The sequence below is a fragment of the Pristiophorus japonicus genome, chromosome 2 (assembly GCF_044704955.1).
Source record: "Pristiophorus japonicus isolate sPriJap1 chromosome 2, sPriJap1.hap1, whole genome shotgun sequence".
NCBI lineage: Eukaryota > Metazoa > Chordata > Chondrichthyes > Pristiophoridae > Pristiophorus > Pristiophorus japonicus.
Window position 1 is genome coordinate 7512723 of NC_091978.1, and position 144179 is coordinate 7656901.

Below are 144179 nucleotides of genomic sequence, written 5' to 3' on the forward strand. Positions count from 1 at the left end.
AGAAACACATAAAATTCTGATAGGACTGGACAGGTTAGATGCAGGAAGAATGTTCCCGATGTTGGGGAAGTCCAGAACCAGGGGACATAGTCTAAGGATGAGGGGTAAGCCATTTAGGACTGAAATGAGGAGAAACTTCTTCACTCAGTTGTTAACCAGGAAAGGGGTACTGAGGGAATGATCAGCCATGATCTTATTGAATGGTGGTGCAGGCTCAAAGGGCTGAATGGCCTACTCCTGCACCTATTTTCTATGTTTCTATGGTTCTATGTCCGACAACACTCTAAGATCTCTGCACTCCTCCAACTCTGGCCTCTTGAGCATTCTCGATTTTAATCACTCTACCATTGGCAGCCGTGCCTTCAGCTGCCAAAACCCTAAACTCTGGAATTCCCTCCCTAAATCTCTTGTTTTTATTCATTCATGGGATGAGGGCGTCATTGGCAAGGCCAGCATTTAATGCCCATCCCTAATTGCCCTTGAGAAGATGGTGGTGAGCCGCCTTCTTGAACCGCTGCAGTCCGTGTGGTGAACGTGCTCCCACAGTGCTGTTAGGGAGGGAGTTCCAGGATTTTGACCCAGCGATGATGAAGGAACGGCGATATATTTCCAAGTCAGGTTGGTGTGTGATTTGGAGGGGAACCTGCAGGTTATGGTGTGCCTGCTGCCCTTGTCCTTATAGGTGGTAGAGGTCGGGTTTGGGAGGTGCTGCCAAAGAAGCCTTGGTGAGTTGCTGCAGTGCATCTTGTAGATGGTGCAGCCACGGTGTGCCGGTGGTGGAGGGAGTGAATGTTGAAGGTGGTGGATGGGGTGTCAATCAAGCGGGCTGCTTTGTCCTGGATGTTGTCGAGCTTCTTGAGTGTTGTTGGAGCTGCACTCATCCAGGCAAGTGGAGAGTATTCGATCACACTCCTGACTTGTGCCTTGTAGATGGTGGAAAGGCTTTGAGGAGTCAGGAGGTGAGACACTTGCCGCAGAATACCCAGCCTCTGACCTGCTCTTGTAGCCACAGTATTTATGTGGCTGGTCCAGTTAAGTTTCTGATCAATGGTGACCCCCAGGATATTGATGATGGGAGATTCGGCAATGGTAATGCCGTTGAATGTCAAGGGGCGGTGGTTAGACTCTCGCTTGTTGGAGATAGTCATTGCCTGGCACTTGTGTGACACAAATATTACTTGCCACTTATCAGCCCAAGCCTGAATGTTGTCCAGGTCTTGCTGCATGCGGACATGGATTGATCCATTATCTGAGGAGTTGCGAATGGAGCTGAACACTGTACAGTCATCAGTGAACATCCCCACTTCTGACCTTATGATGGAGGGAAGGTCATTGATGAAGCAGCTGAAGATGGCTGGGCCTAGGACACTGCCCTGAGGAACTCCTGCAGCGATGTCCTGGGGCTGTGATGATTGACCTCCAACCAGCACAACTATCTTCCTTTGTGTTAGGTATAACTCCAGCCACTGGAGAGTTTTCCCCCTGATTCCCATTGATTTCAGTTTTACTCGGGCTCCTTGATGCCACATTCGGTCAAATGCTGCCTTGATGTCGAGGGCAGTCACTCTCACACCTCTGGAATTCAGCTCTTTTGTCAATGTTTGGACCAAGGCTGTAATGAGGTCTGGAGCCGAGTGGTCCTGGTGGAACCCAAACTGAGCATCGGTGATCAGGTTATTGGTGAGTAAATATCGCTTGATAGCTCTGTCGACGACACCTTCCATCACTTTGCTGATGATTGAGAATAGACTGATGGAGCCGTAATTGGCCGGATTGGATTTGTCCTGCTTTTATCTAGACAGCCTTTGTGTCTGTCATCCCTCATTTAGTTGACCAAGCTTTTGGTCACCTGTCCTAATATGGCTCAGGTGGCTCGGTGTCAAATTTAGTCTACTAACTCTCCTGTGAAGCGCCTTGAAACTTTTTATTACGTAAAAGGTTCTAGATAAATACAATTTGTCATAGTTGTTGTTGTTCTACAAATCCTCATGGCTCATCCAACCAATCAGAAGCACCCTTTCTTAACATCTGCCCTTGACAGTGGCCCGTTTCCATGGAAACTCCCTGATTCCCAGACCAGGCCATGTACCAAGTCAAGGTTCCGACTGAGAGTGTTTGGTCTTTCCAATGGTGGAGTAGGTTTCTCAATGGGATTGGGAGGACATTACTTTTGGGACTTGTTGGACTCCCGTTGCGATAGGCAGGTATTCCCACTGATGGGATTGGATTGGCACTGAGATAATAATAATGAGGTAACATTGTTATCTTAGCCGCAGTATAACTAAGACCGCCTATTTCCACCTCCGTCTTTGCCTCAGCTAATCCGCTGCTGAAGTCCTCATCCGTGCCTTTGTTATCTCTGGACTTGACTATTCCAACGCACTCCTGGCTGGCCTCCCACATTCTATCCAATGTAAACTAGAGGTGATCCAAAACTCGGCTGCCCCATGTCCTAACTCGCACCAAATCCCGCTCACCCATCACCCCCTGTACTCACTGACCTACATTGGCTCCCGGTTAAGCAATGCCCTCAATTTCAAAATTCTCATCCTTGTTTACAAATCCCTCCCTGGCCTCACTCCTCCCTATCTCTGTAATCTCCTCCAGCCCCCCAACCCCCCGAGATGTCTGCACTCCTCTAATTCTGCCCTCTTGAACATCCCTGATTATAATCCACCAGCGGTGGCCGTGCCTTCTGTTGCCTGGGCCCCAAGCTCTGGAACTCCCTCCCTAAACCTCTTTGCCTCCCTTTCCTCCTTCAAGACACTCCTTAAAACATACCTCTTTGATCAAGCTTTTGGTCACCTGCGCTAAAGTCTACTTATGCGGCTCGGTGTCAAATTTTAAAATGTCATAATACTCCTGTGAAGCGACTTGGGACAAAGGTGCTATATAAATGCAAGTTGTTGTTGTTTTTGAGTGGGCCTGTCATGTCTTGACATTGAGAAGGACTAAATTTGTTTTTCAGGAGTAGAACTGAATTGCCACAGAGAAGGACGCTTTGATCGAAACTGCCAGTTTAGAAAAGGAATTTGCATTTATATAGCACCTTTCACAACCAGCGGACGTCCCAAAGCGCTTTAGAGCCAATGAGATGCTTTTTGGAGTGTAATCACTGTTGTAATGTGGGAAACGCAGCAGAAATTTGCGCACAGCAAGCTCCCACAAACAGCAATGTGATAATGACCAGATAGTCTGTTTTAGTGATGTTGATTGAGGGATAAGCGTTTTCCAGGACACCGGGGTTAACTCCCCTGATCTTCTTCAAAATAACTCTGTGGAACTTTTTACATCTACCTGAGAAGGCAGATCTGCAGACTCACCTGATCATCATTCCCTTAGTTCTGCACTAAAGTGTCAGCCTAGATTTTGTGCTCAAGTCTCTGGAATGTGATTTGAGTCCATGGCCTTCTAACTCGGAGGGGAGAGTGCGATCCACTGAGCCACGGGTAAGATCGAGTGCCAGACTGAGAAGCAGTTTAATGCCAGAGCCCCACACATACTGTGCACTGGATGGACCCATGCAGATGGGACACCCACAGAATGATATTGCTCTGGCTCAGTGAGCTGCACACTCACTTCTGAGTCAGAAGGTTGTGGGTTCAAATCCCACCCCAGGAACTTGAACACAACAATCAAGCCTAACACTCCCAATGCAGTGCTGAGGGAGTGCCACACTGTCGGAGGTCTGTGTTTTGGCATGAGAAGTCTGCTCTTTCGGGTGGATGTAAAAGATCCCATGGCACTATTTCAAAGAAAAGTAGGGGAAGTTATCACCGGTGTCTGGGACCAATATTTCATCAAATCATCATAGGCAGTCCCTTGAAATCGAGGAAGACTTGCTTCCATTCAAAGTGAGTTCCCAGGTGACTGAACAGTCCAATACGGGAATTGCAGTCTCTGTCACAGGTGGGACAGATAGTCATTGAGGGAAAGGGTGGGTGGGACTGGTTTGCCGCACGCTCCTTCCGCTGCCTGCGCTTGGTTTCTGCATGTTCTCGGCGATGAGACGCGAGGTGCTCAGCGCCCTCCCGGATGCTCTTCCTCTACTTAGGGCAGTCTTTGGCCAGGGACTCCCAGGTGTCGGTGGGGATGTTGCCTTTTATCAAGGAGGCTTTGAGGGTGTCCTTGAAATGTTTCCTCTGCCCACCTGGGGCTTGCTTGCCATGTAGGAGTTCCGAGTAGAGCGCTTGCTTTAGGAGTCCTGTGTCAGGCATGCAGACAATGTGGCCCGCCCAGCGGAACTGGTCGAGCATTGTCAGTGCTTCCCTGGGCTCCCCCTCCCTCAACCAACATCACTAAAAGATAAATGATCCGGTCAGTATCACATTGCTGTTTGTGGGAGCTTGCCTGTTCCTGCGCATAGCCAAAGTGGCCATCAACCGGTCCAGGCAGCGGGCAGTCGAGAGGGTCATTCAACCCGACTGGCTGCCTCTCTTCCGCGGTTACATCCGAGCCAGGGTGTCCCTGGAGATGGAGCACGCGGTGTCCACTGGTACGCCCACGGCCTTCAGTGAGACGTGGATGCCAGAGGGACTGGAGTGCATCATCACCCCTGGCAACCAAATTTTAATTTGACCGTTTAAAGTTTAATTTGTTTAAATTGTCGATTTTAGTGCCCCTTTAATAAGGGGGCACTTGATTTACATTTGTTTTACAGATACAACCAAAATGGTTGTGGGAGCTTGCTGTGCGCAAGTTGGCTGCCACATTTCCCACATTACACAACAGTGACTACACTTCAGAAAATACTTGAATGGCTGTAAAGCGCTTTGAGGTTGCGAAAGGCACTATGTAAATATATTGTGTGCAGTTTTGGTCTCCTAATCTGAGGAAGGACATTCTTGCTATTGAGGGAGTGCAGCGAAGGTACACCAGACTGATTCCCGGAATGGCAGGACTGACATATGAGGAGAGACTGGATCGACTGTGCTTATACTCACTGGAATTTAGAAGACTGAGACGGGATCTCATAGAAACATATAAAATTCTGACGGGACTGGACAGGTTAGATGCAGGAAAAATGTTCCTAATGTTGGGGAAGTCCAGAACCAGGGGTCACAGTCTAAGGATAAGGGGTAAGCCATTTAGGACCGAGATAAGGAGAAACTTCTTCACTCAGAGAATTGTGAACCTGTGGAATTCTCTACCACAGAAAGTTGTTGAGTCCAGTTCAGTTCGTTGGATATATTCAAGAGGGAGTTAGATGTGGCCCTTACGGCTAAAGGGATCAAGGGGTATGGAGAGAAAGCAGGAAAGGGGTACTGAGGTGAATGATCAGCAATGATCATATTGAATGGTGGTGCAGGCTCGAAGGGCCGAATGGCCTACTCCTGCAACTATTTTGTATGTTTCTATTTTTTAGTTCTTGCAGAGAGCCAGCACAGACAGGGTGGGCCGAATGGGCTGCTTGTGTGCTGTAAGATTGTTGTGTCTGGGCAACAATCCCGCCCTGATCACAGTGTTTGCTCAGAAAGTTGGCTGAGCCGGTGAGAGGGAGGGACTGGACCAGCCCACTCAACACTTCACTTGCTTGTCGCTTGCCTCTCCCGCTGTGTGCTGGAAGGTTAACCCTGGAGTTTGGGCAATGCAGTTCCACAGCCCCCTCTATGTCCCGACGCCCGTTCACCCCACGCCCTTTTACATCGAGGACATTCTGCGGCCGGACCTCCCTGCCCACGCTGCCCTGTGCCCGGCCGCCCACCCGCTGCCGCCTGCTTACCGGGGCGGGCTGTACCCGGACTGCGGCAACCCCGGGCTCCCCGCTCCCTCTCCGCACCTGTACAGCAACCCGTTCCTCCCGCACCACCCGGCTCTCTACAGCACCGCAGCACCCCACCGGCACCATCCCGTCTACAGACCGCTGCCCCTCGGTAAGGAGACTGCGGGGGGCGGGGGGCACCGAGGGGAAATCATGGGGGTGGGGGGGGGGGGCGCGGCGGAGGGAGAGAGAGAGGGGAAATCATGGGGGGGGATAGAGAGGGAGAGAGAGGGGGAGAGTGAGAGGGGAGAGAGAGGGGAGAGAGAGAGGGGAAATCATGGGGGGGATAGAGGGGGAGAGAGAGGGGGAGAGTGAGAGGGGAGAGAGAGAGGGGGAAATCATGGGGGGGATAGAGGGGGAGAGAGAGGGGGAGAGTGAGAGGGGAGAGAGAGAGGGGGAAATCATGGGGGGGATAGAGAGGGAGAGAGAGGGGGAGAGTGAGAGGGGAGAGAGAGGGGAGAGAGAGAGGGGAAATCATGGGGGGAGAGAGAGGGGGAGAGAGAGAGGGGGGAAATCATGGGGAGGATAGAGGGGGAGAGAGAGGGGGAGAGTGAGAGGGGAGAGAGAGGGGGGAAATCATGGGGGGAGAGAGAGGGGGAGAGAAAGAGGGGGGAAATCATGGGGGGGGTAGAGAGAGGGGAGAGAGAGAGGGGAGAGAGAGGGGGGAAATCATGGGGGGGATAGAGAGGGGGAGAGTGAGAGGGGAGAAAGAGGGGAGAAATCATGGGGGGATAGAGAGGGGAGAGAGAGAGGGGAGAGGGGGAGAGTGAGAGGGGAGAGAGAAGGGGAAATCATGGGGGGGATAGAGAGAGGAGGAGAGAGGGGAGAGAGAGGGGGAGAGAGAGGGAGAGGGAGAGGGAGAGAGAGGGGGGGCAGAGAGGGGAGGAAGTAGGGAGAAAGGGAACAGGGGGAGGGAGAGGAGGGAGAGAGAGAGGGGAGAGGGAGGTAGAGAGAGAGGAGGGGAGAGAGAGGGAGAGCGAGAGAGGGGGGGCTAGAGAAAGGGAGGGGGAGAGGAGAGAGAAAGAGTGGGGGAAGGAGAGAGAGGGAGAGCGGGAAGGAGGGAGAGTGAGAGGAAAGGAGGGGAAAGGGGGATAGAGGGAGAAGGCGAGAGAGAGAGGAAAAGAGATAATGGAGGGAGAAAGAGATTAAGGGGGAGAGGGAGGGGGAGATAAGGCGAGAGAGAGAAAGGGAGAGGAGGAGGAGGGAGAAGGAGGGAGAGAAATAAGGAGAGAAACAAGAGAAAAATAAAGAGATGCAGCCAAGGAGAGAGATAGGAGAGAAAGAATGAGCTGTAAATAAGGCGATAGAGATAAGGAGACAGAAATAATGAGATAAGAGAAAATGATGAGACAGACAGATATAAATAAAAATAAGGGCAGGAATGAGATAGTGAGGGAGAGAAGTATGGAGATAGAGAGTACTAAGATGAGCAAAAATGTTACAGAGAAAGGAAGAGAGAGCGGGACCGCGACAACATTCAGGCCAGAAATCAGAAAGGAGTGTGTTTCGGTGTGAACGCGATTGCTCTGCGGGCACTCGATTTGCTGAAGACTTATTGCTGAAAGTGTCGCGACTTTCGGAAAGGGAGGCTTGTAAACCCCAATCGGTGCGGGAATGTGCGGGTGTAAAAGGATCAGATACACTAGTACTGACAAGAAACCCATTCAACCCGAAAAAAACAGTCAGTGAGAAACATATCAGTGTGCGGATTTCACAAACTCTTGTTCCGCTTTTAGCAAGGGCAGCCTTAACACTTCTGAACTTTTAGCGTTTCATTTCAATCTCCTGCTCTGCCCTTTATTGAAGTGATATTGAGCATTCAGGAAGCGATGTAGAGCTGATTTAGGCGAGAGACTGCACACGAATACTGTACAGACTCTCCCTGCTTCTCGCCTGTCGACAATCGAAATTCCGAACTTTACAATACGCAACATATTGAACATTTAAACAAGTTTCGGTTTCTCCTCCCCAGTGCGTGGTTCTCGCTTTCCAGCCAGGCTCACTGGTTGGGGCTGAATATTGAAACTCCAGTCGGCTGTGGAAAAGCTTGCAAAGTTCTGGGATCACCTCTCCCTCTCCCAGCCAGTCTGTGTGACCCTTTGGAATTAGAATCACAGAATGATCAGAGCGCAGGAGGCCACTCAGCCCATCGTGTCTGTGCCAGCTCTGTCCAAGGGCTATCCAATCGTCCCACCCCTCTGCCTTTCCCCATAGCCCTACAGCTCCCCCCCTTTCAGGTATTTATCCAATTCCATTTTGAAAGTTACTACTGAATCTGCTCCCACCGCCCTTTCAGGCAGCCCCAGACCATAACCACTGTTTATGTAAAAAAGATTTCACTGGTGAAGTTTATCTATTATTTTTCAATGCATAGAAACATAGAAAGATAGAAAATAGGTGTAGGAGCAGGGCATTCGGCCCTTCGAGCCTGCACCACCGTTCAATATGATCATGGCTGATCATGTAACTTCAGTACCCCATTCCCGCTTTCTCTCCATACCCCTTGATCCCTTTAGCCGTAAGAGTCACATCTAACTCCTTTTTCAATATATTTAACGAACTGGCCTCAACAACTTTCTGCGGTAGAGAATTCCACAGGTTCACAATTCTCTGAGTGAAGAAGTTTCTCCTCATCTCGGTCCTAAATGGCTTACGCCTTATCCTTAGACTGTGACCCCTGGTTCCGGACTTCCTCAATATTGGGAACATTCTTCTTGCATCTAACATGTCCAATTCCGTCAGAATTTTATATGTTTCTAAAAGATCCCCTCTCATTCTTCTAAATTACAGTGACTATAAGCCTAGTCGATCCAGTCTTCCTTCATATGTCAGTACTGCCATCCCGGAAATCAGTCTGGTGAACCTTCGCTGCACTCCCTCAATAGCAAGAATGTCCTTGCTCAGATTAGGAGACCAAAACTGTACACAATATTCAAGATGTGGCCTCACCAAGGCCCTGTACAACTGCAGTAAGACCTCACTGCTCCTATACTCAAATCCTCTCGCTATGAAGGCCAACATGTCATTTGCCTTCTTCACCGCCTGCTGTACCTGCATGACAACTTTCAATGACTAATGTACCATGACACCCAGGTCTCATTGCACATCCCCTTTTACTAATCTGTCACCATTCAGATAATATTCTGCCTTCCTGTTTTTGCCACCAAAGTGGATAACCTCACATTTATCCACATTATACTGCATCTGCCATGCATTTGCCCACTCACTTAACCTGTTAAAGTCAACCTGCAGCCTCTTAGCATCCTCCTCACAGCTCACACTGCCATCCAGCTTAGTGTCATCTGCAAACTTGGAGATATTACATTCAATTCCTTTGTCTAAATCATTAGTGAATATTGTAAATAGCTGGGGTCCCAGCACTGAACCTTGCGGTACCCCACTAGTCACTGCTTGCCATTCTGTAAAGGATCCGTTTAGAAACATAGAAACATAGAAAATAGGTGCAGGAGTAGGCCATTTGGCCCTTTGAGCCTGCACCATCATTCATTATGATCATGGCTGATCATTCACCTCAGTACCCCTTTCGCGCTTTCTCTCCATACCCCTTGATCCCTTTAGCCGTAAGGGCCACATCTAACTCCGTCTTCAATATATCCAATGAACTGGCATCAACGACTCTTTGCGGCAGGGAATTCCACAGGTTAACAACTCTATGAGTGAAGAAGTTTCTCCTCATCTCAGTCCTAAATGGCGTACCCCTTATCCTAAGACTGTGTCCCCTGGTTCTGGACTTCCCCAACATCGGGAACATTCTTCCCGCATCTAACCTGTCCCGTCCTGTCAGAATCTTATACGTTTCTATGAGATCCCCTCTCATCCTTCTAAACTCTAGTGTATACAGGCCCAGTTGACCCAGTCTCTCCTCATATGTCAGTCCAGCCATCCCTGGAATCATTCTGGTGAACCTTCGTTGCACTCCCTCAATAGCAAGAATGTCCTTCCTCCGATTAGGAGACCAAAAACTGAACAGAATATTCCAGGTGAGGTCTCACCAAGGTCCTGTACAACTGCAGTAAGACCTCCCTGCTCCTATACTCAAATCCCCTAACTACGAAGGCCAACATGCCATTTGCCTTCTTCACTGCCTGCTGTACCTGCATGCCAACTTTGAATGACTGATGAACCATAGGTCTCGTTGCACCTCCCCTTTTCCTAATCTGTCACCATTCAGATAATATACTGCCTTTGTGTTTTTGCCACTAAAATGGCTAACCTCACATTTATCCACATTATACTGCATCTGCCATACATTTGCCCACTCTCTTAACCTGTCCAAATCACCCTGCAGCCTCTTAGCATCCTCCTCGCAGCTCACACCGCCACCCAGTTTAGTGTTAGCTGCAAACTTAGAGATATTGCCCTCAATTCCTTCATCCAAATCATTAATGTATATTGCGTTATTCCCACTCTTTGCTTCCTGACTGCCAACCAGTTCTCTATCCATGTCAGTACATTACCCCCAATACCACGTGCTTTAATTTTGCACACCAATCTCTTGTGTGGAACCTTGTCTACATAGATAATGTTTATCTATTAGTTTTCAATACAGTAGCACAGTGGTAATGTTACTAGTAATCTGGAGACTTGAGTTCAAATCCCACCATGGCAGCAGTGGGGAACTTAAATTCAATTAAATAAACCTGGAATGAAAAGCTAGTGTCAGTAATGGTGACCATGAAACTACCGGATTGTCGTAAAAAACCCATCTGGTTCACTGATGTCCTTTCGGGAAGGAAATCTGCTGTCCTTACCCTGTCTGGGCCTATATGTGTCTCCAGACCCACAGCAATGTGGTTGACCCTTAACTGCCCTGAGAAATGGCCCAGCGAGACAGTTAGGGACGGGCAATAAATTCTGGCCTTGCCAGCGATGCCCACATCCTGTAAACAAATAAAAAAATGCCAATATAGGGGAGGGGTAAAGGATTAGTTGAATATTTTTAACTAAACAAATAGTTTATTATTGTTATTCAAATCCATCACCAAAAATATTTCCACCGGTTGTTTTTATAAATATACCAGACTTTTTTTTTTTTGTTGTGATCTGGAATGCGCTGCTTGAAAGGACGGTGGGAGCAGAATTGGATAAAAACTTGAAGGGAAAAATTTGCAGGACTGTGGACGATGTTCAGCCATGAACTCATTGAATGGCGGTGCAGGCTAGAAGGGCCGAATGGCCTACTCCTGCACCTATTTTCTATGTTTCTATGTTTCTATGTTCCCTGTAAGCAACGCTCCATTCTGCATGGCCTGATTCTTTTAGCCTGTGGTCCCTTTAAATCTCCACGCACGGGCTGTATTTACAGTGTATAGTATAGTATTAGGCGGTCCCTCGTATCAAGGATGACTTGCTTCTACACCAAAAAGGGATGAGTTCACAGGTGTTTCAATGAGGGACCTGACATTCTAGGTCCCGAACTACATGTTGAAGGGTGGAAGACGCCTGTGCCTGGATTTTTTTATCGTGTGTTGGCCGTTGCACACCAGCCACCACACGGGCTTGGATCAGTGGCAAGGATTGACCAAGACGACTGGAGACCAAGCTCTGCTGCACGGACCTAGTGCACACGCATGCTTCTGTTATCCATAGATCGCAGTGTGGGCTGGCCCGTGCTGCCCCTGGGCCCTTGTCTCTCCTGGGCCTCGAACCCTCGCATCTCCTGGGCCCTGATCATGCCGCTCCTGGGCCCCGATCTCTCACTGCTCCTCTGCCCCAATCAAAAATGGAGCAGTCAGAAACAGGACATCAATTAGTCTCCTCTTATCTTGGAGACATCAGATATCGACACACTGTCATCTGAAATATTACCAGGGGTCACAGTCTAAGGATAAGGGGTAAGCCATTTAGGACCGAAATGAGGAGAAACTTCTTTACTTGGAGAATTGTGAACCTGTGGAATTCTCCACCACAAAAAGTTGTTGAGGCCAGTTCGTTAGATGTATTCAAAAGAGAGTTAGATGTGGCCCTTACGGCTAAAGGGATCAAGGGGTATGGAGAGAAAGCAGGAATGGGGTACTGAAGTTGCATGGTCTGCCATGATAATATTGAATGGTGGTGCAGGCTTGAAGGGCCGAATGGCCTACTCCTGCACCAATTTGTAGGTTTCTATGTTTCTATATCAAAATATTAAACTCAAGTCTAGTTGAAGGGTTATTAACATCAGCAGAGACTTCACACTGTGGAGAGACCATTCACCTGCTCCATGAGTTGGAAGGTATTTACACTGGAGAAGCTGGTGAGAGGCCTGTGTGGGACCTTTCCCATTACGGCCCCGCAGCTTAGCGGTAACATTGGCGGTGGGAGTGGGACTGATTGGATTGCTCTACCAAAGATTTGGCGCATGCATGATGGGCCGAATGGCTTCCTTCTGAGTCTTGTGAACATCACGTGACTGGCTAAGCCACTCGCAATGCAACAGCTCTACAACTATTTTAAATGAACTATAAATCAAGTGCCCCTAGAACCGACAAATTAACAAATTTAACTTTAGACATTTTTATAACTCAAATTATAATTTGTTTGCCGGGGTCGATGATGCACTCCAGTCCCAAAGGCCTGCTTCTGTGCTGTACCATTCTATGACTCTACAGGGCTGGTGCAATGATACAAATACATTCTAAGTTCATTACTGGAAAGTTTTAACAGCACTAATAGTTGTGAGACCAATAGTTTATGTTTGCTTTATTCAAAATGTTGAATTTTCGCTCAACTTATCTGATCGGTTTCTTTTCCGCACTAAATATTGCATTTCCTGTGTTATGTACGTTGCTTGGTTGAAATTATTGGATTTGTTTTTGTGCTGTAAGTGATTTTGCGATATCGGAGATAGGCTGTGCTCAGGGGCTGTTCCAGCAATAGGTTCTGACCCAGTTGTTGCATTCTTTCAAAACTCGGGTTCCTGTAGTCTAACACGCACCAAGTCCCATTCACCCATTCCCCCCGTGCTTGCTGACTGACATTGGCACCATGGTCTGGTAATGTCTCGATTTTAAAATTCACATCCTTGTTTTCAAATCCCTCCATGTCCTCGCCCCTCCCTATCTCTGTAATCTCCTCCAGCCCCACAACCCCCCCCCCCGCCCGCACCGAGATCTCTGCGCTCCTCCAATTCTGGTCTCCAATTTCCTTCCTTCGCCATTGGCGGCTGTGCCTTCAGCTGCCTTGGCTCTGAACTCTGGAATTCCCTCCCTAAACCTGTTACTGGTTTAATAATCCCCATGAACGTGCGTTCAAATCCCACAATTTGAATTAAAAAAAAATGGAAATAAAAAGCTGGTCTCAGTAAAAGTGACCATGAAGCTGTCGGAATGTCGTAAAAACCCAACTGATTCAGGAATGTTCTTTTAGGGAAGGAAACCTGCTGTCCTTACCCAGTCTAGGCCTATATGTGACTCCAGTCCCACATGTAAGCGTTACGCTCATAATAAGGTGATACAACTGAGTAGTGTATGCAATGAGTAAGTGTAACCTTAGCTCCTTTAATTAAACTCCAGAGTGCTGGTACAGCATGGGTGGCCTGCTTATATACAGTGCTCCCAAGGGATGCTGGGATTCCTTGGGAGTCCAACAGGTAGGCCCTCTGGTGGTGGTATGATATAGGTTGCCAAGGGTTACATACATAACAATAAGAGCATAAGAAATAGGAGCAGAAGTAGGCCATTCGGCCCCTCGAGCCTGTTCTGCCATTCAATGAGATTATGGCTGATTTTCTACCCCAGTTCCACTTTCCTGCACTGTCCCCATATTCCTTGATTTCTTTAATATACACGCATAAGAACATAAGATTTAGGAATAGGAGCAGACCATGCGACCCCTCGAGCCTACTCCGCTAATCAATAAGATCACGGCTGATTTTCAACCTCAACTCCACTTTCCTGCACTATCCCCATATCCCTTGATTCTCCTCGAGTCCAAAAATTTAGCGATCTCAGCCTTGAATATATTCATAGCCCTCTGTGGTAGAGAATTCCAAAGATTCACAACCCACTGAGTGAAAAAATTTCTAATCTCAGTACTAAATGGCTGACCCCTTAACCTGAAACTCTGACCCCTGGTTCTAGACTCTCCACCCAGGGGGAAACCTCCTCTCAGCATCTACCCTGTCAATCCCCCTCAGAATCTTACATATTTCAATGAGATTACCTCTCAGTCTTCTAAACTCCAGAGAGTATAGGCCCAGTCTGCTCAATCGCTCCTCATAGGACAACCCTCTCATCCCACACCAACGTAGTTGGCTCTGAACTGCCCTAGCAAGCCACATGGTTGTGTCAAATTGCTCTCGGGGCAACTGGTGCTGCGCAATAAATGCCTGCGATGCCCACAACCCAGGCACGGAAAGAGAGAATTCCCTTCTCGGCAGGTATGGATCAAGCTAAAGGAAAAGAGTGGCTAAAGTAAATGTTGGTCCCCTAGAGAATGAGACTGTGAAATTAATAATGGGGAACAGGGAAATAGCAGAGACATACAACAAATATTTTGTATCGGTCCTCACAGTTGAAGACGCTAAAAACATCCTGATAGTGGATAATCAAGGGACTATAGGGAGGGAGGAACTTAATACAATCACTACCACTAAAGAAGAAGTACTCGGTAAACTAATGGGACTAAAGGCGGACAAGTCCCCTGGACCTGATGGCCTGCATCCTAGGGTCCGAAAAGAAGTGGCTGCAGAGTTAGTGAATGCATTGGTTGTAATCTACCAAAATTCCCTGGGGAGGTCCCAGCGGATTGGAAAACCGCTATTGTAACACCCCTATTTAAAAAAGGAGGCAGACAGAAAGCAGGAAACTATAGACCAGTTAGCCTAACATCTGTCGTTGGGAAAATGCTGGAGTCCATTTTTAAGGAAGCAGTAGCGGGACATTTGGAAAAGTATAATTCAATCAAGCTGAATCAGCATGGTTTGATGAAAGGGAAATCGTGTTTGACAAATTTACTGGAGTTCTTTGAGGATGTAACGAGCAGGGTGGATAAGGGAGAACCAGTGGATGTGGTATATTTGGATTTCCAGAAGGCATTTGATAAGGTGTCACATAAAAGGTTACTGCACAAGATAAAAGTTCACGGGGTTGGGGATAATATATTAGCATGGATAGAGGATTGGCTAACTAACAGAAAACAGAGAGTCAGGATAAATGGGTCATTTTCCGGTTGGTAAACAGTAACTAGTGGGGTGCCGCAGGGATCGGTGCTGGGTCCTCAACTATTTACAACCTATATTAATGACTTGGATGAAGGGACCGAGTGTAATGCAGCCAAGTTTGCTGGTGATACAAAGATGGGTGGGAAAGCAAATTGTGAGGAGGACACAAATAATCTGAAAAGGGATATAGACAGGCTAAGTGAGTGGGCAAAAATTTGGCAGATGGAGTGTAATGTGGGAAAATGTGAGGTTATCCATTTTGGAAGAAAAATTAGAAAAGCAGATTATAATTTAAATGGAGATAAATTACAAAGTGCTTCGGTAAAGAGGGACCTTGGGGTCCTTGTGCATGAAACACAAAAAGTTAGTATGCAGGTACAGCAAGTAATCAGGAAGCCAAATGGAATGTTGGCCTTTATTGCAAGGGGGATGGAGTATAAAAGCAGAGAAGTCCTGCTACAACTGTACAGGGTATTGGTGAGGCCACACCTGGAGTACTGTGTACAGTTTTGGTCTCCGTATTTACGAAAGGATATACTTGCATTGGAGGCTGTTCAGAGAAGGTTCACTAGGTTGATGCCAGAGATGAGCAGGTTGACTTATGAAGATAGGTTGAGTAGGTTAGGCCTATACTTATTGGAGTTCAGAAGAATGAGAGGTGATCTGATTGAAACATATAAGATAATGAGAGGGCTGGACAAGGTGGATACAGAGAGGATATTTCCACTCATAGGGGAAACTAAAATTAGGGGACATAGTCTCAGAATAAGGGCCGCCCATTTAAAACAGAGATGAGGAGGAATTTCTTCTCTCAGAGGGTTGTAAATCTGTGGAATTCTCTGCCCCAGAGAGCTGTGGAGGTTGGTTCATTGAATATATTTAAGGCAGAGATAGACAGATTTTTGAGCGATAAGGGAATAAAAGGTTATGGGAAGCGGGCAGGGAAGTGGAGCTGAGTCCATGATCTTACTGAATGGCGGAGCAGGCTCAAGGGACCAAATGGCCGACTCCTGCTCCTATTTCTTGTGTCCTTGTGTTCTACCTCCTCGCGTGAGCCTAAGTCAAGTATGGTGTATAAAATTGTGAAGGGCCTAGATGGCGTGGATAGGAGGGACCGATTTCCCTTAGCAGCGGGATCAACAAGCAGGGGTAACAGATTTAAAGTAATTGGGGGGAGGTTTAGAGGGGATTTGAGGGGAAAATTCTTCACCCAGAGGGTGGTGGGGGTCTGGAACTCACGGCCTGAAAGGGTGGTAGAGGCAGAAACCCTCACCACATTTAAACAGTACTTGGATGTGCACTTGAAGTGCCATAACCTACAGGGCTACAGACCAAGAGCTGGAAAGTGGGATTAGGCTGGATAGCTCTTGGTCGGCCGGCACAGACACGATGGGCCGAAATGGCCTCCTTCTGTGCCGTAAATCTCTATGGTTGCTGTCTGCCTTCTGACGCGTTGCTTAAATTTATTAGCCTGGAGAATTGCCTGATACTCTGATTTTGGCGTTCTTTTTGCGGTTTCAACATCAAATTCTTTTGTCTTGTAACGCTCCCGTGAAGCGCTTCACTAGGTTACAGGCGCGATAGAAATTCAAGTTGCCGTTGTTCGAAAAAAGAAAATACCACCAGATTTCATCAGTCGCTGTTTGTCCGGTCTCTGCACTCGAAACCCACAGAATCCACCTATTTCCAGTCAAGGGGGGCCTCGAGTGACTGCCTGGTTCCTCTTTTATGCTGAGCCGGGTGTGATCCGATGGTACATGTGTCCCAACGCTAACTGCCGAGGTCACACATGTATCGCCCACCTCCTCCTCCCTCCCCAGCCTCGCTGAGCAAAAACACTTCATTGTCTCCAATCCCGATCATTGAGACCTCGCAGGAGGAAGGGAAATAAAGCTGAGCTTTTTTTTTGCGAAAATTGATTTATTCATTTGGACTATTTTAAAAGTGCAGCTTTGAATGTTCTTCCGGTTGGTAATGTTTTTTTAAATAATGATATATATACATGTGTGTGTGTGTATATATATATATATATATACACAATCAGCAGTTGTCAGTGCACAGCATACAGGAAGTGTTTGAAAGTAGGTAACGGGCTGCCGAGGGTTGATAGGGGGACATTTCCTCCTTGCTGGCTCCAATATGAGCAATTATAGCAATACTGAGTCGTTTGAGGGTACTGTGGTAAAGTACGAAAAGAGGAACCAAGTGCTGCAGTGGAAGAGAGAAGACGCACACCCAGCCACTCTGAGGTGGCAGGGTGTTAGGTAATCGTTGAGTTCAAGTGGACCTGGAGGACAAAATTACACGATTGCACTGGAGAGGGTGCAGAGGAGATTTACGAGGCTGTTGCCAGGACTGGAGAATTTTAGCTATGACGAAAGCTTGCATAGGCTGGGGTTTGTTTTCGTTGGAACAGAGGAGGCTGAGGGGAGACTTGATTGAGGTGTATAAAATTATGAGGGTCCGAGATAGAGTGGATAGGAAGGCCCTATTTCCCCTTAAAGATCCTGAGGGGGCTCGACAAGATAGGTGCAGAGAGGATGTTTCCCCTCGTGGGGGAATCTAGAACTAGGGGACATAGTTTCAGAATAAGGGGTCGCCCGTTTAGAACTGAGATGAGGAGGAATTTCTTCTCTAAAGGGTCGTGAATCTGTGGAATTCTCTGCCCCAGAGAGCTGTGGAGGCTGGGTCATTGAATATATTTAAGGTGGAGATAGACAGATTTTTGAACGATAAGGGAGCCAAGGGTTATGGGGAGCGGGCAGGGAAGTGGAGCTGAACCCAAGATCGGATCAGCCATGATCTCATTAAATGGCGGAGCAGGCTCGAAGGGCCAAATGGCCCACTCCTGCTCCTATTTCTTATGTTCTTAACAGAGGGGTTCAATAACCAATGGGCACAGAATTAAAGTAATTAGGAGAAGGTTTAGAGGGGAGTTGGGAAGATTTTTTCACCCAGAGGGTGGTGGGGGTCTGGAACTCACTGCCTGAAAGGGTGGTAGAGGCACAAACTCTCATTGCATTTAAAAAGTACTTGGATGTGCACTTGAAGTGCCGTAACCTGCAGGGCTACGGACCGAGAGCTGGAAAGTGGGATTAGGCTTGTTCGCTCTTTGTTGGGCCAGCACAGACACGATGGGCTGAATGGCCTCCTTCTGTGCCATATATTTCAATGATTCTGTGAACAACAACAAGAAAAAGCGAATTATAAATGCTGTGAGGGGGTAATATAAACGAAAAGTGCTGCAGATACACACAATGGGTCTTGCTAGTGTCCGAAGCAGGAACAACAGCTTAATATTATTGGGTGTGGGACAGGGTGACATGAGGAAGCCATTCAGCCCCTCGAGCCTGGTACACAGGAACAGGAGGAGGCCATTCAGCCCCTCGAGCCTGTTACACAGGAACAGGAGGAGGCCATTCAGCCCCTCGAGCCTGTTGCACAGGAACAGGAGGAGGCCATTCAGCCCCTCGAGCCTGTTACACAGGAACAGGAGGAGACCATTCAGCCCCTCGAGCCTGTTACACAGGAACAGGAGGAGGCCATTCAGCCCCCCGAGCCTGTTGCACAGGAACAGGAGGAGGCCATTCAGCCCCTCGAGCCTGTTGCACAGGAACAGGAGGAGGCCATTCAGCCCCTCGAGCCTGTTACACAGGAACAGGAGGAGGCCATTCAGCCCCTCGAGCCTGTTACACAGGAACAGGAGGAGGCCATTCAGCCCATCGAGCCTGTTACACAGGAACAGGAGGGGGCCATTCAGCCCCTCAAGCCTGCTTGGTCATTCAATTAGGTCATCTCTGATCTGCATCTCAACTCCATTTAACCATTGATACCCTCACCGAACAAAAATGACACAGCAATTACAGCACAGAAATGGTCCATTCGGTCCAAATAGTTTATGCTCCACACGAGCCTCCTCCCATCCCTCTTCATCCCACCCTATCAGCATATCAGAAATGTGCCAATGCTCTTCATGTACAGCAAATCTGATTTTGCTGATGTTGTTTGAGGGAGGACTGTTATCGCAGGACACTGAGAGGGCAGACGGGGCCTTGGCTTAACTTTTCATTCGAAGAAAAAAAGAGGTCTTGAAACTTCCAATTGATCCAAATCTCCTTGCAGCCTCTCTGAGTCCTCTACACAACCCGCTTTCCCACTAATCTTAGTGTCATCTGCAAATTTTATTGCACTACACTCTGTCCCCTCTTCTAGGTCATCTATGTATATTGTAAACAGTTGTGATCCCAGCACTGATCCCTGTGGCACACCACTAACCACTGATTTCCAACCAGAAAAGGACCCATTTATTCCGACTCTGCTTTCTGTTCGCCAGCCAATTCTCTATCCATGCTAATACATTTCCTCTGACTCCGCGTACCTCTATCTTCTGCAGTAACCTTTTGTGTGGCACCTTATCGAATGCCTTTTGGAAATCTAAATACACCACATCCATCAGTACACTTCTATCCACCATGCTCGTTATATCCTCAAACAATTCCAGTAAATTAGTTGAACATGATTTCCCTTTCATGAATCCATGTTGTGTCTGCTTGATTGCACTATTCCTATCTAGATGTCCCACTATTTCTTCCTTAATGATAGCTTCAAGCATTTTCCCCACTACAGATGTTAAACTAAACGGCCTATAGTTACCTGCCTTTTGCCTGCATACTCACATTTTGTGTTTCATGCACAAGGACCCCCAGGTCCCTCTGTACTGCAGCCTAATTTGTGCACGGCAAGCTCCCAGAAAAAGCAGTAACCACTAGGTCATTTGTTTTAGTGATGTTGGTTGAGGGATAAACATTGGCCAGGACCCAAGTCGAATTTGGGCCAATTTTCTCCCCCGCTCCTCCCTCGCCCCGGACCACAATTCATGTATTTCCAGATTGGAACCTCAGATAGATAACCCCAGACCTCACTGTGCCTTCAACGCAAGGTAGTCGCTGAATATTCTGAAGCAGAAAGGGGATTGGAAAGTGCGATCATAGAGGGTTAAAGCAACTCACAAAGGAAGGTCACTGTAACCAACTGATTTCCCAATCACCAGGCTGTAGCTTCCTCTTTAAGATCTCGTTCCCATGACACACCAGCCTCCCACCTCTCTCCATTGCAAACCTACTTGCCTTCCTCGCTCTCTGTTTTATAATTGATGGCCGTGTTCCTCTGAACTTTCCTCATTTGCTCCCCCTCATACGACTGATTCCTGGGATGGGGGGGGATTGTCCTATGAGGAGAGATTGAGTCGACTCGGCATATATTCTCTAGAGTTCAGAAGAATGAGGGGCGATCTTATTGAAACATACAACAGTCTTACAGGGTTTGACAGGGTAGATGCAGGGAGGATGTTTCCCCCTGGCTGGGGAGCCGAGAACCAGGAGTCACAGTCTCAGAATAAAGGGGTCGGCCATTTAGAACTGAGCTGAGGAGAAATTTCTTCGCCCAGAGGGTGGTGAATCTTTGGTATTCTCTATCCCAGAGGGTTGTGGAGGCTCAGTCTTTGAGTATATTCAAGACAGAGATCGATAGGTTTTTGGATATTAAGGGAAGCGAGGGATATGGGGACAGTGCAGGAAAGTGGAGTTGAGGTAGAAGGTCAGCCATGATCTTATTGAATGGCGGAGCAGGCTCGAGGGGCCAAATGGCCGACTCCTGCTCCTAATTCTTATGTTCTTCTGCCTGATAGCGTGGTGGTGGCAGATTCAATAGCAGTCTTTAAAAGGGAATTGAATAAGTAGTTGAAGCAGAAAAAATATAGGACTGAGGGAACGAACGGGGGAGTGGGGCTAACTGAATTGCTCTTCGAAAGAGCTGGAAGAAACTCGATGGGCCGAATGGCCTCCTTCTGTACTATTCAATGATTCCATAAAAATGCTGAAACTACACAGAGGGTCATCCAGTAGTTGAAGAGAGAAAGGACAGCATAATGCTTTCTATCCAGACCATGAGACAAGACTGAGGTCTGATCAACATCACTTAAAAAAAACAGATTATCGCGTCATTAGCACATTGTTGTTTGTGAGAGCTTGCTGTGCACAAATTGGCTGCCTCGTTTCCCAGATCACAGCACTGACTACACTCCAAACATACTTCATTGGCTGTAAAGCGCTTTGGGATGTCCGGTGGTCGTGAAAGGCGCTATATAAATGCAAGTCTTCTGGAAATTTTTTGAGGATGTTTCCAGTAGAGTGGACAAGGGAGAACCAGTTGATGTGGTGTATTTGGACTTTCAGAAGGCTTTCGACAAGGTCCCACACAAGAGATTGATGTGCAAAGTTAAAGCACATGGGACTGGGGGTAGTGTGCTGACGTGGATTGAGAACTGGTTGGCAGACAGGAAGCAAAGAGTAGGAGTAAATGGGTACTTTTCAGAATGTCAGTCAGTGACTAGTGGGGTACCGCAAGGCTCTGTGCTGGGGCCCCAGCTGTTTACATTGTACATTAATGATTTAGACGAGGGGATTAAATGTAGTATCTCCAAATTTGAGGATTACACTAAGTTGGGTGGCAGTGTGAGCTGCGAGGAAGATGCTATGAGGCTGCAGAGTGACTTGGATAGGTTAGGTGAGTGGCCAAATGCATGACAGATGAAGTATAATGTGGATAAATGTGTTATCCACTTTGGTGGTAAAAACAGAGAGACAGACTATTATCTGAATGGTGACAGATTAGGAAAAAGGGAGATGCAACGAGACCTGGGTGTCATGGTACATCAGTCATTGAAGGTTGGCATGTAGGTACAGCAGGCGGTTAAGAAAGCAAATGGCATGTTGGCCTTCATAGCGAGGAGATTTGAGTACAGGGGCAGGGATGTTTAACTACAGTTGAACAGGGCATTGGTGAGGCCACATCTGGAGTATTGTGTACAGTTTTGGTCTCCTAACTTGAGGAAGGACATTCTTGCTATTGAGGGAGTGCAGCGAAGGTTCACCAGACTGATTCCCGGGATGGCGGGACTGACATATCAAGAAAGACTGGATCAACTGCGCTTGTATTCACTGGAGTTCAGAAGAATGAGAGGGCATCTCATCGAAACGTTTAAAATTCTGACGGGTTTAGACAGGTTAGATGCAGGAAGAATGTTCCCAATGTTGGGGAAGTCCAGAACCAGCGGTCACAGTCTAAGGATAAGGGGTAAGCCATTTCGGACCAAGATGAGGAGAAACTTCTTCACCCAGAGAGTGGTGAACCTGTGGAATTCTCCAACACAGAAAGTTGTTGAGGTCAATTTGCTAAATATATTCAAAAAGGAGTTAGATGTAGTCCTTACTGCTAGGGGGTCAAAGGGTATGGCGAGAAAGAAGGAATGGGGTACTGAAGTTGCATGTTCAGCCATGAACTCATTGAATGGCGGTGCAGGCTCGAAGGGCCGAATGGCCTACTCCTGCACCTATTTTCTATGTTTCTAGTTAAGTCTTTGTTTCCTCACTCTGGCTTGACTGCTGGAACAACGTTATATAATTGCCGATCTCCTCCAGTCACTCAGTGAACACCAAGAATTTTCAGCCCAGCTCTGCTCTCTCCCCATACGTCACACAATATTCAAGGGCTGATTTTAACTTTCGGTGACAGTATTAGGGGAGATTTTAACCTGCCTTTTCTCTGTTCAGCTACTGATTTACTGACCCGCTGTACATTTTATGAATTCCAAACATACGAACAATGGCGGACAGTTAAGGACCATCTGGTCCATCGGGCCTGTCCCACACAATTACGATACCTTGTGTATCACAACTTATACACTCCACCCCTATCCGAAACCATGTGATCTCCTGGGAGAGACAAAAAAACAGATAAATATCCCAGGCCAATTGGGGGAAAAAAATCTGGAAAATTCCTCTTCGACCCATCGAGGTGATCAAAACCAGTCCAGGAGATCACTCTGGCCGTTAAATTTCCTGCAGTACCTACCTTCTGTGAGAGGTGATCTCCACCATAGCCAGAAACAAATCCAGCTTTTGCTTGAAGGAATTCAGCGAGTCTGCATCCACCACATGAATTGGCAGCTTGTTCCAGAGGTCTACTATTCCCTGGCAAAGAACCACCTCCTGACATCTAACCTAGATCTAGCCTTATAAATAAGAACATAAGAACATAAGAAATAGGCCATATGGCCCCTCGAGCCTGTTCCGCCATTTAATATGATCATGGCTGATCCGATCATGGACTCAGCTCCACTTCCCTGCCTGCTCCCCATAACCCCTTATTCCCTTATTGGTTAAGAAATGTCTATCTCTGTCTTAAATATATTCAATGTCCCAGCTTCCACAGCTCTCTGAGACAACGAATTCCACAGATTTACAACCCTCTGAGAGAAGAAATTTCTCCTCATCTCAGTTTTAAATGGGCGGCCCCTTATTCTAAGATTATGCCCTCTAGTTCTAGTCTCCCCCATCAGTGGAAACATCCTCTCTGCATCCACCTTGTCGAGCCCCCTCATAATCTTATACGTTTCGATAAGATCACCTCTCATTCTTCTGAATTCCAATGAGTAGAGGCCCAACCTATTCAACCTTTCCTCATAAGTCAACCCCCTCATCCCCGGAATCAACCTAGTGAACCTTCTCTGAACTGCCTCCAAAGCAAGTATATCCTTCCTTAAATATGGAAACCAAAACGGTATGCAGTATTCCAGGTGTCTTATGACCCCCTGGTCCTGCCTTACCTATTTAATTGAAATAAACTGTCAGCTGGAAATCCGTCTATTCTCTTCATGATCTCTTCTCAATCAACATCATCAACATAGGCAGTCCCTCGGAATCGAGGAAGACTTGCTTCCACTCTAAACCTGAGTCCTTGGGTGACTGTACAGTCCAATATGGGAATTACAGTCTCTGTCACAGGTGGGACAGACAGTGGTTGGAGGAAAGGGTGGGTGGGACTGGTTTGCCGCACGCTCCTTCCGCTGCATGCGCTTGATTTCTGCATGCTTTTGGCGACGAGACTCGAGGTGCTCAGCACCCTCCGGGATGCTCTTCCTCCACTTAGGGCGGGACCTCAATCATATCCTCCCTAAGTCTAAGCTGCTCTAAGGTGAAGGTTCCCAACTCTTTTAGCCTATCTTGGTGAGGAAGATGTTTTAGACTTGGAATTTGTCGAGTAGCCCTCTTCAACAATTCCATTTTCTTTCATTTCCACAATTTCCACGCTGTGTCTGTTTATCTCCTTTCCATGTACAATACGTTTCTCTTTTCTCCCCCTCAGGTAAGGAGTATTTCTGGAACCCCTTTGCCCAGCGTCCCTGCCACAAGCGGAAAGGAGGTCAGGTCAGATTCTCCAACGACCAGACACTCGAGCTGGAGAAAAAGTTTGAGAATCAGAAATACCTCTCGCCCCCGGAGAGGAAGCGATTGGCCAGAACCCTGCTGCTCAGCGAGAGGCAGGTGAGCGATGGATTGTGTTCAAGAAAAGGAACGGCACATTCCCGAGCCTTCACTGATTTTCAAACTGCATTATCGGCTCTTACCCAGTTTATGTATTTAATGCGAAGGATGTTCCTGCTGGGAGATTGCTCCTGTGCCAGGACATGCACCCAATGTCAGCAATGTGCACTCCCAAATAAGACTAGAAACAGAGCAAAGCTCCCTCTACACTGTCCCATCAAACACTCCCAGGGCAGGTACAGCACGGGTTAGATACAGAGTAAAGCTCCCTCTACACTGTCCCATCAAACACTCCCAGGGCAGGTACAGCACGGGGTTAGAAACAGAGCAAAGCTCCCTCTACACTGTCCCATCAAACACTCCCAGGGCAGCCACAGCACGGGTTAGATACAGAGTAAAGCTCCCTCTACACTGTCCCATGAAACACTCCCAGGGGAGGTACAGCACAGGTTAGTTACAGAGTAAAGCTCCCTCTACACTGTCCCATCAAACACTCCCAGGGCAGGTACAGCACGGGTTAGATACAGAGTAAAGCTCCCTTTACACTGTCCCATCAAACATTCCCAGGGCAGGTACAGCATGGGTTAGATACAGAGTAAAGCTCCCTCTACACTGTCCCATCAAACACTCCCAGGGCAGGTACAGCACGGGGTTAGTTATAGAGTAAAGCTCCCTTTACACTGTCCCATCAAACATTCCCAGGGCAGGTACAGCATGGGTTAGATACAGAGCAAAGCTCCCTCTGCACTGCCCCATCAAATATTCTCAGGACAGGTACAGCACGGGTTAGATACAGACTAAAGCTCCCTCTACACTGTCCCATCAAATACTCCCAGGACGGGTACAGCATGGGTTAGATACAGAGTAAAGCTCCCTCTACACTGTCCCATCTAACAGTCTCAGGACAGGTACAGCACGGGGTTAGATACAGAGTAAAGCTCCCTCTACACTGTCCCATCACACACTCTCAGGACAGGTACAGCACGGGTTAGATACAAAGTAAAGCTCCCTCTACACTGTCCCATCAAACACTCCCAGGGCAGGTACAGCATGGGGTTAGAAACAGAGTAAAGCTCCCTCTACACTGTCCTATCAAACACTCCCAGGGGAGGTACAGCACAGGTTAGTTACAGAGTAAAGCTCCCTCTACACTGTCCCATCAAACACTCCCAAGGCAGGTACAGCACGGGGTTAGATATAGAGTAAAGCTCCCTTTACACTGTCCCATCAAACACTCCCAGGGCAGCCACAGCACGGGTTAGATACAGAGTAAAGCTCCCTCTACACTGTCCCATGAAACACTCCCAGGGGAGGTACAGCACAGGTTAGTTACAGAGTAAAGCTCCCTCTACACTGTCCCATCAAACACTCCCAGGGCAGGTACAGCACGGGTTAGATACAGAGTAAAGCTCCCTCTACACTGTCCCATCAAACACTCCCAGGGCAGGTACAGCACGGGGTTAGTTATAGAGTAAAGCTCCCTTTACACTGTCCCATCAAACATTCCCAGGGCAGGTACAGCATGGGTTAGATACAGAGCAAAGCTCCCTCTACACTGCCCCATCAAATATTCTCAGGACAGGTACAGCACGGGTTAGATACAGACTAAAGCTCCCTCTACACTGTCCCATCAAATACTCCCAGGGCGCGTACAGCATGGGTTAGATACAGAGTAAAGCTCCCTCTACACTGTCCCATCTAACAGTCTCAGGACAGGTACAGCACGGGGTTAGATACAGAGTAAAGCTCCCTCTACACTGTCCCATCACACACTCTCAGGACAGGTACAGCACGGGTTAGATACAAAGTAAAGCTCCCTCTACACTGTCCCATCAAACACTCCCAGGGCAGGTACAGCATGGGGTTAGAAACAGAGTAAAGCTCCCTCTACACTGTCCCATCAAACACTCCCAGGGCAGGTACAGCACGGGGTTAGATATAGAGTAAAGCTCCCTTTACACTGTCTCACCAAACATTCCCAGGGCAGGTACAGCATGGGTTAGATGCAGAGTAAAGCTCCCTCTGCACTGTCCCATCAAATACCCCCAGGGAAGGTACAGCATGGGTTAGATACAGAGTAAAGCTCCCTCTACACTGTCCCATCAAACACTCCCAGGGCAGGTACAGCACGGGGTTAGATATAGAGTAAAGCTCCCTTTACACTGTCCCATCAAACATTCCCAGGGCAGGTACAGCATGGGTTAGATACAGAGCAAAGCTCCCTCTACACTGCCCCATCAAACACTCTCAGGACAGGTACAGCACGGGTTAGATACAGACTAAAGCTCCCTCTACACTGTCCCATCAAATACTCCCAGGGCGGGTACAGCATGGGTTAGATACAGAGTAAAGCTCCCTCTACACTGTCCCATCAAACACTCCCAGGGCAGGTACAGCACAGGTTAGATACAGAGTAAAGCTCCCTCTACACTGTCCCATCAAACACTCCCAGGGCAGGTACAGCATGGGTTAGATACAGCGTAAAGCTCCCTCTACACTGTCCCATCAAACACTCCCAGGGCAGGTACAGCACGGGGTTAGATATAGAGTAAAGCTCCCTCTACACTGTCCCATCAAACACTCCCAGGGCAGATACAGCACGGGGTTAGATACAGAGTAAAGCTCCCTCTACACAGTCCCATCAAACACTCCCAGGGCAGATACAGCATGGGTTAGATACAGAGTAAAGCTCCCTCTACACTGTCCCATCAAACACTCCCAGGGCAGATACAGCATGGGTTAGATACAGAGTAAAGCTCCCTCTACACTGTCCCATCAAACACTCCCAGGGCAGGTACAGCACGGGGTTAGATACAGAGTAAAGCTCCCTCTACACTGTCCCAACAAAAACTCCCAGGGCAGGTACAGCACGGGGTTAGATGCAGAGTAAAGCTCCCTCTACACTGTCCCATCAAACACTCCCAGGGCAGGTACAGCACGATGTTAGATGCAGAGTAAAGCTCCCTCTACACTGTCCCATCAAATACCCCCAGGGCAGGTCGGGCACGTGTTAGATACAGAGTAAAGAATGGTGGGAGTGAGAAATCGGGGAACTGTAGCCCAGTTAGCCTGATCTCAGTCGTCGGGAAATTGTTCGAATCTATTATTAGGGCCATGGTACCAGGGCACTTAGAAAACCATAATATGATTGGACAGAGTCAACACTGATTTAGGAAAGCAAAATCATGTTATTTGAAGTTGTAACTAGTAGGGAAGATAACGAGTAACCAGTGGATGTAATGTATTTGAATGTTGAAAAAAGTATTTGATAAGGTGCCACACAAGAGGTTATTAAACAAAATTAGGGCGCATGGCATTGGGGGTAATATATTAGCATGGATTGAAAATAGAGATTCGGAATAAACCGGTCATTTTTGGGTTTTTATTAGAGGGGTACCGCAAGGAGCAGTGCTTGGGCCTCTGCTATTCACAATCTATGTCAAGGACTTAGATGAGCGGTCCGAGTGTAATATATATACATTTGCCGACGATTTCAAGTCGTTGGGAATGTAAGCTGTGAAGAGGACACAAAGAGCTTGCAAAGGGATATAAACAGGCCAAGTGAGTGGGCAAGAACATGGCAGATGGAATATAATGTGGGGAAGGCAGAATATTTTTTAAATGGTAAGAAATTGGGATGTGTTGTTCTTCAGAGGGACCGGGGTGTCCTTGTACACGAATCACTGAAAGTTAGCACGCAGGTGCAGCAAGCAATTAGGAAAGCAAATGGTATGTTGGCTTTTGTTACAAAGGGATTGGTGTATAAGAGTCTTACTGCAATTATATAGGGCCTTGGTGAGACCACATAAGAACATAGCATAAGAAATAGGAGCAGGAGTCGGCCATTTGGCCCCTCAAGCCTACTCCGCCACTCAATAAGATCATGGCTGATCTGCTCATGGACTCAGCTCCACTTCCCTGCCCGCTCCCCATAACCCTTTACTCCCTTATCACTCAAAAATCTGTCTATCTCCGCCTTAAATATATTCAATGACTCAGCCTCCACAGCTCTCTGGGGCAGAGAATTCCACAGATTTACAACCCTCTGAGAGAAGAAATTTCTCCTCATCACAGTTTTGAATGGGTGGCCCCTTATTCTGAGACAATGGCCCCTAGTTCTAGTTTCCCCTGTGAGTGGAAATATCCTCTCTGCACCCACCTTGTCAAACCCCCTCATTATCTTATAAGTTTCAATAAGATCACCGATCATTCTTCTGAACTCCAATGTGTATCGGCCCAACCTACTCACCCCATTCTCATAAGTCAACCCCCTCATCTCTGGAATCAACCTGGTGAACCTTCTATGAACAGCCTCCAATGCAAGTATATCCCCTTCCTTAAATACGGAGACCAAAACTGTACACAGTACTCCAGGTGTGGCCTCACCAATACCCTGTACAGTTGTAGCAGGACTTCACTGCTTTTATACTCTATCCCCCTTGCAATAAAACTGGAGTATTGTGTACAATTTTGGTCTCCTTATCTAAGGAAGGATATGGTTGCCTTGGAGGGATGTTTCACCAGACTGATTCCTGGGATGGGGGGATTGTGAGGAGAGATTGAGTAGATTAGGCCTATATTCTCTAGAGTTAGAAGAATGAGGTGAAAATTCTTACAGGGCTTGACAGGGTAGATGCAGGGAGGGTGTTTCCCCAGGCTGGAGAGTCTCGAACCAGGGGTCATAGACACAGGATAAGGGGTCAGCCATTTCGGACTGAGATGAGGAGTAATTTCTTCACTCAGAGGGTTGTGAATTTTTGGAATTCTCTGCCCCAGAAGGCTGTGGATGCTGAGTCGTCGAGTATATTCAAGGCAGAGGTCGATAGATATAAAAACATAGAATGCTGGAAATCTGAGCGGGTCAGGCAGCATCTGTGGAGAGAGAAACAGAATTAACGTTTCGGGTCGATGACCCTTCGTCAGAAGTAGGGCCTACTGCTGCTCCGATGTCTTACGTTCTTTTGTAGCTGTTTGTGGTTCCGTCCTCTGTGCAAAGTGACTGCTGGCCTTGCCTTTCTAACACATTGGATCGCAGCGTAATTCTTGGTGTGAAGCGGATTGCAATGCCCCGAAGAGGTGTTGGTGCAAATGTTTCACAGCTGCTCGGAAGTGATGATTGACGATTTGATGAAGTTGCTTCGACCCAGAACGTTAAAACTATTGTCTCGCTCTCGGGCCCTGATGGAGCTGCGATGTGTTTCCAGCATCTTCTCTGCTAAGTTCAGCATCGGTGGTTTCCGCTCTCTGAGTATATGTTTAACAGGAGAGAGTCCCACCTTCCACCCTTTGTAAACTTCGTCTCATCCGATACCCTGCTGCCCCTGTATCCTAACGCAACCAAGTCCCGCTCACCTGTCACCCTCTGTGCTCGCTGACCTACACTGGCTCCCGGTCTGGCAAACATCTCAAATCCCTCCATGGTCCTCACCGCTCCCTATGTCTGTAACCTCCTCCAGCCCCACAGCCCCCCGAGATCTCTTTAACCTCCTCCAGCCCCACTGTCCTATCCCAAGGCAGGTACAGCACGGGTTAGATACAAAGTAAAGCTCCCTCTACACTGTCCCATCAAACACTCCCAGGGCAGGTACAGCACGGTTAGATACAAAGTGAAGCTCCCTCTACACTGTCCCATCAAACACTGCCAGGGCAGGTACAGCACGGGGTTAGATACAGAGTGAAGCTCCCTCTACACTGTCCCATCAAACACTCCCAGGGCAGGTACAGGGGGTTAGATACAGAGTGAAGCTCCCTCTACACTGTCCCATCAAACACTCCCAGGGCAGGTACAGGGGGTTAGATACAGAGTAAAGCTCCCTCTACACTGTCCCATCAAACACTCCCAGGGCAGGTACAGCACGGGTTAGATACAGAGTAAAGCTCCCTCTACACTGTCCCATCAAACACTCCCAGGGCAGGTACAGCACGGGTTAGATACAGAGTAAAGCTCCCTCTACACTGTCCCATCAAACACTCCCAGGGCAGGTACAGCATGGGGTTAGATACAGAGTAAAGCTCCCTCTACAGGGCTAACAAGGCAAGGGAATATACAATTAAAGGTAGGACACTGAAATGTGTTAAGAGGACCAGAGGGACCATGGACTGCATGTTCATAGATCCCTGAATCACAGAATGGTTCCAGCACAGAAGGAGGCCATTCAGCCCGTCGAGCCCATGCCGGCTCTCTGCAAGAGCACTTCAGCTAGTCCCACTCTCCCGCCCTTTCCCCGTAGCCCTCAATTTTTTTTTCCTTCAGGTACTTATCCAACTCCCTTTTGAAAGCCACGATTGAGTCTGCCTCCACCACCCTCTCAGGCCGTGCATTCCAGATCCTAACCACTCGCTGGGTAAAATAGTTTTTCCTCATGTCGCCTTTGCTTCTTCTGCCAATCACCTTAAATCTGTGTCCTCTGGTTCGCGACTCTTCCCGGAATGGGAACAGTTTCTCTCTATCTACTCTGTCCAGACATCTCATGATTTTGAACCCCTCGATCAAATCTCCTCTCAACCTTCTCTGCTCCAAGGAGAACAACCCCAGCTTCTCCAGTCTATCCACGTAACTGAAGTCCCTCATCCCTGGAACCATTCTCGTAAATCTATTCTGCACCCTCTCTAAGGCCTTCACATCCTTCCTAAAGTGCGGGGCCCAGAATTGGACACAATACTCCAGTTGAGGCTAGATCAGTGTTTTATAAAGATGCATCATAACTTCCTTGCTTTTGTAATCTACACCTCGTTTGACTAGACTAGGCCTACATTCCTTAGAGTTTAGAAGAATGAGAGGTGATCTAATTGGAACATATAACATTCTCAAGGTGTTTGACAGGGTGACTGCTGGGAAAATGTTTCCCCTGGCTGGGGATTTTAGAACACGGGGTCACAGTCTCAGAATAAAGGGTCGACCATTTAGGACTGAGATGAGGAGAAACTTCTTCACTCAGAAGATGGTGAATCTTTGGAGTTCTCTACCGCAGAGGGCTGTAGATGCTCAGTCGTTGAGTATATTCAAGACAGAGGTCGATAGATTTTGGGGAACTCAGGGAACTAAGGGATTTGGGGATAGTGCGGGAAGGTGGAGTTGAGTTCGAAGATCAGGAATGCTCTTGATGAAAGACGGAGCAGGCTCGAGGGGCCGAATGGCTGACTCCTGCTCCTAATTCTTATATGACGCTCAGAATCCTGCATGCTTTTTTAAACGCTTTCTCAACCTGCCCTGCCATCTTCAACGATTTGTGCACATGTAACCCCTGGTCTCTCTGTTCATACACCCACTTTAGAATTGTACCCTTTAGTTTCTATTGCATCGCCTCATTTTTCCAACCTAAATGCATCACTTTGCACTTTTCTGAGTTAAATTTCATCTGCCTCGTGTCCGCCCATTCCACCAGCCTGTCGATGTCCTCCTGAAGTCTATCACTATCCTCCTGACTGTTCACTATACTTCCAAGTTTTGTGTCATCTGAAAATGTTGACATGGTGCCCTGTACACCCAAGTCCAAGGACCCGAATTTGGTGGACTTACTGCCGGCCGCCGCCGAGTTTTCATGGCGGTCTCCCTGGTTTCTGGGCGTGCTGCCCTCCGAGCGAGTTTGGTCAGGCCGGCAGGGAGAGAAGACCACTGGGGAGCGTCCGCTGGTGAACGCCAGTGTGCATTGCCCACAAGAGTCCTCCCGCCCGCTCCCTCCCCAGATTGGTTCGGGAAGCCCTCCGCTCCGGCAGCTGAAGAGACCGCCACATGGAGGCAGGTCTTAGCGGAACGGTAAACATAGACATAGAAAATAGGTGCAGGAGTAGGCCATTCGACCCTTTGAGCCGGCACCGCCATGTGTTTATGGCTGAACATGCAACTTCAGTACCCCATTCCTGCTTTCTCGCCATACCCCTTGATCCCCCTAGTAGTAAGGCCTACATCTAACTCCTTTTTGAATATATTTAGTGAATTGGCCTCAACAACTTTCTGTGTTAGAGAATTCCACAGGTTCACCACTCTCTGGGTGAAGAAGTTTCTCCTCATCTCGGTCCTAAATGGCTTCCCCCTTATCCTTAGACTGTGTCCCCTGGTTCCGGACTTCCCCAACATTGGGAACATTCTTCCTGCATCTAGCCTGTCCAAACCCGTCAGAATTTTAAACGTTTCTATGAGATCCCCTCTCATTCTTCTGAACTCCAGTGAATACAAGTCCAGTTGATCCAATCTTTCTTGATATGTCAGTCCCGCCATCCAGGGAATCAGCCTGGTGAACCTTCGCTGCACTCCCTCAATAACAAGAATGTCCTTCCTCAAGTTAGGAGACCAGAACTGTACACAATACTCCAGATGTGGCCTCACCAAGGCCCTGTACAACTATAGTAACACCTCTCCGCCCCTGTACTCAAATCCCCTTGCTATGAAGGCCAATATGCCATTTGCTTTCTTAACCGCATGCTGTACCTACATGCCAACCTTCAATGACTGATGTACCATGACACCCAGATCTCATTGCACCTCCTCTTTTCCTAATCTGTCACCATTCAGATAATAGTCTGTCTCTCTGTTTTTACCACCAAAGTGGATAACCTCACATTTATCCACATTATACTTCATCTGCCATGCATTTGCCCACTCACCTAACCTATCCAAGTCACTCTGCAGCCTCATAGCATCCTCGTCGCAGCTCACACTGCCACCCAACTTAGTGTCATCCACAAATTTGGAGATACTACATTTAATCCCCTCGTCTAAATCATTAATGTACAATGTAAACAGCTGGGGCCCCAGCACAGAACCTTGCGGTACCCCACTAGTCACTGCCTGCCATTCTGAAAAGTACCCATTTACTCCTACTCTTTGCTTCCTGTCTGCCATCAGTTCTCAATCCACGTCAGCACACTACCCCCAATCCCATGTGCTTTAACTTTGCACATTAATCTCTTGTGTGGGACCTTGTCGAAAGCCTTCTGAAAGTCCAAATACACCACATCAACTGGTTCTCCCTTGTCCACTTTACTGGAAACATCCTCAAAAAATTCCAGAAGATTTGTCAAGCATGATTTCCCTTTCACAAATCCATGCTGACTTGGACCTATCATGTCACCTCTTTCCAAATACGCTGCTATGACATCCTTCATAATTGATTCCATCATTTTCCCCACTACTGATGTCAGGCTGACCGGTCTATAATTCCCTGTTTTCTCTCTCACTCCTTTTTTAAAAAGTGGTGTTACATTGGCTACCCTCCACTCCATAGGAACTGATCCAGAATCTATGGAATGTTGGAAAATGACTGTCAATGCATCCTCTATTTCCAAGGCCACCTCCTTAAGTACTCTGGGGTGCAGACCATCAGGCCCTGGGGATTTATTGGCCTTCAATTCCATCAATTTCCCCAACACAATTTCCCAACTAATAAGGATTTCCCTCAGTTCCTCCTCCTTACTAGACCCTCTGACCCCTTTTATATCCGGAAGGTTATTTGTGTCCTCCTTAGTGAATACCGAACCAAAGTATTTATTCAATTAGTCTGCCATTTCTTTGTTCCCCGTTATGACTTCCCCTGATTCTGAGATTCTGACTGCAGGAGACCTACATTTGTCTTTGCTAACCTTTTCTCTTTACATATCTATGCAGTCCGTTTTAATGTTCCCTGCAAGCTTCCTCTTGTACTCTATTTTCCCTGCCCTAATCAAACCCTTTGTCCTCCTCTGCTGAGTTCTAAATTTCTCCCAGTCCCCGGGTTCGCTGCTATTTCTGGCCAATTTGTATGCCACTTCCTTGGCTTTAATACAATCCCTGATTTCCCTTGATAGCCACGGTTGAGCCACCTTCCCTTTTTTATTTTTATGCCAGACAGGGATGTACAATTGTTGTAGTTCATCCATGCGGTCTCTAAATGTCTGCCATTGCCCATCCACTGTCAACCCCTTAAGTATCATTCGCCAATCTATCCTAGCCAATTCACGCCTCATACCTTCAAAGTTACCCTTCTTTAAGTTCTGGACCATGGTCTCTGAATTAATTGTTTCATTCTCCATCCTAATGTAGAATTCCACCACATTATGGTCACTCTTCCCCAAGGGGCCTCGCACAATGAGATTGTTAATTAATCCTCTCTCATTACACAACACCTAGTCTAAGATGGCCTCCCCTCTAGTTGGTTCCTCAACATATTGGTCTAGAAAACCATCCCTTATGCACTCCAGGAAATTCTCCTCCACCGTATTGCTTCCAGTTTGGCTAGCCCAATCTACATGCATATTAAAGTCACCCATGATAACTGCTGCATCTTTATTGCATGCACCCCTAATTTCCTGTTTGATGCCCTCCCCAACATCACTACTACTTTTTGGAGGTCTGTACACAACTCCCACTAACGTTTTTTGCCCTTTGTTGTTCTGCAGCCCTACCTAGATAGATTCCACATCATCCAAGCTAATGTCCTTCCTAACTATTGCATTAATCTCTTCTTTAACCAGCAATGCTACCCCACCTCCTTTTCCTTTTATTCTATCCTTCCTGAATGTTGAATACCCTTGGATGTTGAGTTCCCAGCCCTGATCATCCTGGAGTCACGTCTCTGTAATCCCAATCACATCATATCTGTTAACATCTATTTGCACAGTTAATTCATCCACTTTATTACGGATACTCCTTGCATTAAGACATAAAGCCTTCAGGCTTGTTTTTTTAACACCCTTTGTCCTTTTAGAATTATGATGTAGTGTGGCCTTTTTTGTTTCTTGCCTTTGTTTACTCGGTCTTCCACTATTGCTTTTTACCTTTCTACCATCTGTTTCTGACTCCATATTACTTCGCCCTGTCTCGCTGCATAGGTTCCCATCCCCCTGCCATATTAGTTTAAACACTCCCGAACTGCATTAGCAAATGTTACCCCCAGGCCATCAGTTCCAGTCCTGCCCAAGTGCAGACCATCCCTTTTGTACAGGTCCCACTTCCCCCAGAACTGGTTCCAATGTCCCAGCAATTTGAATCCCTCCCTCTTGCAACCCTGCTCAAGCCACGTATTTATTCTAACTATCCTGCTCCCTCTACTCTGATTAGCACGTGGTACTGGTAGCAATCCAGAGATTACTACCTTTGAGGTCCTACTTTTTAATTTAACTCCTAGTTCCCTAAATTCAGCTTGTAGGACCTCTTCCCGCATCTTACCTATATCGTTGGTACCTACATGTACCACGACAATTGGCTGTTCACCCTCCCTTTCCAGAATGCTCTGCAGCCTCTCCGAGACATCCTTGACCCTTGCACCAGGGAGGCAACATACCATCCTGGAGTCTCGGTTGCGGCCGCAGAAACTCCTATCTATTCCCCTTACAATAGAATCCCCTATCACTATAGCTCTCCCACTCTTTTTCCCGCCCTTCTGTGCAGCAGAGCCACCCACGGTGCCATGAACCTGGCTGCTGGTGCCTTCCCTTTTGTGAGGACCTGCAAGAAATGGTTAGTGCACTTGTTTTCTTCATTTCTTTTGCAACGATTTTGGTGGATAGGGTTCCTCTGAAGGATTTGGAAACGTTTTTTGTCCGTTTGTTGAAATTTTTTATTTTTCCCGTTCCCCACTCCCTGGGCCCAGCTGAATCCTCGCCGTTACGTTGCCGAGGATCGCATTTGCCGCCCGGAATCAGACCTACCGCCCGCTGCCTCCCAGAATCGGTGTGTCAGGCCCATTTTTACTGCTGGGCGTCTTTTCCCACATTTTTCCACCAAACGTCTGTCCAAAGTACCATTAGGATCTTAGTGGCCCCTTCGATGGTACATCGGCCGAACTTAGGTTTGACCAAACTCGGGCCCCTAAGTCATTAATATATATGAAGAAAAGCAGTGGTCCCAGTACCAACCGTTCACCACTAATCTCTGTTTCCTGTCACTGAGCCAATTTGGTATCCATGCTGCCACTGCCCCTTTTATTCCATGGCCTTCAATTTTGCTGACAAGCCTATTCTGTGGCATTTTATCAAACGCCTTTGTGAGGTCCATGTACACCACGTCAACCGCATTGCCCTCATCAACCCTTTTTTATTCCACAGGTGAAAACATGGTTCCAGAACAGAAGAGCAAAGTGGCGGAGACTAAAGCAGGTAGATAACTCACGTTTTTCCCACCTTAATCGTGCAGACCCGCAGGTGGATATTGATTTATGTGCTGTACCAGTGAGGTCTCACCTGGAATATTGTGTTCAATTTTGATCTCCAAATCTGAGGAAGGACATTCCTGCTAGCGAATGAGTGCAGCGAAGGTTCACCAGACTGATTTCCGGGATGGCAGGACTGACATATAGAAACATAGAATCATAGAAAATAGGTGCAGGAGTAAGCCATTCGGCCCTTCGAGCCTGCACCACCATTCAATAAGGTCATGGCTGATCATTCCCTCAGTATCCCTTTCTTGCTTTCTCTCCATACCTCTTGATCCCCTTAGCCGTAAGGGCCATATCTAATTCCCTCTTGAATATATCCAATGAACTGGCATCAACAACTCTCTGCAGCAGGTTAACAACTCTCTGAGTGAAGACGTTTCTCCTCATCTCAGTCTTAAATGGCCTACCCCTTATCCTAAGACTGTGTCTCCTGGTTCTGGACTTTCCCAACATCGGGAACATTCTACGCATCTAACCTGTCCCGTCCCGCCAGAATCTTATATGTTTCTATGAGATCCCCTCTCATCCATCGAAACTCCAATGTATAAAGGCCCGGTTGATCCAGTCTCTCCTCATATGTCAGTCCTGCCATCCCTGGAATCAGTCTGGTGAACCTTCGCTGCACTCCCTCAATAGCAAGAACGTCCTTCCTCAGATTAGGAGACCAAAATGGAACACAATATTCCAGGTGAGGCCTCACCAAGGCCCCGTACAACTGCAGTAAGTCCTCCCTGCTCCAATACTCAAATTTTATCCTTCATGTGCAGGAAGTGCATTCGCCTGCAGCTCCTGACGGACCGCGTTGCGGCACTGGAGCTGCAGGTGGATGAACTCTGGAACATCCACGATGCTGAGAATGACGTGGAACATAGAAACATATAAAATTCTGACGGGACTGGACAGGTTAGATGCAGGAAGAATGTTCCCGATTTTGGGGAAGTCCAGAACCAGGGAACACAGTCTGAGGATAAGTGGTAAGCAAATTAGGGCTGAGATGAGGAGAAACTTCTTCACTCAGAGAGTTGTTAACCTGTGGAATTCCCTAAGCAGAGAGTTGTTGATGCCAGTTCATTGGATATATTCAAGAGGGAGTTAGATATGGCTCTTACAGCTAAAGGGATCAAGGGGTATGGAGAGAAAGCAGGAAAGGGGTACTGAGGTGAATGATCAGCCATGACCTCATTGAATGGTGGTGTAGGCTCGAAGGGCCAAATGGCCTACTCCTGCACCTATTTTCTATGTTTCTATGTTTCTATAATCATCATCATCATCATAGGCAGTCCTCAAAGTCGAGGAAGACTTGCTTCCACTCTAAAAGTATGTTCTCAGGTGACTGAACAGTCCAATACGGGAATTACAGTCTCTGTCACAAGTTGGATAGATAGTCGTTGAGGGTAAGGGAGGGTGGGACTGGTTTGCCGCATGCTCTTTCCACTGTCTGCGCTTGATTTCTGCATGCTCTTGGCGACGAGACTTGAGGTGCTTAGCGCCCTCCCCGAAGGCATTTGACAAGATGCCACATAACAAGATAAAAGTTCACGGGGTTGGGGGTAATATATTAGCATGGACTGAGGATTGGCTAATGAACAGAAAACAGAGAGTCAGGATAAATGGTTCATTCTCAGTTTGGCAATCAGTAACTAGTGGGGTGCTGCAGGGATCAGTGCTGGGACCCCAACTATTTACAATCTATATTAACGACTTGGAGGAAGGGACCGAGTGTAACGTAGCCAAGTTTGCTGACGATACAAAGATGGGAGGAAAAGCAATGTGTGAGGAGGACACAAAAAATCTGCAAAAGGACATAGACAGGCTAAGTGAGTGGGCTAAAATTTAGCAGATGGAGTATAATGTTGGAAAGTGTGTGGTCATGCACTTTGGCAGAAAAAAATCAAAGAGCAAGTTATTATTTAAATGGAGAAAGATTGCAAAGTGCTGCAGTACAGCGGGACCTGGGGGGTACTTGTGCATAAAACACAAAAGGATAGTATGCAGGTACAGCAAGTGATCAGGAAGGCCAATGGTATCTTGGCCTTTATTGCAAAGGGGATGGAGTATAAAAGCAGGGAAGTCTTGCTACAGTTATACAGGGTATAGGTGAGGCCACACCTGGAATACTGCGTGTAGTTTTGGTTTCCATATTTACGCAAGGATACACTTGCTTTGGAGGCAGTTCAGAGAAGGTTCACTCGGTTGATTCCGGAGTTGAGGGGGTTGGCCTATGAGGAAAGGTTGAGGAGGTTGGGCCTCTCCTTATGGGAATTCAGAAGAATGAGAGGTGATCTTATCGAAACGTGTAAGATTATGAGGGGGCTTGACAAGGTGGATGCAAAGAGGATGTTTCCACTGATGGGGGAGACTAGAACTAGGGGGCATAATCTTAGAATAAGGGGCCGCCCATTTAAAACTAAGATGAGGAGAAATTTCTTCTCTCAGAGGGTTGTAAATCTGTGGAATTAGTTGCATCAGAGAGCTGTGGAAGCTGGGGCATTGGATAAATTTAAGCTAGAAATAAACAGTTTCTTAACCGATAAGGGAATAAGGGGTTATGGGGAACAGGCAGGGAAGTGGAGCTGAGTCCATGATCGGATCAGCCATGATCGTATAAAATGACGGAGCAGGCTCGAGGGGCCATATGGCCTACTCCTGCTCCTATTTCTTATGTTCTTATGCTCTTCCTCCACTTAGGGCGGTCTTGTGCCAGGTATTGGTGGGGTTGTTACATATCAGGGAGGCTTTGAGGGTGCCCTTGAAACGTTTCCTCTGCCTCTGTTTCAGTGCAGGCTCGAAGGGCCGAATGGCCTACTCCTGCACCTATTTTCTATGTTTTTTTTCTATGTTTCTACCTGGGGCTTGCTTGCCGCGTAGGAGTTCCGAGTAGAGCGCTTGCTTTGGGAGTCGTGTGACTGGCATAATTCACAGAGGCATTCAGTTTTTTCCTGATTCACCAGTGAAGTAACCTGGTGACATGGCGCAAACTCTCAGTCTGTTGGCCCGCTGAGAAAGAAAGACCTGCATTTATGTTGCGCCTTTCACAACCTGAGGACGTCCCAAAGCACTTCACAGCCAATGAAATACTTTTAAAAATCATCACTGTTATAGTGTGGGAAACGCGGCAGCCAATTTGCGCACAGCAAGCTCCCACAAACAGCAATGTGAGAATAAGCTTGCAGGGAACATAAAAACTGACTGCAAAAGCTTCGATAGATATGTGAAGAGAAAAATATTAGTGAAGACTAATGTAGGTCCCTTGCAGTCAGAATCAGATGAATTTATAATGAGGAACCAAGAAATGGCAGACCAGTTGAACAAATACTTTGGCTCTGTCGTCACTAAGGAAGACACAAATAACCTCCCGAAAATACTCGGGGACCGAGGGTCTAGCGAGAAGGAGGAACTGAGGGAACTGAGGGAAATCCTTATTAGTCAGGAAATGGTGTTAGGGAAATTGATGGGATTAAAGGCCGATAAATCCCCAGGGCCTGATAGTCTGCAACCCAGAGTACTTAAGGAAGTGGCCCTAGAAATAGTAGATGCATTGGTGGTCATTTTCCAACATTCTATGGACTCTGGATCAGTACCTATGGATTGGAGGTTAGCTAATGTAAACCCACTTTTTAAAAATGAAGGGAGAGAGAAAACAGGAAATTATAGACCGGTTAGCCTGACATCGGTGGTGGGGAAAATGCTGGAATCAATTAGTAAAGATGTAACAGCAGCGCATTTGAAAAGCAGTGACAGGATCAGTCCAAGTCAGCATGGATTTATGAAAGGGAAATCATGCTTGACAAATCTAGAATTTTTTGAGGATGTAATTGGTAGAGTGGATAAGGGAGAACCAGTGGATGTGGTGTATTTGGACTTTCAAAAGGCTTTTGACAAGGTCCCACGCAAGAGATTAGTGTGCAAAATTAAGGCACATGGTATTGGGGGTAATGTATTGACGTGGATATAGAACTGGTTGGCAGACAGGAAGCAAAGTGTGGGAATAAACGAGTCTTTTTCAGAATGACAGGCAGTGACTAGTAGGGTACCGCAAGGTTCAGTGCTGGGACCCCAGCTATTTACAATATATATTCATGATTTAGACGAAGGAATTGAGTGTAATATCTCCAAGTTTGCAGATGACACTAAGCTGAGTGGCGGTGTGAGTTGTGAGGAGGATGCTAAGATGCTGCAGGGTGACTTGGACAGGTTCGGTGAGTGGGCAAATGCATGGCAGATGAAGTATAATGTGGATAAATGTGAGGTTATCCACTTTTGTGGCAAAAACAGGAAGGCAGATTATTATCTGAATGGCGGCAGATGAGGAAAAGGGGAGGTGCAACGTGACCTGGGTGTCATGGTTCATCAGTCATTGAAAGTAGGCATGCAGGTACAGCAGGCAGTAAAAAAAGCAAATGGCATGTTGGCCTTCACAGCGAGAGGATTTGAGTATAGGAGCAGGGAGGTCTTACTGCAGTTATACTTGGTGAGACCACACCTTGAGTATTATGTGCAGTTTTGGTCTCCTAATCTGAGGAAGGATATTCTTGCTATTGAGGGAGTGCAGCGAAGGTTCATCAGACTGATTCCTTGGATGGCAGGACTGACATGTGAAGAAAGATTAGATTGACTAGGCTTATATTCAATGGAATTTAAAAGAATGAGAGGGGATCTCATAGAAGCATATAAAATTCTGACAGGATTGGACAGGTTAGATGCAGGAAGAATGTTCCCGATGTTGGGGAAGTCCAGAACCAGGGGTCACAGTCTCAGGATGAGGGGTAAGCCATCTAGGACTGAGATGAGGAGAAACTTTTTCACCCAGAGAGTTGTTAACCTGTGGAATTCTCTACCGCAGAGAGTTGTTGAGGCTAGTTTGTTGGATATATTCAAAAGGGAGTTAGATGTGGCTCTTACAGCTAAAGGGATCAGAGGGTATGGAGAGAAGGCAGGAGTGGGGTACTGAAGTTGCCTGATCAGCCATGATCTTATTGAATGGTGGTGCAGGCTCGAAGGGCTGAATGGCCTACTCCTGAACCTCTTTTCTACTATGACCAGATAATCTGTTTTAGTGATATTGTTTGAGGGATAAATATTGGCCGAGGGACCGGGGATAACTCCCCACTCTTCAACTAGTGGTCGTGGGATCCTTTATATCTACCTGAGAGGGCTGATGATGCCTGAGCTGGTCCCAATTTGTCCGAACCTTCCATAATTTTAAGCACTTCTATCAAATTCCCCTCTCAGGGTCAAGATGCAGGATTGTGAGGTGAGAGTGAGATCTGGAGTTTTTGTTTGTTTTACCTTTGATGTCAGGGATTCACAGAATCTTTTCTCAGGAGGTGAAATTTATTGAGCCCAGTTCATGATTGAGAGAATTATTCATGGTCTGTGCAAGGGGTGGGTTTTATGATATTGGACTCCGTCAACCCCACCCTATCCAGCCAACACTGCATCCTCCTATTCAGTTCTTACATAAAAACATAAGAAATAGGAGCAGGAGTAGGCCCGGAGGTCGGCAAAGAGCGGGAGGATAAACCCTGCCTGATTTGGTAAGTATCGCTCTTTCTCTTTTATAACAGATACGTCGAAGTCATCATCATCATCATCACAGGCAGTCCCTCGGAATCGAGGAAGACTTGCTTCCACTCTAAAAGTGAGTTCCCAGGTGACTGTACCGTCCAATACGGGAATTACAGTCCCTGTCACAGGTGGGACAGACAGTGGTTGAAGGAAAGGGTGGGTGGGGCTGGTTTGCCGCACGCTCCTTCTGCTGCCTGCGCTTGACCTCTTCGCGCTCTTTGCGTTGAGACTCGAAGAGCTCAACGCCCTCCCGGATGCACTTTCTCCACCTCGGGCGGTCTGCGGCCAGGGTCTCCCAGATGTCAGTGGTGATCTCGCACTTTACCAGGGAGGCTTTGAGGGTGTCCTTATAACGTTTCCGCTGACCTCCTTTGGCTCGTTTGCCATGAAGGAGCTCCGCATAAAGCATTTGCTTTGGGAGTCTCGTATCTGGCATGCGAACGATGTGGCCTGCCCAGCGAAGCTGATCGAGTGTGGTCAGTGCTTCAATACTAGGGATGTTGGCCTGGTCGAGGACACTGATGTTGGTGCGCCTGTCCTCCCAGGGGATTTGCAGGATCTTGCGGAGACATCGTTGGTGATATATCTCCAGCGACTTGAGGTGCCTTCAATACGTGTCCATGGCTGAGAGCTATATGGATAGCACGTCTCAGGAGGTGGTCACCCCGCAGCTTAAAAGCATGCAGGCAGAGGGGAAGTGGGTGACCACCAAACAGAGGAAGAATGTTAGGCAGGCATTGCAAGGGTCCTTCCCTGAGTCCATCTCTCTTTTCAACCGATATTCTCTTCTAAGCACCGGTGGGGGCTGTTGTGTATCTATGAAGCATGCACTCCCGTGTTCCGCCACCAGGGAGCGCATCCCCTGAAGTCCCAAGGGATCCCAGCAACCCTTGGGAGCACTATATATAAGCCGGCCCCTTAGGCCTGTTCCTCACTCTGGAGTGTGTTAATAAAGACTGAGGTCAGTTACTTTAACCTCCCTGTGTGCAGTCTCATCTGTGTTAGGAACACAATAACTGGCGATGAGTATACGAATCCAACGCAAAGATGCAGCAAACTGTGGGCATCCTGGAAAAGTTCTCGGAGGGTGAAGAGTGGGAATCCTATGTCGAACGGCTAGACCAGTACTTTGTAGCCAACGAGCTGGACGGAGAAGGAAGCGCTGCAAAAAGGAGAGCGGTCCTCCTCACGGTCTGCGGGGCACCGACCTACAGCCTCATGAAGAATCTTCTGGCTCCGGTGAAACCCACAGATAAGTTGTATGAGGAGCTGTGTACACTGGTTCGGAGCATCTTAACCTGAGGGAGAGTGTGCTGATGGCGAGGTATCGGTTCTACACGTGCCAGCGATCTGAAGGTCAGGAATTGGCGAGCTACGTCGCTGAGCTAAGGCGACTTGCAGGACAATGTGAGTTTGATGGCTACCTGAAGCAAATGCTCAGAGACTTTTTTGTACTGGGCATTGGCCACGAGACCATCCTATGAAAACTTTTGACTGTAGAGACACCGACCCTCAGTAAGGCCATTGCGATAGCACAGGCATTTATGTCCACCTGTGATAACACCAAACAAATCTCTCAGCACACAAGTGCTAGCAATGTCCATAAATTAACTGGAACTGTGTTTGCGAGCAGAAATGTACAGGGCAGAAACCACGAGTCTGCAACTGCCAGCAGGCCTCAGGTGACCCAGATGACACAGAGTCCGTAACAAAGGATGAATACAAAGCAATTCACACCTTGTTGGCTTTGTGGAGGCTTCCATTCAGCCTATTCATGCCGCTTCAAAGGTTATGTTTGCAAGAGCTGTGGAACAATGGGCCACCTCAAACGAGCTTGCAAACGAGCTGCAAGCTCTGCAAAACCTGCTAACCACCACGTGGCAGAGGAAGATCGGTCCATGGTGGATCAAAGCAATTTTGAGCCTCAGAGAGAGGAGGCAGATGCTGAAGTACACGGGGTGCACACATTTTCAATGAAATGTCCACCTATAATGCTAAATGTAAAATTGAATGGCTTACCCGTAGTCATGGAACTGGACACTGGTGCTAGCCAGTCCATCATGAGTAAAATTATGTTTGAGAGACTGTGGTGCAACAAGACCCTCAGACCAGCCCTGAGCCCCATCCATACGAAACTGAGAACGTACACCAAAGAGCTCATCACTCACCTGGGCAGTGCCATGGTCAAGGTCACCTAAGAGGACATGGTGCATGAACTGCCACTCTGGATTGCCCCGGGCGATGGTCCCACACTGCTTGGAAGAAGCTGGCTGGGCAAAATCCGCTGGCACTGGGATGACATCCGAGCACTATCACATGTCAATGAGGCCTCATGTACCCAGGTTCTGAACAAATTTCCTTCCCTTTTTGAGCCAGGCATTGGAAACTTTTCCGGGGTGAAGGTGCGGATCCACAAGTCCCAGAGGCATGACCCATTCATCACAAGGCGCGGGCGCATGATGAGGGAGAGAGTGGAAATCGAGCAGGACAGGCTGCAACGTGAGGGCATCATCTCCCCAGTGGAATTCAGCGAGTGGGCCAGCCCGATTGTTCCAGTACTCAAAAGTGATGGCACGGTCAGGATTTGCGGTGATTGTAAAGTAACTATTAATCGTTTCTCGCTACAGGACCAATACCCGCTACCTAAGGCAGACGACCTATTTGCGACACTGGCAGGAGGCAATTCACCAAGCTCGACCTGACTTCGGCCTATGATGCAGGAGCTGGAGGAGTCTTCAAAGGGCCTCACCTGCATCAACACGCACAAGGGACTGCCCATCTACAACAGATGCCCATTTGGAATTCGGTCAGCTGCAGCGTTCTTCCAGAGAAACATGGAGAACCTACTCAAGTCGGTACCACGCACGGTGGTTTTTCAGGACGACATATTGGTCACGGGTCGGGACACCGCCGAGCACCTACAAAACCTGGAGGAGGCCCTCCAACGACTGGATCGCGTAGGGCTGCGGCTGAAGAGGTCCAAATGCGTCTTCATGGCAACAGAAGTGGAGTTTTTGGGGAGAAAGATGAGGGGCTTGTGATCGGTTTCCAGCTCAAATTTGAGGCCAAACAGGTACTGATGCATTTTCTTTACCCCGAACACTCACGCTAATGCCTCTTTCTCAATCATGCTGTAGGCCCTTTCGGCCTTAGACAAGCTCCTAGAGGCATAAGCGACATGTTGCAATTTCCCCGCAACGTTAGCTTGTTGTAATACACACTCGTCTCCGTACGACGACGCATCACATGCTAGCACAAGTCTTTTACACGGGTTATACAATGTATAACCCATGCGGACGGCATTCGGCCCACAGACGCCAAGACAGAGGCTATCAGGAACACGCTCAGGCCACAGAACGTCATGGAGCTGCGGTCATTCCTGGGACTCCTCAACTATTTTCGTAACTTCCTACCAGGGTTAAGCACCCTCTTAGAGCCCCTACATGTGTTATTGCGTAAAGGTGAGAACTGGGTACGGGGAAAAAAAAACAAGTAATTGCTTTTGAGAAAGCCAGAAACATTTTATGCTTCAACAAGCTGCTTGTATTGTATAACCCGTGTAAAAGACTTGTGCTTGCATGTGATGCGTCGTCGTACGGAGTCGGGTGTGTATTACAACAAGCTAACGTTGCGGGGAAATTGCAACATGTCGCTTATGCCTCTAGGAGCTTGTCTAAGGCCGAAAGGGCCTACAGCATGATTGAGAAAGAGGCATTAGCGTGAGTGTTCGGGGTAAAGAAAATGCATCAGTACCTGTTTGGCCTCAAATTTGAGCTGGAAACCGATCACAAGCCCCTCATATCCCTGTTCACTGAAAACAAGGGGATAAATACCAATGCCTCAGCCCACATACAAAGGTGGGCACTCGTGCTATCAGCGTATAACTATACCATCTGCCACAGGCCAGGCACCGAGAACTGTGCGGATGCTCTCAGTCGGCTACCATTACCCACCACGGGGGTGGAAATGGCGCAGCCTGCAAACTTGTTGATGGTGGCGCAGCCCGCAGGCTTGTTGATGGTCATGGAAAATGATAAATCACCTGTCAGGGACCGCCAGATTAGGACTTGGACCAGCCAAGATCCTCTGCTGTCCCCAGAAAAAAATTGTGTACTGCATGGGAGCTGGGCCAGCATTCCCGTTGAAATGCAAGAGCTAATCAAGCCGTTCCAGCGGCGAAAGGACAAGCTGTCCATTCAGGAAACTGCCTGTTGTGAGGTAACCACGTAGTACGACCAAAAAAGGGCAGGGAGACGTTCATCTCGCATCTCCACAGCACACACCAGTAATGATGAAAGCGATAGCCAGATCCCACGTGTGGTGGCCCGGTATCGACTCTGACTTAGAGTCCTGTGTACGGCAATGCAGCGTGTGTGCTCAGTTGAGCAACGCGCCCAGAGGGGCACCACTAAGTTTGTGGTCCTGGCCCTCCAGACCATGGTCGAGGATCCATGTCGACTATGCGGGCCCGTTTCTCGGTAAAATGTTCCTGGTGGTGGTGGATGCTTTTTCAAAATGGATTGAATGTGAAATAATGTCGGGAAGCACCGCCATCACCACCATTGAAAGCCTGAGGGCCATGTTTGCCACCCGCGGCCTGCCTGACATACTGGTCAGTGACAATGAGCCATGTTTCACCAATGCCGAATTTAAAGAATTCATGACCCGCAATGGGATCAAACATGTCACCTCGGCCCCGTTTAAACCAGCCTCCAATGGGCAGGCAGAGCGGACAGTACAAATAATCAGAGCCTTAAACGAGTCACAGAAGGCTCACTCCAAACCCGCCTGTCCCGAGTACTGCTCAGCTACCGCACGAGACCCCACTCGCTCACAGGGGTGCTCCCGGCTGAGCTACTCATGAAAAGGACACTTAAAACCAGACTCTCGCTGGTTCACTCCAACCTGCATGATCAGATAGAGAGCAGGCGGCAGCAACAAAATGTAAACGATAGTCGCGCCACTGTGTCACGGGAAATTGATCTGAATGACCCTGTGTATGTGCTAAACTATGGACATGGTCCCAAGTGGATCGCGGGCACAGTGATAGCTAAAGAAGGGAGTAGGGTGTTTGTAGTCAAACTAGACAATGGACAAATTTGCAGAAAGCACCTGGACCAAACGAGGCAGTGGTTCACAGACTGCCCTGAACAACCCACAGCAGACACCACCTTTTCCGAGCCCACAACACACACCCAAAGGATCAACGACGCCACGCCGGACCAGGAAATTGAACCCATCACGCCCAACAGCCCAGCAAGGCCAGGCTCACACAGCAGACCTGCAGGGCCAACAACACGCCAGCCCAGCGGGATCACAGCCAACACACCAGAAGAGACATTTGTACCGAGGTGGTCCACCAGGGAAAGAAAGGCTCCCGACCGCCTCATCTTGTAAATAGTTTTCATTTTGACTTTGCGGGGGAGTGATGTTGTGTATCTGTAAAGTATGCGCTCCCATGTTCCGCCACCAGGGAGCGCATCCCCTGAAGTCCCAAGGCATCCCAGCATATAAGCCGGCCCCTAAGGCCTGTTCCTCACTCTGGAGTTTCTTAATAATGACTAAGGCCACTGTTACTTTAATCTCCCTGTGTGCAGTCTCATCTGTGTTCGGAACACAATAGGGGCGATGGTGCCTCTGGGTAGTGCAGACAGAGCCAAGTCCAAGGCACCACGGGTGATTCAGCAGCACAGGGATGAGTGACAAAGAATAAAAGAGCTGTAGTGGTAGGGTATTCAATAATTAGGGGAACAGAAAGGCATTTCTGCGGCCGCAGACGTGATTCTAGGATTATATGGTGTCTCCCTGGTTCCAGGGTCACAGAACGGACATAAGAACATAAGAACATAAGAATTAGGAACAGGAGTAGGCCATCTAGCCCCTCGAGCCTGCTCTGCCATTCAATAAGATCATGGCTGATCTGGCCGTGGACTCAGCTCCACTTACCCGCCCTCTCCCCGTAATCCTTAATTCCCTTATTGGTTAAAAATCTATCTATCTGTAACTTGAATACATTCAATGAGCTTGCCTCAACTGCTTCCTTGGGCAGAGAATTCCACAGATTCACAACCCTCTGGGAGAAGAAATTCCTTCTCAACTCGGTTTTAAATTGGCTCCCCCGTATTTTGAGGCTGTGCCCCCTAGTTCTAGTCTCCCCGACCAGTGGAAACAACCTCTCTGCCTCTATCTTGTCTATCCCTTTCATGATTCTAAATGTTTCTATAAGACCACCCCTCATCCTTCTGAACTCCAACGAGTAAACGCCCAGTCTACTTGATCTATCATCATAAGGTAACCCCCTCATCTCCGGAATCAGCCTAGTGAATCGTCTCTGTACCCCCTCCAAAGCTAGTATATCCTTCCATAAGTAAGGTGACCAAAACTGCACGCAGTACTCCAGGTGCGGCCTCACCAATACCCTATACAGTTGCAGCAGGACCTCCCTGCTTTTGTACTCCATCCCTCTCGCAATGAAGGCCAACATTCCATTCACCTTCCTGATTACCTGCTGCACCTGCAAACTAACTTTTTGGGATTCCTGCACAAGGACCCCCAGGTCCCTCTGCACCTCAGCATGTTGTAATTTCTCCCCATTCAAATTATATTCCCTTTTAATGTTTCTTTTCCCAAGGTTGATGACCTCACACTTTCCGAAATTGTATTCCATCTGCCAAACCTTAGCTTAACCTATCTAAATCTCTTTGCAGCCTCTCTGTGTCCTCTACACAACCCGCTTTCCCACTAATCTTAGTGTCATCTGCAAATTTTGTTGCACTGCACTCTGTCCCCTCTTCCAGGCCATCTATGTATATTGTAAACAGTTGTGGTCCCAGCACCGATCCCTGTGGCACACCACTAACCACCGATTTCCAACCCAAAAAGGACCCATTTATCCAGACTCTCTGCTTTCTGTTTGCCAGCCAATTCTCTGTCCTTGCAAATACATTTCCTCTGACTCCGTGTATCTTTATCTTCTACAGTAACCTTTTGTGTGGCACCTTATCGAATGCCTTATGGAAATCTAAATACACCACATTCATCAGTACACCTCTATCCACCATGCTCGTTATATCCTCAAAGAATTCCAGTAAATTAGTTAAATATGATTTCCCCTTCATGAATCCATGCTGTGTCTGCTTGATTGCGCTATTCCTATCTAGATGTCCCGCTATTTCTTCCTTAATGATAGTTTCAAGCATTTTCCCCACTACAGATGTTAAACTAACCGGCCTATAGTTACCTGCCTTTTGTCTGCCCCCTTTTTTCAACAGAGGCGTTACATTAGCTGCTTTCCAATCCGCTGATACCTCCCCAGAGTCCAGAGAATTTTGGTAGATTATAACGAATGCATCTGCTATAACTTCCGCCATCTCTTTTAATACCCTGGGATGCATTTCATCAGAACCAGGGGACTTGTCTACCTTGAGTCGCATTAGCCTGTCCAGCACTACCCCCTAGTGATAGTGATTGTCTCAAGGTCCCTCCTTCCCACATTCCTGTGACCAGCAATTTCTGGCATGGTTTCTGTGTCTTCCACTGTGAAGACCAAAGCAAAATAATTGTTTAAGGTCTCAGCCATTTCCACATTTCCCATTATTAAATCCCCCTTCTCATCTTCTAAGGGACCAACATTTACTTTAGTCACTCTTCCGTTTTATATATCTGTAAAAGCTTTTACGATCTGTTTTTATGTTTTGCGCAAGTTTACCTTCGTAATCTATCTTTCCTTTCTTTATTGCTTTTTTAGTCATTCTTTGCTGTTGTTTAAAATTTTCCCAATCCTCTAGTTTCCCACTAACCTTGGCCACCTTATACGCATTGGTCTTTAATCAACCTCATCCTTCTGAACTCCAACGAGTTAAGACCCAGTCTACTCAATCTATCAAAATAAGGTAACGCCCTCATCTCCGGAATCAGCCCAGTGAATCGTCTCTGTACCCCTTCCAAAGCTAGTATATCCTTCCTTAAGTAAGGTGACCAAAACTGCATGCAGTACTCCAGGTGCGGCCTCACCAATACCCTATACAGTTGCAGCAGGACCTCCCTGTTTTTGTACTCCATCCCTCTCGCAATGAAGGCCAACATTCCATTCGCCTTCCTGATTACCTGCTGCACCTGCAAACTAACTTTTTGGGATTCATCCACAAGGATCCCCAGTTCCCTCTGCACCGCAGCATGTTGTAATTTCTCCCCATTCAAATAATATTCCCTTTTATTGTTTTTTTTTCCAAGGTGGATGACCTCACATTTTCCGACATTGTATTCCACCTGCCAAACCTTAGCCCATTCGCTTAACCTATCTAAATCTCTTTGCAGCCTCTCTGTGTCCTCTACACAACCCGCTTTCCCACTAATCTTTGTGTCATCTGCAAATTTTGTTACACTACACTCTGTCCCCTCTTCCAGATCATCTATGTATATTGTAAACAGTTGTGGTCCCAGCACCGATCCCTGTGGCACACCACTAACCATCGATTTCCAACCTGAAAAGGACCCATTTATCCCGACTCTCTGCTTTCTGTTAGCCAGCCAATTCTTGATCCATGCTAATACATTTCCTCTGACTCTGCGTACCTTTATCTTCTGCAGTAACCTTTTGTGTGGCACCTTATCGAATGCCTTTTGGAAATCTAAATACACTACATCCATCAGTACACTTCTATCCACCATGCTCGTTATATCCTCAAAGAATTCCAGTAAATTAGTTAAACATGATTTCCCCTTCATGAATCCATGCTGCGTCTGCTTGATTGCACTATTCCTATCTAGATGTCCTGTTATTTCTTCCTTAATGATAGTTTCAAGCATTTTTCCCACTACAGATGTTAAACTAACCGGCCTATAGTTACCTGCCTTTTGTCTGCCCCCTTTTTTAAACAGAGGCGTTACATTAGCAGCTTTCCAATCCGCTGGTACCTCCCCAGAGTCCAGAGAATTTTGGTAGATTATAACGACGCAGGGCATTCTTGTGGGGGGTTGTGGGTGGTGGAGGAGGGGCGGGGTGTGAGCAGCTAGAGATCACGGTCCATATCGGGACTAATGACATAGGTAAAAAGAGGGATGAGTTCCTGCAGGCAGAATTTAGGGAGTTAGGAGAAATATTAAAGGGTAAGACCTCAAAGGTAGTCATCTCCGAGTTACTACTGGTGCCACGTGCGAATGAGTACAAGAACAGAAGGATAAAGAGGATGAACACATGGCTGGAGAATTGGTGTCGGAGGGAGGGCTTTAAGTTCCTGAGGCATTGGGACCGTTTCTGGGGGAGATGGGACCTGTACAAACCGGACGGGTTGCACCTCAACAGCACCGGGACCAATGGTGCACTCGCGGGGAGTTTTGCTCGTGCTGTTGGGGAGAGTTTAAACTAGTTTGGCAGGGGGATGGGAACCTGAGAACAAATTCAATATGGAAGGAAGTAAAGCTGAAATTGGAAAGCAAGAATGTAGAAAGTGAATCTGTAAAACAGAGGAAACAAGGGTTAGTAAGTCGTAATCAAGGAGGTCTTCCTGTGCTAAATGTTATATACTTCAATGCAAGGAGTATAGCGAATAAGGCAGACGAGCTAAGAGCATAGGTAGGCACATAATATAACATAAACATAACAAGTAAAAAATAGGTGCAGGAGTAGGCCATTTGGCCCTTCAAGCCTGCACCACCATTCAATAAAATCATGGCTGATCATGCAACCTCAGTACCCCTTTCCTGCTTTCTCTCCATACCCCTTGATCCCTTTAGCCATAAGGGCCATATCTAACTCCCTCTTGAATATATCCAATGAACTGGCATCAACAACTCTCTGCGGTAGGGAATTCCACAGGTTAACAAGTCTCTGAGTGAAGAAGTTTCTCCTCATCTCAGTCCTAAATGGCCTACCCCTTATCCTAAGACTGTGTCTGCTGGTTCTGGACTTGCCCATCATCAGGAACATTCTTCCCACATCTAACCTGTCCAGTCCCATCTGAATCTTGTAAGTTTCTATGAGATTCCCTCTCATCCTTCTAAACTCCAATGTATAAAGGCCCAGTTGTTCCAGTCTCTCCTCATATGTCAGTCCTGCCATCCGGGGAATCAGTCTGGTGAACCTTCGCTGCACTCCCTCAATAGCAAGAACGTCCATCCTCAGATTAGGAGACCAAAACTGAACACGATATTCCACGTGAGGCCTCACCAAGGCCCTGTACAGCTGCAGTAAGATCTCCCTGCTCCTGTACTCAAATCCCCTGGCTATGAAGGCCAGCATACCATTTGCCTTCTTCACCGCCTGCTGTACCTGCATGCCAACTTTCAATGACTGATGAACCATGACACCCAGGTCTCGTTGCACCTCCCCTTTTCCTAATCTGTCACCATTCAGATAATATTCTGTCTTTGTGTTTTTGCCTCCAAACTGGATAACCTCACATTTATCCACATTATACTGCATCTGCCATGTATTTGCCCACTCACCTAACCTGTCCAAGTCACCCTGCAGCCTTTTAGTGTCCTCCTCACAGCTCACACCGCCACCGAGTTTAGTGTCATCTGCAAACTTGAAGATGTTACACTCAATTCCTTCATCTAAATCATTAATGTATATTGTAAATAGCTGGGGTCCTAGCAGCACTGCGGCACTCCACTAGTCACTGCCTGTCATTCTGAAAATTACCCGTTTATCCCGATTCTCTGCTTCCTGTCTACCAACCGATTCTCTATCCACGTCAGTACATTACCACCAATACCATGTGCTTTGATTTTGCACACCAATCTCTTGTGTGGGACCTTGTCAAATGCCTTTTGAAAGTCCAAATATACCACATCCACTGGTTCTCCCTTGTCCACTTTACTCGTTACATCCTCAAAAAATTCCAGAAGATTTGTCAAGCATGATTTCTGAATTAACTGTTTCACTTTCCATCTTAATAAAGAATTCTACCATATTATGGATCCAAAATTGGCTTCGAGGCAAGAAGCAAAGGGTAATGGTTGATGGATGTTTTTGTGACTGGAAGGATGTTTCCAGTGCGTTTCTGCAGGGCTTAGTGCTGGGTCCCTTGATTTGTGTGGTATATATGAATGATTTAGATTTGAATATAGGGAGGATGATTAAGAAGTTTGCAGCTGACACTAAAATTGGCTGTGTGGTTGATAATGAAGAGGATTGTGATGGACTGCAGGAGGATATCAATCGACAAGTCAGGTGGGCAGAGCAGTGGCAAATGGAATTTAATTCAGAGAAGTGTGAGGTAATGCACTTGGGGAGGGCTAATAAGGAAAGGGTATACACATTCAACGGTGGGCCACTTAGAAGTGTAAATGAAGAAAGGGACCTTGGAGTGCTTGTCCACAGATCCCTGAAAGTAGCAGGCCAGGTGGATAAGGTGGTTAAGAAGGCATACGGAATGCTTGCCTTTATTGGCCGAGGCATAGAATACAAGAGCAGGGAGGTTATGCTTAAATTGTATAATACACTGGTTAGGCCACAGCTGGACTACTGCATGCCGTTCTGGTCGCTGTAGTATAGGGAGGATGTGATTGCACTGTTAAGGTGGTTGGTGGAAGGTTTAGAGGGGATTTGAGGGGGTCTTCTTTACGTAGAGGGTTGTGGGGATCTTGAACTCGCTGCCTGGAAGGGTCGCAGAGGCAGAAACCCTCACCACTTTTAAAAGATGGTTGGATGGGCACTTAAAGTGCCGTAACCTGCAGGGTTCCGGACCTCGAGCTGGTAAGTGGGTTTAGACTGGATAAGCTCTTGTTGCCTGGCACAGATACGATGGTAAGTACTTCACGGAATCGAATGCAGCCAGGGTGATCTCCTGGACTAGTTTCGATCGCCTGGATGGGTCGGAGAAGAATTTTACCAGATTTTTGTTTCTCCACTTGGCCTGGGTTTTTAATCTGGTTTTTGCCTCTCCCAGGAGATCACATGGCTCCGGTTGGGGTGGAGTGTGGAATGTTTCAGTGTAAGGGATGTCACAGTTGTGTGGGGCGGACTGGTTGGGCCGGATGCTCTTTGCCTTTTCGTCATTGTTCATTGTTTATAGGTTTACATGTAACCTTCAGGGCTGCTGACCGAGGGCCGTGTGGCCCTTTGTCGGCCAGCGCGGACACGATGGGCCGAAATAGTCTCCTTCTGTGCTGTAAATTTCTATGTTTCTATGTTTCTATTTTGTCCCTCGAGCATGCTCTGCCATTCAATAAGATCATGGCTGATCTGACCTTGACCAAAATTCCACTTTTCTGTCCGTTCCCCATAACCCTTTACTCCCTTATCACTCAAAAATCTGTCTATCTCCATCTTAAATACATTCAATGACCCAGCCTCCACAGCCCTCTGGGGCAGAGAATTCCACAGATTTACAACCCTCTGAGAGAAGAAATTCCTCCTCATTTCTGTTTTAAATGCATCCAGCTTGTTAAGCCCTCTCGTTATCTTATTTGTTTCGATAAGATCACCTCTCATTCTTCTGAACTCCAATGTGTATAGGCCTAACCGACTTAACCTACCTTCATAAGTCACCGGAATCAACCTTGTGAACCTTCTCTGAACAGCCTCCAATGCAAGTATATCCTTCCTTAAATACGGAGACCAAAACTCCAGGTGTGGCCTCACCAATACCCTGTACATTTGTAGCAGGACTTCTCTGCTTTTATACTCTATCCCACTTGCAATAAAGGCCAACATTCCATTTGCTTTCCTGATTACTTGCTGTACCTGCATACTAACTTTTTGTGTTTCATGCACAAGGACCCCCAGGTCCCTCTGTACTGCAGCACTTTGCAATTTTTCTCCATTTAAATTATAATTTGCTTTTCTATTATTTCTGCCAAAGTGGATAACCTCACATTTTCCCACATTATACTGCATCTGCCAAATTTTTGCCCACTCACTTATCCCTTTACTGATTTTTTGTGTCCGCTTCACAATTTGCTTTCCCATCCATCTTTTATCATCAGTAAACTTGGCTACATTACACTCGGTCCCTTCAACCAAGTCATTAATATAGATTGTAAATAGTTGAGGACCCAGCACCAATCACTGCAGCACTCCACTAGTCACTTTGCCAACCGGAAAATGACCCATTTATCCCGACTCTCTGCTTTCTGTTAGTTAGCCAATCCTCTATCCATGCTAATATATTACCCCCAACCCTGTGAACTTTTATCTTGTGTAGTAACCTTTTATGTGGCACTTTATCGAATGCCTCCTGAAAATATAAATCTACCACATCCACTGGTTCCCCCTTATCCACCCTGCTCGTTATATGCTGAAAGAACTCCAGCAAATTTGTCAAACGTGATTTCCCTTTCAAAAAACCATGCTGACTCTGCTTGATTGAATTATACTTTTCCAAATGTCCTGCTACTGCTTCCTTAATAATGGATTCCAGCATTTTCCCAACGACAGATGTTAGGCTAACTGGTTTATATGTTCCTGCTTTTTGTCTGCCTGTTTTTTTAAATAAGGGCGTTACATTTGCAGTTTTCCAATCTGCTGGGACCTCCCCAGAATCCAGGGAATTTTGGTAGATTACAACCAATGCATCCTCTATCTCTGCAGCCACTTCTTTTAAGACCCTAGGATGTAGGCCATCAGGTTCAGTGGACTTGACTGCCTTTAGTCCCATTATTTTACTGAGTACTACTTCATTAGTGATAGTGATTGTATTAAGTTCCTCCCTCCCTATAGCCCCTTGATTATCCACTGTTCGGATGTTTTTAGTGTCTTCAACCATGAAGACCGATACAAAATATTTGTTCAATGTCTCTGCCATTTCCCTGTTCCCCATTATTAATTCCCCAGCCTCACCCTCTCAGGGACCAACATTTAATTTAGCCACTCTTTTCCTTTTTATATACCACCAATGATGTCTCCGCAAGATCCTCCAAGTCCCCTGGGAGGACAGACGCACCAACATTAGATTCCTCAACCAGGCCAACATCCCCAGCATTGAAGCACTAACCACACTTGATCAGCTCCGCTGGGCAGGCCACATAGTTCGGATGCCAGGCACGAGACTCCCAAAGCAGGCGCTCTACTCGGCACTCCTTCACGGCAAACGAGCCAAAGGTGGGCAGCGGAAACATTACAAGGACACCCTCAAAGCCTCCCTGATAAAGTGCAACATCCCCACCGATACCTGGGAGTCCCTGGCCAAAGGCCGCCCTAAGTGGGGGAAGTGCATCCGGGAGGTCTCATCGCCGAGAGCATGCAGAAATCAAGCGCAGGCAGCGGAAAGAGCTTGCGGCAAACCTGTCCCACCCTCCCCTTCCCTCAACAACTATCTGTCCCACACTGTGACAGGGACTGTGGTTCTCATATTGGACTGTTCAACCACCTAAGGACTCAGTTTAAGAGTGGAAGCAAGTCTTCCTCGATTCCGAGGGACTGCCTATGATGCCTATGACGTATCTGTAGAAACTCTTACTCTCTGTTTTTGTATTTTGTGCTAGTTTACTTTGATAATCTATCTTCCCGCTCTTTATCATTTTGTTAGTCGTTCTTTGCTGGCTTATAAAAGTTTTGCAATCCTCCTTCCTCCCACTCGTCTTGGCCACATTGTATGCCCTCGTTTTCAATTTGATACCCTCCCTTATTTCCTTAGTTAGCCACGGATGGTTATCCCTTCTCTTATAGTCTTTGCTTTTCATTGGGATATAATTTTGTTGCGAGTTATGAAAGCGTAGCAGTCTGTGTGGTGAAGGTACTCCCACAGTGCCGTCAGGGAGGGAGTTCCAGGATTTTGACCCAGCGACGATGAACGGCCGACATATATCGAAATCAGGATGGTGTGCGACTTGGAGGGGAACTTGGGAGGTGGTGGAGTTTGCATGCACCTGCAGCCCTGGTCCTTCTCGGTGATGGAGGTTGTGGGTTTATCAGGGCTGGGCCAGGCTGTGCAGTTAACCATTAAACCACAGACTTGAAGAGAATTCGATGTGCCGAGTATAAATAAGCTTCGGTGTTTAGCGCTCAGTGCCACGTGACCTCTCACATTCGAGGTGAGGCTCACAGGCTGCTGGAGCTTTGCTCTTGCAGATCATGGTATCATCTCAAGGTGTGACATTCTTGTGACACCCACCAAAGGTTTCAGAGTGTCAAAAAAAGAGGTAGGAAGGTGCTACAAAAATAACATGATCTGCTCCTATTCTCCGTATCTGTTTGTCTGTCTCACTCAGGGACCGCGAAGACCACGGGGTGGGTGAGGTGAGTGGGTGATTGTGGGGGAGGGGAACTAGTTCCTCAAGTAGAGCAAGAGATAACCTCTGAGAATGGGGCTCAGGATCATTGTTCGTTGACACTTGACACCGTGTGAGGCACATAAGGTTATATTAGGACAGGTTTTTTAACATTCCTTCAGGATGTGGCAAGGCCGGCATTTATTGCCCATCCCTAATCGCCCTTGAGAAGGTGGTGGTGAGCCGCCTTCTTGAACCGCTGCAGTCCGTGTGGTGAAGGTGCTCCCACAGTGCTGTTAGGGAGGGAGTTCCAGGATTGTGACCCAGCGACGATGAAGGAACGGCCGATATATTTCCAAGTCAGGATGGCGTGTGTGACTTGGAGGGGAACGTGGAGGTGGTGGTGTTCCCATGTACCTGCTGGCCTTGTCTTTCTCGGTTATCTATCGGGTGAGACGTTAAATCGAGGTTCCGTCTGCTCTCTCAGGTGGATGCAAAAGATCCCATGGCACTGTTTCATAGAAACATAGAAACATAGAAATTTACAGGACAGAAGGAGGCCATTTCGGCCCATCGTGTCCACACCGGCCGACAAAGAGCCGCACGGCCCTCGGTCAACAGCCCTGAAGTTTACATATAAACCTATGAACAATGAACAATGACGGAAAGGCAAAGAGCATCCAGCCCAACCAGTCCGCCCCACACAACTGCGACATCCCTTACACCGAAACATTCTACACTCCACCCCAACCGGAGCCATATGATCTCCTGGGAGAGGCAAAAACCAGATAAAAACCCAGGCCAATTTAGGGAGAAAAAATCTGGGAAGATTCCTCCCGACCCATCCAGGCGATCGACACTAGTCCAGGAGATCACCCTGGCCGTATTCTATTCCCTGCAGTACTTACCACTATATCTGTACTGGCCAACAACAGGTTATCCAGTCTAATCCCAATTACTAGCTCAAGGTCTGTAACCCTCTGTGTGACTTGGATGGTGTTCCCATGCGCCTGTTGCCCTTGTCCTTCTAGGTGGTGGAGGTTGCAGATTTGGGAGGTGCTGCTGAAGAAGCCTTGGCAATTTGCAGCAGTGCATCTTGTAGATGATACAGACTGCAGCCACGGTATGTCGATGGTGGAGGGAGTGAATGTTGAAGGTGGTGAATGAGATGCGGATCAAGCGGACTGCTTTATCCAGGATGGTGTTGAACTTCTTGAGTGTTACACACTCCTGACTTGTGCCTTGTAGATGGTGGAAAGGCTTTGGGGAGTCAGGAGGTGAGACACTCGCCGCAGAATACCCAGCCTCTGACCTGCTCTTGTTACCACAGTATTTATGTGGCTGGTCCAGTTAAGTTTCTGGTGAATGGTGACCCCCAGGATGTTGATGGTAGGGGTTTCGGCGATGGTAATGTCAAGGGGCAGTAGTTAGACTCTCACTTGTTGGAGATGGTCATTTCCTGGCACTTGTGCGGCACGAATGTTACTTGCCATTTATCAGCCCAAGCCTGAATGTTGTCCAGGTCTTGCTGCATGTGGGCATGGACTGCTCCATTGTCTGAGGAGTTGCGAATGGAACTGAACACTGTGCAGTCATCAGCGAACATCCCCACTTCTGGCCTTATGATGGAGGGAAGATCATTGATGAAGCAACTGAAGATGGTTGGGCCTAGGACAGTGCCCTGAGGAACTCCTGCAGCGATATCCTGGGGCTGTGATGATGGACCTCCAACAACCATAAACATCCTTCTTTGTGCTAGGTATGACTCCAGCCAGTGGAGAGTTTTCCCCCTGATTCCCATTGACTTCAGTTTTACTCGTGTTCCTTGATGCCACACTCGGTCAAATGCTGCCTTGATGTCAAGGGCAGTCACCCTCACCCTACCTCTGGAATTCAGCTCTTTTGTCCATGTATGGGACAAGGCTCGAGTGATATCTGGAGCCGAGTGGTCCTGGCGGAACCCAAACTGGGGATCCGTGAGCAGGTTATTGGTGAGTAAGTGCTGCTTGATAGCTCTGTTGATGATACCTTCCATCACTTTGCTGATGATTGAGAGTAGACTGATGGGGCGGTAATTGGCCGGATTGGATTTGTCCTGCTTTATGTGGACAGGACATACCTGGGCAGTTTTCCACATTGTCGGGTAGATGCCAGTGTTGTAGCTGTACTGGAACAGCTTGGCTAGAGGCGCGGCTAGTTCTGGAGCACAAGTCTTCAGTTCAACAGCCGGGATGTTGTCGGGGTCCATAGCCTTTGCTGTATCCAGTGTGCTCAGCCGTTTCTTAATATCATGTGGAGTGAATCGAATTGGCTGAAGACTGGCTTCTGTGATGGTGGGGACCTCAGGAGGAGGCCGATATGGATCATCCACTTCGCACTTCTGGCTGAAGATGGTTGCAAACGCTTCAGCCTTATCTTTTGCACTCATGTGCTGGGCTCCGCCATCATTGAGGATGGGGATATTCATGGAGCCTCCTCTTCTCGTTAGTTGTTTAATGGTTCACCACCATTCACGACTGGGTGTGGCAGGACTACAGAGCTTTGATCTGATCCATTGATTGTGGGATCACTTAGCCCTGTCTATAGCATGCTGCTTCTGCTGCTTAGCATGCATGTAGTCCTGTGTTGCAGCTTCCCCAGGTTGGCACCTCATTTTTAGGTACACCTGGTGCTGCTCTTCTGCACTCCTCATTGAACCAGGGTTGGTCCTCTGGCTGATGGTAATGGTAGAGTGAGGGACATGCCGGGCCATGAGTTGTGGTGGAATAAAATTCTTCTGCTGCTGATAAACCACAGCACCTCATGGATGCCCAGCTTTGAGCTGCTAGATCTGTTCTGAATCTATCCCATTTAGCACAGTGGTAGTGCCACACAATCTGATGGAGGGTGTCCTCAGTGTGAAGACAGGACTTCATCTCCACAATGACTCCACATTGAAGACGAGGCCAAGCAGGATTTTCCCTCGTGTTGGTTCTCTCACCACCTGCCGCTGGTCCAGTCTGGCAGCTATGTCCTTCAGGACCCGACCAGCTCGGTCAGTATTGGTGCTACTGAGCTACTCTTGGTGATGGACATTGAATTCCCCCACCCAGAGTACATTCTGTGCCTTTGCTACTCTCAGTGCTTCATCCAAGTACTGATTCATCAGCTGAGGGAGGGCGGTAGGTGGTAATCAGCAGGAGGTTACCTTGCCCATACTTGACCTGAAGCCATGAGACTTCATGGGGTCTGGAGTCAGTGTTGAGCACTCTGCCAATGGGACAGCACATACCCAGGGATGGTGATGGAGGAGTTTGGGACATTGGCTGAAAGGGATGATTCTGTGAGTATGACTATATACACAAGGGCTGCTGTTCTCTATAATATACACAGTAGGTACTCTGCTCTATAATATACACAGCAGGTGCTAGTCCCTAGAATATACACGGTGGATATGATCACCCTATTTATAAAACCAAGGATTACACATGTTTTTTTTTAAGAGCTTTATTACCTTGTCCTCTCGCAAGGCTGGGAACAAAATATTCAAGGGTACTTGACATATCAGAAGGATAGGCAGAAAGGAAAAGGAGGTGGGGTAGCTCTGTTAATAAAGTATAGTGGTGAGAAATTATCTTGGCTTGGAAGATCAAGATGTAGAATCAGTTTGGGTAGAGATAAGAAATAGTGGGTAAGAAGTCACTGGAGGGAGTAGTCTTTCAGCGACTTAACAGAAGTGCACAAATCAAGTTTAAGGTGAGAAATTAGTGTCTTAAACCTAAGTAAAAGCAATTACAAAGGTATGAAGACAGAGCTGGCTAAAGTGGACTGGAAAAATAGATTAAAGGGTAAGATGGTAGATAATCAGTGGCAGACATTTACGGAGATATTTCATAATTTTCAACAAAGGGACAGCATCACAGTGTGGGGCAGTATTAGTCTCTCTCTCCCTCCCTCCCCAGTCTTTCTCTCCCTCCCTCCCTCCCCAGTCTTTCTCTCTCCCTCTCTCCCTCCCCAGTCTTTCTCTCTCTCCCTCCCTCCCTCCCCAATCTTTCTCTCTCCCTCTCTCCCTCCCCAGTCTCTCTCTCTCTCTCCCTCCCCAGTCTTTCTCTCTCCCTCCCCAATCTTTCTCTCTCTCTCTCCCTCCCCAGTCTTTCTCTCTCTCCCTCCCCAGTCTTTCTCTCTCCCTCCCTCCCCAGTCTTTCTCTCTCCCTCCCTCCCCAATCTTTCTCTCTCCCTCTCTCTTTCCCCAGTTTTTCTCTCTCTCCCTTCCTCCCCAGTCTTTCTCTCTCTCCCTCCCTCCCCAGTCTTTCTCTCTCTCCCTCCCTCCCCAGTCTTTCTCTCTCCCTCTCTCTTTCCCCAGTCGTTCTCTCTCTCTTTCCCTCCCCAATCTTTTTCTCTCTCTCTCTCTCTCCTTCCCCAGTCTTTCTCTCTCTCTCTCTCCCCAATCTTTCTCTCTCTCTCACTCTCTCTCTCTCCCTCTCCAGTCTCTCTCTCTCTCTCCCATTGAGAAAGAAAGACTCTATGAGAAGGATGAACCATCTGTGGCCAACTAAGGAAGTTAAGGATGGTATCAAATTGAAAGAAAAAGGCATACAATGTTACAAAGATTAGTGGTAGCCTAGAAGATTGGGAAAATTTTAGAAACCAACAAAGGATGACTAAAAAAAAAAGGAGAAAATAGATTATGAGAGTAAACTAGCAAGAAATATATAAAAAAAACAGACAGTAAGAGCTTCTACAGGTATATAAAAAGGAAGAGCATAGCTGAGGTAAATGTTGGTCCCTTAGAGGAATTAATAATGGGAAACAGGGAAATGGCAGAGACTTTGAACAAATATTTTGTACCGATCTTCATGGTAGAAGACACTAAAAGCATCCCAATAACAATAGAAAATCAGGAGAAAAAGGGAGGGATGAAATTAAAACAATCATTATCACGAGAGAAAAAATACTAGGCAAACTAACAGAATGAAAGGCTGACAAGTCCCCATGACCTGGTGGCCTGCATTCTAAGGTCTTAAAAGAAGTGGCTGCAGAGACAGTGGATGCATTGGTTGTAATCTACCAAACTCCCTGGATTCTGGAAAGGTCCCAGCGGATTGAAAAACTGCAAATGTGACACCCCTGTTCACGAAAGGAGGGAGACAGAAAGCAGAAAACTATAGACCAGTTAGCCTAACATCTGTCATTGGGAAAATGCTGGAGTCCATTATTAAGGAAGCAGTAGCAGGACATTTCAAAAATCATAATACAATTAAGCAGAATCAGCATGGTTTTACGAAAGGGAAATCATATTTGACAAAGTTATTAGAGTTCTTTGAGATGTAATGAGCAGGGTGGATAAGGGGGAACAAGTAGAGGTTGTATATTTGGGTTTCCAGAATGTTGTGTATGGAGAAAGAGTCAGACTGAACACTGTGAGCTCAAAGTAAAGTATGACCGTAGTCTTTTATTGCAGGTTTCCAGAGTGCCTCTCCAACCTGTGAGGCCTCCTTAAATAGCTGTGCTCTCAAGGGAGTATCGGATCCCTTGGGATTCCAGGGGATGAGCCCTCTGGTGGTTGTACAGAGTAACTACAAGTATACATATATAACAATACTTCCCCCCCCCCTCAAAGTCAATAGTGTAACTATTTACAATGTGAGTCGATCTGGGGCCCTTCTTGCCCTGGTTGATCGTCTCGGTGTGAAAGCTGGCATTGTTGAATCATTTGTTGGGCCCTCACTGGGCTGCTGTGTAGCTGGCCTTGCTGGGCTGCCTGTTGTGTTGGGCCCTGCTGGGCTGCTGTGGATGATGGGTTCTGCTTTGTGGTCAAACGTGGTGCCAGTTGCCACTGGTGTGTATGTTGAAGGATCAAAAAAGGTAGGGTAGGGTCCAAGGTGGGTTGCTCAGGCTAGTCCGTGAATCTGAGTTTGATTTGGTCCAAGTGTTTCCGGTGAATGAGTCCATTTGAAAGTTTGACCCGAAACACCTTGCTCCCCTCTTTGGCCACGACAGTGCCGGGAAGCCACTTGGGACTTTGTCCATAATTTCAATCTCGCATGACACATTTGCGATATCATGGTAAGCACTTTGTTGAAACTGCTTTCTCTCTACCTGTTCATGTAGATCAGGGGGAACTAACCAGATCCTTGTCTTAAGTGCTTTTTTCATGAGCAGTTCAGCAGGTGGGTTCCCAGTGAGTGAGTGTGGTCTCGTGCGGTAGCTAAGCAGGACTCGGGATAGGCGAGTCTGCAGTGAGCCTTCAGTTACCCTCTTCAAGCCTTGCTTGATGGTTTGCACTGCTCTCTCTGCCTGACCATTGGACGCTGGTTTAAACGGGGCAGATGTAACATGTTTGATCCCGTTACGGGTCATGAATTCTTTGAACTCAGCACTGGTAAAACATGACCCGTTGTCACTCACCAAGACATCGGGTAGGCCATGTATGACAAACATGGCCCGCAGGCTTTCAGTAGTGGTAGCGGACGTGCTAGCTGACATTATCTCACGTTCAATCCACTTGGATTACGCGTCTACAACCACAAGGAACATTTTACCCAAGAACGGGCCTGCATAGTCGACGTGCACCCTAGACCACGGTTTGGAGGGCCAAGACCATAAACTTAGCGGCGCCTCCCGGGTACATTGCTTAACTGCGAGCATGTATTACATCTGTGAATGTAGGACTCTAAGTCCGCATCGGTACGGGGCCATCACACGTGGGATCTGGCTATCGCTTTCATCATTACGATGCCTGGGTGAGTACTGTGGAGGTCATTGATGAAGGCGTCGCTGCCCTTCTTGGGGACCACTACTCGATTGCCCCACAGAAGGCAGTCTGCCTGTATAGACATTTCATCTTTGCTCTGCTGGAACGGCTTTATCTCTTCCTGCATTTCTACTGGGACGCTGGACCAGCTCCCGTGAAGCACACAGCTTTTGACTAGGGATAATAAGGGGTCCTGGCTTGTCCAGGTTTTGATCTGCCGGGCAGTGACGGGTGATTTCTCACACTCACAATGCTAGGTCTGCGGGCTGTGCCATTTTCACCCCCTTAAATACCTCCTTAAATACCTCTGCTCCCAAGGGATTATGGGATCTCTTGGGACTCCAGGGGATGAGCCCTCTGGAGGCTGTACAGAGTAAATACAAGTATACATATATAACACAGAAAGCATTCGATAAGGTGCCACATAAAAGGTTACCAAACAAGATAAAAGTTCACGAAGTTGGGGGTAATATATTAGCATGGATAGAGGATTGGCTAACTACAGAAAACAGAGAGTCGGGAAAAATGGGTCATTTTCCGCTTGGCAAACAGTGACTAGTGGGGTGCCGCAGGGATCAGTAGTGGGTCCTCAACTATTTACAATCGATATTAATGACTTGGCTGAAGGGACCGAGTGTATTGTAGCCAAATATGCTGATAATACAAAGATGGGTGGGAAAGCAAGTTGTGAGGAGGACGCAAAGAGTCTGCAAAGAGATTTAGACAGGATAAGTGAGTGGGCACACATTTGGCAGAGGGAGTACAATGTGGGTATGTATGAGGTTATTCACTTTGGTAGGAAGAATAGAAAAGCAAAATATTATTTAAATGGAAAGAGATTACAAACTGCTGCGCTACCTGGGGTCCTTGTGCATGAAACACAAAAAGTTAGTATGCAGGTACAGCAAATGATTAGGAAGGCAAATGGAATGTTGGCCTTTATTGCAAGGGGGATGGAGTATAAAAGCAGAGAAGTCCTGCTACAACTGTACAGGGTATTGGTGAGGCCACACCTGGAGTACTGCGTACAGTTTTGGTCTCCGTATTTAAGGAAGGATATACTTGCATTGGAGGCTGTTCAGAGAAGGTTCACGAGGTTGAGTCCTGGGATGAGGGAGTTGACTTATGAAGCTAGGTTGAGCAGGTTGGGCCTATACTCATTGGAGTTTGGAAGAATGAGAGGTGTTCTTATTGAAACATATAAGATAGTGAGGGGGTTTGACAGGGTAGATGCTGAGAGAATGTTTCCCCTCGTGGGGGAATCGAGAACTAGGGGCCCTAGTTTCAGAATGAGGTGTCGTCCATTTAAGATGGAGATGAGGAGGAATTTCTTCTCTCAGGGGGTCATGAATCTTTGGAATTCTCTGCCCCAGAGAGCTGCGGAGGCTGGGTCATTGAATATATTCAAGGTTGAGAAAGACAGATTCTTGAACTACAGGGGAGTCAAGGGTTATGGGGAGCGGGCAGGAAAGTGGAGTTGAGGCCAAGATCAGATCAGCCATGATCTTATTGAATGGCAGAGCAGGCTCAAGGGACCAAATGGCCTACTCCTGCTCCTATTTCTTATGTTGTTATGTTCTTAACAGAGGGATCAATAACCAATGGGCACAGAATTAAAGTAATTGGCAGAAGAATTAGAGGGGAGTTGAGAAGATTTTTTTCACCTGCTCCTATTTCTTATGTTCTTTTAAAGATCTGTGTACCTGAACCATTAAGTCTCTCTGCTTTTCTATCACTTCACATTTTTCAGCTTTAAATTTCAGTTGGTATCTCTCTGTCTGATCTGCTAATCTGCGTGCATCCTGTTGTGGTTACTTACAGTCACATTTAGCCACATTTCTTAATTTTACGTTATTTCCAAATGTTGAGACTTAAATTCAAACTCTCCATGGCCTCGCCTCCTCCCTATCTTTAACCTTCTCTAGCCCTCTAACCCTCCGAGATCTCTGCGCTCTTCCAATTCTGGTTTCTTGCGCATCCCCGATTTTAATCATTCCACCATTGGCGGCCGTGCCTAAGCTCTGGAATTCCCTCCCTAATCCTTTTCTACCTCTCTTTCCTCTTTGAAGACACTCCTTAAAACCTCCCTCTTTGACCAAGCTTGTGGTCACCTGCCCTAATATCTTGTTATGTGGCTGGGTTTGATAATTGCTCCTATGAAACGTCTTGGGATGTTTTACTACGTTAAAAGCTCTATATAAATAAAAGTTATTGTTGTTGTCGTTGCAACCCCACCCCCCCCCCCCCCCCCGTAAAATAATCTGGGGTCAGTTATATTTGTTGAGAAGAGCAATGGTCCTAGCCCTGACCCTTGAGGGACATCCAGAACAAAGCAGCCCACTTGATCGGCACCCCATCCACCACCTTCAACACTCACTCCCTCCACCACCGGCGCACCGTGGCTGCAGTGTGTACCATCGACAAGATGCACTGCAGCAACTCGCCAAGGCTTCTTCAACAGCACCTCCCAAACCCACGACCTCTACCACCTAGAAGGACAAGGGCAGCAGGCGCATGGGAACACCATCACTTGCAAGTTCCCCTCCAAGTCACACACCATCCAGACTTGGAAATTTGCTGACTACGGGGAAGGCGACTTATTGGATGGCTCTTCAGAAGAGCCGGCACAAACACGATGGGATGAATGGCCTCCTTCTGTGCTATATCATTCTATGATTCGATGGCATCCCCTGTGACTGTGAACATGGTGCACTGTTCCTCCTCACCATCCTTGACATCTCTGTAGCCTTTCACATGGTTCGATCAAGCCAGTCTCTCCCAATATCTGTCCTCCATTTTCCAACTCAATGGGTCTGCCCTCGCATGGTTCCGTCTGATCGAGGTAGACGGTTGGAGGAACGGTAGCCAATGGTGGAGTGAACGGAGCGTGAGATGCACAAGAGGCCATAGTTAAATGGAACAGATAGGGTGAACCTGGAATATTACTTCAAGGTGATTCATGCCCAGTGGGCAAGAGGTCATAATCTAAATTTCAAGAGATAGGTTTTAAGGAGTGTCTTTGACATGTCAGCCATGGCTCAGTGGGTAGCACACTTGCCTCTGAGTCAGAAGGTTGTGGGTTCAATTCCCACCCCAGGGCTCCAGTACATGAATCGAGGCTGACATTCCCAGTGTTGTGCTGAGGGAGTGCTGCACTGTCTGAGGTGCTGCCTTTCAGATGAGACGTTAAATCAAAGGCTGCTGCTCTTTCAGGTGGATGTAAAATATGCTGCAATGGTGTCCTGGGCCAATATTTATCCCTCAATCAACGTAACATTATCACAATGCTGTGTGAGGGACCTTGCTGTGCACAAATTAGCTGCTGCATTTCCCACATTACAAAAGTGACTATGCTTCAAAACTACTTTATTGGCTGTAAAGCACTTTGGGACATCTAGTGGTCACGAAAGGTGTGATATAAATGCAATTTTTTCTTTCTTTAAAGGGGAAGAGATTTAGAAACATAGAAATTTACAGTGTCGAAGGAGGCCATTTCGGCCCATCGTGTCCGTGATTTAGGGAAGGAATTCTGGAGCTTAGTGCCAAGACGGCTGAAGGCACAACAGCCAATGGTGGGGTGAGGGGAGTGAGTGATGCACAAGACGCCATGATTGAAAGCTTGCAAAGGATGGCATCAGGATATTAAGAGGGTTGAGGAACAGTGAAGGGTTAGGGTAGGGATTGGAGGGGTGGCGGAGACAAGGTACTGGAAAGAGGAGTAATGAACGGTGAAATGACTCCATAACAGGAAGGGGAGGAGACAGGAGAGGGGCAATGCAGACTTTGCAATGAGGCAGGAGGAGTGTGAAATATTAGACGAGAGAAACATCATGAGAGAGGAAGTATTAAGGGGATAGCAGCTTTAAAAGTGGATACATCCCCAGTCCCAGCTGAAATGTATCCCACGCTGTTAAGAGAAGCAAGAGAGGAAATAGCAGAGGCTCTGACCATCATTTTCCAGTCCTCTCTGGCTACAGGTGTAGTGCCAGAGGACTGGAGGACTGCTAATATTGTACCTTTGTTTAAAAAGGGAGAAAGGGATAGACTGAATAATTATAGGCCAGTCAGCCTACCCTCAGTGGTGGGAAAATTAATGGAAAAAGTCCCCAGGGACAGGATAAATCTTCATTTGGAAAGACATGGATTAATCAACGACAGTCAGCATGGATGTATTAAGGGAAGATCGTGTCAGACTAACTTGATTTAATTTTTCGAGGTGGTAACCAGGTGGGCCAATGAGGGCATTGCCTATGATGTAGTGTATATGAATTTGAGCAAAGTTTTTGATAAGGTCCGACATGGCAGACTGGTCACGAAAGTTAAAGCCCCCTGGGATCCAGGGTAAAGTGGAAAGTTGGATCCAAAATTGGCTCAGAAGCAGGAAGCAAAGGGTAATGGTTGATGGGTGTTTTTGTGACTGGAAGGCTGTATCCAGTGGAGTTCTGCAGGGCTCAGTACTAGGTCCCTTGCTTTTTGTGGTATATATCAATGACTTGGACATGAATGTTGGGGGTATGGTTAGCAAGTTTGCAGATGACACTAAAATAGCCTGTGTGGTTGATAATGAAGAAGAAAGCTGTGTATTGCAGGAAGATATCTATGTACTAATCAGGTGGGCGGAACAGTGGCAAATGAAATTCAATCCGGATAGGTGTGAGGGAATGCATTTGGGGAGGTCTAACAAGGCAAGGGAATACACATTAAATGGTCCGACACTGAAAAGTGCAGAGGAACAAAGGGACCTTGGACTGCAGGTCCACAGATCCCTGAAAGTATCAGGCCAGGTAGATAAGGTGGTTAAAAAGGCATATGGAATACTTGTCTTTATTTGTCGACGCATGGAATACAAGAGCAGGGAGTGCTTAAACTGTATAGTGACAGGGGATTCAATTGTAAGGGGAATAGATAGACGTTTCTGCAGCCGCAACCGAGACTCCAGGATGGTATGTTGCCTCCCTGGTGCAAGGGTCAAGGATGTCTCGGAGCGAGTGCAGGGTATTCTGAAAAGGGAGGGTGAACGGCCAGTTGTCGTAGTGCATATAGAAACCAACGATATAGGTAAAAAACGGGATGAGGTCCTACAAGATGAATTTAGGGAGTGAGGAGCTAAATTAAAAAGTAGGACCTCAAAAGCAGTAATCTCAGGATTTTTACCAGTGCCACGTGCTAGTCAGAGTAGGAATCGCAGGATAGCTCAGATGAATATGTGGCTTGAGGAGTGGTGCAGAAGGGAGGGATTCAAATTCCTGGGACATTGGAACCGGTTCTGGGGGAGGTGGGACCAATACAAACCGGTGGTCTGCAACTGGGCAGGACCGGAACCAATGTCCAAGGGGGAGTGTTTGCTAGTGCTGTTGGGGAGGAGTTAAACTAATATGGCAGTGGGATGGGAACCTATGCAGGGAGACAGAGGGAAGTAGAATGGGGGCAGAAGCAAAAGATAGAAAGAAAAAAGTAAAAGTGGAGGGCAGAGAAACCTAAGGCAAAAAGCAAAAAGGGCCACATTACAGCAAAATTCTAAAGACGCAAAGTGTGTTAGAAAGGCAAGCCTGAAGGCTTTGTGCCTCAATGTGAGGAGTATTCGGAATAAGGTGGACGAATTAACTGTGCAGGTAGCAGTTAACGGGTATGATGTAATTGACATCACGGAGACATGGCTCCAGGGTGACCAAGGCTGGGAACTCAACATCCAAGGGTATTCAACATTTAGGAAGGACAGGCAGAAAGGAAAAGGAGGCGGGGTGGCATTGCTGGTTAAAGAGGAAATTAATGCAATAGTAAGAAAGGACATTAGCTTGGATGATGTGGAATCGGTATGGGTGGAGCTACGGAATACCATAGGACAGAAAATATTAGTGGGAGTTGTGTACAGACCACCAAACAGTAGAAGTAAGGTTGGGGATAGCATCAAACAAGAAATTAGGGATGCATGCAATAAAGGTACAGTAATTATCATGGGTGACTTTAATCTAAGCAAACTGGTAGCAATGGGGTGGAGGAGGATTTCCTGGAATGTATTAGGGATGGTTTTCCAGACCAATATGTCGAGGAACCAACCAGGGAGCTGGCCATCCTATACTGGGTGGTGTGTAATGAGAAAGGACTAATTAGCAATCTTGTTCTGCGAGACCTTTTGGGGAAGAGTGACCATAACATGGTAGAATTCTTTTTTAGGATGGAGAGTGACACAGTTAATTCAGAAACGAGCGTCCTGAACTTAAGGAAAGGTAACTTCAATGGTTTGAGGCGTGAATTGGAAAGAATAGACTGGCAAATGATACTTAAGGGGTTGACAGTGGATAGGCAATGGCAAACATTTAAAGATCACATGGATGAACTTCAGCAATTGTACATCACTGTCTGGAGTAAAAATAAAACAGGGAAGGTGGCTCAACCGTGGCTAACAAGGGAAATTAAGGATAGTGTTAAATCCAAGGAAGAGGCATATAAATTGGCCAGAAAAAGCAGTAAACCTGAGGACTGGGAGAAATTTAGAAATCAGCAGAGGAAGACAAAGGGTTTAATTAGGAGCGGGAAAATAGAGTACGAGAAGAAGCTTGCCGAGAACATAAAAACTGACTGCAAAAGCTTCTATAGACTTGTGAAGAGAAAAAGATTAGTGAAGACTAGTAGGTCCCTTGCAGTCGGATTCAGGTGAATTTGTAATGGGGAACAAAGAAATGGCAGACCAATTGAACAAATACTTTGGTTCTGTCTTCACGAAGTAAGACACGCATAACCTTCCGGAAATACTAGGGAACCGAGGTTCTAGCGAGAAGGAGGAACTGAAGGAAATCCTTATTAGTCAGGAAATTGTGTTAGTGAAATTGATGGGGTTGAAGGCCAATAAATCCCTGGGGCCTGATAGTCTGCATCCCAGAGTACTTAAGGAAGTGCCCTTAGAAATAGTGGATGCATTGGTGATCATTTTTCAACAGTCTATCGACTCTGGATCAGTTCCTATGGACTGGAGGGTAGCTAATGTAACACCACTTTTAAAAAAGGGAGGGAGAAAGAAATCGGGTAATTATAGACCGGTTAGTCTGACATCAGCGGTGGGGAAAATGTTGGAATCAATTATTAAGGATGATATAGCAACGCATTTGGAAAGCAGTGACAGAATCGGTCCAGCATGGATTTATGAAAGGGAAATCATGCTTGACAAATCTTCTGGAATTTTTTGAGGATGTAACTAGTAGAGTGGACAGGGGAGAACCAGTGGATGTGGTGTATTTGGACTTGCAAAAGGCTTTTGACAAGGTCCCACACAAGAGATTGGTGTGCAAAATCAAAGCACATGGTATTGGGGGTAATATACTGACGTGGATAGAGAACTGATTGTCAGACAGGAAGCAGAGAGTCGGGATAAACGGATCCTTTTCAGAATGGCAGGCAGTGACTAGTGGAGTGCTGCAGGGCTCAGTGCTGGACCCCAGCTCTTTACAATATACATCAATGATTTAGATGAAGGAATTGAGTGTAATATCTCCAGGTTTGCAGATGACACTAAACTGGGTGGCGGTGTGAGGTGTGAGGGGGATGCTAAGAGGCTGCAGGGTGACTTGGACAGGTTAGGTGAGTGGGCAAATGCATGGCAGATGCAGTATAATGTGGATAAATGTGAGGTTATCCACTTTGGGGCAAAAACGCGAAGACAGAATATTATCCGAATGGTGGCAGATTAGGAAAAGGGGAGGTGCAACGAGACCTGTGTGTCATGGTTCATCAGTCATTGAAGGTTGGCATGCAGGTACAGCAGGCGATAAAGAAGGCAAATGGTATGTTGGCCTTCATAGCTAGGGGATTTGAATATAGGAGCAGGGAGGTCTTACTGCAGTTGTACAGGGCCTTGGTGAGGCCTCACGTGGAATATTGTGTACAGTTTTGGTCTCCCAATCTGAGGAAGGACGTTCTTGCTATTGAGGGAGTGCAGCGAAGGTTCACCAGACTGATTCCCGGGATGGCTGGACGGACATATGAGGAGAGGCTAGATCAACTTGTCCTTTGTACATTGCAGTTTAGAAGGATGAGAGGGGATCGCATAGAAACATATAAGATTCTGACGGGACGGGACATGTTAGATGTGGATAGATTGTTCCCGATGTTGGGGAAGTCCAGAATCAAGGGACACAGACTTAGGATAAGGGGCAGCCCGTTTAGGACTGAGATGAGGAGAAACTTCTTCACTCAGAGAGTTGTTAACCTGTAGAATTCCCTGCCGCAGAGAGTTGTTGATGCCAGTTCATTGGATATATTCAAGAGGGAGTTAGATATGGCCCTTATGTCTAAGGGGATCAAGGGGTATGGAGGGAATGCAGGAAAGAGTTACTGAGGGAATAGAATCATAGACATCGAAAATAGGTGCAGGAGTAGGCCATTCAGCCCTTCGAGCCTGCACCGCCATTCAATGAGTTCATGGCTGAACATGCAACTTAGCGTCCCCCTCACAGCTCACACCGCCACCCAGTTTAGTGTCATCTGCAAACTTGGAGATATTACACTCAATTCCTTCATCCAAATCGTTAATGTATATTGTAAAGAGCTGGGGTCCCAGCACTGAGCCCTGCGGCACCCCACTAGTCACTACCTGCCATTCTGAAAAGGATCCGTTTATCCCGACTCTCTGCTTCCTGTCTGCCAACCAGTTCTCTATCCACGTCAGTATATTACCCCCAATACCATGTGCTTTGACTTTGCACACCAATCTCTTGTGCGGGACCTTGTCAAAAGCCTTTTGAAAGTCCAAATACACCACATCCACTTGTTCTCCCTTGTCCACTCTACTGGTTACATCCTCAAAAAATTCCAGAAGATTCATCAAGCATGATTTCCCTTTCATAAATCCATGCTGACTTGGACAGATCCTGTCACTGCTTTCCAAATGCACTGCTATTTCAACCTTAATGATTGATTCCAACATTTTCCCCACTACTGATGTCAGGCTAACCAGTCTATAATTACCCATTTTCTCTCTCCCTCCTTTTTTAAAAAGTCCTGCTTTCTCGCCATATCCCTTGATCCCCCCAGTAGTAAGGACGACATCCAACTTCTTTTTGAATATATTTAATGAATTGGCCTCAACAACTTTCTGTGGTAGAGAATTCCACAGGTTCACCACTCTATGGGTGAAGAATTTTCTCCTCATCTCAGCTCTAAATGGCTTACCCCTTATCCTTAGACTGTGACCCCTGGTTCTGGACTTCCCCAACATTGGGAACATTCTTCCTACATCTAACCTGTCTAAACCCGTCAGAATTTTAAACGTTTCTATGAGATCCCCTTTCATTCTTCTGAACTCCAGTGAATACAAGCCCGGTTGATCCAATCTTTCTTGATATGTCAGTTCCGCCATCCCGGGAATCAGTCTGGTGAACCTTCGCTGCACTCCCTCAATAGTAAGAATGACCTTCTTCAAGTTAGGAGACCAAAACTGCACACAATACTCCAGGTGAGGCCTCACTAAGGCTCTGTACAACTGCAGTAAGACCTCCCTACTCTTGTATTCAAATCCCCTAGCTATGAAGGCCACCATACCATTTGCCTTCTTCACCGCCTGCTGTACCTGCATGCCAACCTTCAATGATTGATGAATCATGACACCCAGGTCTCGTTGCACCTCCCCTTTTCCTAATCTGCCACCATTCAGATAATATTCTGCCTTCGTGTTTTTGCCCCCAAAATGGATAACCTCACATTTATCCACATCATACTGCATCTGCCATGCATTTGCCCACTCACCTAACCTGTCCAAGTGACCCTGCAGCCTCTTAGCGTCCCCCTCACAGCTCACACCGCCACCCAGTTTAGTGTCATCTGCAAACTTGGAGATATTACACTCAATTCCTTCATCCAAATCGTTAATGTATATTGTAAAGAGCTGGGGTCCCAGCACTGAGCCCTGCGGCACCCCACTAGTCACTACCTGCCATTCTGAAAAGGATCCGTTTATCCCGACTCTCTGCTTCCTGTCTGCCAACCAGTTCTCTATCCACGTCAGTATATTACCCCCAATACCATGTGCTTTGACTTTGCACACCAATCTCTTGTGCGGGACCTTGTCAAAAGCCTTTTGAAAGTCCAAATACACCACATCCACTTGTTCTCCCTTGTCCACTCTACTGGTTACATCCTCAAAAAATTCCAGAAGATTCATCAAGCATGATTTCCCTTTCATAAATCCATGCTGACTTGGACAGATCCTGTCACTGCTTTCCAAATGCACTGCTATTTCAACCTTAATGATTGATTCCAACATTTTCCCCACTACTGATGTCAGGCTAACCAGTCTATAATTACCCATTTTCTCTCTCCCTCCTTTTTTAAAAAGTCCTGCTTTCTCGCCATATCCCTTGATCCCCCCAGTAGTAAGGACGACATCCAACTTCTTTTTGAATATATTTAATGAATTGGCCTCAACAACTTTCTGTGGTAGAGAATTCCACAGGTTCACCACTCTATGGGTGAAGAATTTTCTCCTCATCTCAGCTCTAAATGGCTTACCCCTTATCCTTAGACTGTGACCCCTGGTTCTGGACTTCCCCAACATTGGGAACATTCTTCCTACATCTAACCTGTCTAAACCCGTCAGAATTTTAAACGTTTCTATGAGATCCCCTTTCATTCTTCTGAACTCCAGTGAATACAAGCCCGGTTGATCCAATCTTTCTTGATATGTCAGTTCCGCCATCCCGGGAATCAGTCTGGTGAACCTTCGCTGCACTCCCTCAATAGTAAGAATGACCTTCTTCAAGTTAGGATACCAAAACTGCACACAATACTCCAGGTGAGGCCTCACTAAGGCTCTGTACAACTGCAGTAAGACCTCCCTACTCTTGTATTCAAATCCCCTAGCTATGAAGGCCACCATACCATTTGCCTTCTTCACCGCCTGCTGTACCTGCATGCCAACCTTCAATGATTGATGAATCATGACACCCAGGTCTCGTTGCACCTCCCCTTTTCCTAATCTGCCACCATTCAGATAATATTCTGCCTTCGTGTTTTTGCCCCCAAAATGGATAACCTCACATTTATCCACATCATACTGCATCTGCCATGCATTTGCCCACTCACCTAACCTGTCCAAGTGACCCTGCAGCCTCTTAGCGTCCCCCTCACAGCTCACACCGCCACCCAGTTTAGTGTCATCTGCAAACTTGGAGATATTACACTCAATTCCTTCATCCAAATCGTTAATGTATATTGTAAAGAGCTGGGGTCCCAGCACTGAGCCCTGCGGCACCCCACTAGTCACTGCCTGCCATTCTGAAAAGGATCCGTTTATCCCGACTCTCTGCTTCCTGTCTGCCAACCAGTTCTCTATCCACGTCAGTATATTACCCCCAATACCATGTGCTTTGACTTTGCACACCAATCTCTTGTGCGGGACCTTGTCAAATGCCTTTTGAAAGTCCAAATACACCACATCCACTTGTTCTCCCTTGTCCACTCTACTGGTTACATCCTCAAAAAATTCCAGAAGATTCATCAAGCATGATTTCCCTTTCATAAATCCATGCTGACTTGGACAGATCCTGTCACTGCTTTCCAAATGCACTGCTATTTCAACCTTAATGATTGATTCCAACATTTTCCCCACTACTGATGTCAGGCTAACCAGTCTATAATTACCCATTTTCTCTCTCCCTCCTTTTTTAAAAAGTGGTGTTATATTAGCTACCCTCCAGTCCATAGGAACTGATCCAGAGTCGATAGACTGTAGGAAAATGATCACCAATGCATCCACTATTTCTAGGGCCACTTCCTTAAGTACTCTGGGATGCAGACGATCAGGCCCCGGGGATTTATCGGCCTTCAATCCCATCAATTTCCCTAACACAATTTCCCGCCTAATAAGGATATCCTTCAGTTCCTCCTTCTCACTAGACCCACTGTCCCCTAGTACTTCCGGAAGGTTATTTGTGTCTTCCTTCGTGAAGACAGAACCGAAGTATTTGATTAATTGGTCTGCCATTTCTTTGTTCCCCATTATAAATTCACCTGAATCCGACTGCAAGGGACCTACATTTGTCACACTTATCTTTTTCTCTTCACATATTTATAAAAGCTTCTGCAATCAGTTTTTATGTTCCCTGCAAGCTACCTCTCGTACTCTATTTTCCCCCTCTTAATTAAACCCTTAGACCTCTTCTGTTGAATTCTAAATTTCTCCCAGTCCTCAGGTTTGCTACTTTTTCTTGCCAATTTATATGCCTCTTCCTTGGTTTTAACACTATCCTTAATTTCTCTTTTTAGGCACGGTTGAGCCACCTTTCCCGTTTTATTTTTATTCCAGACAGGAATGTACAATTGCTGAAGTTCATCCATGTGATCTTTAAATGTTTGCCATTGCCTATCCACCGTCAACCCTTTAAGTATCATTCGGCAGTCTCTTCTAGCCAATTCAAGCCTCATACCGTCAAAGTTACCTTTCCTTAATTTCAGGACCCTAGTCTCTGAATTAACTGTGTCACTCTCCATCTTAATAATGAATTCTACCATATTATGGTCACTCTTCCCCAAGGGGCCTCGCACAACAAGATTGCTAATTAGTCCCTTCTCGTTAAACATCACCCAGTCTAGCATGGCTAGCCGCCTAGTTGGTTCCTCGACATATTGGTCGAGGAAACCATCCCTAATACACTCCAGGAAATCCTCCTCCACCGCATTGCTACCAGTTTAGTTAGCCCAATCAATATGTAGATTAAAGTCGCCCATGATAACTGCTGTACCTTTATTGCACACATCCCTTATTTCTTGTTTGATGCTGTCCCCAACCTCACTACTACTGTTTGGTGGTCTGTACACAACTCCCACTAGTGTTTTCTGCCCCTTGGTATTCCGCAGCTCCACCCATACCGATTCCACATCATCCAGGCTAATGTCCCTCCTTACTATTGCATTAGTTTCCTCCTTGTCAGCTAGCGCGGACACGATTGGCCGAAATGGCCTCGTTCTGTGCCGTAAACTTCTATGATTCTATGAGAGGAGAGAAGGGCCCCGGAGGGGAAATGATTAGGAAAACTTCCCTCAACCCCTCCACTACCTCTGAATTGTCACGCTGTTTGTGAGGCATTCAGTATTGGATGAGCAGAAAATTCCACCAATTATACATTGTGCAGACCGAAGCCATCGTCATCGGATTACGGTCCCTAGCCACCGACTCCTTCCTTCTAACATGTGTCAGCTGTGGTCAGTGGATAGCACTCTCGCCTCTGAGTCAGAAAGATGGGGCTTCAAGTCCCACCACATGAACTTGAGCACAAGAATCTAGGCTGACACTCCAGTGCAGTGCTGAGGGAGTGCTGCACAGTCGGAGGTGCCATCTTTTGGATGAGACGTTGAAGCAGGTGGACGTAAAAGATCCCACGGCCACTATTTAGAAGAAGAGCAGGGGAGTTATCTCCGGTGTCATGTATGTAACCTCTATGTAACACCACTGCAATACTATATATACTTAAGCAATGCACACCTTGTCCACAGGGGTGAACTTGTGGGAGACACTCCTTACCTGGTCATCCAGGTATATAAAGGGCGGTCCCACGCAGGGTCATCACTTCTTGGTCCTGTGAATCAAGGTTCAGGTCATAGAGTGACCTTGTCCATAGAATGTGCCTCATGTGGGTTTTGTGCCATTGAGTAAGGACTTTACATTGGCGACGAGAAACGGGAATCGACGACCCACAAGAATGGCCACTGGAGCCACAGAGGAACGGTCCTGTGTTGGTGAGGACCGGGATGATTTAATTGAGAGGCTCCAGCAAAGCTTTGTCATGAAAGAATGGCTGGGAGATGCAGCGGCCGACAAGCGGAGGGCACATCTGCTGACCAGCTGTGGACCTAAGACTTACGCGCTCATGAAGGACCTACTAGCACCCGAAAAGCTGGCGGATAAAACCTTTGAAGAGCTCAGCAAACTAATCGGTGAGCATCTCAAACCGGCGAGCAGCATACACATGGCCTGACACAGATTTTATACCCACCAACGTCGTGAAGACAGAGCATACTGGACTTCGTAGCGGACCTCCGGCGTTTGGCCAGCCTCTGTAAGTTCATAGACACCTGCAGAGGGGAGATGTTAAGGGATTTCTTTATTGAGGGCATCGGTCATTTTCTGAAAGTTAATTGAGACCAAGGACTTGACTTTGGAAGCGGCGGCGTTGATGGCTCAGACTTTCATGGCGGGGGAGGAGGAAACCAAAATAATATACGCGCGCAATTCTGCTTCCAATGCGACGGGGGATCAGGGAGTCATTATCGTAAATGTGACTCAGAGCCCCGCAGGTAGGAAGGGCAGTTCGACACATCCCAGGCAGCAATAGACCCCAGAGCAGGTTTTCAACAGAGACAATGGCAGGCTGAACGGACATTTACACCATCACAGTGGACAATGCGGTCCGGGATGAGGCCATTGACACCCACTAACAGGGTACTCAAGGGCAGTCAAAGGGACAATCAGCTCCTTTGTTCACAACAATGGGAATCTCAGCTCATGCTGGAGGTGTGGGGCAAACACTCTGCCAGGACTTGCAGGTTTCAACAATTTGTCTACAGAAATTGCCAGTGGCCATTTAGCTCGAATGTGCAGGAAGTCTGTAACCAGACTAATTTACAAAGCGGATGGATCAGAAGAGGGGTCTGTGATGCAGGATGACTCTTGGGGCAAATCAATGGACGCTGAAGGTCAGCGGGTTCATGTGGCAAACATTCACAGCTCATATACCAAAACGCCACCAATGATGATGAAGGTTTTATTAAACGGCATCCCTGTCAGTCACTCATGAGTGTTCAACAATTTGAAAAGCTATGGCCACACAAAGCCAGTAGACCCAAACTAGAACGCATTGAGACACAACTACAGACAAAAACCAAAGAAATCATTCCAGTACTAGGTAGTGCAATGTTGGCTGTCACACACAATGGATCAGTGAACCGGCTGCCGCTCTGGATTGTCCCGGGCAATGGTCCCGCACTGTTGGGAAAGAACTGGTTAGCTGAGATGGGGGGGGATGTGCACGCAATGTCATTTGTGGAGCAAAGCTCGTGCTCACAAGTCCTACAACAATTTGAGTCACTATTCCAACCTGGCGTTGGGACGTTCAAATGTACCAAAGTAGTGATACGCATCACCCCGGATGCCAGACCAGTGCACCACAAAGCCAGAGCGGTGCCGTACGTGATGCGGGAGAAAATTGAGAGCGAATTGGACCATTTGCTGAGAGAGGGCATCATCTCGCCTGTTGAATTCAGCGACTGGGCGAGCCCCATCGTTCCCGTCCTAAAAGCGGATGGTTCTGTCAGGATCTGTGGCGACTACAAGACCAATTCCCGCTCCTGAGAGGACCTTTTTGCCACGCTGGTAGGCGGCAAGCTGTTCACCAAGTTGGACCTCACTTCAGCCTACATGACCCAGGAACTGGCCGACGAATCTAAACTACTGACCACCATCACCACGCACAAGGGACTGTTCGTTTACAACAGGTGCCCGTTTGGCATTCGATCAGCGGCCACGATTTTTCAAAGAAACATGGAAAGCCTGCTTAAATCCAATCCTGGAACAATCGTATTTCAGGACGACATTCTCATCACGGGTCGTGACACCGAGGAACATCTCCAGAACTGGGAGGAGGTGCTACGCCGACTGGACCGGGTAGGCCTGCGACTCAAGAAGTCTAAATGTGTGTTTTTAGCTCCTGAGGTTGAGTTGAGCAGGAGGGTTGTTGCAGATGGAATTCGGCCCACCGAATCCAAAACAGAGGCGATTCGACGAGCACCCAGGCCCGGCAACACATTGGAGTTGCGTTCATTTCTGGGACTCTTGAACTATTTCGGGAACTTTCTGCCGAACTTAAGCACATTGTTGGAGCCGCTTCATGTGCTCCTGTGTAAGGGTTGCGATTGGTTTTGGGGGGACTGTCAGGAACGGGCTTTTGATCGGGCGCGAAACCTACTTTGTTCAAATAAGTTGTTGACCCTGTACAACCCCTGTAAAAAATTGGTTCTGACATGTGATGCATCGTCCTATGGGGTCGGGTGCGTGTTGCAGCAGGGCAATGCTGAGGGTCAACTACAACCTGTGGCTTATGCTTCCAGGTCGCTCTCTCAAGCAGAACGGGGATGTGGGATGGTTAAGAAGGAGGCACTCGCGTGTGTCTATGGTGTAAAAAGAAATGCATCAGTACCTTTTTGGCAGGAGGTTCGAATTAGAAACGGACCACAAGCCGTTAACACCCCTGTTGTCCGACAGCAAGGCTGTCAATGCCAACGCGTCAGCTCGCATACAGCGATGGGCCCTCACGCTGGCTGATTATGACTACTCCATCCGGCACTGGCCTGACACCAAAAATTGCGCTGACGCGCTCAGCAGGCTTCCACTGGCCACCACCGAGGGGGCAGCGGAACAAAGCGCTGAGATGGTCATGGCTGTCGATGCCTTTGACAGCGCAGGCTTCCCCATCACAGCCCGCCAGATCAAAAGCTGGACAAACAGAGATCCCCTCCTATCTCTGATTAAGAAATGTGTCCTGACTGGGGATTGGGCGCCCGCACACGGAGCATGCCCTGAGGAGGTCAAACCGTTCCACAGACGGATGGATGAGCTCTCCATCCAAGCTGACTGCCTACTATGGGGCAGTCAGGTAGTCATGCCCCAGAGGGGCAGGGAGGCATTCATCAGGGAACTCCACAGTGAGCATCCTGGTATCGTTCTGATGAAGGCCATTGCCCGGTCACATGTTTGGTGGCCGGGAATTGATTCAGACCTGGAACACTGTGTTCGACATGTGCCCAGCTGGGTAATGCCCCCAGGGAGGCCCCGCTCAGCCCACCAGGCCATAGTCACATATTAATGTAGACTACGCGGGCCCGTTCATGGGAAAAATGTTTCTCATCGAGGTAGATGCGTACTCGAAATGGATTGAGTGCAACATTTTGAATTTGTGCACGACATCCACCACTGTGGAGAGTCGACGTGCGTTTTTTGCAACCCATGGCTTGCCGGAAATCCGTGTTAGCGATAATGGCCCATGTTTCACGAGCTACGAATTCCGGGAGTTTATGTCGGGCAATGGCATCAACCATGTTCAGGACAGCACCGTTCAAGCCAGCCTCCAATGGCCAGGTGGAACGTGCGGTCCAAATCATTAAACAAGACATGCTCAGGATTCAAGGTCCCTCCCTACAATGCCGCCTATCGCGCCTCCTGCTGGCCTATAGATCCCGCCCGCACTCGCTCACGGGGGTCCCGCCCGCTGAGCTACTTATGAAACGAACACTCAAAACTCGGTTGTCCCTCATTCACCCAGTCCTGACCGACATAGTTGAGGGCAAGCGCCAGTCCCAAAACGAGTACCATGACCGAAATTCAAGGGGGAGATGTATAGAAATAAATGACCCCGTATTTGTCCTCAATCACGCCGTGGGGCCCAAATGGCTTGAGGGTACTGTAATTGACAAAGAGGGGAACAGGTTCATCGTGGTTAAACTTAACAATGGGCAGATATGCCGTAAGCATCTGGACCAAGCAAAAAAAAGGTTCAGCATAGACACTGAGGAACCCGAGGAAGATCATGAGATGGTGCTCACACCACCGCCAGTGAACGGGCAACAAGAACATTCAGCAGCATGCACAGTCCCTGCGGTCAGCCCAAACAGGCCGGAATCACCACAGGTGACAGAGAGTCATGCCAATGCTCAACAACCAGAGCCCCAACTGCGGTGCTCCACGAGGGATCGTAGACCACCTGAAAGAGTTAACCTGTGATCCCAATAAGACTTTGGGGGAGAGGTGATGCCATGTATGTAACCTCTATGTAACGCCACCGCAATACTGTATATCCTTAAGAAATGCACACCTTGACCACAGGGGGTGAACTTGTGGGAGACACTCCTCACCTGGTCATCCAGGTATATAAAGGGAGGTCCCACGCAGGGTCATTACTTCTTGGTCCTGTGAATAAAGGTTCAGGTCATAGAGTGACCTTGTCCATAGAATGTGCCTCGTGTGGGTTTTGTGCCATTGAGTAAGGACTTTACACCCAGTGTCCTGGGCCAATATTTATCCCTCAATCAACATAACAAAAACAGATTATCTGGGCATGATCACATTGCTGTTTGTGGGAGCTTGCTGTGCGCAAATTGGCTGCTGCATTTCTCACATTACAACAGCGACTACACTTCAAAAAGTACTTCATTGGCTGTAAAGCACTTTGAGACGTCTGGTGGTCGTGAAAGGCGCTATATAAATGCCGTTCTTTCTTTCTCTCTCTCTTTCTTTCTTTCTCGCTCTTTCTTTCTTCCTTTCACGTTCTCTCTTTCTCTCCCTTTCTTTCTCTCTTTCTCTCCCTTTCTTTCTCTCTTTCTCTCTTTCCCTCTTTCTTTCAGCTGTACTGCACCCCAAAATGTTATGGCCAGGATAGAAAGCGACCTCACTTGCAGCTGACCGCACCCCACCACGACGCTCTGCCAGTGCCACCTTTTGCTGCAGCAGGTTTGCTGATTCTGCGTTGGAACGGTGCTGATAAAGTGCGAAGCCAGGGGATGGGAGGATGTAGTGAAAGGAGCAGCCCCTGTCAAACTGTGGCCTTCTGGTGGCTATCACACACAGCAGACAGAGTGACGATTTACAGTATTGGCATCTTTGCAAGTGCCTTGGAACCACAGGCAGCGTAAAGCTTCATTCAGTGGGGGTTCAGTCCCAGGAGTCGGTGTTGAAATTGCTCATTAGGAAGCAAATATTTATTTTCCCCTCACTTCCCCCTGCAGTGTTACCTTCACCCCATCTCCTTCGGCTGCACTGCCGTGGGCAGCCTTGCTTGTACGTCAACTCATCGTCAATTCTTCTGGCGTCGACACAGAGAGTGAGTGTCGGCCAACTATTTAGCAACAGTGAGGCATCACAGCTGAGTCCCATTCTTTCCAGCGAACATTACAACAACAACTTGTGTTTATATAGCGCCTTAGACACAGAAACATAGAAACATAGAAAATAGGTGCAGGAGTAGGCCATTCGGCCCTTCGAGCCTGCACCGCCATTCAATGAGTTCATGGCTGAACATCCAACTTCAGTACCCCATTCCTGCTTTCTCGCCATACCCCTTGTTCCCCTAGTAGTAAGGACTACATCGAACTCCTTTTTGAATATATTTAGTGAATTGGCCTCAACAACTTTCTGTGGTAGAGAATTCCACAGGTTCACCACTCTCTGGGTGAAGAAGTTTCTCCTCATCTCGGTCCTAAATGGCTTACCCCTTATCCTTGGACTGTGACCCCTGGTTCTGGACTTCCTCAACATTGGGAACATTCTTCCTGCATCTAACCTGTCGAAACCCATCAGAATTTTAAACGTTTCTATGAGATCCCCTCTCATTCTTCTGAACTCCAGTGAATACAAGCCCAGTTGATCCAATCTTTTTTGATATGTCAGTCCCGCCATCCCAGGAATCAGTCTGGTGAACCTTCGCTGCACTCCCTCAATAGCAAGAATGTCCTTCCTCAAGTTAGGAGACTAAAACTGTACAGAATACTCCAGGTGTGGCCTCACCAAGGCCCTGTACAACTGTAGTAACACCTCCTTGCCCCTGTACTCAAATCTCCTTGCTATGATGGTGGGACTGACATATTATTGTAAAAACCCACTCTGGCTCCTTAAAACCTCCCTCTTTGACCAAGTTTTATCTCCTCAAGTGACTCGGTGTCAAATGTCTGATTACACTCCTGTGACATTAACCAATCCTCGAACTATTAACCATCGGGATGTTTTTCCATCCCATCACAGACGGAAAATCGCAGCGATTTCAGGATATGCGCGTACAAGACTCGCGGAATCACAGAATGATACTGCGCACAAGGAGGCCATTCAGCCTATCATGCCTATTTAAAAAAAGAGGCAGACAATAAGCAGGGAACTATAGACCAGTTAGCCTAACATCTGTGGTTGGGAAAATGTTGGAGTCCATTATTAAAAAAGCAGTAGCAGGACATTTGGAAAAGCAAAATTCGGTCAGGCAGAGTCAGCATGGATTTATGAAGGGAAGTCATGTTTGACAAATTTGCTAGAGTTTTTGAGGATGTAACGAACAGGGTGGATAAAGGGGAACCAGAGGATGTGGTGTATTTGGACTTCCAGAAGGCATTTGACAAGGTGCCACATAAAAGGTTACTGCACAAGATAAAAGTTCACTGGGTTGGGGGTAATATATTAGCATGGATCGAGGATTGGCTAATGAACAGAAAACAGAGTCGGGATAAATGGTTCTTTCTCTGGTTGGCAACCAGTAACTAGTGGGGTGCCGCAGGGATCAGTGCTGGGATCCCAACTATTTACAATCTATATTAACGTCTTGGAAGAAGGGACTGAGTGTAACGTAGCCAAGTTTGCTGACGATACAAAGATGGAAGGAAAAGCAATGTGTGAGGAGGACACAAAAAATCTGCAAAAGGACATAGACAGGCTAAGTGAGTGGGCAGAAATTTGGCAGATGGAGTATAAATGTTGGAAAGTGTGAGGTCGTGCACTTTGGCAGAAAAAAAATCAAAGAGCAAGTTATTATTTCAATGGAGAAAGATTGCAAAGTGCAGCAGTACAGCGGGACCTAGGGGTACTTGTACATGAAACACAAAAGGATAGTATGCAGGTACAGGAAGGCCAATGGTATCTTGGCCTTTATTGCAAAGGGGATGGAGTATAAAAGCAGAGCAATCTCACTACAGCTATATATGGTATTGGTGAGGCCACACATGGAATACTGTGTGCAATTTTAGTTTCCATATTTACTAAAGGGTATACTTGCTTTGGAGGCGGTTCGGAAAAGGTTCACGAGGTTGATTCCGGGGATGAAGGGGTTGACTATGAGAAAAGATTGAGTAGGTTGGGCCTCAAGTCATTGGAGTTCAGAAGAATGAGAGGTAATCTTATTGAAACGTGTAAGATTATGGGCCCAAGTTTCCACACGATAAAAAACGGGCGCCCCTCCGAGCTGGGCGCCCATTTTTCGCTCCTAAAACGGGGCCTAAAAATAACCGCGCGATTCCGGAGCGCGTTGCAGCTCCATGTCTGCCTGGCACGGAGTCCAGGGGGGCGGAGCCTAAACTCGCGCCGATTTTGTAAGTGGGAGGGGGCGGGTACTATTTAAATTCGTTTTTTTCCAGCCGGCAAAGCTGCGCGTGCGCGTTGGAGCGTTCACGCATGCGCAGTGTGGAAAAAACATTGTCACTCGGCCATTTTTGTAGTTCTTTGTAGCTGTTTAATTTTTGAACATTTTTTTAATAAAAGCACATTGCCATCAGAACATCAGCACTTGCAGCCTTCTCACTGTCTCCTTCCCCCCTCCTCCCCCCCGCGGGAAAAATGGGCGCCTCCCCCCCCCCCGCGGGAAGAACGGGCGCCTCCTCCCCCCCCCGCGGGAATAACGGTGCCTCCTCCCCCCCCCGCGGGAATAACGGTGCCTCCTCCCCCCCCGCGGGAAGAACGGGCGCCTCCTCCCCCCCCCGCGGGAATAACGGTGCCTCCTCCTCCCCCCGCGGGAAGAACGGGCGCCTCCCCCCCCCCCCGCGGGAATAACGGGCGCCTCCTCCCCCCACCGCGGGAAGAACGGGCGCCTCCTCCCCCCACCGCGGGAAGAACGGGCGCCTCCTCCCCCCCCCCCCCCAGCGGGAAGAACGGGCGCCTCCTCCCCCCTCCCCCCCCAGCGGGAAGAACGGGCGCCTCCTCCTCCCCCCGCGGGAAGAACGGGCGCCTCCTCCTCCCCCTCCCCCCCCAGCGGGAAGAACGGGCGCCTCCTCCTCCCCCCGCGGGAAGAACGGGCGCCTCCTCCTCCCCCTCCTCCCCCCGCGGGAAGAACGGGCGCCTCCTCCTCCCCCTCCCCCCACCCCCCCCCCACGGGAAGAACGGGCGCCTCAGGCTGACTGCAGCATTCTCCGTGCCTGAAGCACTTTCACACAGGTAGGAAGATGGTTTATTTAATCTTTTCTTTACTTATAAATGTTTATTCAGGTTGGATTTATTTGTATAATATTTGTAGAAGTATAAATAAGGATTGATTGTAGAATTTAATGAGTTCCCTTCCCCCCCCCTCGTTCTGGACGCCTGATTTGTAACCTGCGCCTGATTTTTTAATGTGTAGAACAGGTTTTTTCAGTTCTACAAAAATCTTCACTTGCTCCATTCTACTTTAGTTTGGAGTACGTTTTCACTGTGGAAATTTTCAAATCAGGCGTCAGTGGCCGGACACGACCCCTTTTGAAGAAAAAATTCTATTCCAAAGTAGAACTGTTCTACCTGACTAGAACTGCAGAAAAAAAAATGTGGAGAATTGCGATTTCTAAGATAGTCCATTCTCCACCAGTTGCTCCTAAAAATCAGGCGCAAATCATGTGGAAACTTGGGCCCTATGAGTGGGCTTGACAAGGTAGATGCAGAGAGGATGTTTCCACTGATGGGGGAGACTAGAACTAGAGGGCATGATCTTAGAATAAGGGGCCGCCCATTTAAAGCAGAGATGAGGAGAAATTTCTTCTCTCAGAGGGTTGTAAATCTGTGGAATTCGCTGCCTCAGAGAGCTGTGGAAGCTGGGACATTTAATAAATTTAAGACAGAAATAGACAGTTTCTTAAACGATAAAGGGATAAGGGGTTATGGGGAGCGGGCAGGGAAGTGGAGCTGAGTCCATGATCAGATCAGCCATGATCTTATTGAATGGCGGAACAGGCTCGAGGGGCTGTGTGGTCTACTCCTGTTCCTATTTCTTATATTCTTATGTTCTTATTAAGTGTCAGCTGTGGCTCAGTGGATAGCACACTTTCTTCTGAATGAAAAGGCAGTGTGTTCAAATCCCACTCCTGCGACCTCAGTGCATTTAAAAAAAATCTAGGCTGACACACCAATGCAATGCTGAGGGAGTGCTGCACTGTCGGAGGTGCTGTCTTTCAGATGAGACGTTAAACCAAGGCACTGTTTAAGATGGATGTAAAAGATCCCATGGCCACTATTTCGAATAACAGCAGTGTCCTGCCCAATATTTATCCCTCAATTAACATCACTAAAAAAACAGAATATCTGGTCATTGTCACATTGCTGTTTGCTTGTGTGCAAGTTGCTTGCCACATTACAATAGTGACTATACTCCAAAATTACTTCATTGGCTGTAAAGCACTTTGCGATGCCTGTTGGTCGTGAAAGGCGCTACATAACATAGAAACTAGGTGCAGGAGTAGGCCATTCGGCCCTTTGAGCCTGCACCGCCATTCAATGAGTTCATGGCTGAACATGCAACTTCAGTACCCCATTCCTGCTTTCTTGCCATATCCCTTGATCCCCCTAGTAGTAAGGACTACATCTAACTCCTTTTTGAATATATTTAGTGAATTGGCCTCAACAACTTTCTGTGGTTGAGAATTCCACAAGTTCACCACTCTCTGGGTGAAGAAGTTTCTCCTCATCTCGGTCCTAAATGGCTTACCACTTATCCTTAGACTGTGACCCCTGGTTCTGGACTTCCCCAACATTGGGAACATTCTTCCTGCATCTAACCTGTCTGAACCCTTCAGAATTTTAAACGTTTCTATGAGATCCCCTCTCATTCTTCTGAACTCCAGTGAATACAAGCCCAGTTGATCCAGTCTTTCTTGATATGTCAGTCCCGCCATCCCGGGAATCAATCTGGTGAACCTCAATAACAAGAATGTCCTTCCTCAAGTTAGGAGACCAAAACTGTACACAATACTCCAGGTGTGGCCTCACCAAGGCCCTATACAACTGTAGTAACACCTCCCTGCCCCTGTACTCAAATCCCCTCGCTATGAAGGCCAACATGCCATTTTCTTTCTTAACCGCCTGCTGTACCTACCTGCATGCCAACCTTCAATGACTGATGTACCATGACACCCAGGACTTGTTGCACCTCACCTTTTCCTAATCTGTCACCATTCAGATAATAGTCTGTCTCTCTGTTTTTACCACCAAAGTGGATAACCTCACATTTATCCACATTATACTTCATCTGCCATGCATTTGCCCACTCACCTAACCTATCCAAGTCACTCTGCAGCCTTATAGCATCCTCCTCACAGCTCACACTGCCACCCAACTTAGTGTCATCTGCAAATTTGGAGATACTACATTTAATCCCCTCGTCTAAATCATTAATGTACAATGTAAACAGCTGGGGCCCCAGCACAGAACCTTGCGGTACCCCACTAGTCACTGCCTGCCATTCTGAAAAGTACCCATTTACTCCTACTCTTTGCTTCCTGTCTGACAACCAGTTCTCAATCCACGTCAGCACACTACCCCCAATCCCTTGTGCTTTTACTTTGCACATTAATCTCTTGTGTGGGACCTTGTCGAAAGCCTTCTGAAAGTCCAAATACACCACATCAACTGGTTCTCCCTTGTCCACTCTACTGGAAACATCCTCAAAAAATTCCAGAAGATTTGTCAAGTATGATTTCCCTTTCACAAATGCATGCTGACTTGGAACTATCATTTCACCCCTTTCCAAATGCACTGCTATGACATCCTTAATAATTGATTCCATCATTTTACCCACTACCGATGTCAGGCTAACCGGTCTATAATTCCTTGTTTTCTCTCCCCCTCCTTTTTTAAAAAGTGGGGTTACATTGGCTACCCTCCACTCCATAGGAACTGATCCAGAGTCAATGGAATGTTGGAAAATGACTGTCAATGCATCCGCTATTTCCAAGGCCACCTCCTTAAGTACTCTGGGATGCAGTCCATCAGGCCCTGGGGATTTATCGGCCTTCAATCCCATCAATTTCCCCAACACAATTTCCCGACTAATAAGGATTTCCCTCAGTTCCTCCTCCTTACTAGACCCTCTGACCCTTGCAATAAATGCAAGTTATTGTAACTGGGGGTGAATGACTGCACGCAGTCAAGCAGTTATAACCTACACGTTCACTGTTTCTGTTTTATTTTTTAGATGTGGTGCAAGACCTCATCATTACCCTAGCAACTGAGTGGCATGGATGACCACTTCAAAGGGCAATGAGAGTCAACCACACAGTGTGGGCCAGACTGGATCTCCGAAGCATATTGCTGAACCAGTGCGCTTTTAACATGACAGCTCACAACTTCTTATTTAATTCACTTTCACACTTTTCCACGGTGGGATTTTGAACTCATGTCTGACTGGAGTAACAGCTCAGAACCACATATCCAATGCATGACCCTACCCCTATAAGTGTTGCAAGGAAGAATGAAAGACTTGCATTTATACAGAGTTTTTCGTGCCTACCTTTGTCCTGTCCTGCTCTGTTCGTGCCCCGGAGGAGCAATAATGGCGGGGAAATGCTTTCTGGGCGGGCGATCTTTGTCCGCATCTCTGAGACGTTGGTCAGTGCACTGTGATTGCCCTGTGGTCAAAAAATGACAAATATATAAATATGGTCAACATAACATATTATAACCCCAAGGCTACAAATCCCAGTCCTACAAACTTTCCCATCTCCCTGTGCAGAAACCCAAACCCATCGCACCATCTCCAACATTTCATTCCTCCACTCCAACTTTTTCCACCTGCCTCTATAATAATAGAAAAGCAAATTATAATTTAAATGGAGAAAAATTGCAAAGTGCTGCAGTACAGAGGGACCTGGGGGTCCCTGTGCATGAAACACAAAAAGTTAGTATGCAGGTACAGCAAGTGATCAGGAAGGCAAATGGAATGTTGGCCTTTATTGCAAGGGGGATAGAGTATAAAAGCAGAGAAGTCCTGCTACAACTGTACAGGGTATTGGTGAGGCCACATCTGGAGTACTGCGTACAGTTTTGGTCTCCGTATTTAAGAAAGGATATACTTGCATTGGAGGCTTTTCAGAGAAGGTTCACCAGGTTGATTCCGGAGATGAAAGGGTTGATTTATGAGGATAGGTTGAGTAGGTTGGGCCTATACACACTGGAGTTCAGAAGAATGAGAGGTGATCTTATTGAAACTTATAAGATAATGAGGGGGCTCGACAAGGTGGATGCAGAGAGGATATTTCCACTCATAGGGGAAACTAAAACTAGGGGACATAGTCTCAGAATAAGGGGCCGCCCATTTAAAACTGAGATGAGGAGAAATTTCTTCTCTCAGAGGGTTGTAAATCTGTAGAATTCTCTGCCCCAGAGAGCTGTGGAGGCTGGGTCATTGAATATATTTAAGGTGGAGATATACAGATTTTTGAGTGATAAGGGAGTGAAGGGTTATGGGAAGTGGGCAGGGAAGTGGAGCTGAATCCGTGATCTGATCAGCCATGATTGTGAGTGGCGGAGCAGGCTCGAGGGGCCGATTGGCCTACTCCTGTTCCTATTTCTTATGTTCTTGTGTTCTCTACTCTGGTTGGGTTCAGTTCTACACCCGCTGTGTGCAGAGTGAGAATTAAATAAATGAGTCCCAATGATTTTCTCTCCTGGGTCAACTGGGATCCTAAAATCCCGCCCACCCTTTGTTCCTCCACCAAGTGGCCATGCATTCGCCATTATCCCACCCACTTCTTCGAAATAGTGCCATGGGATCTTTTACGTGTAGCATCGAGGGCAGTCAGCGCCTCAGTTTAACTTCTCATCCGAAAAATGGCACCTCCGATGGTGCAGCACTCCCTCAGCACTGCACTGGAGTGTCAACCTCGATTTATGTGCTCAAATACGGGGAATGGGACTTGAACCCACAGCCAGTGTCTGTAAGCAGCAGGGTGGCCGGGCACAGGGCAGCGTGGGCAGGGAGGTCCGGCCGCAGAATGTCCTCGATGTAAAAGGGCGTGGGGTGAACGGGCGTCGGGACATAGAGGGGGCTGTGGAACTGCATTACCCAAACTCCAGGGTTAACCTTCCAGCACACAGCGGGAGAGGCAAGCGACAAGCAAGTGAAGTGCTGAGTGGGCTGGTCCAGTCATAGAAACATAGAAACATAGAAAATAGGTGCAGGAGTAGGCCATTCGGCTCTTTGAGCCTGCACCGCCATTCAACAAGATCATGGCTGATCACGGACCCCAGCACCTCCCCCCCACGCCCCCTCCACACCCCCCCCCCGACCACCCCAGCCACAAGGACCACATCCAACTCCCTCCCGAACACATCCAATGAACTGGCATCAACAACTCTCCGCGGCAGGCAACCCCACAGGCCAACAACTCCCCGAGTGAAGAAGTCTCTCCCAATCTCAGCCCCAAACAGCCCATTCCCCCAGCCCAAGAGCGTACCCAACCCTGGCTCCATATCCACCCAACACCGGGAACACTCCCCCCGCACCCAACCTGCCCCGTCCCGTCAGAATCCCTCCCAAATGCCGAACACCCCCGGATGTCGAGGCCCCAGCCCCGGCCACCCCGGAGCCACGCCCCCGCGACGCCAACCACACCAAATCCACCAACCGCCATCTGCGCAGTCAACCCGTCCACCCCACTCTGAACACTCCCCGCACCGAGGCACAGAGCCCCCAGGCCCGCCCCTCCAACACACTTCGCCCCCCCTAGACATCCGCTGCAATGTGGCCCCTCCTGTCCCCCGTCCTGGGTTTCTCTGCCCCCCCCCCACCTCCACCACTCTCCCCTCCATCCCCTGCCCCCGTCTCCCCTCAACATCCCTCTGCCTCCCCGCACAGGCTCCCATCTTGGGGGCGGTAACCTTCTGGGGCAGGGGATTTTACGTGGAAGTCCTGCTCCCGCCGCAGAATTGGCCTTACCACCCCTCAATGGAAGCGGAGTGCAATTTCCCACACTCCACTTCCTTTTCGGGGGCAGTTACCGGGACACGACTGGATGCTCCTGTGACAGTTTGAACCGGTGCTCTCCGCTCTCCCGTCCTGTGACAGTCCCTCCCTCTCACCGGCTCAGCCAACTTTCTGAGCAAACACTGTGATCAGGGCGGGATTGTTGCCCAGACACAACAATCTTACAGCACACAAGTAGCCCATTCGGCCCACCCTGCCTGTGCTGGCTCTCTGAAAATAAAAAATAGAAACATAGAAAATAGGTGCAGGAACATGCCATTCGGCCCTTCGAGCCTGCACCTCCATTCAATATGATCATGGCTGATCATTCACCCCAGTACCCGATTCCTGCTTTCTCTCCATACCCCTTGATCCCTTTAGCCATAAAGGCCACATCTAACTCCCTTTTGAATATATCCAATGAACTGGACTCAACAACTTTCTGTGGTAGAGAATTCCACAGGTTCACAATTCTCTGGGTGAAAAAGTTTCTCCTCATCTCGGTCCTAAATGGCTTACCCCTTATCCTTAGACTCTAATTCCTGGTTCTGGACTTCCCCAACATCGGGAACATTCTTCCTGCATCTAACCTGTCCAATCCCGTCAGAATTTTATATGTTTCTATGAGAAACCCTCTCATCCTGCTAAATTCCAGTGAATATAAGCCTAGTCGATCCAGTCTTTCTTCATATGTCAGTCCTGCCATCCCGGGAATCAGTCTGGTGAGCCTTCGGTGCACTCCCTCACTAGCAAGAATGTCCTTCCTCAGATTAGATGACCAAAACTGCACACATACTACCCACTGAGCCACAGCTGATTTCTATAACTAGTCAACAACAGCACTATCACTGTGTTTTGTGACTATCAGGAAGGTAGAAGGCAAACTGGATCGTCCTTGGTCTTTTTGTTATCACAGTGGTCCCTATTGTTCAATTGAATTTTTTTGTGCTCAAGTACCTGGAGTGGGATTTGAACCCACAACCTTCTGACTAAGAGGTGAGTGTGCTATCCATTACACCAGCTGTGGGTCCAAAGCCCACTCCATCTACCTTGAGCACAGAAATCGAGGCTGACACTCCCAGTGCAGTGCTGAAGGAGTGCTGCACTGTCGGAGGTGCCGTCCTTCGGATGAGACGTTAAACCTGAGGCTCTGGCTGCCCTCGATGCTGCACGTGAAAGATCCCATGGCACTATTTCACCAGTTTTCAGTGAGAGTAAATCTGTAACTTCTCCCCCTGTCTCACAGGAGCTGCCCGAGGAAGAGAAATCCAACTGGTGCAGAGGTGCGAAGGGAGAGCCACTGGACCCAAGCAATGAGGCAAGTGCCAAAGAGACCCTGCGTCAGGGGACAGGCGTCACCTCGCTCCAGGAGAACCCGGCGCTGCCTTTTCGCAGCCCCGTAGGCTCAGACTCACACAGCTCAGATCGGGACACTGATATCGAGGTGGATGTTGATTGCGACAAAGGCGATGATTTCAACCATCCGTCACGCCAAGAAGACAAAGGTCCCATGAAGTGAACCACCGTCCCGTTCTGCAGCCGATGACTGGAGCTTAAGCGCACTTTACGCCTCACCTTCGTTCCTTAACAAATGTGAATAGTGTAAGTGTTAAGAGAAAAGGATTGTCCATTAAACCCGGAGCAAACAGCACCCCACGCCAGAGAGGCACCTCAAGATCGACTCTGGGATTATTCTAACTTGGCGTCCGAACTTGCACCAAGTCCCGCTCACCCATCACCCCTGTGCTCGCTGACCTACATTAGCTCCGGCTAAGCAATGCCTCGATTTTAAACTTTTCATCCTTGCTTTCCAATCCCTCCATGGCCTTGAGCCCTCCCTATCTCTGTAATCTCCTCCAGCCCCACAACACCCCCGCGAGATGTCTGCGCTCCTCTAATTCTGGCCTCTTGAGCATCCCCGATTATAATCACGCCACCATTCCCTCCCTAAGCCTCACTTTCCTCCTTGCTCCTTAAAAACCTTCCTCTTTGATCAAGCTTTTGGTCATCTGCCCTCATATCTTCTTCTGTAGTTTGGTGTTAAATTTTGTTTGATAGTGCTCCTGTGAAGCGCCGTTGGAAATTTTACTACATTAAAGACGCTGTATAAATAAAGTTGTGCTGATTATAATCGCTCAACCATCGGTGGCCGTGCCTTCTATTGCCTGGGCCCTAAGCTCTGGAACTCCCTCTCGAAACCTCTCCGCCTCTCTACCTTTCTTTCCTCCTTCAAGACGCTCCTTAAAACCTACCTCTTTGACCAAGCTTTTGATCACCTGCGCTAATTTCTACTTATGCGGATCGGTGTCAATTTTTTAAACTCTCCTAATACTCTGTGAAGCGCCTTGGGAGGTTTCACTACATTAAAGGCGCTATATAAATGCAAGTTGTTGTTGTAAGCTTCACGAAGCTAATGCTTATCGCAGTGATAATGAACAGGGCTATTGGGCCTGGTGCTGCCAATGGGTTGGAGGTTAAGGGGCAAGGGTCATTGTTGATGTGTGGGATGCTGGTCTCGACAGAAATGGCAATTACTTTCATCCTTGAAAATTAAACAGAAACGTACTTTCTGTACGGGTTGTATGTGAAATGAGCTTCCAGTCTCACTGGCCGTCTGAGTCAGCACAGGACAGGGTACAAGCCTGCATCTAATATCGAATCAAACTGCTGTATTAGGGGGCTGTAAATATTCTGTAAATATGCTGTAAATATTCTTATATTCAGGTTTTGGATATTCAGTGAATCTCACTGCACTCAACCTTTCAGCTTCTAACTCTGGGTGGGACGGATTCCCTGAGGGCTGATGCAAATTAGGAAATTGCATTCCCCTGATTTACTAATCTCGGGGTGGTGGGGGGAGCTATACCCACCCATCAGAAGCGAGCTCTCGAGACTCCAGCTCTACAGCCTCATCCTCCAACGATGGTTCAAAGTTTTCTATTTTTATAATTGTATTTTGTAACCCATTTTTGTGTATTTTGAATAAATGGATTTATGACACGCTGGCAACTTTGCCCCTCATTTCCCCCGCAACCACCCCCTCACCGTTTCCTGCATTTTCTTTGGTGAACTCTTCCAAAATTCCAGCCGTACTGTCGGGAGGCAACATCGTCGTTGCTGGGGTTACGGGTTTGACGGGCAGCTGGTGTCCGCCGAAACCTCGCCCATATCGCCATTCTTCATGTGTCAGCAGGTCGCTCAACCTAGGGGTGCATCGCAGTCAAACCTGATCCCAGCTTCGAACATCAAGTTCACACACCCCCACAGAGGCGCACACGCGCGTGTATATGCGTGTGTGCACGCGCACATACGTGCATGTGTGTGTGTGTGTGTCTGTATGTAATATAATGCGAGGTCAGGGCGAAGGAGCAGCGAGGGATAGAAACATAGAAATATAGAAAATAGGTGCAGGAGCAGGCCATTCGGCCCTTCGAGCCTGCACCACCATTCAGTATGATCATGGCTGATCATTCAACCTCAGTACCTCGTTGTAGAGGGATGTGATTGGGGCCCAGGAGAGGCGCGAGTTCGGGGCCCAGAAGAGGCGAGGGCCCAGGGGCAGCACGGGTCAGCCCACACTGCGATATGCGTGCGCACTAGGTCCATGCAGCAGAGCTGGTCTCCAGTCGTCTTGGTTAATCCTTGCCATTGGACCAAGACCTAGCTCTGTCAAGCCCGTGTGGTGGCTGGTGTGCAACAGCCACCCCAATTTTAAAAAATCCACACACAGGCATCTTCCACCCTTCAGGATGTAGTTCGGGATCTGGAATATTAGGTCCTTCATTGAAACACCTGTGAACTCATCCTTTTTTTGGCGTGGAAGCAAGTCATCCTCGATACGAGGGACTGCCTATGATGATGATGATGATAATGTAATACAAAAACATCTAGAAACTGAAAAATAACAGTGTCATCAGCACAGATACCAACAAGGGAGGTTATGCTTGACCAACCTCATTGAATTCTTTGAAGAAGTAACAGAAAGGGTAGCAAAAAAGATGTGCGCCTTTCACAACCACCGGACGTCTCAAAGTGCTTGACAACCAATAAAGTACTTCTGAAGTGTGGTCACTGTTGCAATGTAGGAAACACGACTGCCAATTTGCAATGTGATAATGACCAAATAATCTGTTTTCTGTTCTGTTGATTGAGGGATAAATATTGGCCAGGGCACCAGGGATAACTCCCCTGCTCTTCTTCTAAATAGTGGCCATGGGATCTTTTACATCCACATGAGAGAGCAGACGGGGCCTCGGTTTAACGTTCATCTAAAAGATGGCACCTCCAACAGTGCAGCGCTCCCTCAACACTGCATTGGGAGTGTCAGCCTTGATTTTTTTTGTGCTTAAAACCCTGGCGTTGGACTTGAAACCACAACCTCGTGACTCAGAGGTGAGGTGAGAGAGGGTGCTAGCTACCCACTGAGCCATAGCTGAGACCTATAAATAAAGGTAATACAGTAAAGGGGTATTTAACGGCGATATCACTGTGCAAAAAGCACAAGTTTCTGTCAGTTTCTCTCGATTGCACTGATTGCCGGCTATGGGGTGGGGGTGGGGGGTTGTTTTGTGGGGGCGGGGGGAGCTGGGGGGCTTCCCACAGCACAGCCTGTGTCGGAACAGTGAATGACTGACTGCAACTTCAGGATTTGCACGTTAGCATGTGCATGTACTAAAACCTGTTTCTAAATCAGTTTCAAAGGGGTAATAACAGCGATCACTGTTCATTCGCTCTTATCACCTGCTACAAATTCCAGGCCATTAATAAACTTGCAGAATGGGCGTGTAATTAGTAAATGAATTTCAACATAGATAAGTATGACGTATTTTGGTAGGAAGAATAAGAAGGCCAAATACTCCTTGGAAAATAAATGTTTAAATGGGGTAGAGGAACAGAGTGTACTGATACATAGAGCACTAAAAGCAGCGACGCAGGTTAATAAGGCCATTAAAAAGCAAACCAAGCACTGGAGTTTTTCTAGAGGGATAAAATTGAAAAGCAGAGTAGCTTTGTTAAACTTCCATCGAATCTTGGTAAGACCACACTTGATGCACAGTGAACAGTTTCGTCTCCATATTATAAAAAGTTTAGAGATGCACTGGGGCAGCTGTAACCCAGAAGAGGCGAGGGCCCAGGGGCAGCACGGGCCCAGCCCACACTGCGATATGTGCGCGCACTAGGTCCGTGCAGCAGAGCTGGTCTCCAGTCGTCTTGATTAACCCTTGCCACTGGACCAAGACCTCGCTCTGTCAAGCCCGTGTGGTGGCTGGAGTGCAACGGCCACCACACATTAAAAAAATCCACGCACAGGCCTCCTCCACCCTTCAACATGTAGTTCAGGATCCAGAATATTAGGTCCTTCATTGAAACATCCGTGAAGTCATACCTTTTTAGTGGAAGCAAGTCATCCTCGATAAGAGGGACCGTGTAAGAAGAGATGCACTGGAGACAGTGCCAAAATAGATTTTCTAGAATGATGGAAACATAGAAAATAGGTGCAGGAGTAGGCCATTCGGCCCTTTGAGCCTGCACCACCATCCAATAAGGTCATGCTGATCATTCCCTCAGTACCCCTTTCCTGATTTCTCTCCATACCCCTTGATCCCTTTAGCCGAAAGGGCCATATCTAACTCCCGCTTGAATATATCCAATGAACTGGCATCAACAACTCTCTGCAGTAGGGAATTCCACAGGTTACCAACTCTCTGAGTGAAGAAGTTTCTCCTCATCTCAGTCCTAAATGGCCTGCCCCTTATCCTAAGACTATGTCCACTGGTTCAGGACTTCCCCAACATCTGGAACATTCTTCCCGCATGTAACCTGTCCAGTCCTGTCAGAATCTTATACATTTCTATGAGATCCCCTCTCATCCTGCTAAACTCCATTGAATACAGGCCCAGTTGATCCAGTCTCTCCTCATATGACAGTCCAGCCATCCCGGGAATCAGTATGGTGAACCTTCGCTGCACTCTCTCAATAGCAAGAACATCCTTCCTCAGATTAGGAGACCAAAACTGAACACAATATTCCAGGTGAGGCCTCACTAAGGCCCTGTACAATTGCAGTAAGACCTCCCTGCTCCTAGACTCAAATCCCCTAGCTGTGAAAGCCAACATACCATTTGCCTTCTTCATTGCCTGCTGTACCTGCATGCCAACCTTCAATGACTGATGAACCATGACACTCAGGTCTCATTGCACCTCCCCTTTTCCTAATCTGCCGCCATTCAGATAATATTCTGCCTTTATGTTTTTGTCCCCAAAATGGATAACCTCACATTTATCCACATTATACTACATCTGCCATGCATTTGCCCGCTCACCTAACCTGTCCAAGTCACCCTGCAGTCTCTTAGTGTCCCCCTCACAGCTCACACCACCATCCAGTTTAGTGTCATCTGCAATCTTGGAGATATTACACTCAACTCCTTCATCTAAATCGTTAGTGTACATTGTAAAGAGCTGGGGTCCCAGGACTGAGCCCTGCGGCACCCCACTAGTCACTGCCTGCCATTCTGAAAAGGATCCATTTATCCCGACTCTCTGCTTCCTGTCTGCCAACCAGTTCTCTATCCACATCAGTACATTACCCCCAATACCATGCGCTTTGACTTTGCACACCAATCTCTTGTGCGGGACCTTGTCAAAAGCCTTTTGAAAGTCCAAATACACCACATCCACTGGTTCTCCCTTGGCCACTCTGCTAGTTACATCCTCAAAAAATTCCAGAAGATTCGTCAAGCATGATTTCCCTTTCATAAATCCATGCTGACTTGGACCGATCCTGTCACTGCTTTCCAAATGCACTGCTATTTCATCCTTAATAATTGATTCCAACATTTTCCCCACTACTGATGTCAGGTTAACCAGTCTATAATTATCCATTTTCTCACTTTTTAAAAAGTGGTGTTACATTAGCTACCCTTCTGTCCATAGGAACTGATCCAGAGTTGATAGACTGTAGGAAAATTATCACCAATGCATCCACTATTTCTAGGGCCACTTCCTTAAGTACTCTGGGATGCAGACTATTAAACCCCAGGGATTTATCAGCCTTCAATCCCATCAATTTCCCGAACACAATTTCCCGCCTAAAAAGGATATCCTTCAGTTCCTCCTTCTCACTAGACCCACTGTCCCCTAGTACATTTGGAAGGTTATTCGTGTCTTCCTTCGTGAAGACAGAACCGAAGTATTTGTTCATTTGGTCTGCCATATCTTTGTTCCCCATTATAAATTCACCTGAATCCGACTGCAAGGGACCTACGTTTGTCTTCACTAATCTTTTTCTCTTCACATATTTATAAAAGCTTTTGCAGTCCGTTTTTATGTTCCCCGCAAGCTTCCTCTCGTACTCTATTTTCCCCCTCTTTATTAAACCCTTAGTCCTCCTCTGTTGAATTCTAAATGTCTCCCAGTCCTCAGGTTTGTTACTTTTTCTAGCCAATTTATATGCCTCTTCCTTGGTTTTAACACTGTCCTTAATTTCACTTGTTAGCCACGGTTGAGCCACCTTCCCCATTTTATTTTTACCCCAGACAGGGATGTACAATTGCTGAAGTTCATCCATGTGATCTTTAAATGTTTGCCATTGCTTATCCACCATCAATCCTTTAAGTATTCTTGGCCAGTCTATTCTAGCCAATTCACGCCTCATACCTTTCCTTAAGTTCAGGTCCGTAGTTTCCAAATTAACTGTGTCACTCTCAATCTTAATAAAGAATTCTACCATATTATGGTCACTCTTTCCCAAGGGGCCTCGCACAACAAGATTGCTAATTATGTCCCTTCTCATTACACATCACCCAGTCTCGGATGGCCAGCTCCCTAGTTGGTTCCTCGACATATTGGTCTCAAAAACCATCCCTAATACACGCCAGGAAATCCTCCTCCACCGCATTACTACCAGTTTGGTTAGCCCAATAAATATGTAGATTAAAGTCGCCCATGATAACTGCTGTACCTTTATTGCACGCATCCCTTATTTCTTGTTTGATGCTGTCCCCAGCCTCACTAATACTGTTTGGTGGTCTGTACACAACTCCCACTAGCGTTTTCTGCCCTTTGGTATTCCGCAGCTCCACTCATACTGATTCCACATCATCTAAGCTAATGTCCAAGAATGAGAGGGGACCTCATAGAAACGTTTAAAATTCTGATGGGTTTAGACAGGTTAGATGCAGGAAGAATGTTCCCAATGTTGGGGAAGTCCAGAACCAGGGGTCACAGTCTAAGGATAAGGGGTAAGCCATTTAAGACCGAGATGAGGAGAAACTTCTTCACCCAGAGAGTGCTGAACCTGTGGAATTCTCTACCACAGAAAGTAGTTGAGGCCAATTCACTAAATATATTCAAAAGGGAGTTAGATGAAGTCCTTACTACTCGGGGGATCAAGGGGTATGGCGAGAAAGCAGGAAGTGGGTACTGAAGTTTCATGTTCAGCCATGAACTCATTGAATGGCGGTGCAGGCTAGAAGGGCTGAATGGCCTGCTCCTGCACCTATTTTCTATGTTTCTATGTCCCTCCTTACTATTGCATTAATTTCCTCTTTAACCAGCAATGCCACCCTGCCTCCTTGTCCTCTCTGTCTATCTTTCCTAAATGTTGAATACCCTGGATGTTGAGTTCCCAGCCTTGGTCACCCTGGAGCCATGTCTCCGTGATGCCAATTACATCATATCCGTTAACTGCTGTCTGCACAGTTAATTCATCCACCTTATTCCGAATACTCCTCGCATTGAGGCACAGAGCCTTCAGGCTTGTCTTTTTAACACACTTTGCCTCTTTAGAATTTTGCTGTAAAGTGGCCCTTTTTGTTTTTTGCCTTGGGTTTCTCTGCCCTCCACTTTTACTATTCTCCTTTCTATCTTTTGCTTCTGCCTCCATTTTATTTCCCTCTGTCTCCCTGCATAGGTTCCCATCCCCCTGCCATATTAGTTTAACTCCTCCCCAACAGCATTAGCAAACACTCCCCCTAGGACATTGGTTCTGGTCCTGCCCAGGTGAAGACCATCTGGTTTGTACTGGTCCCACCTCCTCCAGAACCGGTTCCAATGTCCCAGGAATTTGAATCCCTCCCTTTTGCACCACTCCTCAAGCCACATATTCATCTGAACTATCCTGATACCAGAACTGAGGTTATACCTATCAGGAAAGGATAACCAAGCTGGGGCTCTTTTCTCTAGAAAAGAGAAGGTTGAAGGGTGACCTGAAAGGGTTATGAAAGGGTTTGATAGGGTAGACGTATAGAGGATGTTTCCACTTGTGCGTGAGAACAGAACTAGGAACCATAAATATAAGATGGTCACTAATAAATTCAATAGGAAATTCAGGAGAAACTTCTTTACCCAGTGAGTGGTGAGAATGTGGAACTCGCTGCCAAGGGAGTGGTTGAGGCGAATAACAGATTCATTTAAGGGGAAGCTGGATAAACACATGAGGGAGAAAGGAATAGAAGGATATGTTGATGGGGTGAGATGAAGAGGGGTGGGAGGAGGCTCGTGTGGAGCATAAACTCCGGCACGGACCTGTGGGGCCGAATGGTTAATTTCTGTGCTGTAAATACTTTGTGTGTGTATAAATGTATGTGTGTGCAGCTAGATATATGAGAGTGTGCATGTATTAATGTGTGTATGCCTATATATATGTGCTTGTATGTGTGTATATGTGTGTGTGTATGCATGTATCTATCTACATGTGCGCATGTATATATGCGCTTGTGTGCATGTATGTATATGTGCATATATGTGTATGTGTGTATCTATGTACATGTGTGCATGTATGTGTGTGTGTATGTATATGCACGTGAGTGTGTATATGTCTGTGTGCGAGTATATACATGGTTGTGTTCATGTATTAATATGCGTGTGCATGTATATATGTGCTTGTGTGTATGTATCTATGTGTGGCTATATTGTGCATGCATGTATATATGTGTGGATGTATTAATGTGTGTGTATGTATCTATGTGCATGCATACATGTATATATGTGTGTGTGCACATGTATTAATGTGAATGTGTGTATCTATGTGCATGCGTGTCTGTTTATATGTGTGCGCGTGTATATTTGTGTGTAGGCATGTGCAGACTCACTCATGTAGTTGCCAGTAGGACTCTGAGCATACTGGTCAAGACCTGGTTTCTCCTGCCCTCTGCAGCCCATGGATTTTCAGCCAGCATCAGAGCTGGTGATTGAGATCAATGCATGGGTCAAACGCTGAGCATCGGAGATGCTGGGAACCCACGAGGTTTAGCGGGCCAAAAGCCAAGGTCACGACCTACAAAGCAGAACTGGCGGAGACCTCAGTCACATCCAAAAGCAGAACTGTGCCTTTTCTGTGCTGCCCTGTGCAAGTAGGAGATAATGCTTCAGGATCTGTGTGCACAGGGACCCAGAACATGAGCACCACACCTGCAGGCTGTCTTATCCATCCTGGCCTCTCCTCTTTAATTCAAGACTCGTCACAACACCTCTTACTCCAACCCATTCTTTCCCATGGTCTCAAAATTGTCCCACTCTTCACTCCTTTCCTCACGCAGCATGCAAGCTTAGTGTCAACAGAGGCTCAGTTAGTATTTTTCTTGCTTCTGTGTCAGAAGGTTGTGGGTTCATACCTAAGACCGCCTATTTCCAACTCCGTAACATCGGCCGTCTCCGCCCTTGCCTCAGCTCATCCGCTGCTGAAATCCCTCATCCGTGCCTGTGTTACCTCTCGACTTGACTACTCCAACGCACTCCTGGCTGGCCTCCCACATTCTACCCTACGTAAACCAGAGGTGATCCAAAACTCGACTGCACCAAGTCATGCTCGCCCATCACCCCCTGTGCTCGCTGACCTACTTTGGCTCCCGGTTAAGCAACGCCTCGATTTCAAAATTCTCATCCTTGTTTCCAAATCCCTCCATGGCCCTCGTCCCTCCCTATCTCTGTAATCTCCTCCAGCCCCACAACTCCCCGAAATATCTGTGCTCCTCTAATTCTGCCCCCCTGAGCATCCCTGATTATAATCGCTCAACAATCGGTGGCTGTGTCTTCAGCTGCCTGGGCCCTAAGCTCTGGAATTCGCTGCCTAAACCTCTCCGCCTCTCTACCTCTCTGTCCTCCTTTAAGACACTCCTTAAAACCTATCTCTTTGACCAAGCTTTTGGTCATCTGCTGTAATTTATTTTTCGGTGTCAAATTTATTTGTTTTGTCTTATAACACTGCTGTGAAGCGCCCTGGGAGGGTTTACTGCGTAAAAGGCGCTATATAAATACAAGTTGTTGTTCAAGTCCAGAAACTTTGACCCCATAATCCAGGCTGACACTCCCAGTGTAGTACGGAGGGAGTGCTACACTGTCGGAGGTGCCACCTTTTGGATAAGACATTAAACTGCGCCCTTTGAGGTGGATGTAAAAGATCCCACGGCACTATTTCGAAGAAGAGCAGCGCAGTTCCCCCTAGTGTCTTGGCCCAATATTTATCCATCAATCAACACCATACACAAAAAAACAAGACTGTCTGGCCATTATCACATTGTTGTTTGTGGGAGCTTGCTGCCAAATTTCCTACATTACAACAGTGGCTACACTCCAAAAGTACTTCATTGGCTGTAAAGCACTTTGGGATGCCCTGAGCTCTATATAAATGCAAGCTCTTTCAGTTTTTTCTTTTTATATCCCTTTGTTTTAATATTTCATTGCATTTTCCTGTGCTATTGGTGATCATTGTTATAGAGTCAAATTACCAGTGTTTTTATCTGTTCATTTAATATTTAATTTCACTCTCTCTGTGCTATTGCTGTTGAAAGAATCATAGAATCACAGACTAGTACAGCACAGAAGGAGGCCATTCGGCCCATCGAGTTTGCACCGGCTCTATTGAAGAGCCACCCAGTCAGTCCCACTCCCCCGCCCTTTCCCCATATTTTTGCTATTTTTTCTCCTTCATCCAATTCACTTTTGAAGATGATTATTGAATCTGTATCCACCACACAATCAGGCAGTACATTCCAGATTATAACCACTCGCTGCATTAAAACGTTTTTCCTCATGGCACCTCTGGTTCTTTTACCAATTGCCTTAAATGCGTGTCCTCTGGTCATCAATCCTTCAGCCACTGGGAACATCTTCTCTTCATTTAAGGGAACAGTAGTACAGTGGTTATGTTACGGGATTAGACCTAAACAAATGATTTGGAGACATGTGTTCAAATCCCACCATAGAAACTGGGCGAATTTAAATTCAGTTAATTAAATAAATCTGGAATATAAAAGCTAGTATCAGTAATGGTGACCATGAAACTACCGGATTGTCATAAAAACCCATCTGGTTCACTAATGTCCTTTTAGGGAAGGAAAGCTGCTGTCCTTACCCGGTCTGGGCCCATATGGAACGAATGGAATGTTGGCCTTCATTGCGAGAGGGATGGAGTACAAAAGCAGGGAGGTCCTGCTGCAACTGTATAGGGTATTAGTGAGGCCGCACCTGGAGTACTGCGTGCAGTTTTGGTCACCTTACTTAAGGAAGGAAATACTAGCTTTGGAGGGGGTACAGAGACGATTCACTAGGCTGATTCCGGAGATGAGGGGGGTTACCTTATGTTGATAGATTGAGTAGACTGGGTCTTTACTCGTTGGAGTTCAGAAGGATGAGGGGTGATCTTACAGAAACATTTAAAATAATGAAAGGGATAGACAAGATAGAGGCAGAGAGGTTGTTTCCACTGGTCGGGGAGACTAGAACTAGGGGGCACAGCCTCAAAATACGGGGGAGCCAATTTAAAACCGAGTTGAGAAGGAATTTCTTCTCCCAGAGGGTTGTGAATCTGTGGAATTCTCTGCCCAAGGAAGCAGTTGAGGCTAGCTCATTGAATGTATTCAAGTCACAGATAGATAGATTTTTAACCAATAAGGGAATTAAGGGTTACGGGGAGCGGGCGGGTAAGTGGAGCTGAGTCCACGGCCAGATCAGCCATGATCTTGTTGAATGGCGGAGCAGGCTCGAGGGGCTAGATGGCCTACTCCTGTTCCTAATTCTTATGTTCTTATTATGTTCTTATGTTATATGTGACTCCAGACCGACAGCAATATGGTTGACTCTTAACTGCCCTCTGAAATGGCCCAGCGAGCCACTCGGTTGTAGCCACATTGTCCGCAAGCCAGACACGAGATTCCCAAAGCAAGCGCTCTACTCGAAACTCCTTCACGGCAAATGAGCCAAAGGTAGGCAGAGGAAACGTTACAAGGACACCCTCAAAGCCTCCCTGATAAAGTGCAACATCCCCACCGACACCTGGGAGTCCCTGGCCAAAGACCAGTCCGCCCTAAGTGGAGGAAGTGGATCCGGGAGGGCGCTGAGCACCTTGAGTCTCATCGCCGAGAGCATGCAGAAAACAAGCGCAGGCAGCGGAAGGAGCGTGTGGCAAACCAGTCCCACCCACCCTTTCCCTCAACGACTATCTGTCCCACCTGTGACAGAGACTGTGGCTCTCGTATTGGACTGTTCAGTCACCTAAGGACTCATTGTAAGAGTGGAAGCAAGTCTTCCTCAATTCCGAGGGACTGCCTATGATGATGTAGTGCTGCTGTTATGATTCACACCACACTCACTGGTACCTTCTCAGGGATGTCGACAGGTTAAGTGAGTGGGTAATAAAGTGGTAAGTGGAGTATAATGCGGGGAAATGTGAGGTTATTCACGTTGGTAGGAAGAATAAAAAAAGAGAATTGGAGCGAACTTGCGCTGCACCCCAATCGGGGGCCGGTAACATTCCGGGGCCGGGACTCTGACGTCCCACCCCCGATGCGTAATTGGGCCGTCCGTCCCTTGGAGGAAGCGGAGCGCCCTCTCCGCCGCTCATTCCCATTTGGGGATGGACCCGGGGCGATAGCTCGACGCTGACTTCAGTGCTACGCTGACGCGCAACAGCACCCTACCCCTTCCATTACAGGAGAGGGCCGCTTGCACTCTGCATCATCCTTTGGTGCCCCCTCCCACCCCACTGGACCAGCAGTGCAGCCTCTGAGTGGGCCAGCAGCCCCCGGCATGATGGTGGCCATGTCCATGCTCGGGCCACCACGGTCAGGTCGACCCGAGAGTCGGGCGATAAACAAAGGTGGCAGGCCCGGGGCATCAGAACATAAGAACTAGGAGCAGGAGTAGGACATAAGGCCCCTCGAGCCTGCTCCGCCATTCAATAAGATCATGGCTGATCTGACTCAGCTCCACGTTACTGCCCACTCCCCATAACCATTTACTCACTAATCGCTCAAAAATCTGTCTGACTCCCCTTTAGACAGCGCCCCGGGAGCAGATGTCTGCCAGCTTCGCAGCCCGTGAGATGAATTTACCCCGCGGGGCGGCGCGGGGCAGCGCGGGGTCAGTGCGGGGAGGGGTCGGAGAGGGGTCGGTGAGGGGTCGGCGAGGGGTCGGCGCGGGGACAGCGAGGGGTCAGTGTGGGGAGGGGTTGGTGAGGGGTCGGCGAGGGGTCGGAGCGGGGCGGCGAAAGTTCAGCGAGGGGTCAGCGAGGGGTCGGAGCGGGGCGGCGAGGGGTCGGGGCGGGGCAGCGCGGGGACAGCGAGGGGTCAGCGAAGGGTCGGAGCGGGGCGGCGAGGGGTCGGCAAGAGGTCGGAGCAGGGCGGCGAGGGGTCAGCGAGGGGACAGCGAGGGGTCGGAGCGGGGCGGCGAGGGGTCGGCAAGAGGTCGGAGCAGGGCGGCGAGGGGTCAGCGAGGGGACAGCGAGGGATCGGAGCGGGGCGGCGAGGGGTCGGCAAGAGGTCGGAGCAGGGCGGCGAGGGGTCAGCGAGGGGACAGAAAGGGGTCGGAGCGGGGCGGCTAGGGGTCGGCAAGAGGTCGGAGCAGGGCGGTGAGGGGATGGTGAGGGGTCAGCAAGGGGTTGGCGTGGGGGGGGTGCAAGGGGTCAGCGAGGGGGGGTGCAAGGGGTCAGCGAGGGATCGGCGCGGGGCGGCAAGGGGTCAGCAAGAGGTTGGAGCAGGGCGGCGAGGGGACAGTGAGGTGTCAGCAAGGGGTCGGCGTGGGGGGGTGCAAGGGGTCAGCGAGGGATCAGCGCGGGGCGGCAAGGGGTCAGCAAGGTGTCGGTGAGGGGTAAGAGTGGGGCAGCGAAGGGTCAGCGAGGGGTCAGAGTGGGGCGGCGAGGGGTCAGAATGAGGCAATTTCATGGGAGGCAGGAGTGCCCCCCCCCCCACCCCCAACCCCCGGGGTGAAATCTGCCTTGCACCTCATTATGGGTTGCAAAAAAAGGGGGTGACTTCTATCCAAACCCTTCATAGGACAGACGCACCAACATCAGTGTTCTTGACCAGGCCAACATCCCCAGCATCGAAGCACTGACCACACTTGATCAACTCCATTGGGCCGGCCACATCGTCCACATGCCAGACAGGAGACTCCCAAAGCAAGCGCTGTACTCGGAACTCCTTCACGGCAAACGAGCCAAAGGTGGGCAGAGGAAATGTGACAAAGCCTCCCTGATAAACTGCAACATCCCCACCGACACCTGGGAGCCCCTGGCCAAAGACTGTCCTAAGTGGAGGAAGTGTATCCGGGAGGGCGCTGAGCACCTCGAGTCTCGTCGCCGAGAGCATGCAGAAACCAAGCGCAGGCAGCGGAAGGAGCGTGCGGCAAACCAGTCCCACCCTCCCTTTCCCTCAACCACTGTCTGCCCCCACCTGTGACAGGGACTGTGGTTCTCGTATTGGACTGTTCAGCCAGCTCAGGACTCATTTCATGCAGGAAGAATGTTCCCGATGTTGGGGAAGTCCAGAACCAGGGGTCACAGTCTAAGGACAAAGGGTAAGCCATTTAGGACCGAGATGAAGGAGAAACTTCTTCACCCAGAGAGTGGTGAACCTGTGGAATTCTCTCCCACAGAAAGTTGTTGAGGCCAGTCCGTTAGATATATTCAAAAGGGAGTTAGATGTGGCCCTTACGGCTAAAGGGATCAAGGGGTATGGAGAGAAAGCAGGAATGGGGTACTGAAGTTGCATGATCAGCCATGATCATATTGAATGGTGGAGCAGGCTCCAAGGGCCGAATGGCCTGCTCTTGCATCTACTTGCTATGTTTCTAGGTGTGTATGATAAACTGGTGGATGGAGCAGTTGATGATAAACTGGTGGATGGAGCAGTTGATGATAAACTGGTGGATGGAGCAGCTGATGATAAACTGGTCGATGGAGCAGCTGAGACAATGAGCAGGACTGGCAGACTGCCCAGTGTGTGCTGAGAATGCGGATGTCAGGTGGTGGTGGTGGGCGGTGTGTGTGGGCGGTGTGTGTGTTTAGCTGGCGCACGGGTGGAACGCAGCGCTCGGACCTGATGCAGGAGGCGGACGTGGGAGCCGGGGAGTTGGGCAGGAGCCTGTGCGTGGTGACGGGCGCCTCCCGCGGGCTGGGCCGCTCGCTGTCCGTGGTGCTGGCCCCCAGGCTGGGGCCGGGCTCACACCTGGTGCTGGTGGCCAGGTGCGGCGAGCGGCTGCGGGAGACGGAGCGCCAGGTGCGGGCGGAGGCGCCTGCGGCCGGCGGAGAGCTGAGGATCAGCCGCCTGCAAGCCGACCTGAGCCGGCCGGAGGGGCTGCAGCGAGTGGTGGGCTGGCTGAGCGGGGACCGGGAGCTGGGCGGACCTCCGGAGCGGCTGATCCTGGTCAACAACGCGGGTGAGGGTTGCTGCGGGAGGTGTGCAGGCCGAGTACAATTGGCAAAGGTCTGCAATGTTTTCCAATGTGGGCTAGGTTTGCAAGCAGAGCCACTGGATGGCGACATGGAGACACCGACTGCCCAGGCAATACTGTGCCACGCAAGACCATAGCATGAGCTAAAAAAGAAAGTGCTTTTCTCGACTGTCATTCACGACCGTCGGTCGCTTATCGCCTCTTCCACGACCACAGGTCATCTCAAAACTCTTTACAGCCAATGAAGTCTAGTCACTGTTGTAATGTGGGAAATGCAGCAGCCAATTTGTGCACAACTAAACAGCAATGTGATAATGACCAGATAATGTTTTTTGTTGTTGTGTTGATTGCAGATAAATATTGGCCAAGACCCCAGGGATAACTCCTCTGCTCTTCTTAGAAATAGCGCCGTGGGATCTTTTGCGTCCACCTGAGAGGGCAGATGGGGCCGAGGTTTAATGTTTAATCCAAAAACGGCCCCTCCGACACTGCGACGCTGCCCCTCCGACAGTGCGGCGCTCCCTCAGCGCTGCCCCTCCGACAGTGCGGCGCTCCCTCAGCGCTGCCCCTCCGACAGTGCGGCGCTCCCTCAGCGCTGCCCCTCCGACAGTGCGGCGCTGCCCCTCCGACAGTGCGGCGCTCCCTCAGCGCTGCCCCTCCGACAGTGCGGCGCTCCCTCAGCGCTGCCCCTCCGACAGTGCGGCGCTGCCCCTCTGACAGTGCGCGCTCCCTCAGCGCTGCCCCTCCGACAGTGCGGCGCTGCCCCTCCGACAGTGCGGCGCTCCCTCAGCGCTGCCCCTCCGACAGTGCGGCGCTCCCTCAGCGCTGCCCCTCCGACAGTGCGGCGCTGCCCCTCTGACAGTGCGCGCTCCCTCAGCGCTGCCCCTCCGACAGTGCGGCGCTGCCCCTCTGACAGTGCGCGCTCCCTCAGCGCTGCCCCTCCGACAGTGCGGCGCTGCCCCTCTGACAGTGCGCGCTCCCTCAGCGCTGCCCCTCCGACAGTGCGGCGCTCCCTCAGCGCTGCCCCTCCGACAGTGTGTCAGCGTAGATTTTTGTGCTCAAGTACCTGGAGTGGGACATGAACCCACGCCCTTCTGACTCAGAGGCGAGTGTGCTACCCACTGAGCCATGGCTGACGCACATTATAGGGATGGAGTCGGTGGTAGGGACCCGACGACAATGGCTTCGGTCTTCCCAATGTATAATTGGTGTAATTTTCTGCTCATCCAATACTGAATGGCTCACAAACAGCGTGACAATTCAGAGGTATTGGCGGGGTTGAGTGAAATTTTCTATTTCTCTTCTCATTTCCCCTCCGGGGCCCTTCTCTCCTCTCCTGTCTCCTCCCCTTCCTGTTACGGAGTCATGCTGCCTTTCATTCCTCCTCTTTCGGGTCCCTTGCCCCCCTCTCCTCCCCACCAGCCCCGCCCAATCCCAACAACAACAACCTATAACTATATCACGCCTTTAGCGTTGTAAAACATCCCAAGACACTCCACAGGAGTATTGTAAGACAAAACAAATCAACTTGACACTGAGCCGTATAAGAATAAATGACAGCAGATGACCAAAGGGTTGCTACAAAGTTCAGGAAGATGGTTTGAGAGGCAATGTAGTTGCCTGGGTAGGATGTTAGTTGGAGTAAATGTGGGTTGTTTTGATTGAAGATTTGTTGGAAGTGACATTAATGTGGTTAACTCTTAACTGCCCTGTGAAGTGACCTAGCAAGGGCCAGTGTACGCCAGGGGCCAGTGCTGGGCCCACTTTAGTTCTCAGTTTATGTAAAAGAAAGACTTGCATTTCTATAGCGCCTTTCACAACAGTAACTTGCATTTTTGCAGGACCTTTAACATAGTAAAAAAATCCCACGGCGCTTCAACAGGACCATTCTCAAACAAAATTTAGAAGAATGAGACGTGAGCTCACTGAAACATATAAAATTCTTACAGGGCTTGACCGGGTCGATGCAGGGAGGATGTTTCCCTCTGGTTCTAGACTCCCCAGCCAGAGGTCACAGTCTCAGAATAAGGGGTTGGCCATTTAGGACTGAGACGAGGAGAAACTTTGGAATTCTCCTCCCCCGAGGGCTGTGGAGGCTCAGTCGTTGAGACTGAGATCGATAAATTTTTGAATATTAAGGGAATTAAGGGATATGGGGATAGTGCAGGAAAGTGGAGCTGAGGTAGAAGATCTTTTTAAGCAGTCCCTCGGAGTCGAGGATGACTTGCTTTCAAGCTAAAAATGAGTTCTCGGGTGACTGAAGAGTTCACTAGATCAGCCATGATCTCATTGAATGGCGGAACAGGCTCGAGGGGCTCCTAATTCTTATGGTCTTATGTAGAATGTCGGTTCGGTCACAGTTAGAGACTGAGTGCAGTTTTGGGCACTTCATTGTAAGAGGACATTAAAGACATAGAGAGGGTACAGTGTGTTTGACCATTGTTGGCGCGAATGCACCCTTCCAAGAATCACTTGTCACTCAGGGTCGGTCCATACATCAAAACGGTTTATTACGCCGGCGGGGAGATGAAGCAACTGGTGGGTCCAGGTACCTCTCTTCACCGAACAAAGGGTTTCATGGATTTTTATATGTTTTACAACAGTTTACTACAGTTGCATCAGCCCATTTTGGCCGGACACTATCCAATCATATTAATTATAGATTCAAATAGACCACTCGTGATTGCCTCATGTGTTGCTACGGGTGATAGACCAATAGAAGTAGTCTCTAACCATTATGTGACTGCGTGATTGTCTCGTGTTGCCAAGAGATGTGTTGCCAAGAGATGTGTTGCCAAAAGTTACTCATGATAATCTTGTGACGTGGTCCAGGCTCCCCTTATCTTACTGTCCTTGGGTGCTGTCTTTTTGGGTAGTCTCCTTATCTTAGTCTTGTTACAGAGCCATATTGTTCTATGGACCAGGACGTCTTGTCTGGGGAACATCTGCAGAGTTGTAGTGTGTTTCTCCGTGAGAACACAACCGTTATTAGTAACTAACAATGCAGTCTCTTTTCAGCTGGCTGACATCCCTTGGGGCTTTGCTAAACCAGAAGTAGCCATCTTTATATATTTTGCACACACATTTAATACTACAATTGCATATTTCATTCTAACATCTATGCTACAGGTGCCTTTGCTCTAGGGGAGAATTTCCCTAATTTCCCTCTCTAACATTCCCCCCTTTCGGTAAAGGGGCTAGTCCTAGCCCCCTGAAACCGACACTAATTTAATGTTATATGATTTATGTTTTTGTATCACCTGGTACTCCCTGTTTCAACATGCTGGCCAGTCACGCGATTTCAGGAGTCCCAATTGTTGAGATCAAATGAATATATTTCGAATCGCCCCTTTTGTCTGTCACACCGACTTTCTTGCTTATCTGAGCTTTGGTGCTAAACCTCCATTGTTGTGCATAATGTCTGCAAGACCGGCAAGCCATGACACCCCATGTTAATGCTAAAATTAGCTGTACTCCGACCAGTATATGTGATATAATTCGAATCCAGGGGTGGATGTTAACATTCATCCCCCAGTTCCAAGCCCGTCTCCTCCAACTCTCTCCCTGCAGCTCTGTGTCGGTGTCTTTCTCCAGTATCTCAATCTTTGTCCGTAAATGGTGGTAGAGTTTAACAGACTGTCCGACTCTATATGTCTTAGTTTCCTTAGTACTTCTACTAAATGTGGAATAGGGGTCTGTTCTGGCTTGTCAAAGTCCTGCAGGTGATCATGGAGCTGATCGGTAGCGTCAATGATCTTGGTACCACACTGTCTAACTTGGATAATGCAGGCTTGCCCTATAGTAAGGGGTCGTAAGGATGTAAAGCAGAAGTTTGGTTGCAGGATCTGGCATTGCAAGCTGTTATACTGATGTGAGTGTTCCGTGGTGGAGACACAGTATCTCCCTTTGCCTCCGTACCCAGCCCGAGCAAAATGTGTGTGGGCAGGTACTATTTCCAAAACTCATCCATCGATTCAATTAAAACCACACTCATCTAATTCTCGCTGTCCCACCGGGTGGGGGCACACCGTGACCTCGCCCCTCTGTTTGCACCCTGTCAGGGAGACGCCCCCTATAGCATGTTATCTCTACAGATAGCGGAGTCTGCGGTTAAGTAGTAACGGAGGGAGGCGTTGTCCTGTACAACCCCGATATTCTCCAGTTGATAAAGGGGAAATGGACCTGAGTCTCATGTGACTATAGGGATCATCAAGACAATTCCCACTCCCGCAGCTGTGCCCATCTGGCAGTTTGGGATCGCTGGGTATACTCTGGTTAGTCCCTTCAGAGTGCAGTTATCCAGTGTCCCCTCCAGCTTGGCTAGCTGAGCCAGATGTGAGCTGTCTATCCAGTCTGGTACCTCCCCCCTTTGGATCTGATCGAGGTTGTGTCGTATCTGCCCTACCATCCACACACCATAAGCGTGACAGAGTTGCCCTTGTCGGAGCTTTCCGGCATCTTCCTTTTCTCTGTCAATTAGACGATTAATTGTTTTGGCATGTGTCTCGATTACTGAAATTCTATCTAACTGTATCTCTATGCCTTCCCTTCCTAGGTCGGCTTGGTCTTTCTGATTCTGCTCTGCCCACTCTAACAGTTCCTTCATCACCTCTTTAAGTTGTTCCACCTTTTCATTCAACCCTTGTATATCCAGTGAGTTTACTATGGAGATCCCGGTATTAAAACCGGTAGCCGCGTCACTAATTATTCCCCTCTTATGCCTATGCACCTGCTCTTGTCCTCGGAACCTACTGGCACCCATGGCATCGGCAGCCTGCTGCATTACAACCTTACTTAATACACTATACATCTTCCTTGCCTGTTCTGTACAATACTCCGGCATTTGTATGCCTGAAATATTGATCAGAACAGACACAATTCCATGCTTAACATTATGCGTTAAAATAAGTTCTGTCCTCGCTCCAGTCCTTGGCTGCTGGGATGCATATCCCATCAGTCAAATTAAACAAGATCCCATAGTTTGGGTAAGTGTGTCTTTCCTGCATTTGCTGCATCCCCCGTAGTCCATCCGGGTTATCTGATGCTTGTATGAGTGTCGAGATCCCTAGTATCATGCTACAGAGCTGAACTGGCCACTGTGATTACATCTCAGTGAGTGTTTTATCTGCAAACTTTAAACAGATCCTGGTCGTCACCAGGTATTAGGTTCTGGTCTACTCCTCTTTTATCCATGCATGTCGAGGTCACTCTGTGAAATCGGAGGTAAGGTTAGGTTGGGTTTGTGGACTACACTTACCCACTGTGGGGTACATTGACTCTACTGCCATAGGTGATGGTGCTGTGGCTGAGCACTGCACTATCCGTCTGGTCCCATTTTCTTTTTAATCTCTTCCAGCTTATTTATCTTAGCTTTTAACTCTTGAATTTGTTTTGTTTGAGTATCTTTCTTTATTGTATCAGGCAAGTATTATTACATAGACTAGTTCCATTTTATTTTTTATCCTGACTATCCCACCATTTCCTTTATCTGTCAGGTGAGTCTTTATTCTATTAAGAAATCCAAATTAATAATGTCCAGTATAAAACAGCTGTCAATGGAAAGGGTTAACTCCTTTACAGGTTTGCAAGAAGGCCTGATGTCATTAGCGTAATCATCCGAATTTTGTTTTTTTTTAAGTCTTTGTGCCTTCCAAACTTGCTTAGAAATTAGGAATCTGTTAAAACAGCAGAACTCATTAGTAAAGCTGTCATAATAAAAGTATTCTCATCAGGAAAGACAGCATTTTAGATTAAACTCCAATTTTTTCTTAACTTCTAATTCAAGTACTTGCCAAAGATTTTTTTTAATTGATTTAAAACGAGACCACACATTTTCAATAGCTATTTTGTTTACTGAAATCCAATTTTCACACAAGCTGTACACATTCCAAAATTTCGGGTTTTTTTTTTACGGTCCCATTCACTGAGCAAATCTTGTGTTTTGTTTCTTTCTCTGTTGTGTTCGCATAGGTTAGATCTTTTCTCCTCGTTATTTTCAAAACCCTCCTGCTTGCTAAGACTGTTCGGGACTTTTCTTGATAAACAACGTCTATTCTGGAAATCTTTTCAAACTGCAGTGAAACTTTATCGTAAATTAAAATCATTATCAATGGAGAGTGTCTTTTACCTCTTTCAAAATGTTTTCAATTAAACCAATATCTTTTTCACAGCCAATATCTTTTTTTTTCAGCACCTATTTAGTACGTTACATCTTTTTTTCAGATCTCCTTTCTTCAAGTTAGGTTTTGTATTTTACACAGAGGGCTCGTATCTCGGTAAATTTGTTAATTTAAAATCATCAGACAATCGAAGACACTTTTTCTTTCAAATTCGTTCAATTTGTTTTCTTTCAAGGCTGCGTCCTTATCTTTTTTTTGTCTTTTCCATAACTAGAATGGAGTCTAGCATGTAGGCTTTGAGAGTTTCTTTTCGTTATCTCAAATGTTCCAGTTTCAAGGTCGTTACAATGTCCTTTTTTCTAAACTGCTAAAGCTTGCCATTTTAACATCAGATTTAATTTAATATTTTTTTAGTTTGAATCTATCTCAGTATTTTGCTGTGCCTTCTCTTAATATCTCAAAATCCCAATTCAAATTTTGTAATGCCAATCTCTTATTTAAAACTCTTTTTACTGAACTAGAAGCTTTCGCGTCAAGGTCTTACACAAAGGAAAATGGCAGCCTACTTCCCCAGCCCGCATCCTTGAGAGGTCCACGCAGGCTTTTTTTTTAAGGCATTCTTTATCTCATTCCTAGACTAAACTTATGTCTTTCAACCCAATGTAATCAATGATTGTGGGTTTTCTTTCGACAAGTAAGTGAGCGTGTCAAATGAATTTTTTTTTAAAACCACCGGGACCATGTATTTTTTTATCTTTTGCTCAACAAACCTATATCCTTTGGGCACTTCCTAGCTCTGTAACTTATCATCCGAATAAATCCACACTTGCGTTTCTAACTTAAAACTTCCTACATACAGGACAACACTACAAAGGGTTTAAACAAAAACTTTCACTCGGTCTGAAAAAGTGGGTGGAGCTAAAACAAACGGACAGCTCCACCACTTTTCCAAACAGGCTTTCAGACACATGAAAAATTCATTCCGTAGTCAAAAAAAATCACTCAAGCACTCTCGCTCAAAGACAGACATTCACAAAAGTCTCTTTTCATTCAACAAAGCTTATTGTTTGGCCGACTCTATTTTTTTGGATCCATACATCACTTAAGATTTTCTTCTTCTAAATTAATAAGTGATGATAGATTAATACATGATTGATTTACTTTCTCTGTTAATTTTACGTGGGCTCGAAGAGCCTTTTCTATTACTTTCTTTTGTTTCTCCGCCAGGTGGCGGGTAAGGGACTTTTCTGGCCCCCGCTCGAGTTTTGTTGTTATACTGGCCATGTTTAGAACTTAGTATAGTTAGAGGTCTAACTCTGAGGTCCGCTATTACCTGTTCGACTTGTAGTCAGACCATCTCACTTCCAGTGGTCCGCACCCTAGCTCGACTTGTAGGAGGCTGTTTCGTAGCTATTAAATTTAGTTAGGTAGCCCGTTAAAGGTTGGGGATAGTTGGAGGTCTAATTATCAGAGGTCCGCACCCCAGCTCGACTTGTAGGAGGCTGTTTCTATCCACTATCAGGTTACGAATCTGCTATTACACAAACTCGCGCAATTCTTAAAACGCGAATAAGCAATTGCAATTCCCGCAGTGGTCTATACCCCCCCCCCCCCCCCCAAACGAGCTGAGTCCATGATCGGATCAGATTAAATGGCAGAGCAGGCTCGAGGGGCCAAATGGCTGACTCCTGCTCCTATTTATGTTCTAGTGTTTGCGGAGGATGGAAAAGGGGAGGCCAGCCAGGTAGAGCGTCCAGTCTGGAGCACGAGTATTAATGTCTGTCTTTCTGCCCTCAGGCACCCTGGGAGACATCTCAAAGTATGTCGTGGACCTCACCGACCCCGCCGAAGTCTCCGATTACTTCGCCTTGAACTTCACGTCAGCCACGTGCCTCACCGCCTCCGTGCTGAAGGCCTTCCCCGAGCGGGAGAACCTAGGCCGGACGATCATCAACATCAGCTCGCTCTGCGCCATCCAGCCGTTCAAATCGTGGTCGCTGTACTGCGCGGGGAAAGCTGCCCGGGAGATGATGTTCCGCGTCCTGGCAGCGGAAGAGCCCGACGTCAGGGTGCTGAACTACGCCCCGGGTAAGGCGCTGAGGGCAACTCTCCACTTCACAGTACAATCGTAGTGATTCGAGGTGTGGAAGGAGGCCATTTCGGCCCATCGTGTCCGCACCGGCCAATAGAGCTACCCGGCCTAATCCCACTTTCCAGCTCTCGGTCCGTAGCCCTGTCGGTTACGGCACTTCAGGTTCACATCCACGTACTTGTTAAATGCGGTGAGGGTTTCTGCCTCTACCAACCTTTCAGGCAGTAGTTCCAGACCCCCACCATCCTCTGGGTGAAGCAATTTCTCCTCAAATCCCCTCTAAACCCGCCCCCCCCCAATTACTTTAAACCTATTTCCCCTGGTTGATGACCCCAATGCTAAGGGAAACAGGTCCTTCCTATCCACTCTATCTAGGCCCCTCTTAATTTTATCGATGTCACTTTTTGTACTGCACTTTTTTTGACAGACATGTGCCCTGTCAAGCTCTGTCCCCCTACTGGCCCCGAATCATTCCATGCACGTGGTGCCGAGAAGGAGGACCTGAGGCTCAGACTCTTTCCCCCGCGCCCCCCCCCCCCCCTCCTCCGGCTGGTGTGGAGTCAAGCATGGCCTGCGATTGGGGGAGGGGGGGAAGAGAGAGAGAGAGAGACACGAGTGGGGGGTGGATCAGAGGGGAGAGAGGGAACTCCGGGAAGACGAATAATGTTCTTCCAACCCCCTACAAGGGACATTGTTGGTGTGGATGATATCCAGAAGTCATCACACTGTCACTATTCACCGTACCCAATAAAGCTGTTAACAATCTGTATACAATGCTTGCCCCATCTATGGTGGGGAGGTGGGTCGGGATGGGGGGCGGTGGAGGATGCACTTGTGCTTGGGTAAGGCACTTCGGCTGGAGGAGGCATGCACTTGGACTTGGGTAAGGCACTTCGGCTGGAGGAGGCATGCACTTGGACTGGGGTAAGGGACTTTGGCTGGCCCTTGATGTCTTCTGGGGAGCTCTGTCCTCTGTCGCTACAGGAAGTCAAAGTGGATCGAGATACAATTTGCAAAGTCAGTGAGACTTTGGGATGGGCGGTTCCAGTTACACATTCCTGGGAAACTTCAGGGTGTGGTTTATCCTCCAAGGGGACCAATCGGAAACAAAGGTGGAACATGGTGGCCATTTTGGCAGTACAAATAAGCATGTTCAAATTTTATACACCTCAATAAGGTGTCCCTCTCAGCCTCCTCTGTTCCAAAGAAAACAGCTCCAGCCTAGCCAATCTGTCCTCATGGCTAAAATTCTCCAGTCCAGGCAACAGACTCGTAAATCTCCTCTGTACCCTCTCTAATGCAATCACATCTTTCCTGTAATGTGGTAACCAGGACTGCACACAGTACTCCAGCTGTGGCCTAACCAGTGTTTTATACAGTTCAAGCATAACCTCCATGCTCTTGCCTTTATTAGCCGAGGCATAGAATATAAGTATTCCGTATGCCTTCTTGACCACCTTATCTGCCTGGCCTGCTACCTTCAGGGATCTGTCGACCTGCACTCCAGGGTCCCTCTGTTCCTCTACACTTCTCATATCCTACCATTTATTGTGTATTCCCTTGCCTTGTTAGCCCTCCTCAAATGCATTACCTCTCACAGGGGTTACGGTAGCATAGTGGTTATGTCACTGGACGAGTAATCCGGAGGCCTGGACAAATGATCCGGAGACATTAAGTTCATAAATTCCCCAGCTGCCTCTGGTGAGATTAACTTCAGTTAATTAAATAAATCTCGAATTCATCATTACTAGTGTTAGTAATGATGAAACTACCGGATTGTTGTAAAAACCCATCTGGTTCACTAATGTCCTGTAGGGAAGGAGATCTGCCGTCCTTACCCGGTCTGGGCCTGTGTGTGACTCCAGACCCACAGCAATGTGGTTGACTCTTAACTGCCTTCTGAAATGGCCCAGCGAGACGCTCATTTGTATTTAAGAAGGCGGCTCACCACCACCTTCTCAAGGGGCAATTAGGGATGGGCAATAAATGCCGGCCTTGCCAGCGACGCCCACAAATCCCATGAAGTATTTAAAAAAAAAAAATGCTTCTCTGGATTGAATTCCATTTGCCCACCTGACCAGTCCATTGATATTTTCCTGCAATCTACAGCCTTCTTCCTCATTATCAGCCATATAGAAAATGATTGTATCATCTGCAAACTTCGTAATCATTCTCCCTACATTGAAGGGCTGGACTTTTGGCTTTTAGGATTTCGGGGCGGGAATGACGACGGGGCGGTCCTGATACCGCCCGGGAACAGTTTGCGCCTCAGTCAGCAAAATTGGGCAGCTGGGCCCAGAGTGTGGGGCGGAGCGCTAAGGGAGGCGTTACACACCTCTCTCAGGGCGCCAGGCCGGCTGAGCAACTGGAAATCCCGAGCTAAACAGCCGGCCTCGGAGCGCCGTGAGAGAAAAAACCTGACAATCAAACACCAAAATCATTCGCAATACATAGCGCACGCTACCACTATATATATATCTCAAAAGAAAAGGGAAGAACCAATCACATTTACCAGAGGTGGACATTACTCGCCTCACTGCAGCCGGTATAGGTCGGGCCGCCCGCTTTCACAGGCGGTCCCAGCAAGAGGCGCTGCGGGACGCTACGGGTCCGGGGGGGGGGCGGGGGGGGGGCGGGGGGCAGTCAAAAATCGAGTCGCAACCAGGGGGCGTTGCACACCGGCTCATCTCTCCCGGGTGATGATGCTCCGTGCCCCCCCCCCCCGTCTCCCGAAACCGGCCCCGAAAGCCCTGGCAGGGTACTGGAAGCTGGCTGCCCGCCTGGAAGCGCTCTCCGCCGCCATTGCTGTCCCTCTGGGGCGACAACAGAGGCGGTCAGCACCGGAAAATCCAGGCCCAAATCATTGCTATGTAGCACAAAAAGCAAGGGACCGAACACTGAGCCCTGTGGAACCCCACTGGATACAACCTTCCAGTCACGAAAGCACCCATCAACCATTACCCCTTTGCTTCCTGCCTCTGAGCCCATTTTGCATCCAACTTGCCACTTTGCCCTGGATCCCGTGGGCTTTTGCAGTGAGGTTGACTCACTGGGTCACACACTGAGGTTTGTTCTCTGGGACTACTAACTCAACCTGCTGAAAGCAGAACTGGGAAGGAAATAATTAGGGAGCCGAAATTCGGTTTCTGACGCCACCCGTTAACGCCGGAGAGGGGGCGGCTAACGTCCGGCTAAGTCCTTGCCGTCGGCGGCGACCGGATTCCTGTGCTCACGGGAGATTGAGTTGGCCGGTGGGGATGGTGTCGAGGTGTACTGCTGCGCGCTCAGCCGCCACCCGCGCGGTGACATCATCGAGCGTGCGGCGCCCCCTTGCCGCCACCGCTGTGATATTCGGTGAGTACGGTGGCCTTTCCAGCAGGCGTCCATACCGCCTGGGAAAGGTGTCGGGACATCGGGTGTCCCGGGGCAGGGGCATTCTGGGATCCAGGCCAGTCGTTGTGTTTGGTTTTTTTTCGCATTTAGCTCTTGCTAGGAGCTATGGATATCATGTACAACGCCCTCTAGCTAGGAGCTATAGGGAGCTGTATTGAGAGAGAGGGTCTGTGAAGGAACACTATTCTCATCATAGTCAGTCCCTCGAATGAGGATGACTTGCTTCCACACCAAAAGGGACGAGGTCACAGATGTTTCAATGAAGGCCTGAGTGTGGATTTTTTTTAAGGTGGGGTGACCGTTGCACACCAGCCACCACACGGGCTTGACAGAGCTCGGCCTTTATCCAGTGGCGACGACTGCTCTCTGCTGCACGGACCAAGTGCGCACAGGTAGCGCAGTGTGGGCTGGCCCCGTGCTGCCTCTGGGCCCACTGCTCTCCTGGGCCCCGTGCCCTCATTCGCCTCACCTCCGCCACGATCTCTCGCCGCACCTCCGACACGATCTCTCGCCGCACCTCCGCCACGAACACACACCGAATCCCAGCCACGATCCCTCGTCGCCCCGCCGCCTCGATCTCGCGCCGCACCTCTGCCACGACCTCCCCGCTCCTCTGCTTCACCTGGGCCCCGTCGATGCTCCTGCCCACGCTCCAAACGGTGACCTGGGTCCTGATGACATCACCCAGTCGCCCACCTCGAAGCCGTCACAAACCTGGAGCCGCTCGCGCTGGAAGTGGTATGTTGTTTTATGGCTCGACCTGCGGAGCTGTTCTCTCACAGGTCGAGGGTGGGGGGGTGGGGTCACCACTAACCTGAGGAGTGAATTCCACACCTCGCAACTCTGCATGAAGTTTCTCCTTCCCTGTTCTAAATCTCTTGCATTTAATCTTGTACCTACGGCCCTTCAACAAGAAACAGTCTGTCTCAATCTATGCAACACTATTTTAAGCTCCACATGGCTGTCTGAGATCTCCCAAATGAATAAGAGTTAAGTTGAACTAAGCGTGTTCAAAAGTGTTAGAGTTATAAAATACAAACGGGACAGTAGGGAGGTGTGGGTGTGAGTGAGGGAAAGTGTCAAACTTTTCTTTTTCATTTTGTTTTACTCGTGTGCCGGCAGCCGACTGTGGAAATTCAGTCGGCCTCCTGAGCTCCCACCCCATTAGAGCTCGGTTGAGTGTGCAGTGCCACTTTTAGCGCTGCTCTCTCATCTTTGGGCAGCAAAACTGAATTTTTCAGTTTGAGGCGACACCTACTGCCCAGCGCTAAAATCAGTGCTCAGCCAGTGTCACCGCCTGGCGTTAAAATCATCATCATCATAGCCAGTCCCTCGGAATCGAGGAAGACTTGTTTCCACTCTTAAAATGAATCCTTAGGTGGCTGAACTATCCAATACGAGAACCACAATGTCTGTCACAGGTGGGACAGACAGTGGTTGAGGGAAAGGGAGGGTGGGACTGGTTTGCCGCACGCTCCTTCCGCTGCCTGCTCTTGATTTCTGCATGCTCTCGGCGACGAGACTCGAGGTGCTCGGCGCCCTCCCGGATGCACTTCCTCCACTTGGGGCGGTCTTTGGCCAGGGACTCCCAGGTGTCGGTGGGGATGTTGCACTTTATCAGGGCGGCTTTGAGGGTGTCCTTGAAACGTTTCCTCTGCCCACCTGGGGCTCGCTTGCCGTGTAGGAGTTCCGAGCAGAGCGCTTGCTTTGGGAGTCTCGTGTCAGGCATGCAGACAATGTGGCCCTCCCAGCGGAGCTGATCGAGTGTGGTCAGTGCTTCGATGCTGGGGATGTTGGCCTGATCGAGAACACTGACGTTGGTGCGTCTGTCCTCCCAGGGGATTTGCAGGATCTTGTGGAGACATAGTTGGTGGTATTTCTCCAGCGAGTTAAAATCGTCGCTAAGCCGGTTTCACCGCCTCAAAACCGGCGGGACCGGATTTCAACCCCTTACTGTGGAAGCCTTGAGGACATAATCTAAGTTGACACTCCCAGAGCAGTGCTGAGGGAGTGCCGCACTGCCGGAGGTGCCGTATTTCAGATGAGACGTTAAACCGAGGGCCCCGTCTGCCTCCTCAGCTGGATGTAAAAGATCCCATGGCGCTATTTCAAAGAGGAGTAGGGGAAAGTTATGCTCGGTGTCCTGGCCAATATTTATCCCTCAACCAACATCACTACAAATATAGATTATCTGGTCATTATCACATTGCTGTTTGTGGGAGCTTGCTGTGTGCACAATAGGCTGTGGCATTTCCCCACATTACAAAAGTGACTATACTTCCAAAGTAAAGTTGCGGTGAAGCACTTTGGGAAGTCCTGAGGTGTTGAAAAGCGCTATATAAATGCAAGTTCATTCTTTCTTCGTGGGGAGAGGATTTACATTGAGCCATGTTCCATTTTAACTTATGCTAGAGGTTATAAAAACATAGAAAATAGGTGCAGGTGTAGGTCATTCGGCCCTTCGAGCCTGCACCACCATTCAATAAGATCATGGCTGATCATTCACCTCAGTATCCCATTCCTGCTTTCTCTCCATACCCCTTGATCCTTTTAGCCGTAAGGGCCATATCTAACTCCCTTTTTGAATATATCTAACGAACTGGCCTCAACAACACTCTGCGGTAGAGAATTCCACAACTCTCTGAGTGAAGAAGTTTCTCCTCATCTTGGTCCTAAATGGCTTACCCCTTATCCTTAGACTGTGACCCCTGGTTATGGACTTCCCCAACATTGGGAACATTCTCTCTGCATCTCACCTGTCCAGTTCCGTCAGAATTTTATATGTTTCTATGAGATCCCCTCTCATCCTTCTAAACCCCAGTGAATACAGGCCCAGTCGATCCAGTCTCTCCTCATATGTCAGTCCTGCCATCCCGGGAATCAGTCTGGTGAACCTTCGCTGCACTCCCTCAATAGCAAGAACGTCCTTCCTCAGATTAGGAGACCAAAACTGAACACAATATTCTAGGTGAGGCTCACCAAGTACAACTGCAGTAAGACCTCCCTGCTCCTATAATCAAATTCCCTAGCTATGAAGGCCAACATGCCATTTGCCGCCTTCAATGCTTGCTGTACCTGCATGCTAACTTTCAATGACTGATGTACCATGACACCCAGGTCTCGTTGCACCTCCCCTTTTTCTAATCTGCCGCCATTCAGATAATAATCTGCCCTTGTGTTTTTGCCACCAAAGTGGATAACCTCACATTTATCCACATTATACTGCATCTGCCATGCATTTGCCCACTCACCTAATCTGTCCAAGTCACCCTGCAGCCTCTTAGCATCCTCCTCACAGCTCACCCAGCATAGTGTCATCTGCAATCTTGGAAATATTACACTCAATTCCTTCATCTAAATTATTAATGTATATTGTAAATAGCTGGGGTCCCAGCACTGAGCCCTGCGTCACCCTACTAATCACAGCCTGCTATTCTGAAAAGGACCTGTTTATCCCCACTCTGCTTCCTGTCTGCCAACCAGTTCTCTATCCACGTCAGTACATTACCCCCAATACCATGTGCTTTAATTTTGCACACCAATCTCTTGTGTGGGACCTTGTCAAAAGCCTTTTGAAAGTCCAAATATGCCACATCCACTGGTTCTCCCCTGTCCACTCTACTCGTTAAATCCTCAAAAAATTCTAAAAGATTTGTCAAGCATGATTTCCTTTTCGTAAATCCATGCTGACTTGGACCGATCCTGTCACTGCTTTCCAAATGCGCTGCTATTTCATCTTTAATAATTGATTCCAACATTTTCCCCACTACTGATGTCAGGCTAACCGGTCTATAATTACCCGTTTTCTCTCTCCCTCCTTTTTTAAACAGTGGTGTTACATTAGTTACCCTCCAGTCCATAGGAACTGATCCAGAGTCGATAGAACTGCTTGAAAAGTATAAAACACCAGTCAGTTCTGGTCACCACATTATAGGAAAGATGTGATTGCATTAGAGAGGGTACAGAGAAGATTTACGAGGATGTTGCCTGGACTGGAGAATTTTAACTGAGGGTAAATTGAACAGGTTAGTGCTGTTTTCTTTGGAACAGAGGAGGCTGATGGGGAGATCTTATTGAGATGTATAAAATTATGAAGGGTCTAGATAGAGTGGATAGAAAGGACCTATTTCCCTTAGCAGCGATGTCATCAAACAGGGGGCATAGATTTAAAGTAATTGCGGGGAGGTTTAAGAACATAAGAACATAAGAAATAGGAGCAGGAGAAGGACATATGGCCCCTCGAGCATGCTCCGCCATTCAATAAGATCATGGCTGATCCGATCATGGACTCAGGTCCACTTCCCTGCCCGCTCCCCATAACCCCTTATCCCCTTATTATTTAAGAAAGTGTCTATTTCTGTCTTAAATTCATTCAATGTCCCGGCTTCCACAGCTCTCTGAGGCAGTGAATTCCACAGATTTACAACCTTCTGAGAGGAGAAATTTCTCCTCATCGCTGTTTTAAATTGGCTGCCCCTTATTCTAAGATTATGCCCTCTAGTTCTAGTCTCCCCCATCAGCGGAAACATCCTCTCTGCATCCACCTTGTCAAGCCCCCTCATAATCTTATACATTTCGATAAGATCACCTCTCATTCTTCGGAATTCCAATGAGTAGAGGCCCAACCTACTCAACCTTTCCTCATAAGTCAACCCCCTCATCCCCGGAATCAATCTAGTGAACCTTCTCTGAACTGCCTCCAAAGCAAGTATATCCTTTTGTAAATATGGAAACCAAAACTGCACGCAGTATTGCAGGTGTGGCCTCACCAATACCCTGTATAACTGTAGCAAGACTTCCCTGCTTTTATACTCCATCCCCTTTGCAATAAAGGCCAAAATATCATTGGCCTTCCTGATCACTTGCCGTACCTGCATACTATCCTTTTGTGTTTCATGCACAAGTACCCCCAGGTCCCGCTGTACTGCGGCACTTTGCAATCTTTCTCCATTTAAATAATAACTTGCTCTTTGAGCAAGAGCTATTAGAGAGGGAACTCAGTACCCTTTCACACTTTCCAACATTATACTCCATCTGCCAAAGTTTTGCGCACTCACTAAGCCTGTCTATGTCCTTTTGCAGTTTAGAGGGGATTTGAGGAGCAATGTCTTCACCCAGAGGGTGGTGGAGGTTGGAACTCACTGCCTGAAAGGGGGGTAGAGGCAGAAACCCTCACCACATTTAAGAAGTACTTGGATGTGCACTTGGATGTGCAGTAACCTACAGGACTACAGACCAAGAGCTGGATTAGGCTGGATAGCTCCTGGTCGGCCGGCGCGAACACGGTGGGCTGAAATGTCTCCAGCCATGCTATAAATGTCGATGATTGTATATAATTACAAGCTGTTGCTGTTATTGGGGATGAACTGGAGCAAGTTTCAATGGGGGAGCATTTGGGAAACTGTGATCACAGTCTGATTAGGTTTAGAGTTGTTATGGAAAATGACAAGGAAAAAAATCAAATGTGAAAATACTCAACTGGAGGAAGGCTAATTTGAGTGAGTTGAAAAGGGATTTGGCCCAGCTGGATTGGAATCAAAGGTTGGCAGTATAAAACAGTATATGAGCAATGGGAGGCCTTCAGAGAGGAAATAGAAGCCCATGGGAATAATGGGGCAGTGGCAGTGTGGATTTGAAATTGGCCCATCTCTCTCCCTGTTTAGACTTGCTACTGGGTCATAGAAACATAGAAAATAGGAGCAGTAGTAGGCCATTTGGCCCTTCGAGCCTGCACCGTCATTCACTATGATCATGGCTGATCCTCCATCTCAATATCATATTCCTGCTTTTTCCTCATACCACTTGATGCCTTTTGTGTCTAGAAATCTATCTATCTCCCTCTTAAATATATTCAGGGACTTGGCCTCCACACCCTTCTGTGGTAGAGAATTCCACAGGTTCATCACCCTCTGAGTGAAGAAATTTCTCCTCATCTTGGCCCTAAATTTCCTACCCCGTATCCTGAGACTGTGCCCCCTTGTTCTCTCTGGCTCCCTGTTTAGAAGGTTACTGAGTTCCCTTGTTCTCTCTGGCACCCTGTTTAGAAGGTTACTGAGTTCCCTTGCTCTCGCTGGCTCCCTGTTTAGAAGGTTACTGAGTTCCCTTGCTCTCGCTGGCTCCCTGTTTAGAAGGTTACTGAGTTCCCTTGTTCTCTCTGGCTCCCTGTTTAGAAGGTTACGGAGTTCCTTTGCTCTCGCTGGCTCCCTGTTTAGAAGGTTACTGAGTTCCCTTGCTCTCGCTGGCTCCCTGTTTAGAAGGTTACTGAGTTCCCTTGTTCTCTCTGGCACCCTGTTTAGAAGGTTACTGAGTTCCTTTGCTCTCGCTGGCTCCCTGTTTAGAAGGTTACTGAGTTCCCTTGCTCTCGCTGGCTCCCTGTTTAGAAGGTTACTGAGTTCCCTTGCTCTCGCTGGCTCCCTGTTTAGAAGGTTACTGAGTTCCCTTGTTCTCTCTGGCACCCTGTTTAGAAGGTTACTGAGTTCCCTTGCTCTCGCTGGCTCCCTGTTTAGAAGGTTACTGAGTTCCCTTGCTCTCGCTGGCTCCCTGTTTAGAAGGTTACTGAGTTCCCTTGTTCTCTCTGGCACCCTGTTTAGAAGGTTACTGAGTTCCCTTGCTCTCGCTGGCTCCCTGTTTAGAAGGTTACTGAGTTCCCTTGCTCTCGCTGGCTCCCTGTTTAGAAGGTTACTGAGTTCCCTTGCTCTCGCTGGCTCCCTGTTTAGAAGGTTACTGAGTTCCCTTGCTCTCGCTGGCTCCCTGTTTAGAAGGTTACTGAGTTCCCTTGCTCTCGCTGGCTCCCTGTTTAGAAGGTTACTGAGTTCCCTCTCTAATAGCTCTTGGTCGGCCGGCGCGGACACGGTGGGCCGATGTGGCCTCGTTGTGCTGTAACTTTCAATGATTCTATGTACTACAGGCCCCCTGGACACCGACATGCAGCGACAAGCTCGGTCGGAAACCGCTGATCCTGAGCTACGGCAGACCTTCACGTCGATGCACCAGCAGGGTCAGCTGGTGGATTGCCGCGACTCCGCCGCGAAGCTGGTGAACATCCTGGTGCGGGATGAGTTTGAGTCCGGTGCACACATCGATTACTATGACCAGTAATCCCCACCCGGCCTCCCGGGGAGACGTTCACTGCTGGCAAGACACGGGCTGTGACGGCGCTGACTGGCCGAAGCTACAATGTACGCATCTGTGAGTGTGCTCACAGGGGAATTCCTCATCGGCGCCATGTCCCGAAACCTCCCTCGGGAGCCGGCGCCTCACCACCTGAGCCTCCTCCGGGAAATCCCTTCCGTGCCTTTCAGTTCTGCGCGGAGGGGATTCCTGTACGGGCTGCTCTTGCACACTCTCTCCACTTTGCCATCCTCGTCTGCCGTCCGGACACGCCATGGCGCACCATCTTGCCGTCCGGAGGAGGCGAGGGTCCCCAATTTCTACGCGGGAGTCCTCCCTTTATTTATTTGGGACTTGGCCTGGAGGGTGGTGCACGGAGCAGTCCCGTGCAATCGGTTTTTAAGTTGGTTCACGGGCTCCCAGGCCGCCTGCAATTTCTGTGGTCTGGAGGAGTCCGCGTTCCATGTCTATGTTCAATGTGCGAGGTTGCAGCCCCTATTCCACTATTTAAAGGAGCTGCTCCTCAAATTCTGTTTGCACTTCAGTCCCAGGCTCCTGATCTTTGGGCACCCTGTGCAGAGGGGAGCGGGCAGGGCGGAAGGCCTCCTCGTAGGACTGCTCCTGGGCACGGCCAAGGGGGCCATCAGCCGGTCCAGGCAGCGGGCGGTCGAGGGGGTCGTTCAGCCCGACTGCCTGCCTCTCTTCCGCAGTTACATCCGAGCCAGGGTGTCCCTGGAGATGGAGCACGCGGTGTCCACCGGTACGCTCGCGGCCTTCCCCGAGAGGTGGGCGCCGGAGGGACTGGAGTTTTCCCAATTTTAATTTGATTTAAGTTTACTGTCCAAAGTTTAATTTGTTTAATTCTGTCGGTTTTAGTGCCGACTGCTCCCCCTTTAATCAGGGGGCACTTGTATTAATGTTTCAACTTTAAAATAGTTGTAGAGCTGTTGCATTGGGAGTGGCTTAGCCAGTCACGTGATGTTCTCAAGACTCAATAAACCCCCAGCCAGTTTGATACCACGATGAGGTATGCAGTTGTGAGCCTAATGGATGAACTGTAATGTGTAATGTGATAAAACTTTGCTAATAAACCAACTCGTTCTTAATAGCAATGTGTTGCTATGAATTCTTAAGCAAAGAACCCATGAAGCAAATACATTACAGAAGTCAGCGTTGGTACTCTGGTACAAAAAGGACTCTGATCTGCTCAAAGGGATATTGATCCCAGTGTTGACTTGTGGTGGATAAACTCCACTATCTCTTCCCTCGACAGACGAGACAACCAATCTCTCCCCAGACTCTCAACAGGCTGGTGAACACAATTCAACACATCACCTGTTGCCCAGGGAGGGTAGCAAACAGCCCTCTCAGTTCTGGAGCAAGGAGTTCTAACCAACAGAGCTTGTGTTTCTGTTTCTGTCTGTCTGTTTCTGTCTCTCTTGCTCACTGTGCCTCTCTGTGTTGATGTGTGTGTCTTTCATTCTCAATGACTGTCTCTCCCCCTCGCGCTCTGCCTCGCTCTCCCCCTCGCGCCCCGTCTCGCGCTCTCCCCCTCGCTCTTTCTCTCGCTCTTTCTCTCGCTGTGTGTGTCCTGGGCCAATGTTTATCCCCTAGCAATATTATCTCATGTTTGTGGGAGCTTGCTCCATTAAAAGAAAGTTATGCATTTATATCGTGCCTTTCACCCCCACCGGAGCTCTTTACAGCCAATGAAGTACTTTTGGAATGTAGTCACTGTTGTAATGTGGGAAATGTGTCAGTCAATTTGCACACAGTAAGCTCCCACAAACAGCAATGTGATAAAGACCGGATAATCTGTATTTTTGTTAGCTTGTTTGAGCGATAAATATTGGTCCCAGGACGCCGGGGAGAACTCCCCTACTCTTCTTCGAAATAGTGGCCATGGAATCTTTCACGTCCACCTGAGAGAGCAGATGGGGCCTCGGTTTAACGTCTCACCTGAAAGACAGCACCTCCGACAATGCAGCACTCCCTCAGCACCGCACTGGGAGAGTCAACCTAGATTCATGTGCTCACGTTACTGGAGTGGGACTGTGACTCCATTTCAAAAGTTCTTAATTGACTGTAAAGGCCTTTGGAACAGCCTGAGGCTGTGAAAAGCATGATATAAATGAAATATCTTTCATTACCTGTACCTCTATTGTCTTGTCAGCTGTTACATGGTGGTCCAATTCTGTTTGAAAAATAATAAACCTGGGGTAAAGCCAACTGCTAAGACAAGTTGCGTCCTTATTTAAAGGCTTGAGGCTCGGGAACCATGAAAGGAGTGGAGAGAGAAATCGGGATAAATCTCAAAGTCGTGGTTAGGTGTGGTGAGTGTGGGAGAAGGAGAGACTGCGTCACCTCCCATCTTCCACACTCTGTAAACCTGAGCTCATCGAACACTGCTGCTACGTCTCCTAACTCGCACCAAGTCCCCGCTCTCCCATTACCCCTGTGCTCGCTGGCCTACATTGGCTCGTAAGAACATAAGAAATAGGAGCAGGAGTAGGCCATACAGCCCCTCGAGCCTGCTCCGCCATTTCATCATCACAGGCAGTCCCTCGGAATCGAGGAAGACTTGCTTCCACTCTTAACATGAGTTCTTAGGTGACTGAACAGTCCAATACGGGAATTACAGTCTCTGTCACAGGTGGGACAGACAGTGGTTGAGGGAAAGGGTGGGTGGGGAATCTGGTTTGCCGCACGTTCCTTCCACTGCCCGCGCTTGATTTCTGCATGCACTCGGTGATGAGACTCGAGGTGCTCAGCGCCCTCCCGGATGCACTTCCTCCACTTAGGGCGGTCTTTGGCCAGGGACTCCCAGGTGTCGGTGGGGATGTCGTACTTTATCAGGGAGGCTTTGAGGGTGTCATTGTAACGTTTCCTCTGCCCACCTGGGGTTCGTTTGCCGTGAAGGAGTTCCGAGTAGAGCGCTTGCTTTGGGAGTCTCGTGTCTGGCATGCGAACAATGTGGCCCGCCCCTCGCTGCGATGTAGACCGGGGCCTCCTCCTGCGACGTAGACCGGGGCCTCCTCCTGTGACGTAGACCGGGGCCACCTCCTGCGAAGTAGACCGGGGCCTCCTCCTGTGACGTAGACCGGGGCCTCCTCCTGTGACGTAGACCGGGGCCTCCTCCTGTGACGTGGACCGGGGCCTCCTCCTGCGACGTAGACCGGGGCCTCCTCCTGTGGTGTAGACCGGGGCCTCCTCCTGTGACGTAGACCGGGGCCTCCTGCGACATAGATCGGGGCCTCCTCCTGTGACGTAGACCGGGGCCTCCTCCTGTGACGTAGACCGGGGCCTCCTCCTGTGACGTAGACCGGGGCCTCCTGCGACGTAGACGGGGGCCTCCTCCTGCAACGTAGACCGGGGCCTCCTCCTGTGACGTAGACCGGGGCCTCCACCTGCGACGTAGACCGGGGCCTCCTCCTGCGATGTAGACCGGGGCCTCCTGTGACGTAGACCGGGGCCTCCTCCTGTGGTGTAGACCGGGGCCTCCTCCTGTGACGTAGACTGGGGCCTCCTGCGACGTAGACCGGGGCCTCCTCCTGTGACGTACACCGGGGCCTCCTGTGGCGTAGACCGGGGCCTCCTCCTGTGACGTAGACTGGGGCCTCTTCCTGCGGTGTAGACCGGGGCCTCCTGTGGCGTAGACCGGGGCCTCCTCCTGTGACGTAGACTGGGGCCTCTTCCTGCGGTGTACACCGGGGCCTCCTGTGGCGTAGACCGGGGCCTCCTCCTGTGGTGTAGACCGGGACCTCCTCCTGTGACGTAGACTGGGGCCTCCTGCGACGTAGACCGGGGCCTCCTCCTGTGACGTACACCGGGGCCTCCTGTGACGTAGACCGGGGCCTCCTGCCAAGTAGACCGGGGCCTCCTCCTGTGACGTAGACCGGGGCCTCCTGTGACGTAGACCGGGGCCGCCTCCTGTGACGTAGACCGGGGCCTCCTCCTGTGACGTAGACCGGGGCCTCCTCCTGTGACGTAGACCGGGGCCTCCTCCTGTGACGTAGACTGGGGCCTCTTCCTGCGGTGTAGACCGGGGCCTCCTGTGACGTAGACCGGGGCCTCCTCCTGCGACGTAGACCGGGACCTCCTGCGACGTAGACCGGGGTCTCCTGCGACGTAGACCGGGGCCTCCTCCTGTGACGTAGACCGGGGCCTCCTCCTGCGATGTAGACCGGGGCCTCCTCCTGTGACGTAGACCGGGGCCTCCGCCTGAGACGTAGACCGGGGCCTCCTCCTGCGACGTAGACCGGGGCCTCCTCCTGCGACGTAGACCGGGGCCTCCTCCTGCGACGTAGACCGGGGCCGCCTCCTGCGACGTAGACCGGGGCCTTCTCCTGTAGACCGGGGCCTCCTCCTGCGACGTAGACCGGGGCCTCTTCCTGCGACGTAGACCGGGGCCTCCTCCTGCGACATAGACCGGGGCCTCCTCCTGCGACGTAGACCGGGGCCTCCTCCTGCGACGTAGACCGGGGCTTCCTCCTGCGACGTAGACCGGGGCTTCCTCCTGCGACGTAGACCGGGGCCGCCTCCTGCGACGTAGACTGGGGTCTCCTGTGATGTAGACCGGGGCCTCCTGCTGTGGTGTAGACCGGGGCCTCCTCCTGCGACGTAGACCGGGGCCGCCTCCTGTGACATAGACCGGGGCCTCCTCCTGTGACGTAGACCGGGGCCTCCTCCTGTGACGTAGACCGGGGCTTCCTCCTGCGACGTAGACCGGGGCTTCCTCCTGCGACGTAGACCGGGGCCTCCTCCTGCGACGTAGACTGGGGCCTCCTGTGATGTAGACCGGGGCCTCCTGTGATGTAGACCGGGGCCTCCTGCTGTGGTGTAGACCGGGGCCTCCTCCTGCGACGTAGACTGGGGCCTCCTCCTGCGACGTAGACCGGAGCCTCCTCCTGCCACGTAGACCGGGGCCTCCTCCTGTGACGTAGACCGGGGCCTCCTGTGACGTAGACCGGGGCCGCCTCCTGTGACGTAGACCGGGGCCTCCTCCTGTGACATAGACCGGGGCCTCCTCCTGTGACGTAGACCGGGGCCTCCTCCTGTGACGTAGACCGGGGCCTCCTCCTGTGATGTAGACTAGGGCCTCCTCCTGTGACGTAGACCGGGGCCTCCTCCTGCGGTGTAGACCGGGGCCTCCTGCGACGTAGACCGGGGCCTACTCCTGCGATGTAGACTGGTGCCTCCTCCTGCGACGTAGACCGGGGCCTCCTGCGACGTAGACCGGGGTCTCCTGCGACGTAGACCGGGGCCTCCTCCTGTGACGTAGACCGGGGCCTCCTCCTGCGATGTAGACCGGGGCCTCCTCCTGCGACGTAGCCCGGGGCCTCCTCCTGTGACGAAGACCGAGGTCTCCTCCTGCGACGTAGACCGGGGCCTCCTCCTGCGAGGTAGACCGGGGCCTCCTCCTGCGACGTAGACCGGGGTCTCCTCCTGCGACGTAGACCGGGGCCTCCTCCTGCGACGTAGACCGGGGCCTTCTCCTGTAGACCGGGGCCTCCTCCTGCGACGTAGACCGGGGCCTCCTCCTGTGACGTAGACCGGGGCCTCCTCCTGCGATGTAGACCGGGGCCTCCTCCTGTGACGTAGACCGGGGCCTCCTCCTGAGACGTAGACCGGGGCCTCCTCCTGCGACGTAGACCGGGGCCTCCTCCTGCGACGTAGACCGGGGCCTCCTCCTGCGACGTAGACCGGGGCCTTCTCCTGTAGACCGGGGCCTCCTCCTGCGACGTAGACCGGTGCCTCCTCCTGCGACGTAGACCGGGGCCTCCTCCTGCGACGTAGACCGGGGCCTCCTCCTGCGACGTAGACCGGGGCCTCCTCCTGCGACGTAGACCGGGGCTTCCTCCTGCGACGTAGACCGGGGCTTCTTCCTGCGACGTAGACCGGGGCCTCCTCCTGCGACATAGACTGGGGCCTCCTGTGATGTAGACCGGGGCCTCCTGTGATGTAGACCGGGGCCTCCTGCTGTGGTGTAGACCAGGGCCTCCTCCTGCGACGTAGACTGGGGCCTCCTCCTGCGACGTAGACCGGGGCCTCCTGCTGTGGTGTAGACCGGGGCCTCCTCCTGTGGTTTAGACCGGGGCCTCCTCCCGCGACGTAGACCGGAGCCTCCTCCTGCGACGTAGACCGGGGCCTCCTCCTGCGACGTAGACCGGGGCCTCCTGCGACGTAGACCGGGGCCTCCTCCTGTGGTTTAGACCGGGGCCTCCTCCTGCGACGTAGACCGGGGCCTCCTCCTGTGATGTAGTCCGGGGCCTCCTCCTGTGGTATAGACCGGGGCCTCCTCCTGCGACGAAGACCGGGGCCTCCTCCTGCGACGTAGACCGGGGCCTCCTCCTGCGACGAAGACCGGGGCCTCCTCCTGCGACGTAGACCGGGGCCTCCTCCTGCGACGTAGACCGGGGCCTCCTCCTGCGACGTAGACCGGGGCCTCCTCCTGTGGTATAGACCGGGGCCTCCTCCTGCGACGTAGACCGGGGCCTCCTCCTGCGACGTAGACCGGGGCCTCCTCCTGCGACGTAGACCGGGGCCTCCTGCGACAGCCTGGAACTGGTGATTGGGAACACCACCAGCGGCGGAGATGGGCCTCTCCTCCCCGATGACGGCTGGACCTCCTGCGGCGACAGGCAAGCTCCTCCTCAACGGCGACGCGACGACTGGGACTCTCCTGCCCCACTAGTGACCTGGCCTCTTCTCCCCCTCCAACACACGCTGAGCATCATGGCTATGACCCCCCTGACCTTCCACTCTGAACCTCAGTGGGCCACTGACCCTCCTAATGCCTGCACCCAACCAAGCCTCGGGCCACCTACCACCAAGGGCGCTACTCAGCGCCGAGCCGGCGGCCAAAATCTCGCCGTAGACAGCTAGGCTCATACAGCAGTGCCTGGTCTCCAGTTGTCGTGGACCCCCTTGCCACTAGACCAAGACCTTGCTCAGCTAAGCCCGTGTGGTAGCTGGTGTGCCACAGCCACCCCACGTTAAAAGAACTCACGCACAGGCATCTTCCACTCCTCTAACATGAAGTTCAGGACCTGGAACGTCAGGACTCTCATAGACAACTCCAACAGCGACAGGCCGGAAGGCCGCACCGACATAGTCGCCCGGGAACGTAGACACTTTGATATCGACATCGCCGTCCGAAGCGAAACCCAGTGGGCAGGGAAAGGCCAGCTCAAGGAACAAGGTGGAGGTTGCACCTTCTTCTGGAATGGGAAACCAGAAGAAGAACGCCGCCTCCACAGAGTCGGCTTCGCCATCGAAAACGAGCTGGTCGACCGCCTCACAGACTCCCCCTGTGGGGTTAACGAACGCCTCATGATTCTTCGACTCACCCTATCCCGGAACCAGTGCTCCTCCTGCGACAAAGACCAGGGCCTCCTCCCCCATTTAATACGATCATGGCTCATCCGATCATGGCTCATCCAATCATGGACTCAGGTCCGCTTCCCTGCCCGCTCCCAAAGGCTCCTGGTCTGGCAACACCTTGATTTAGAAATTCTTATCCTTGTCTTCAAATGCCTCCATAGCCTCGCTCCCTCCCTCTCTCTCTAGTCTCCTCTAGCCCCATGACTCTCCGAGATCTCTACGCTCCTCCAATTCTCGCCTCTTGCGCATCCTCGATTTTAATCGCTCCACTATTGGCGGCCCTTAAGGCTCTTAGCTCTGGAATTCCCTCGCTCAAACTCTATGCCTCTGTATCTCTCTCTCCTACTTTAATGCAGTCTTTAAAACCTACTTCTTTGATCAGGCTTTTGCTAAACTGCCCTAATATGTGGCTCAGTACCAAATTTTGTTTGATAATCACTCCTGTGAAGCACCTTAAGCATATTAAACATAGAAACATAGAAAATAGGTGCAGGAGTAGGCCATTCGACCCTTCGAGCCTGCACCACCATTCAATAAGATCATGGCTGATCATGCAACTTCAGTACCCCTTTCCTGCTTTCTCTCCATACACCTTGATTCCTTTAGCTGTAAGGGCCACATCTAACTCTCTTTTGAATATATCTAATGAACTGGTCTCAAAAGTTTTCTGTGGTAGAGAATTCCACAGGTTCACAATTCTCTGAGTGAAGAAGTTTCTCCTCATCTCGGTCCTAAATGGCTTACCCCTTATCCTTAGACTGTGACCCCTGGTTCTGGACTTCCCCAACATCAGGAACATTCTTCCTGCATCTAACCTGTCCAGTCCTGTCAGAATTTTATATGTTTCTATGAGATCCCCTCTCATTCTTCTAAACTCCAGTGAATACAGGCCCAGTCGATCCAGTCTTTCTTCATATGTCAGTCCCGCCATCCCGGGAATCAGTCTGGTGAACCTTCGCTGCACTCCCTCAATAGCAAGAACGTCCTTTCTCAGATTAGGAGACCAAAACTGAACACAATATTCCAGGTGAGGCCTCACCAAGGCCCTGTACAACTGCAGTAAGACCTCCCTGCTCCTATACTCAAATCCCCTCGCTATGAAGGCCAACATACTATTTGCCTTCTTCACCGCCTGCTGTATCTGTATGCCAACTTTCAATGACTGATGTACCATGACACCCAGATCTCGTTGCACCTTCCCTTTTACTAATATATAAATGAAAGTTATTGTTGTTCGATGACCTGGATAGTGGTGTTGGGGGTGTGATCAAAAAGTTTGCAGATGGTGCTAAAATTTGAGCTCATTTTAAAACTAGAGTACATTGGTGATGCCACACCTGGAATACTGCGTGCAGTTTTAGTCCCCGTATTTAAGGAAGGATATACTTACTGTTCAGAGAATATTCGCAAGGTTGATTCTAGAGATGAGGGGGTTGATTTATGAGGAAAGGTTAAGTAGGTTGAGCCTCTACTCATTGGAGTTCAGAAGAATGAGAAATGATCTTATTGAAACATATAAGATAATGAGGGGGCTCGACAAGGTGGATGTAGAGAGGGTATTTTCACTCATAGAGGAAACTAGAACTAGGGGACATAGTCTCAGAATAAGGGGCCACCCATTTAAAACTGAGATGAGGAGGAATTTCTTCTCTCAGAGGGTTGTAAATCTGTGGAATTCTCTGCCCCAGAGAGCTGTGGAGGCTGGATCACTGAATATATTTAAGGCGGAGATAGACAGATTTTTAAGCGATAAGGGAGTAAAGGGTTATGGGGAGTGGGCAGGGAAGTGGAGCTGAGTCCCTGATCAGATCAGCCATGATTTTATTGAATGGCGGAGCGGGCTCGAGGGGCAAAATAGCCTAATCCTGCTCCTATTTCTTATGTTCTTATTCTGCTCCAAAGAAATGTAGATGTGCGAGGGCAAGGGGCTTTGAACCTAGATACCAGTGTCATGCATGTAGGTCAGACCAGCACAGACTATACTGATCATTTACAGGGGTCGATACTGAAAGCGGTTGAAAGAGAAAAGGATCGAGGTGTTACTGTGCACAGATCATTCAAGTTTCACAATCGCTGTGGAGAAGTCATAGCCAAATCAAACAGCATATGGATTGTTTCAATAGATCAGGGAGCAGTAGCCTAGCTGTTATATCACTGGTCTAGTAATCCCGAGGTCTGGACAAATGATCCGGAGACATGAGTTCAAATCCCTCCACGGCAGCTGTGGGAATTTACATTCAGTTAATTAAATAGATCTGGAATATCTCCATCATTAATGGTGACATTGAAGCTCCAGATTGTCATACAAACCCCAACTGGTTCACTAACGTTCTTTAGGGAAAGAAATCTGCCATCCTTACCTGGTCTGGCCTATATGTGACTCCAGACTCACAGAAATGTGGTTGATTCTTAACTGCTTCTGAAAAGGCTGAGTAAGCCACTTAGTTGCACTGCTGTATGGCTAGTATATCCATCCTTAGGTAAGGAGACCAAAACTGTACAGAATACTCCAGGTGCGGTCTCACCAGGGCCCTATATAATTGCAGTAAGACGTCTGGAGGAAGGCACTGAGTGTAACGTAGCCAGGTTTGCTGACGATACAAAGATGGGAGGCAAAGTAATGTATGTGGAGGACACAAAAAACCTGCAAAAGGACATAGACAGGCTAAGTGAGTGGGCAAACATTTGGCAGATGGAGTATAAAGTTGGAAAGTGTGAGGTTATGCACTTTGGCAGAAATAAATAGAAGGGCAAGTTATTATTTAACTACGAAAGGATATACTTGCTTTGGAGGCAGTTCAGAGAAGGTTCACTAGGTTGATTCCGGGGATGAGGGGGTTGACTTATGAGGAAAGGTTGAGGAGGTTGGGCCTCTACTCATTGGAATTCAGAAGAATGAGAGGTGATCTTATCAAAATGTGTAAGATTGTGAGGGGGCTTGACAAGGTGGATGCAGAGAGGGGCGAGACTAGAACGCGGGGGCATAATCTTAGAATAAGGGGCCATCCATTTAAAACTGAGATGAGAAATTTCTTCTCTCAGAGGGTTGTAAATCTGTGAAATTCGCTGCCTCACAGAGCTGTGGAAGCTGGGACATTGAATAAATTTAAGACAGAGATAAGAACATAAACATAAGAATATAAGAAATAGGAACAGGAATAGGCCTTATGGCCTCTCGAGCCTGCTCCGCCATTCAGTAAGATCATGGCTGATCCGATCATGGACTCAGCTCCACTTCCCTGCCCGCTCCCCATAACCCCTTATTCCCTTATCGTTTAAGAAACTGTCCACTTTTTTTGCATGCTTAACGCCCACTTAACACCCATTTTACCACTGAAATGACGTATAACGCCCAGATATTGCCCATTTTGGCACAAAATGGAAACTGACAGGCATTTTTAGGAGACTTATCGCCGAGTGCTAATTTCCCCATATGCTTAATGCCGGGAAAATATAATACCGCCCGCCCACTTTTTTTGGGCGGAATCATCTGAATGGGCAAAATCAATGCCCATAATATCGCCCAGCGTTACTTTCCGCACGGATTTAACGCCGAGATTCAATATTAACGCCCGTACACTTTTTTTTGTCGTAAAGAGCATATTCACCGAAACTAGTGGCCATGGAGATCGCCCAGCTTCACTTTCACCACCTCGCACACATATCGCCCACAATATCGCACGCCCAAAAAACCGACCACAAAAAGTGGAACTAACCGGAACTAATCACAGCGTTATGGACGCCATGTTCTAGTTCACTTGTCGCATCCTTTAAAAGGCTGCTGTGCTTCAACCTCGGGGGAGTTCAGATGTACTCTGCAGGTCGTTGGAGTTGATGTGAACATCTCTAAAAACATCTTGACCACACTGTGACCGATTGGAATTGAAGAGGTGTGATCGTCGGGACATTCCTTGTTTGTGACCAACCGGTGGAAAACAGAGAGCTACTGCAATGGGGCCTGTCCTCTCTCACCCTCTCTTGCTGACCAATTACATGCAGCAGAGTCGACAGCGCCGAAGGTATGCTCCACTGCATTATGTGCCCAATGTAAGCCGTGACAGACAGATGAGGAGGAGCAGATGTTACACCCCCCCGCAAGTACAAGCAGAAGCATTCTTACCTCAACCTGCCCGACACCACCTGCCTTCAGAGACTGCACTTCCATAAAGAGGTTATCACTGAGGTATGCCAGCTGATAAGGGGAGATCTGCAGCCTGCCAGCACCATCAGTACTGCACTGTTCATCGAGGTCAAAGTCACCGCGGCACTGTCATTCTATGCCTCGGGTTCTTTTCAGGCCACAGCTGGCGACATTTGCGGACTTTCTCAGCATGCCACACATTGCTGCATTAAACAGGTCACTGAAGCCCTGTATGCACGCAGGAGGGACTTGATCAGCTTCCCTATGACCAGGGAGGCACAGAGTGAGAGGCCTCTAGGTTTCTCCAGAATTGCAAACTTCCCCAAGGTGCAGGGAACAATAGACAGTACACACATCGCGATGCGGGCACCTTTTCAGGATGCTGAGGTTTTCAGGAACTGCAAGGGATTCCACTCCCTGAATGTCCAACTCATTGTCGACCACCAGCAAATTATTATAGCAGTGAATGCTCAATTTCCAGGCAGCATCCATGATGCTCACATCCTGCGTGAGAGCATTGTATCTGACTTGTTTAACAATCAGTCACAAGGTCAACGCTGGATGCTTGGTGACAAAGGATATGGCCTCGCCATCTGGCTGATGACCTCCCTGCGTGACACCCACACTGAGGCCGAGTGGCGATACAATGAGAGCCACAGAGCAACTCGCAATATCGTGGAGAAAACCATTGAAGTGCTGAAGTAGCGCTTTAGATGTCTGGATCACTCAGGAGGCGAGCTCCAATACCACCCTGAGCAGGTAGCTCAATTCGTGGTGGTTTGCTCCATGCTGCACAACTTGTCTATCAGGAGGGGACAAGAATTGCCTGAAGTGTCTGACAGTCCAGCTCACCAGAGAGAGGAAGAGGAGGACGAGGAGGTGGACGCTGACTTCGGCCCAGACAATCAGGCTGATGTTGAAGCCATTCCCCCGCCCCCCCTGCAGACTGCTTGAAAGGGCCTGTGGTGGCATGATAGCTGCAAGAGCCTTATGTCAGGAGCTCATCAATGAGCACTTTGCCTAAAAGAATGTTGGTGTTATTTACAAGGCTGACACATTGCTGGGTGTGCAGGTCATACATCAATGGTGGGCATCACCTTGGTGACAGTTAAAGTTTAAGTTGATTGACGTTAAGTGTAATTATACCCTTTGATGTTAAGGAATCACCAGCGTGTAACGGTGCAGCTATCTGAGCCAATGCGCAACAAGGTTTTGTTAAATAAAAAACATTTAAACCGGGCATTAGTCTGAAATCATCAGTATTTCTCTACAAACCAGCCCTCTCCCACCCCGCACCCGCCCCCCCACTTCTCCTCCCCACCTCTACCCCTTCCGCTCCTGACTCCAAGCCGCCTGGCCGAGAAGCTCCTCAGGCGACGCTTCATTTGAGGGGGGGGCGCTCAGTGACGACCGAAACATTGCTTAGGTGGATACGGGAGAGGACGGTTCCGAGGTGGGAACGTGCTCCGAGCCAGAAGCAAGATGTTGCTGCTGACTCTCATGTGTGGTTGACAATGGGGGTGCATCACCTTGGGGTACAGTGCCGCGCTCTAGGACCACTGGGAGCCCTCTGCCACCAGTGTTCCTGGCTACCAGCTCCAGGGCCTCCTCCATCCCTTCCATGTTATATCTTATTTGTTGGACAAAAACTCGGTGCCAACTATGTTCTTGGTGCTTAGTGGGCTTTTTGCTGCTGGTGAATCTCCCTCGTGCCTCCCACAACAGCTAAACAAGCACACACCACAGCCACACACTCCTTTCAGTGCCTCTGAGCTCCCTCTCTCTCTGTCTCCTCTTCTGCACATGTCATGATAACCCTTGATCTCCTGAATCGCGGGAATCGAGCGTTGCCATGCTGTTGCTAAGGACGGCCACACTTTATGGCAGAAGGTCGAAAAAATTTAACGCTACCACCCATTTCATATCGCTCGTGATAATGCCCAATTTCAAAAATGGAGACTAGGTGCTTTGAGAACGGGTGAGAATCCAGCGATCTGAAAACACTTTTTTACCGCCCATGCCAGAAATAATGCCCATTTTTGTGATAAACACGAAAGTGGAGGGTATAGCCCATTAAATTCAATGGAGTTGGTCGTTGAGGGCTACATCATAAACCTGACCATGAATCTGCTAGATTGTTGTAAAAACCCAAAGAGTAAGTGTGTGGGACTAAGTGAACAGCGATTGCAAAGAGCCGGCACAGGAACGATGGGCTGATTGGCCTCCCTCTGTTCTGTAAGACTCTGTGATTGGCAGGCTTTGGTCGGGACAGGGTTTATGACATGAATTCCACATGCCAAGCATTCTGGAACAAATCAGACTTATAATCCCCGACTTCCACTGGGGCGGCCCCATTGCACCATCATTAACTCTGGCTCGAAATCCAAGTGAACTGATTTGCTTGCGTGTCCGCAATCCCTGACAGCAATAATCTTAATGGAGAAAAGTGCAAAGTGATACATTTTGGTAGTAACAACGAGGAAAGGCAATATACAGTAAAGGGTACAATCCTAAAGGGGGTGCATGAACAGAGAGACCTGGGGGTAGGAATGGGTGTATGTAGCCATGGACACACACATGGATCACACCCAGAACCCATTGCAACCTCCACTGCATCATCGAACCATCCAAACTGATAACGTTGTGGCAAAAGGACTTGGGGGTTAACAGGGAGAGAGCCAAGCCAAAGCACAGCCAAGTTGCAAGGGCTATTGGCACTTAAGTCTGGGGAGAGCTAAGCCAGAGCACATAGTGCAAAGGTAATTGGCACAAAGGACTTGGGGGAGAGTGATGTTATATATGCAGACTATATATATAATCTCTGTGTAGTCTCTGTATAGTTACATAAGATGGAGACTTGTTTACCTGATGCACTATCAATAAGGTTTACACTGTGTATACAATGCTGGCACCACTAGAGGGTGCAACTGGTGGAGACCAGGGTTTCCTGCCCTGGTGACAGGGGATGCATAAAAGTGTAGCCACCATGCGCCTGTCTCACTCTGGAGTTACAAATAAAGGATCAAGGTCACTACAGTTTGAGTACAACACATTGCCTCGTGGAGTCATTCATAAGTACATTACAGACATAATAATTATGTCTTTGTGGTTCTGCTTTTTAATTTGGCCACGAGTTGCTCATACTCCCTCAACAGAACCTCTTTCTTTGTCCTACCTATGTCGATGGTACCCACGTGGACCATGACAACTGAATCTTCCCCCTCCCACTCCAAGTTCCTCTCCAGCCCTGAGGAGCACATGTAGCGAGTTGGTCTTACCGCAGGTGAAGGGTCCACAGCCAGATAGGGAATGGAAGACCAACAGGAAGAGCAGTGCAAGGAAGGTAGTGCAGGGGTCCCCTGTGGTCATCATCCCCTGCAAAACAGATACACCACTTTGGGTACTGTTGAGGGGGATGACTCATCAGAGGAGGGCAGCAGCAGTCAAGTTCAAGGCACCATGGCTGGCTCTGCTGCACAGGAGGGCAGGAAAAAGAGTGGGAGAGCGATAGTGATAGGGGATTCAATTGTAAGGGGAATAGATAGGCGTTTCTGTGGCCGTAACCGAGACTCCAGGATGGTATGTTGCCTCCCTGGTGCAAGGGTCAAGGATGTCTCGGAGCGGGTGCAGGACATTCTGAAAAGGGAGGGTGAACAGCCAGTTGTTGTGGTGCACATTGGTACCAATCATACAGGTAAAAAACGGGATGAGGTCCTACGAGACGAAATTAAGGAGCTAGGAGCTAAATTAAAAAGTAGCACCTCAAAAGTAGCAATCTCGGGATTGCTACCAGTGCCACGTGCTAGTCAGAGTAGGAATCGCAGGACAGCTCAGATGAATATGTGGCTTGAGCAGTGGTGCAGCAGGGAGGGATTCAAATTCCTGGGGCATTGGAACTGGTTCTGGGGGAGGTGGGACCAGTACAAACCAGACGGTCTGCACCTAGGCAGGACCGGAACCAATGTCTGAGGGGGAGTGTTTGCTAATGCTGTTGGGGAGGAGTTAAACTAATATGGCAGGGGGATGGGAACCAATGCAGGGAGACAGAGGGAAGCAAAATGGTGACAGAAGCAAAAGACAGAAAGGAGATGAATAAAAGGGGAAGGCAGAGAAACCCAAGGCAAAAAACAAAAAGGGCCACTTTACAGCAAAATTCTAAAAGGTCAAAGTGTATTGAAAAGGCAAACGTGAAGGCTCTGTGCCTCAATGCGAGGAGTATTCAGAATAAGGTTGATGAATTAACTGTGTAGATAGCAGTTAATGGATACGATGTGGTTGGCATCACGGAAACATGGCTCCAGGGTGACCAAGGCTGGGAACTCAACATCGAAGGGTATTCAACATTTATGAAAGATAGACAGAAAGGAAAAGGAGGCGGGGTGGTGTTGCTGGTTAAAGAGGAAATTCATTCAATTGTAAGGAAAGACATTAGCTTGGATGATGTGGAATGGGTATGGGTAGAGCTACGGAATACCAAAGGGCAGTTGTGGGAGTTGTGTACAGACCTCCAAACAGAAGTAATGATGTTGGGGAGGGCATCAAACAGGAAATTAGGGGTGCATGCAATCAAGGTGCAGCAGTTATCATGGGTGACTTTAATATGCATATAGATTGGGCTAACCAAACTGGAAACAACACGGTGGAGGAGGATTTCCTGCAGTGCATAAGGGATGGTTTTCTAGACCAATATGTCGAGGAACCAACTAGGGGGGAGGCCATCTTAGACTGGGTGTTGTGTAATGAGAGAGGATTAATTAGCAATCTCGTTGTGCGAGGCCCCTTGGGGAAGAGTGACCACAATATGGTGGAATTCTACATTAGGATGGAGAATGAAACAGTTAATTCAGAGACCATGGTCCAGAACTTAAAGACGGGTAACTTTGAAGGTATGAGGTGTGAATTGGCTAGGATAGATTGGCGAATGATACTGAAGAGATTGACAGTGGATGGGCAATGGCAGACATTTAGAGACCGCATGGATGAACTACAACAATTGTACATTCCTGTCTGGTGTAAAAATAAAAAAGGGAAGGAGGCTCAACCGTGCCTATCAAGGGAAATCAGGAATAGTATTAAAGCCAAGGAAGTGGCATACAAATTGGTCAGAAATAGCAGCGAACCCGGGGACTGGGAGAAATTTAGAACTCAGCAGAGGAGGACAAAGGTTTTGATTAGGGCAGGGAAAATAGAGTACAAGAGGAAGCTTGCAGGGAACATTAAAATGGACTGCAAAAGCTTCTATAGATATGTAAAGAGAAAAAGCTTAGTAAAGACAAACGTAGGTCCCCTGCAGTCAGAATCAGGGGAAGTCATAACAGGGAACAAAGAAATGGCAATTGAACATCACTTTGGTTCGGTATTCACTAAGGAGGACACAAACATCCTTCCGGATATAAAAGGGGTCAGAGTGTTTAGTAAGAAGGAGGAACTGAGGGAAGTCCTTATTAGTCGGGAAATTGTGTTGGGGAAATTGATGGGATTGAAGGCCGATAAATCCCCAGGACCTGATGGTCTGCATCCCAGAGTACTTAAAGAGGTGGCCTTGGAAATAGCGGATGCATTGACAGTCATTTTTCAACATTCCATAGACTCTGGATCAGTTCCTATGGAGTGGAGGGTAGCCAATGTAACACCACGTTTTAAAAAAGGAGGGAGAGAGAAAACAG

General features: G+C 48.5%; 2 protein-coding genes across 2 annotated transcripts; both read left to right on the plus strand.

Moving 5' to 3' along the window:
• The first annotated feature begins 5557 nt into the window (after positions 1-5557).
• LOC139228370 (hematopoietically-expressed homeobox protein hhex-like) lies at positions 5558-93502 on the plus strand. The gene is made up of 4 exons (XM_070859519.1): positions 5558-5873; positions 24129-24307; positions 36329-36379; positions 92852-93502. Exons 1-4 carry the CDS (start codon positions 5588-5590, stop codon positions 93122-93124), a joined length of 789 nt encoding a protein of 262 aa, XP_070715620.1. The 5' UTR covers positions 5558-5587; the 3' UTR covers positions 93125-93502.
• Positions 93503-107864: 14362 nt separating this feature from the next.
• LOC139235677 (sepiapterin reductase-like) lies at positions 107865-128097 on the plus strand. The gene is made up of 3 exons (XM_070866720.1): positions 107865-108260; positions 116192-116482; positions 126787-128097. Exons 1-3 carry the CDS (start codon positions 107924-107926, stop codon positions 126975-126977), a joined length of 819 nt encoding a protein of 272 aa, XP_070722821.1. The 5' UTR covers positions 107865-107923; the 3' UTR covers positions 126978-128097.
• Positions 128098-144179: the final 16082 nt, after the last annotated feature.

Excerpts from the sequence above, each read along its gene's own strand:
- LOC139228370 (XM_070859519.1), top strand. The coding sequence starts at position 5,588 with ATGCAGTTCCACAGCCCCCTCTATGTCCCGACGCCCGTTCACCCCACG. Across the intron at positions 5,874-24,128 it reads CTACAGACCGCTGCCCCTCG|GTAAGGAGTATTTCTGGAAC; the intron begins GTAAGGAGACTG and ends TCTCCCCCTCAG. Across the intron at positions 24,308-36,328 it reads TGCTGCTCAGCGAGAGGCAG|GTGAAAACATGGTTCCAGAA; the intron begins GTGAGCGATGGA and ends TTTATTCCACAG.
- LOC139235677 (XM_070866720.1), top strand. The coding sequence starts at position 107,924 with ATGCAGGAGGCGGACGTGGGAGCCGGGGAGTTGGGCAGGAGCCTGTGC. Across the intron at positions 108,261-116,191 it reads GATCCTGGTCAACAACGCGG|GCACCCTGGGAGACATCTCA; the intron begins GTGAGGGTTGCT and ends TTCTGCCCTCAG. Across the intron at positions 116,483-126,786 it reads GGTGCTGAACTACGCCCCGG|GCCCCCTGGACACCGACATG; the intron begins GTAAGGCGCTGA and ends TATGTACTACAG.